The following is a 144,179-nucleotide window of genomic DNA, read 5'->3' as shown; positions in this document are numbered from 1 at the left end:
GTTGTTGGTAAAATATCTTTTTATTCAAAATCGGTATGACTGAAACAAAACCTTTATTCAAATTAGAATATTTTGTTTGAAATTGCCGTTTATCACACCAAACACTTGATTTTCTATCAGCAAGAAAGTATTGCTTTTACTAAGAATATTTCAGCATAGAATTAACCCCTGGTACCATCCTCACAGCTTTTGTGGAGAAAGTTCGTCTGCATTTAAGGCGCATTCAAGGTTATACCATATAGCAAACTTGAATGGGAAAGCACACGAATTTAAGCTACAAAGGCTGCGAGGATAGGAATCAGAATCCTGCAGTCCAATATTCATAGTAGCTTCAATACATTCTTGCTATCAGTATATCAATTTACAATGCCATATTTCAAAGAGGAACCAAGTACCGCTAATCAAGTTAACAAAGTGTCTAAAAAAAATTCGTTCTACCACTGGTGTAATCCGTCGTAACCTACTCTTTCGCTCCCCCAAAACTATCCAGACTCTCTATAACTCCCTGGTACTTCCCCACTTGGATTTCTGCTCCCCAGTCTGGAAACCCCACCTTCAATCAGACATACTTGCCCTCCAGAAAGCCCAAAATTATTTTACTAAACTCTCCCACAAAATTTCTCGTCTCCCTGCCACCACTCGCCTGCGTTTGCTTCGTATCGACCCTGTTCACCTGCGTCATCGTATTAACAATCTCTGCTTGCTCCACGACTTTTTCTACAACAACTTATTGCTAAACTTTTCTGATTTCTTTTCCGTTAACCCCACTCGTACCCGCGGTCACACCCTAAAGCTAGCCAAGCCTAGAGTCTCTTCCTCTCAACGACAAAATCATTTTTCTTGTGGGGTCATAAATGATTGGAACTCTTTACCCAATGATATCGTATCAATACCTAATAGACACACATTTCGCCGCCAAGTCTCTGACCATTTACGTAAAATATTCACCCCCTAAATTTGTTATATGAATTTTAATTTAGTCTATACAATTTGCTCCTATAATCTCTAATATTAAATGTGTTTTCCTATGTTTTTCATTACATTTTGTCCTTAGTCAATGCTTCATAATTGAAATGTTTATAACTTTTTTTTTAACTATTTCCATAAAAGTTATCCCCTAAATTTGTTATATGGTTTAAATTTAGTCTATTTTCTCTTTATACTAGCTTATTCTTAATCGCACAATTTACCATTGCTATTTAATTGTTATATTCATTGCTTCTCATTTGAATTAATTATAACTTTTTTTTTCTCGTTATTGTTTTTTTTTTGTTCCACCTTTACTCTGTAATCTGTTTTTGATGCTCAACAAGAAGCCCTACTGGTGGCTTATTGAGCAGATTTAAATAAATAAATAATATTGCTGCACTTTTCTAAAAATTCTTTTTTTTTCTTTTGGTCTTTCTTCAGAATCTTCATTCTCTTTAATTGCTTTACTTCTTCCTTACTAATTATGCGGTCTTTTGCATTTTCAATCTTTAATTCCTTAATTTTCCTTTCATTTTTTATCTCTTTCATTTTCAGTTTACTATAATGACGTCGTAATATTTTATTTTGCCTCTCTAATCTCTCGCATTTACAACATGCTTTACGTTTTGAAGCAAAATTATCACAATTAAGAACCATATTGACACGGCTATGATCAATACTATGATCCATATTATCAAGGCTATGGTCCGTATTATCAAGGCTATGGTCCGTATTATCACAGTTTGTTTCAACAACAGGTACTTTGTTATGGAGGTTGTTTATTTCCGAAGGACTAGATTTATTTACCAAGTCATTTATGGTGGCCTGCTGACTCCTGCGTTGTGCTCTTGATTTTCTTTCCGTTGATTTGCAGTTTTTATTTTCTAATCCAAAATTTTCGGTAGGAATAGCATCATCCGAAAGTTTCTTCGGTTTTGAAATTCCCAGTAGCTCAGACTTAAGATCTCTTTTGTAGGCACTTTCATTAAAGTGCTGTGAGCAAATATAGCTTGTAGATGGATTGAATTTATCCTTTCTTCTGCATTTAAAAACCCAAATTTTCCTCCTATCTATGTCACTTGGAAATTTGTGGTACATAATATGTTTAGTACTATCACTCTTTTTAGTTGAAACTAGAGTATTGTTGCATGTTGCAACAGCGCACCTTGTTCCAGGCATGCCTCTTTTATTTTCCAAAGAGCCTATCCTAAAAAAAAATGTTTTACATTCTGTTACCAAACCCTAACTGACTTCCCAATAGCAATAATGTATTTTATTTATATTAATATTTATAGTATAATATTTATTTAAATTTATATTTAAATATATATTTTATATTTATTCATATTTTTACATTATTTATTTATTTAATGTTTCTCTGAGTATAATTTTTATAAATACATTATGGCTAAAAGTGAGTTAGCTGTCACTTTCTTAAGCCTAGCTTTACAGGATGAGAAGTAAACCTCAAAATAAACAAACACTAAAAACTTCTATAACCCGCCAAATATTATTAAACGTTTAACATTAAAATTTAATACAAATGAACTATGAAAATAAGATATTTAATTTTTATTTACCTTTGAAAGAGAGCACTTCCATTGACTTTAGCCTCGCGCCGTCGGTTCTCGAAGGGCTGCGAGAAACGTCATTACCAGTAGCCAATGAGAAGTCGCGAATGTTCGGAGAGAAAATACCACCGAGTGAGCAAACCTATATTAGCGAAGCGTAGCTCCATAGACCTTGGTCAAAGGCTACGTGTGACGCGGAGGCAAGCGGACGCCAAACGGATACGAAGCCCGTAATTCAGTCTGTCTAGTGAGTAACTCTCAGTAAAACTTTTGAATGTGAAGAATAGAAAGTGTCACACTTATGGAACAATACTTTTACTTTTAAATAGTCGGCCGTTGAAGCGAGTACTCTCGTCACTTTTGTAATTAGGAAACGCTCAAAAATAAAAATTCTAAAAAACCCCGACCCCGACTCAAATGTCACCCCGTACGATCACCAAATTCTAATTCATAGGGACTTTGGCAGCATGCCGTCACGCCATGCTAGTATGTTTTTTTTTTCCAATTCAAAAAAGCAAGGGTGACGTATTATCTACGTCATACAGCCAAGTCCCTACTGATGGTTCGTTTTAACTTGATAACTTGTATTTTTTTCTCCACCGCTGTTCCCTTTCTGATTTTCCGTTGCTATGTAACGTGAATAAAAATTTATAATTGTATGTGTTAGCTTCGCGTTCCTATAAGACGCACGTCTCTGCACAGTACTGATGAAGCCCAAATAGGGCTCGGCCAATATCCACTTGAAGATTCTGGGTAATTTCTTTAATTTTTAATTGGTTTTTGATTCGAAGGCCTATTAAATGCGAATTTCACGTCATTTTTTATTCTCGAAGACCTATGGCACCGAGTAACTCGTTAGGTTATGTAATATCTTTAAATTCTTCTAATGTTTAGCTTTTTTTCTCCCTTACACAATGGACTTATCTACCTTTTCTAGAGATCGGCGTTTGAATAAGAAATTATCCAATTAACCAAAAAATATCAGAAAAAACAATTATTTTTGCATGTTAAAATGTTGTTTATTCGTATAAAATGTTTATAAATAAACAGTTAACCAAACTTTTTATGATTAATTAATTTTGCCGGTTAATTTATTTGTTCCGCCGAACTCTAACCTTTTCGCATTTCTTGGACTATAATATTATAGAAACAATTTTGTTTCACTGTTTCGTACCGTACAAAAACTATTAAAAAATATGAAAAACTGGTGTACGTGATGTGGATTAATTGGTTCCTACCCTATCAGAATAACGGTTTTTTTTAACACCAAAAAATGTTTTTAATAATTTTTCAAATAACAGTTACAAATTGCTTTCTGAATCACACAGGCTATATTATTTAAGTTATAGAAATCATACTCAGCGGTGGAATGTATCCCTTTAAAGTGCTTTATCGCAGCATGTTTATCGCGTCATGTACCCCACTTTACTGAAATTCCCAATATATATTAAGATTCGGAGAAGCCCGATTTAAAAATTACATGCTAGTCTGGAACGACTCCAGCCCATTTCCCATATTCTGCTGATAACAACAGTACTAACCTTAGTAACTTGACAGAGCATAAACAATTCGCGGGTATAATTTAAATTTGTAAGTAAGAATTATCTTAAAATAAATTCAGTTAGACCACAATTCTTTTATGAGTACTAGGAAAATTTACTTATCCGACTATTTCTGCGACAGTTGTCAATTACCTTTGGTCCGTCTCCAAGTATTTTACTGCCAATTTGAAGCGACAATTTTCCAGAAATGATAATGAAAAGTTGGTAATGTTGTTTCTCCCAACCGCTTAGGATAAGCAATTAAATTTATTATACTATTCGTGACCGAAAACTATCGCCACGCCCCCTTTGCATGGATCGCCATTAAAACCTCATCGTTATTCGTGAATTTGACTTTATAAATATTGATACTTGCATTAAAATATAATTTTTGAGTCGTTTTCTTATATTTTGATAATATTATTTAAAAATAACCTTATTATGACTTTTTAATTTGTCTGTAGCAGACATAGATCGGATTGGGGGGAAATGTACCAGCTAAAAGGCCGCCATTAGAGTGGAATAAATCTAATAAAACAAAACTAAATTGAAACTAAATGTGATCACGTGGCGCAACGTTGTCTGGTTTTTTTAAGTTCTTCGGTCGTTTTTAGAAAATGTGGAGTTTTAAAAATGACTGATTTATTATTTCAACGTTGACTATATTAAGTCACTTAAACAACTATGACAGGTCTCCATACCTCTACTTAAGTAGATGTCACGTCATTTTTTTTCTTTTGATGGAAAGATGGCGCAATAGCGTAGTGCATCCAGAAAGTACGTGCTGTCTGCTAGCTGTCACTTCCGTATCAGTCCCTCGTAGAATTGTGTATCTACATTATTATTATGCCATGCGAGCAGGCTTGGAAATAAGCGGTGGTCACTGGGTCAAAGACCAGTTTATTAATTACTCGGACCAGTTTTTTTATTCAAAAGCTAGGGGTTCACTGGTCCAGTGTCCAGTTTATTAATTCAAAATTATCTACCATATTATTAGCCAACTGGTCTACGTGACCACTTAAACAATTCAAGAGTTGGGAGTCACTGGCCAAATAGACCAGTTTAGAAATAAGCCTTATTTCCAAGCCTGCACGCTAGCCAACATCTCCCTACACTTACTATTACCATTGTCCTCTACAAGATTTTATTGAAAGGGGAAACCGAAGAACTCCAGGGAAAACCGCTTTAAGCAGTGAGGAGATAACTGGCAAACTCAACGCAGAAGACGTTGTTCCGATCTTTCACCAAAAGATTGGCCGCATGCGCAAAACTCTACTCGCTTATATCAATTTAATACCAACCGGCAAGACTATTACGAAAATACGAAAGGCAGAAAAGTTCATCCTGTAAGGCGCAAAAAAAGCTAAACTCTAGAAGAATTTAAAAACAATATAAAACTTTAAGAGTTACTCGAAACCAAGGGCCTTCGGGAATAAAATAAAGACGCAAAACTTGGACCTAATAGTAAAAAAAGAATGATTCCTTAATGGGTATTTATGCCTTTTCGCTTATATAAATGCTGACTACATCAGTAATGTTAATATCGATTTTTGTTGGTATAATGTTTTTTTTAACTTTAAACGTTTATGATTAAAATAGGTGCTTTTTAAAAAGACCCAGAGTTATTTTTTCGCGGGGGGCCCGGAGTTCCTAGTTACGCCACTGTGTCCATGCTTTAATCTAAGGCTTTATTTCGTAAATTTCGGAAAAAATTTTCACGGGTTGGGAAAATTATTTTTTCATCGGTACGTGGAAGGCGAAAAGTTTCAATGAAAAAGTTTGTAAAATTAAATTGTTTCGTTTGAAATTAAACATTTTTCACGAAAAATAACGGATACGACCCAAAATATTCAGAATTCGATGTTATACACCAGTTTGTACACTTTTTGAGGAAAATGGCCTGATCAAGGAATTTGAGACCATGGATTAAATTATTTGAACATTCTCACTAAAGAACATGCAACAGGATAGATGTATGATTTAGTTTACATTGTCAAAATTAAATTGTAAGACACACAGATAAATAATCTATATGTATAAAAATGGATGGTGGTATTATGTATAAGATGGATAAACTCCAACATTATTTTACCGATCACCATGGAGAAGGTTTTTACGCTATCCATTTCACTTTAACTCGCCACTAGATGGCGCTGCAGCACATCAACTTCTATACCGTTCCCATCGCCATGAAAATTGGTATGCGTGATATGCCAATTACATAGCGAATAGAATAGTCAAAAATATAGATCATTTACGTGAATTATTATTAACAAAAATTATATAGTTCATCATCAATATATACCAGTGTGTCAGAATTTATAGCCCGGCGTACCTAGTAACAGAGACCATACCACCGGAGGTCTATCCTCATAGTGCCCTACGCCAGCGTCCACAGCCCGGACAGGTGACAAATCCAGCATGGGTAGTAGTAACCTACTGCTGATGGTCGCACCGTCTACGCAAGCCACTCAACCCAGCAGAAGGTGCAGCAATGGGACGACCAGTCCCCACTTCGCACACAGCAGTGGGATTAAGAGTGGATGCTATAGCAACTCCAGCCGACATCCTACCTACGTAGGTAAAGAGTCAAACCCTTTTGAGAGAGCTCCTAAAGGGGATCGACGGGCACACAGCGGTCCACATAAACCGGCACAGCTGGCACCGGAGATCCCGGTGTGCTCCATAAGGCCGGGAAACAGGACCACCGTGCCCTCATACGGAGGCCCGCCGCCCCCCAGCAGGCTACCGAATCCCCCGAGGCGGCCAGTTTGCACGGACCCTCCCCGTTAGCCTGAGCTGCCTGAGCTGAAGCTCAGTTTCCAGACCAAACCTGACCAAAGTCGTAGATGGAGATAGGACCATTTGATCAGAGCTAACATCACCCAGTGCGCCACCGTTAAAAGAGGATAAATAAATAATCAGCTAGGCTATAATATCGAAGGCACCACCTTAGGCGAGAGATGGGAAGAAGAAGTGTTTGTACGTTTTAGAGGAGCCGAAATTTATTAGTCTTACTAGTCATCAACTTTTAATTGCGCAAGCATTGTTAATTAAAATATACTAAAACTTTAAAACTGTGCAAAATTGATTTGTTAAAAACATTTATAACCAGTCAGTTTTGTGGTACGTCTCGGAGATAACAAGGTCCCCGTCATCAACCGTATACCATCTAACACATTTCAAAAAAATAGGCTGACAGCGACATTAATCCAGAATTTTGCACCTATTTTTTAAAAATATATAAAGTTAGATACCCCATAAAAGACAACCAGTTATTTTTTAATTGACGCCTCAGTGGCGTAGACAAGGGGGATTTCCAGGTTCAGATTTCCCCTTTTAGCATTCACATAGTTTGACCCCCCTTGACGAATTTCTGGCTACGCCACTGTGACGCCTTGATTTAAATTGAGCTTGTGTTGGATTGGCAGCTCCTACCGGTTTGGCTGCTCATAACATAGGAGGGGTTACTCTACATCATTTGCTGATGTTGCCGGTTCAACGCTGCAGAACAGTAAAGTATTGTAAATTGGGTCCCGATTCCTTGCGTGTAATGCGAAACACTTTAGGCCATTTAAAGTTACTATTAATCGATGGAATTTCAATAGTCTCTTCAGCTTTGCTCGCTTACATTCATTTGAGATTTTGAGAGATAACTGGAAAAGAGGAACCATTTAATTGGTGGTATTTCAATTTTAGCCATAGGAGATTTGTTGCAGTTACAGCCTGTTAAAGGGGATTCCTTTTTTTTTTCATTTTATCACATACTTATTGGTTCAGTTGGTGGGTTTAATTTATTTCGTCAGTGTTTCAAATTTGATGAATTAACAATTAATAAGAGATAAAAAATATCCATGCTTATATAGAAATGCTTGCTAGATTACGCGTGGGTGAAATAACAGAACGGAATGTTGAAGTTTTGAAAACACGTTTAATTCCCAGAGTAGACAATGTTGAAGAGATTGCCAACTATTATGACAGGTTGTCCAAAGAAGGAAAAAAAACAGTTTGTTTATTACCAACTAACAAAATGTGCGACACCATAAATAACATTATGCTTCAAAAATGTGGTAACCCTATTTTCGGAATAATGAGTGATGACAAATACCACGGACACCAAGAAATCCAAAAAACAGTGAAAGATCAGTTAAATAAATGGGAAAGTAATATCTCGAATTAAATTAAAAGTAACAAACTTAACTTATTGTACAATAAAAGTTTTTATTTATAACAACGACGACTAGTTTCGTTACCCCTTCGGGAACATCATCAGGTCTCTATTACAGCTATTTCTGATGTGAAGTTCGAAATGATGACAAAGGTTTCGGTTCCAAGATCCCAGTTTCCCTTTGTTTTAGCGTACGGAGTTACCATTCATAAAATTCAAGGTATGAATGTAGAATGCGCCATGATAAACATTAGAGCGAGTGTTTTTCAAAGTGGAATTCCTTACGTAGCTCTTTCAAGAGTTACGTTTTAAGACGGTGTCCATTTACTTGATTTCGACGCTTTTAAAATATTTGCAGATTCGAAGGCTTTATCAGAGTATAATCGCCTCAGAGCTGAATTTAGGCCTGATTTGCCCCAAATCAAGTTATTTATAAAGGAGAAAACTAAATCAAATTTTGCAATACCTGTAGAAGTATTGCAGCAATCACGCATGGACATTTAAACGTGTGCTGAAGTTAGTCCTCCCAAAAACTACTTATGGTATTTTTATATATTATGTATAATTTAGGTTCAAGTTGATTTAGAATAGTTCCATTTTATTCTACAACACATTCAGTTCCTTTAGCACACATTGCCAGCAATAGATGGTTGTTAATTCGCTTTTCGTTTCAAGCCGATTCTTTGAAAAACGTGACGTTACTGGAGAGCGTGGTGCAATCTATTTATGGCAAAGGAGGTTAAAATTCGAAATAGCCAAATGATACCGTCGTCAGAAAGCCATTGTAGAGTATTATAGTTATACAACTTATCTTTATTTTGTGAATAACCCCAGATACTTTGATGTCGCCGTTTGGAATATAACCGCACGGTGTAGGCTATCAAATGAAAGCTTTTACGTCAAAAAGTATTAATTTTTTTAAAATTATAGTTTCAAAGGGTATACTTAAACAAAATAAAAAGTTTCCAGAGCCATAAAGTTAGAAAGGTTATATGAAACGATGCGTAATTAGCGGGCTCGCATAGAACGGGAGAGAGATAAGCGGCAGAATAAGGCAAAGGTCTCCGGTTATAACACCTAACTGTTACACGAATGAAAAACCAAATTTCAGGGCTATTATTTAGGGTCATGTGGATGGGCAGATCGATAGCGTTTGTTGACTTCGAGAACCTCGATTTATTTAGCAAAGACTTTCGGTCAGCTAAGGAAACGTTCGTTTTCTGGGGATTGAAAATTATTTTTAAGATGTCACGGGCGCCTAAACGTGATAGCTGTGTGTTTTGTAAAAAGGATACCAGAGAAAACCTTGTGGAAAATCCAGCAAATTCTACTTACGAGACTATATCTTCTTAATTGACGAAATATGCAGATCAAGAAGACGTTGACAGCCAAGAACTTCTAAATTTCCTGGATTGAAATGTAACAGTTGAAAACTTAAAGAAGCGAAAGGTAAAGTGGCATTTGACCTGTTATAAAAAATTTTCTCTGAAGTCTCGTGGAAGTCAAATTGAAAAACGTTTTCGAGAAAAACTGAAATCTGAAGCTAGCAAAGAGTCTTTAGAGCTAGCCGCTTCTACTAGCAGGGGTCAGACTGAGAGTGTATCATTGCCCTTTACGAGAAGCAAAACCCCCAAGTACTCTTCTTTCTTTGCTTCTTTTGTGATAACAAAGAAACTAAACGGCACCCTTTACATATTATATCTTATGATTCAAGCGGTGCATCTTTAAGAGAAGCAGTTGAGTTAAGTGGGAACGACACATGGAGGGTACGATTAAATGAATGTATAAATGAAACGGACGCATACGCAGTAGATATTATGTATCACTTGCAATGTTGGTTAAAAAACGTAACTAACGCTTTACGATCCAAGACGTTAATGGCTGTGAAATATTGTAAATATTTGTAGACCACATTTCTTTTATTTGTTGTGTTGTTCCTGGAAAGAATGTATTCCTTTGCCCGCGCCTGTGTTCAGTGGTCTCCCTTCACACCCTTTCCTCGAGTCACCCCTCTTTTTAAGGGGAACCTTTTGTCCAGTATGGGACAAGCGTATTCCTGACGCCAATTCCCGCGTCCCTTTAGATGTACGTGTGAAGGGGGAACCTATCTCCTGACCACAGGTTGCAATATTTGATCCAATTTCATGACGTAGATGTGTTTTTTCAATGGTAGATATTTAGTCTTTTAGTAGTTCCTATAACATTCCTTAGATTATGAATTCCTCCGACCGAAACGGTCCCTTTATTTTCATTAAAAAACGCGAAGTTAACTGCTGCCCTTTAACGTGAAATCCATATAGCAGTATTTTCGAATAAATTCCCAATTCTTTAAAAATGCGAGAAACGCGCTAGCGTGGCGCGTGTAAAAATAAAACAGTTAGTTTTTAAAATAAATCCGTTTGAAACAGACTGGTGAAGAATTTAGTCTTAGCGTAAAGATTACTAATTTTAAATTAATTCATTCTTCCAAGTAATTCAGGTTCCCTCAAACCCCTCGGTTATTTTTCAGTCGGTAATCGGACGGGGTCCAGTATTTAAGCTCTCCCACATTTTTGGTGCCGAAACCCGGGAACGGATTTTAAGATAATTTAATTTGCGAACTGTACGTGAAATTCCACCATGTCAGAGACAGTGGACGTTGATAAATTAATCAGAATTCGTCGTACTCTACGGACTGGTACCACACACATCATCAAAACTATCCAGGATGAATTAAAGAAAAGAACTCCGAATTTGGATACCATAGATGAGAGGATAATGCAGCTGAAAGAGAAAGAAAGAAAGTTACTACTAATGAACGATCCCATCCAAGCTGCCATTGACGAAGCCAAATTAGAGGAGGAGGTCATGGGAACTGAGGAGTGCCACGAGAAAATTATCACCTGTAAATTCAATGCTTTGAAAGCTCTTCAGAACAGAGGCAAGCCATCGGCCAACTCGTCGGACAAAGACGAGACCGAAGACGACCGTTCATCGCACCCCTCCCAGGCTCCCATGGTGAAACTGCCTCAACTAGAAATCAAAAAGTTTAACGGAGATTCCACAAAATGGCTAGAATTCTGGGATCATTTCGAAACGGACATTCATAAAACGGAAATTGATTCTTCAGTTAAGTTCACGTATTTGCGTTCCTACCTCGATGGCAAAGCAGCTAGAGCAATCGCTGGTTTACAGACCACCAGTTTGAATTACTGTACCGCTATCAACATTCTTAAAAATCAGTTTGGCAGTAAAGAATCTATAATTAGCGCTCATATGGAAAATTTATTAAAAATGCCAGCGGTTGAACAATCTAGCGATGTCGTCGCGTTGAGAAACCTTTATGATCACTGTGAAATTCAAATGCGAAGTCTGGAAAATTTAGGTCTTGCGACAGAAGCGTATAGCGCGCTGCTCTCACCAGTCCTAATTCAGCTAGTACCGGAAGATATAGCTATAGCGTTTAACAGAGAGCATGAAATAGACTCGGGATGGAAAGTAGACGATCTATGTAAATTCCTTTTACGTGAAGTTACGAGTCGAGAAAGAGTAGCGGCGCTATCTAGATCTAGAAAGACGGACAGCAAGGTCAAAAAACAGCAGTTTGACGCTAAAGGTATATATTCACGTCCAGATGACAAGAAAAAGGACGCTTTTCCGTCGTCCGCCTCCGCCTTAAGCGTCATCGCGAGTCCGAAGTTTTGTCTGTTTTGCAACCTAACTAACCATTTCACCACCGACTGTACCAAGCATACGCCGGAAGAAAGACGAGCCATAATCCAGCGCCAACGTCGATGTTTTAATTGTCTTAGAGAGTACCACAGAGTTAGCGAATGTCGCGCCAGAGTAACGCGGTGTAAATGGTGTAAGCGAAAGCATCATTTCACCCTTTGCGATTCCAAAGAGAGTGACAAAAGCTCAGATGCTAGAGAACAGGCAAGGATTCAACCTCCTAAACAGCAGCCAGCCACCAACGTTCTCTCGTCAATATCGAGTGGAGCGGACGTTGTCCTTCTCCAAACCGCATTAGCGCTCGTCCAAGATCAAGATGGCAAAAATTCCCAGCAGCTTCGCTGCCTACTCGACAGTGGAAGTCAATTATCCTTCATAAAACAAGAAGAATCACGACGTCTAAATCTAGAAGTGATTTCGGAAAACGAACTACTTTTGATTAATCATTTCGGTAGTGATACCCCCGTCTACGCGAAAAGAAGAAGGGTACGCGTCGTATTACGTAATGTCCACGATCCTACTAAGTCAGTCTCCATTAACGCTTTCGAAACGCCGCAAATATGCGGCTCAGTTACCTCCGTTCCGAGTGGTGATATAGTGCGGAAAATGCGAAGTAAAGGTCTAGTCATGGCCGATTACTCCGGTACCGAAGCTCAATTTAAAGATGGAGCCGCTATTGATATTTTAATAGGTTCCGATTTTTATTGGACGGTTGCAATGGATAAAAACGAGCGTCTCGGTAAATCAACGGTTGCGATCGAAACGGTCCTCGGATGGACCATCCAAGGTCCCGCGAAAATAAGCGTCGGACCTCCTGTGGTTGGTGTAAATTCCGTGACTGTCATGCGCGTCTCCGCAGAAACACTTTCGGAAGAAGAACTCGTCTCTCGTCAACTACGCGCCTTTTGGGATCTCGAAACCATGGGTGTTAAACCCGAAGAATTAGAATCCACCAACGACACCGACGTTTTAGAAGCCTTCAAACAAACCGTTCGGTTCACCGGAGAACGGTACGAAGTACCGTTGCCATGGAAACCGAACAAGGACGCCCTTGGAGATAATTTAGCCGCGGCTACGAAAAGAACCCTCCATTTATTAAACAAGCTAGCCACAAATCCAGTTCTACTTTTAGAATACGATGACATTCTAAAGAGCCAACTTCGAGAAGGTATAATTGAAGAAGTTGAACTCTCCGCTACTCCAAAGGTCGTATACTATTTTCCTCATCGAGCCGTCGTGAAAGAGAGTAGCGCTACTACCAAAGTTCGCATCGTATTCGACGGGTCGTCGCCTAGAGGAAAAGCTTTATCCCTGAACGATGTCCTAGAGTCCGGTCCGAGCTTAAACCGAGAAATAATCCACGTATTAATCAACTTCCGAGAACATCGAGTCGCGTTCTCCAGTGATATTGAGAAAGCATTCCTACAGATATCCGTTGAGCCCAGCGACAGGGACGCCCTTCGATTTCTCTGGACAACCGACATCAACAACCCGAGGAAGGCTCCACTAAAAACATTTCGAATCGCGAGAGTCCCGTTTGGAGCGACTTGCAGCCCGTTTCTCTTAAACGCAACCCTGAAGCATCATATCCAGAAGTACGAACACGAGTTTGAAGAGACGTGCAGAACCCTAACGTCAGGACTGTACGTCGACGATCTATTATCCGGAGCGGAGAGCGTAGAGAAAGCGTACAAAATTTCCGAAGAGAGCAAAATGATCATCAGTCAGGCTGGGATGAATCTCCGTAAATGGAATACTAATTCATCGGAGCTCCGGAATCTGTGGAGCCGTGAAATTCAGTCCGATAATTCATCTAGCAATTTATTAAATCCAGAGAAACTCAAAGTTCTGGGGTTAATTTGGAATAACGAAGAAGATACCCTGGGTTTTGAAATTAGCAGCCTGTTAGAATTTCTGGTACAAAAACAGGAGACGAAGAGATGGGTGTTGAAATCCCTAGCGAGAGTTTACGATCCACTGGGCCTCCTTTCTCCCTTCACAGTCCGAGCCAAATTCCTTTATCAGAAACTCTGGGAGTGGGAGGATTCTCGGAAGAAAAATAAACTCAACTGGGATGATCCTCTCCCCGGAGAACTGGCAACCGCGTTCAACAGCTGGTGCTCCGAAATCTCGAGCCTCCGAAAATTGAAAATTCCGCGATTTTATTTCTCCACAATCCAAGAAAACAGTCAAATTACCACAGAATTACATTGTTACGTTGACGCCAGTGAAAAGGGTTTTGCAGCGGTCGCGTATATTCGTTACGTAACTGACCGCGGAGAAATAGGAGCTACTCTCATCGCCGCTAAAACGAGAGTTTCACCTATCAAAAAGATGTCAATCCCTCGCCTAGAACTGATGGGGGCAGTCTTGGGTGCCCGTCTAGCGAAGAACCTACTAAGCGCCCTATCAAACAAACCTGAAACCACTTATATGTGGACGGATTCGACAATCGTCCTAGCCTGGATTAAGGACAATTCATCTACCTGGCGACCTTTCGTGTCAAATCGGATACGAGAAATCCAAACCTTGTCAGATCTGAAAAGTTGGAATTATTGCTCAACCAAGGACAATCCGGCAGATTTGCCAACCAGAGGAAAAAGCGCGGAAGACCTCCTCACTAATTCCAAGTGGTGGCGAGGACCTCCATATTTATCTGGACCAACTAATGAAATTCCGTTGGGAATAAAGCCGAATCACGAGCCGTATTCCCCTGAAGTCCTAGAGGAGATGAAAGCCGAAGTTCGCTTCGCCGTACAAGGAGCCATTACAGTGACTAATGTCAAACTAGAACCGTTGCTCGATCTCAAAAAATTCAGCTCCCTATCCAAGGTCATCCGTATAACGGCTCACATAATCCGATTTTCCAGAATTTGTAAAAAGGGAAAACATATTGGGCCCTTAACTGCCGAAGAAATCCAACGCGCCGAGCAAATCTGGGTGAAAATGGTCCAAAGAGAAGCGTTTCCGTCCGAAGTTACTAGACTACAGGCCAAAAAGGAAATTGACAGAGAGTCATCAATTCTATCTCTAGACCCTCAATTAGACGAAAATGGCCTAATTGTAGTCGGCGGGAGATTAAGAACCAATTCCCTGACGTACAAAGAGACCCATCCCTGGATTCTACCGAATAATCACCGATTTTCCGAACTACTCGTTCAACAATGTCACACGCGTTTGTATAACGCCGGGGTAAATGACGTGCTCGTTGAATTACGTGAAAACTATTGGATTACACGCGCACGCCAACTTGTCAAAAAGGTCGTTTCCAGTTGCATCGTGTGTAGGCGTTTCCGCGCCAAGCCGTGTGCCGCGAAGATGGCTCCTCTTCCCGAAGCCCGAACCACTCCCGCGCCTCCATTCAGCGTTACTGGTTTGGATTACGCCGGACCTCTGTACAACCAAAAGGGACAGAAGTGTTACATCGTTTTATTTACATGCGCAGTCACCCGCGCCATCCATCTCGAATTCGCGAAAGATATGTCCACCGAATGTTTTTTACTCGCGTTTCGTCGTTTCGCCGCCCGTCGTGGAATTCCATCCATAATATATTCCGATAATGCAAGGACTTTTAAACGAGCTTATGTAGATTTGAAAGAAATTTTCGATAACCAACGCAGTCCCGAAATTGTTAATTACTTTTCTGATCTGAAAATTACTTGGCGTTTTATTGTTGACCGCGCACCTTGGGTCGGCGGTTTTTACGAAAGATTAGTGCGCTCCGTCAAAAACGCTTTGAGACAAACTTTGGGACCCGCAAGTTTGACAAATGTAGAATTAGCTACAATTTTAACCGAAGTTGAAGCCACAATAAATTCAAGGCCGATAACCTTCGTTTCGCAAGAAGTAGGGGATCCCACCCCTTTGACTCCAGCTCATTTTCTTGTGGGTGGTAGATTAACCGTATTGCCATCCAGAAAATTCAATGAAAAGGACATTCCACATGATTCTAGACGAGATATAAGAATAAGATATAAGCATCAACAAGCTCTGTTAGAAAGACTGGACGAGATGGAAGAAAGAGTACTTGTTAGAACTGAAAACTGCTCATCATTTAAGTAAATCAAATCCAACCCCTGAACTTAAGGTTGGAGATGTAGTTTTAGTAGAGGAGCCCAGAATGCCCCGTTTATGTTGGAAGATAGCTGTCGTTGACGAACTATTTAGGAATCCAAGTGATAGAATGGGACCAAAATCAAAAGGGCCATTAAATTATTGTACAATTTAGAAATTACCGATTAACCCTGTCTTGAGCATAGCTCAAGGGGGGGAGTGTGAAATATTGTAAATATTTGTAGACCACATTTCTTTTATTTGTTGTGTTGTTCCTGGAAAGAATGTATTCCTTTGCCCGCGCCTGTGTTCAGTGGTCTCCCTTCACACCCTTTCCTCGAGTCACCCCTCTTTTTAAGGGGAACCTTTTGTCCAGTATGGGACAAGCGTATTCCTGACGCCAATTCCCGCGTCCCTTTAGATGTACGTGTGAAGGGGGAACCTATCTCCTGACCACAGGTTGCAATATTTGATCCAATTTCATGACGTAGATGTGTTTTTTCAATGGTAGATATTTAGTCTTTTAGTAGTTCCTATAACATTCCTTAGATTATGAATTCCTCCGACCGAAACGGTCCCTTTATTTTCATTAAAAAACGCGAAGTTAACTGCTGCCCTTTAACGTGAAATCCATATAGCAGTATTTTCGAATAAATTCCCAATTCTTTAAAAATGCGAGAAACGCGCTAGCGTGGCGCGTGTAAAAATAAAACAGTTAGTTTTTAAAATAAATCCGTTTGAAACAGACTGGTGAAGAATTTAGTCTTAGCGTAAAGATTACTAATTTTAAATTAATTCATTCTTCCAAGTAATTCAGGTTCCCTCAAACCCCTCGGTTATTTTTCAGTCGGTAATCGGACGGGGTCCAGTATTTAAGCTCTCCCACAATGGCAGCTCCACAGAAAGTTAAAAAGGCGGCAGTGGTAGCTTCGGGCATCGAGTTCCTTAATCTAGTTGAAGAGGACTTTGCACAGAATACAATGAAAGTCATATCTATGGCTGAACTTCATGCCTTGTACTTAAATATTTGTATTTCAAATGGTCTTGACCAAACTAAAGACGAAATTATGTCAAGAAGGCAACTGAAAGATTCTTTAAAAGATGAAGTACTAGGAATCGAGTTTTCTCAACCAAAACAAAAGCGCTCCTCGGAATTAGTGTCTTTGAGAGGCACTAAAGACGCGGCTTTAACCACTTTGAAAGACGAAGATAACCAAGAGTTTCAGGTCAGGAGTCTGTTCAAAGCGTCATCAGTAATACGGAAGTTGATTTTGTCGTCAGAAAAGTGGTGTTTTAATGGGTCTCTTGACATGGAGAGTGACATAATACCTCAAGAAATATTACTTTTTTTTCAATGGTGTATGATCGGAAAAGCTACTCTTAGTTCAAATGAAAAACGCGAAAGCGAAATCGACCAACGATCATTAAGATTGGCTCAAATGCTAATTTCTGAATGTTTATCTCCTCGTCAAGCATCTGTCACGAAATCGCAAAGTATAAGAAGAACCCGAGAAATGCCTTTGCAGTTGGGGGTCGGACTATCCATTCACAAGGAGTCACGAAGCTCAAAACTAGTTCAAATACTAAGTCATTTAGGAATTAGCGTCAATTATTCAAGAGTAAAAGACGTTGAGAATTTAATAGCTAAAAATGTGCTTTGTAGAATAAACGAAAACGGTGGTATCTATCTTCCACCGAATTTCATATTTGGAAGAGCAATATCGTTCGCTTTTGACAACTTAGACTTCCAAGAGGATACCCCGTATGGTCAATGTACTATGCACGGAACAGTTATGGTTATTTACCAAAAAGTCAAGTCATCTGATGCAAACGAACCATTTCTCTTTAAAGAAGAGGCACAAAATACAGAAATTCCACCGTTAATTTTCAAATTACTTCCATGCTCAGTTTCGAAGTCAATACTTAATAAAAGCGCAGTATTTCCCACTTATACCTAAGGTGTTGGAGTTTCTAGTCAAATGGAAAAAGCTTTCAATCACGATTTCATGTGGATTCTTTCAAGAATAGGTAGTGGAAAACAAGATGGTTTAGACCATGGACTCACTTGGTCAGCACACAATTCCCTTGTGTATAATACCAAAGAAATGACACGCATCGCTATTCTACCACTACTTGAAGCCCTCGAACAGGAGAATAGGAAGATGAAAGTTCTTGGTGGTTTAGTTGGTATTACCTTACGACCGGAAACTCTGACGAAATTCTTCTTAGTTGCTCCACACCTTTCGAGACTCTCAGAAGAAGCTAAAGCCATGGTTGGAACTAATTTGATTACTTGTCAAAAAGAAACGAAACACCACGAAAATAAAGAATCAGTATCGTCCCGGAAATTGAAGAACGTGACAAAGCTTATATCTACCATTGTCTAATCAATCTTGTCACCAAATCTGTTGCACCCGAAGTCGTATGCAAAGATGTCTGCGATATGTCAGATATTGGTTCGAAAGAATATCAGAAATTCGTTAAGGAACGCATTATAGATTGAAGTAAAAACCTCTGGGATCCGTTACGCTACATCAACCTGAAACTCTGGAAAACAACGGCGAAGAGCGTAAAGTTGAAAACAAAAGCTGGAGAGGTAGTACTAAAAGAAGACCGAAGTCTATTTCAGCGGCTGATTCTGTTGTGTCGGTCTCGACAAGATCTAAAACTAGAAGATGTAGTCAGTACTTTTGAATTGACTGTGGTCCCACGGGCATTGTTTGGAGCGGATGGTTCCTTAAACCACAGTGGTGATAAAGCCAAAGTAGTTAACCTCCTCCAATCACTAGTCAAATCGAGGGAAAGTCAGAGTGCTTGTCCTGAAGTCGAGCTAAATATCTCTACAAATATTATGGAAGTATTTGAGGTAGCGATAGTAGATGGAATGGCCGAAAATCAATCATTAACTTCCAAAAATCTGAACACTTGCGCTGACCTAGCCAGAGAGTTCTGCCATCGTATCTTTACTAAATATGGAACATTCTCAGAGATTCAAGTAGTATTCGACACATACTTAGAGAACTCGTTAAAAAACGCTACACGTTTGAGGAGACAAAAAGGAACAACGCCTGCGCAATATAAAATTGAAAACAACACCCAAATTCGAAATATTTCTTTAAAGAAACTTTTGTCTCACGTTAAAACCAAAGACGAACTTACAGTTTTCATTGGAAATGCCTTAATACAAGAAGGTAAAATCTTAAACAAAAACGTAATAGTGTCGTACAAAGAAGAAGCCAAATCTACAAACATTGATGTCTCCGATTTAAAAAGCTCTCACGAAGAGGCAGACACTAAATTAATACTCCACGCTATATATTCTTCGAGGAGAGGTGCTACTAGATTTTCCATATTCTCTCCGGACACCGATGTTCTAATTTTGGCTATACGTCGCTACCCTTTACTTTGTCCTCAAAGCACATTTATTCGAACCGGTGTAAAAAAAATTGTAATAAGTTTGAAATACTATTACAATGCACTAGGGCCACTGAGGTCGTCGGCTCTTCCAGGATTTCACGCCGTATCCGGTTCTGATGTGACTGGCTGGTTCGCGGGAAAAGCTAAAACGTCATTTTGGAAAGCATTTTTAGACGCGGACGAGGACATTCTGCACGCGTTAGCGTCACTTGGAGAAGGCGAAAACATTACAGAAGAATATTCAGTTTATTGGAGAAGTTTGTTTGCTTCGTATATCTAAAACCTACGAAGAATGTATCGAAAACAACACTGGGCGAGCTTCGTTGGTGGCTTTTTTCAAAAAAAGGTTTGCAAGGAGAAATGCTACCACCTACATCCGCAGCATTGAGACTTGCAATACGTAGGGCACATTATCAAAGCATGGAATGGGCAAGAGATATAACACCGCATCCCCGATTACCACCACCAGATAATTACGGGTGGTTCGTTCAAGATGGTACCTATCAACCAGTTCTGTGCGACCTTCCTTGCACTCCAGAGGACGTTTTGGATTTTATTAAGTGCAATTGTGGACGTGGCCGTTGCAAACCTCCCTGTAAATGTGCTTCCCACGCTCCTCGAATTAAATGTACTGAAATGTGCGCGTGTGGGGGCGACTCAGAAAACTGTGACAATTCGTACATAGAAAATGAAAATGTCGAAGACCTTGAAGATTATAGTGAAGATGATGACAGTGAAACGGAACTTTCTTTTTAAAAGGTGCATTCCCTTTTAAAAATGTTCATTTCTTTAAAAATGTGATATCAAATATATTTATCCATTATTGTTGTATTAAAATAGCTTAATAAATATTTATCTTTCTGTAATAGAAAACCCTTTTATAACCTGAAAAATTGCCTTAACTAATGCGCTCCTATATATTATAATTTTTGACGTAATAAGCTTTCATTTGATACCCTACACCGTGCGGTTATATTCCAAACGGCGACATCAAAGTATCTGGGGTTATGGTTTGACGCGCCACCTATCTTTAATACTTTGCATAAATACACCCAGGGTTATTATAGTTTACATAGTATCAGTCTTGAGGTTATAAGCTTTAATTTGATACTCTACATCACGTGGTTTATTTCAAAAACTGAGTTAACTTCAAATGTGCGGAGTATATAGCGCCCCCTATCTAAAATACCTAACATATATTAGGTTTTGCTTAACTAGGGTGGTAATTAGGGTATATATGTAAGTTCTAAAGCATTTCAATAATAATTAATTAATTAGTTAATTAATTACTAATTATTAATCTCTAGAAAGCTATTGAGTGGGCTACCGCCCCCCCAGACGCGCCCCCCAAAGTTGTACCATCGATATTCGGATTCTCCTAATTTTTCTGAAAATTTGGGTACCACCCACCATACTCTTTCATTTACGTGCACACGAGAAACATAACGCCACGCACTAGAAATTTTAAGGACTTCGTCATGTGATGGTTGACTGACAGAAGTATTCCTAGCCCTTTCTCAAAGATATTAATTCACCAAGGCGGGGGGAAGATGGCGACAAAATGCGAGTCGTGGCCTTTCGTGGCGTTAATTAAATCTGAGAGAGGGGGTTACATACAGGGGAAAGAAAAAAAATAAAAAAATGAGGGGAGATTCGAATTCAGAATGGAAACCCTTTGTCGTTAATCAATCACAAAATCTTTATTTGACACTGAATTTTATAAAACACTAAATACAGAAATGATCAAATTGCGGGGGGATTGATGAGATAATTTTAGTTTGCTTCTAGTGGTGGTTAGGCCATCTCTACTATGGTTCTTTTAGCTTTTTCCAACATAAGAGGGGCAATTAAAACAGGAAAATATACACTCTTCGACCATTTATTACTTAATGAAACTACCGCTTACTATTTTCTATGGGATCAGTTCCAGTATCCCTATTCTCAGGCATCGTGGACTCAAAGGTCGAAGGGAGCAGAAACAAATATACACTTACACTAAATAATAAACACTACAATTGAGATACTACACTTTGAGATTCGACATTTAAATAATGGCACCGTTAACTGAAAAACAAACAAAACAAAAATGGCTACAACGATTGTACAATGCGAACGAAAAAACATAGTCCAAACTGCATAAATTCAAGAAGCAGAATGAACTCTCAACCTCAAGGGGGCTGTTTTAAACCTTTTTCTCGAACAATAGCGAGGGATTAAGCCTTCTTTCCAAAAATAATTATCTACGTTTTCACCGGCTATTTCGTATTTCGACCCTGGGTACTTGATTCGTGGCTGCTCTTCGAGTTACGGGTTTCCGGGTTACGGGAGCTTCCGGATTACGGGGTTCCGAATTACGCAAGACACACGCCCACGCGTTTTCTTTGAGGGACCCGCTTACGGCAGGGATGCCCGGATTACGGTAACTAACGAGCCGGATTACGTTAACTAACGAGCCGGATTACGGTAGGGATGTCCGGATGACGACGACGAACTTCATACAAGCGGCGTAGGTACTTCGGGTTTCAGTCTAAAACATCTGGTTAGGCGAAGGAATCGGTCTCGGTCATCTGGTTTTCTTCTCTCGGAACGTCTAGATTTTGGGTGATCAACAGGTGATTTGAGGGTGTTGAGGGCATTACGTTTCCCGGATTCATTACTGCTCGGCTTATACTCTTCCGGTCGGAATGTCCTGGATGTAGGTCATCTAGGCAGTCACTGAGGGTTGTTTCGGTCATGAGGGCTGCATTGAGGGTTAATTAATATCTAAGCGCGACTTCATCGCGCATTATTTTCTATTTATTTCGACATGGTCCTTCTCTTGCCAGAGAGGCCGAGTTCCGCTGTCCAGTTCTCCACAGTTCTCCTCAGTTCTCTCAAGTTCTTTCAAGTTCTGTCGAGTTCTGTCTTTTTGGGGCTCTGTCTCTTGGTTTTGTTCCAGGGATCTTAGGGCGGAGTTGAAAATAAAAAGCGATTGGCGACCTCCCATTTTATTTGGGTCATTGGTGCACCCAAGACTCGCGTCCTGTCATGGGATGTATGACGTTGTCCGACCCGCGAAAGGTCCCTTGGGGTTGGTTCTGCTTGATTGCGGGGGTCTCAGTGTTTGTGGGGGAGAAGATGCCAGGAAATCACGAGGTTATATTTATTTGGTTGTCAAGCGAAAATGTCCAGGCACACTATTGACCTATGACCTGGCCTTGGAAAATGTGCGCTTTTTGTTAGATTCGGGTTACCTGATAGTGGGCTAAAGGCCCGCTAACATGAGAAAGGTTCCATGGGATCGCTGTGAGTTGAGGGAATATTACTGGTTTAGTTCGACAAAGTTTCTGAGAAAAATGCGGGTGGGGTCGGTTCCGAGAGTATTGTAACACGGTAATAAACGAGGAAAAAGACACCAATTATCTCCAGATGCTAAGGGCTCTTAATTTTAACATTGCTGAAGGCAGGGATTTAGTTTATAATATATATTAAGTACCCTGTTTAATTAATTCTCTCAATTTTATATTTTATAGTGGGGTTCATATATTAAACTTGTATGTATGGTTCAAAAGTTATTTAAGTTTTTATTTATCATTAAATTTTATTTATATTTAACACTGTGATTAGTTTCATTAAATAGAGCTCGGAATCCTAAGAAATTTGACAAAAATAAGTATGCGGGGGAAAATGAACCTGAAGGGTTACACCTCCTACCTGGAGGGGCGTGAGTTCCGTGTAGTCCTTCCTGGTGCCTAGTCAGATGGGTATCCCGTCACTTCAGGCGTACCACAGGGCGAAGTACTTGGCCCTCTTCTCTTCATAATTTATGTCAATGACGTAGGCTCTGGTGTATTATCTCGTTTGTCCATTTACGCCAACGACGTCGCCCTGTCTCGAGCAATTTGCTGCCCTGGCGATAACGACACCTTGCAGCTGGACCTCAACCAAATCATGCTCTGGAGCTGCCACAGGAAGCTGAAATTAAACTTCAAAAAAATGCAAAGTGATAAGCCTTCACCGCCTAGGGTTTAAACCCACCTCCTTCGGGTACCAAGTTGAAGGCACGGCCATCGATCACGATCAAGAGTTCAAGTATCTCGGTGTTACTTTAACTTCCACGCTCTCCTGGGATGTCCACGTTTCTATGACTGTCTCTAGGGCCCACCGATCTCTCGGCTTCCTCCGCCGAACCCTCCACGGTTGCTCCTTTCCCACGAAAGCATCGGCCATAAAAACCTAAGTCACTCCGATTTTGTAGTACTGCTCAGCCGTGTGGTCCTCACACACCGCGGCGGAAACCCACAAACTCGAAATGGTTCAACGAAAGGCCGTCCGTTTTGCCACATCGGTCGGGCACTCGTGGGACATCAGTATCTCACAAGTACTTAAGAATGTTAACTGGCCCACTCTCGCATCGCGTCGCCGCATCAAACGTCGGGTGGCGATAAACTCCATCATCCATAAAGCGAATGGGGCGCTTTCACCAATCGCGCATACAATATCATCGTGGATGCGTGCCCCCCGCGGTTTGAAAACCGGCCAATCCTATGTTATCCCCTATCTGAAAACTAAGCTTCGGAAGCACGCATTTGTTCACTCGTCCATCAAGGACTGGAACTCTCTCCCGGACCACATGAAGTCCCTACCAAACCGCGTAAACTTCACACGTTACCTTCTCTTTTACTTTGACGTGATGAGCATCGCCTTTTGTCGGAATTAAAATACTTTAGAACTTTAGAACTTTAATATATGTGAAATAAAAGAATTAAGTTTACGAAGAACCCGTGAGTTAAAGATAATAATAATGTATATCTGTATTTTTAACTCACGGGTTGTTCTTAATAAACTTAATTATTGTATTCCTTACATTAATTGCTTTAACAACTTAATTAAAACACTATTTTGCGGGATTTTTTTAAGGCCTACACTTATGGACCTATTTAAAGCTGTCGCTTGCTTTTCTGCTTCAACGGCTTCTCTTAATTTCCTTTTTTTATAAAAAGAACCAGAATGCTTTTTTTTCTCGGACATCTTAATTCAATTCAACGTGACTCTAATTAATATCTATCTAACTAAAACTATTAAACTAAAACCATATGCTAAAACCATAGATATAGGAAACGTATAAAGGTCTAGATAAAATATTTCAAAGGGAGTAAATACGGAGGTGACTCAGTGACTGCTAGCAGAAACGCGTAATTTCTGCAGGCTATCCTTATAAGGCGCTATCTACCGGTAAGAAAGCTCGTGCTATCGTCACGAGAGCCATTGTCTCCTGCTTAAAAATTATACTAAAAGTCACCAACAGATGGTGTCTAAAGACTACGGCCTGCGGAAAGGTCAAGCACTTAGTACTAAAATGCTAAGAGAGCTCGCGCTCTTGGTCACGTGCCTTCCTCGGTGTCTGCTAGGTGTCAATTCCGTATTTTATGTTAGGCTTAGACGCGCCGAAATTTATCTAGACCTTTATATACATTTCTTATATCTATGGCTAAAACTAATAAATGGCTTTCTGCGCGTGCTCGTAAAAAAGGAGAGACTTAAGGCCCAAACACACATACGGTTCGCAAGCGATTTCGCCTGCGAATTTTCGCGCACGCGCCCATGCGCCATGACTTCCATTCTATTTAAGTCACGCGACGCGACCTTGGAGTAGATAAACATGGAGAGGAAATTAGAGCGCGTCATCTATACGGCTGTACTGTACCCAGAAGCCCTTGCGGTTTTGGTAGGGGCGCGTAGGTGTCGCCTTGGAGTAGCTCAAGCGGCATCAAACCTCAAGCTTGGCCTCAAGCATGGTTTTCTGAGGATGAGTATCAGCTGTTAAGCCTGTGATAATAGAATTTCTTTCGCGATTGTTTTTTAAAATGTCGTTTAAAAGATTTAATTTTGGAGATCATACGTATAGTATTTTATCTAAACAAATAAAAGGAGCATTAAAGTCTTCAAAGGGTACTTTTTTTCGTGAAAATATGGATTACCTGAGACAAATAGCTTCCCAAGAAATGAAATCAATCAGCACAGAACACCTTGGAGAGTCATTTAAGGTAAGTGTTGAGTGTATTATTTAATAATTAATGCAGTGAACTATAATAATATTTATATTTGTATAGGAGTGTATCAGAGAAATTATTGAAATGCCACAGAAAATAGTCATCACTGAAGAGGTATATGAATATCTTGATATATTTGAAGGGAACAAAGTTACGAATCAGTCAACCTACATATCTTGCATACACAGGTTAATGTCAAATGACAAATTTACTGATGCTATGGAAGATATTTTTTTGGATTTCAGCGTATGTTTTTATTTTATTTCCTTAGTTAATTAAATCTTAATAAAAATGCAAATCATTAACAGAAATTTTCCACATTGAATAAAGAAGAAAAATATCAGATTGTTCAATGTTTCAACCGCCGCTTCTTAAATGAAGGGTTAGTGAAGAAAGTACAGGATGATTGCTCCTTAATTAAAAAGACCAATCAAAATTTGGTATCCTCTTATCCGTTGATGTCAATTGATCAGTCCTTGAAAAAAGAAGATAACGTAGTTCATCACATTGGTGGATATATTCTTCACGAATTAATTTTGATGTATGGATACCAATGCAGTAACTTAGTGAAGAACTCTGTTAATCTTGCAAGCCAGACAAGTGAAGATTACGCGAAGTGGACAGAGGAATTGAGTAATGGGTCTTTAATTATTTTGAAGCCACAAGCTTTTGCTTTTATGAAAATGTTGTACTATCTGTCAAAACCTTATTTTAAAAAAGGGAATATAACCATAAAGGGCAGAGTGGAGTTAGTTAAAAACAATTTCGAAAGTAACAAAGATTTACTCAAGATTTGGTCAGATTTGTGGGGAAGTAATAAAGATGATATTCATGTCTGTAATCCTCCCTTCAGAAAAGCCTGCCAGATTTTCTTGAATTGTATGGGAAAAGGTTACTCGGGTAAATTGCGGAGTGAAATTCAAGTTTTAAAACGAGCTTCCCTAAAGTCTAATAGTTTAAGGAAACAAATGAAAAGTCAAAAAGCTTGTTTAAAATGTAAAGAAAATTGTTCTGAGCCCCAAAAAACTATAAAGGTGACAAGAATTTGTAAAACTAAAAAAGGATTTTTAGCTTAAAATATGCTATTAACTAGGTGAAGGGTTCCTATTTTAATGTCGGATAAAATGTTAAACTGTGATACAATATTTAGTTCCTATTTATTGTGTGGAAAAGTGATACATTTATAAAAAGCTAATTTGTGATAGTTACAGTTCATTGGTTATAAAGAAAGGTTTAAAATCCATATTTGTAATTTAATTTCAGTTAAGGCTTAAGGGCTTCTATGGAATTTTCTAATAAGATTCTACGTAACCGTTTAACTTTTTTGGCTTTCGTCGATATAATATTGCTTCTGTCAGCATCTGGAAAGCATTTCTTCATTCTCTTTATATTAGGAATACTTTGTTGGAAATGCAAAATGTTCGGATTGTCATTAGATCCAGATGCTGCTCGTTGCTTTCCAAAATATCTTTCCAGTGGATCCTGATTAAAATGTTCTGTTAGGACAAAACTGGCACCATTGTTAAGAAGATATTGGGTTGCTTCAATGATAGAATTCACGGTTATAATAAGCCCTTCTCGGGTTTCATTGCTAAGGAGCATTTTGGTTTTATCAAAGTCTTTAGGTACTTGCATTTTATCAACTTCTTCTTCCCATTCCTTGAAATAACCAAGGAATGTATCCTTGAGCCACTAAAATAGAATACAAACTTTAGTAGAATTCTTCATCTCACAACTTAAACAACTTACTTCAAATCTCCAATCAGTTACACTTTGGTATGGATTTCTAAAACTGTCATTGTTGTGTTTACCAGCATGAATATTTCGAACATTAACGGCATCAAAAAAGTGGTTAACCAGTTCAATAAATTTAACAGTTTCCGATGCTTCAGGGCCGACCAGCTGTTCGAGGGTTCTTGCCATTGTTTTACTAAGTACTTGAACTGCGTAGTTCACCTTCATTCTCGAAAATGAATTTAAATGGATGTGATCGTACTTCACTTTTGGCGCTAATTTGAGTCCAGTTTCCAATTCACAGTCCTTTTTATATGCTTCTTCAATGTAATGCCATGATAAAGATTTACCATTTTTCTTCAAAAGACGTGTATTTTTATTGGCTCCACTATTTTCCAAGCCATTCCGCAAGGTTTTCATCAGGTGTGGGACATCGGAAATGAAATATATGTAGTCTCCTTTCGAAAAAAGATTTTTGGTCTTATATCCAACAGGCTTACTTGTGGTTTTATTATATTCGAGAGCTTCGTTATCCATAATTGGTTCAACTTCGCAGCACATTTTAATGAGTTTCTGATTAATTCCCGCCTTGTCACAAACCACGGTCAAAATTTTAAATCCTCCCAATTGCAAGTTTTCTACGGCTTCCCATAAAATACTGTATAGTTCTTCAGACCTCATTTTATCGCATGGAAAGTAAGCATACGGAAATTTGAAATTTCCTGTCAAACTCCTAACCATAATTTGCATGACATGCGTTGCCAGTTCTGGAGGCTTGTCTTGGCTTTCTTTGAAGTTTTCCACTAATTTCTTAATTTTATTTTGACTATCAATTGAGTTTGTCAAGCCAACAATTTCACCAGTACTGACACGATAAATTAAATCTTGCTTAATACTCATCTCATCAATCATGATAGATAAATATTTTTGATGGTCTTTAAGCTTATGGAACTCGCAATCGTCTTTCATCTCTTGTATGGTTTCCTTGTGAAATCCACTTTCAGCCCTAAGATTTTTGGAATAATTATACAGTGTTCGTTTCGTAGGTAATGTAAATACTTGTCTAACAGCTTCAAATGTTGTGGCAGATTTACTCTTAAGGTACATACACCAATGTAAAATAGCAGGATGCCATTTCTTAGGGCGTTTACTCTTAGAATTAGCAATCTTAATTTGTTCTTGCAAAAGAAACCTTTGAAACTTTCTAGGCGTTTCAAATGGATTTTCTTCAATAGTGTTTTTTATATCATCACTTTCTTCCAAGGTCAATTGTACACCATCTTGTTGGATAAGATTGTTTATTTTCTTTTTCAAATTTCTGTTCTCACGTTTAAGAGCCTTGTTTTGTTTTTTCCTTTCAGATAGCCTAGCTTTAACTTCTTCAAGATTCAAATTTTTCAGAGTAGTCTTTTTTGGGAAATTAACACATTTTTTTTTGCGATTCACTCGTTGAAGTAAGTACTTCCTGAGGAGAGCGCATTTGCTACACCAACTTTGAACTCTGGTTTTGATAAACGAACACTTATTTGAGCGAAGGCTGTTTGACTGAGGGCAATATTTTGCACTCTTATGTGCAATGTGGTAGTATGGTTCAAATATAGTTCCAGAAATTCCCATGCATGCACCCCATTTAGTTTCAAAATTTGTCAATAACTGCAGCAATTGCTCAAACGATTTAAGATTTGACCCTTGTTCCGAGAGTACTGGACATTTTTTGTCTATTTCATTATCAAAAATTTTAATGCTGAAAGTCAATGATTCTAAAATTTCCAATCTTGTAGTTAACACATTTTTACTTCGTTTAGAAAGGACCAGTTTATCCTTTTCAATTGTTAAGGACCAAGAGAACGTAATTTTATTCGTCTCTTGATGTGTTAATAGTTTCTGTCGAAGTTGCTCAAAAGATATTTCAACAACGCCTTCGTTTGAAATAGGTTTAAAATGGTTTGGCTGAATATCTTTAGTTACAGTACTTTCGTTACACAAAATGCCTATTGATGGTGTGTTTTGGAACACTCTTGTGTCGACTACTTGAAGATCACTTTGATGGACCACTTCACGTTCAATCGTTGGAATATCTGAACTTTCATTATGAATTCCACCAGATATATGAAGTTCCTTTGATTTATCCTGAGGTAGTTAATGGTTATGTAAATAATATCATTTAAAGAAAGGATTTAGGTCTTACCATTGATTTCACGTTATATCTTATTTACTTTGAGTTCAAGTAAGGGTTCTCGATTATTATTTGGCTGAAAAGTGCTATCCTGAATTGGAGAGGGATTTTCAGTTGAAGGTCCTACCTTATCAACAAAATGTAAATTGCACACGTAGTGATGTTTCTTTACATTATAAACATTAATTGTTTCTCGGTTAATAGCACTAATCCATTTACGACAGAGTTCTAAATTACTATGATTCTTTCCAGGTTTTGGAACAGGGTGAAAAGTTACGTTTGTGTGATACCTTGAATCACTTTTACAGTTTTGAAAACAACAGTATTTTTTCATTGCAAAGACAACTAACTTTTGTTAAAACAGCAGCAATTAATTAAAACTATAATAATTCATAAAATTGAATTCAAGCAGTAAACTGTTATTGTAGTCGAGTTTGTATACGAGCAGACGATAAGTATACGTTTTTTCGAATATAGGTGTCGCCGAAACGTAGGACCCTACCAAAACTGCTAGGAATTATGGTAGTCCTTTGGTAGTAATGATGGGGGAAGACACTCAACGTTAGAGATACGGAATTTTCCCCTCCATGTTTATCTACTCCAAGACGCGACGCGATTTGCTAGCGAAATTTCGCGCGCGAAGGCTATGTGTGCATCCGCCTTTACTGTAACCACGGACACACGACAGATGAAATCGTAATGATAGACTGCTTTGGAACTAGCCATCGAAAACGGTTTAAATGCATTTTAGAAGATTGAATGCCGGTTCATAAGGGCCTTAAAAAAGAAATATAATTCTTGAAGTTTGTTTATTTATCATAAAGCTGGATAAACGACAACGAAATAGCAAGCAATTACATTGAAGTACTGTATTCCTTTGGGCTTCCTTCTATTCTTGTAGTATCGCCCAATCACTTTTTCTTCTTAATATTATATACCCTGGTTTATAATGAAAATACCAGGAAAATGCTTTATCCGTCAGAACTATCCACTGTAATTTAATGGATAATTTACTATTGTAAAGTAAATAGTAGAGAAAAAACGTTCATCGACGATGTTGGACATTTTCGTTGAGAAAGCGATTTGTATTTCTAATTAGCTAAAGATTTTTCGAATTATGTTATGCTTTCATTAAAATTTTTATAAACAAATCCAATTCTTGATAAACTAAAAAGGCGCGCAACTCAATTTCGGCGCCCCTCTCAAACCATCTACTGTCCTTGCTCAAACCGGCGCACCGGGCCGTTGCCCGGCCCTTCAGCCGCCTCTGACAATAATAAAAAAATCTTATTATTTAATTGAGATTGTTGCTTTGTAAAGTAAGTCTCGCATAATAATTTTAATATCGGTCCCTTGATAGCAGTACTATTTATAAGGAATAAATACAGTTTTTGAATAATATATCTTATCTTCATAATATGATCTATAATACCAGGGTGAAAAAGTGATAGATGTCTTCAACCTAAGACCATTTACACCTGGACTGGAGTCAAGATAGGCATTTCCGTTTTACTAGAGTCCCCGCTACCGAAACCCCACCACTGGCCCTCTTATGAAACTTACGCCCACAAAAAAAGAGGCCTGCGAAAACCGGTTTACTTCGTTATCTCTCTCCGTAAAATTTTGCGTTCGCGCATCCCGCTGCCATCGAACCGGACTACGGAGCACGAAGCGTTCACCGCTTCGGAAAGGGGGATGAAAAATAAAGGGGGACTAAGAGTTTGTGGCAGGTGTAAATGGCCTTAGCTTCAAATTTCATTGGAACCGAATTTCCCGCCATAAACGCGGATTTACGCATTTATTACTCCACTTGGCAATGTAAAATGAAAAACATTACAATTCATATTGTTATTTAACGATTTATAAACCAAATTTTCCTTATTTATTAGATTTTTTTTGATAAACTTATGGTGTCAGCTTACGCCTTAGAGCAAAACCACGAGAACCACCAATGGTCTAGAGAGTGAGGAGTAAAAACGCGAACAAGTAAAGAGGCCAAGAAGTGGGGGAGAAAACTAAGCTTTATTGGGGAACAATATGCGATACTTCGGCCGATAGGCCTTCAAGGCGAAAAACTTTATTAGGACTAACCGACAATTTGAAAATGTTTAAAAATATTAAAGACGCGAGGCGCGAGACGATAACACGCGACAACAAAAGGAGAAAACAAACACGCGACCAAAAAAAAGGGGGGGGGGGAACTAGAAAAGCTAAAAAGGACTGTCATAAAAGAGGAATGTTCGCAATAAGTTTGATGGACAATTATAGGGGGGAAAAACGACGAAAGAAAAACGAGAGGCGAGAGAACCAAACATCAAATGCAGTCCTCGTTCGAAAAAGACGACAATCGAGCAATGTCGAACGCGGGCGGGTAAAACACGAAGTCGGGATGACCGCAAAAAACACAACAATACCCCCTAAAAAACGAACCACCCTAACTAAAAACTAATTTAATGTTTAACCCCGACGGAAACTCTGTGGCTAAATTAAAAATTATGCGGTTTTCTTCAGTGCAGCGGCCTTTCGTGGGAAGATTAGTAGTTTTCATGACGCGGATGGAAACGTCATTGATGTTGTGAACGTGATTAAAATGTTGGGTGACGTGGTTCTTTGCTGGCGTCTTTCTAATGTCGTTGAGATGCTCCCTGAACCTGTCGGCAAGCCGCCTTTCAGTATCACCGATGTAGAGCATCGAACAGACTTTACAGATAAGAGCGTAAACGAGATTGGACGTCGTGCAGGTGAAAGACCCTTTGATCTGGAAATCTCGCTTCGGACCACGCACCAGTAGATCACCAGACACAAACGCGCAAGTGTTACACCGCGGGCGATTGCACTCTTGGGTACCCTCGTAAGTCGCGCTGGCGTCATGTCACGGCAAGGAGCTAGAAACAAGGATAGATCACACGTTATTATCACGGCGGTAACAAAATCTAGGCGGATCACTGAAAATATGGCTTGTGTCTGGGTCCATCTGTAAAAGGTGATTATCTATTAGATTGAAAAGTAACTATTAATACATATTGCACTTCAAGCTTCTTTTCGCCTGGAACTTGTTTTGAAAAACCAGCGGGAGCATGCGTGGTGCATGTATCAAGCGAATAACAATAGCAGTATTGGGAGGTGAACGTTTCTCCCTTATAGATATTATCAGAAGTTTACAATATTAATTATCAGAAGTTTACAATATTAATTATCAGAAGTTTACAATATTAATTATCAGAAGTTTACAATATTAATTATCAGAAGTTTACAATATTAATTATCAGAAGTTTACATTATTAATTATCAGAAGTTTACAATATTAATTATCAGAAGTTTACAATATTAATTATCAGAAGTTTACAATATTAATTATCAGAAGTTTACAATATTAATTATCAGAAGTTTATAATATTAATTATCAGAAGTTTATAATATTAATTATCAGAAGTTTATAATATTAATTATCAGAAGTTTATATTAATTATCAGAAGTTTATATTAATTATCAGAAGTTTATAATATTAATTATCATAAGTTTATAATATTAATTATCATAAGTTTATAATATTAGTTATCAGAAGTTTATAATATTAGTTATCAGAAGTTTATAATATTAGTTATCAGAAGTTTATAATATTAGTTATCAGAAGTTTATAATATTAGTTATCAGAAGTTTATAATATTAATTATCAGAAGTTTATAATATTGATTATCAGAAGTTTATAATATTAATTATCAGAAGTTTATAATATTAATTATCAGAAGTTTTTAATATTAATACATATCAAAATTTCCCAGATTTTTTATATTTTGGCAGTGCTATTTTAGTGAGAAATCGTCTTACACGCTGTCTGCTTCAAATTGGTTAACATTTGACACCTTGACAATTTTATAGGGTGGAAAACCATGTTTTTATACTTGTAGGAAACGCGAAAGCCAACTTTTATTTGAATATTCAAGTATGTTTATATTTATTTTGTATTAATGAAAATTTACATTGACCTTGAATAAGATTTTGAGTAATTAGGATTGGCTTCATAATATCTATCAAGGAAGCATTGGCTTCGCAGAGTATTTGATGGATGAGTATTCCCCATAGTGAAAGTTATTTTTTATCTAGAGAAGCTTTGGGTATATGCTTTGGGTATATATTTTTTTTAGTTTTCACATAAAATTTGTATAAAATTCCAGAAGACTCTGAAATCAAAGGGTTGGACATAAGTCACCACCTCAAATAGCTCTTTCTATAATATAATATAGTCAAAACATGTAAAAATTTATAATTTTTATTGCACGCACTGTTCAATTCTTAAATATAAGTTGACTAGCACAATTTTGCATGTGGTCTCTAAAATTTTAAAATATAACTTGCTCCTTAACAGTACAATAAAACTAACATAAACACATCACCTCCCATATTTTATAGAATCTCTTATTATCCACCTAAATATAGAAATCACCTTGAAAATAATGAAATAAGGCTAAATGTTGGTCCTTGAATATCAAAAACAGTTAATAACTAATAATCAGAATGATTAACTTGCATCTCAAATTATATTTTTGAAATCAACTTGAGATGCAAATCAGAAAATAACTGATAATATAAATCATACAATGTTACTAAAAGTCCTATTGTCTTTGAATTAATTTCTAATTTAGCTGCCTTTTAATGGTAATGGTTCAGTTGTTTTGTTTAAAAGATAAGCGATTTGTTAACACAAGGATACTCACCTTATGAAGGGACTTAAACACTATTAATCGTAGTCAATGAATGAACTAATGCTATCAAATAAACTTTTAAGAGATATTTCCAGTAAAATTAATTTTTCTACTACCATTTCCCGCAACAAATGGTGACGTTGGTTTATTTTATGCTTATTAGCGGAATGGTCATTGGCTAGAGTTTATGGGGAAGCAGTAACATATTTTGAATTATTTTTCGAGTACGAATTCAGCATGTATGCCGCTTCTCCTCCTTGCACTTCATTTAAATGTCATATAACATCCGTGATCTTATACATCAGCTCAAAAATGGAATACGTTTGTGATAACCAAATATAAATATAACCCATGTTAAGATAGAGCATTCATTTTATAAAAAGCAATTAAAAATAAGTTTTCATGTACGTGATAATGCTGTGTGACATTAAGGAATATAGTCTTTGTCTAAACGAGGTAATTACAACAAGAACACGTACACACTGAACTTTTAAATATAAAAAATCAACCACGCACTAACATCTTTCTTTTGTGCCTCTGTTTTGTCTCTAGCTTTCACATAGAACAATGATGAAATGTTAAGATGTTCCCTGTTAGTGGGGTTGGATAAAAGCCGACTTTTTTTGAAAAAATCCAGACCAGTGGTTTTAATTGGCTATATACCGTTTTTTTTTCGGTTATAACCGGCTAAAATATAAACAGTACCTTTTACTTATGTAAGTAGAAATTGTCTGCAGTTGTTGTCGTAAATAAGAAACTAAACAAATAAAGCGAAATAACTATATAAAATAACTGAATTCTTTTTATTTCCTCGGGAAATTCTCTAGTTTTTGTGTATGACAGAAGCGAGGCAGCAAACTTTAAACCTACCGAAAAACTGGTAAAAGTAAACCGGTTTCTATATATGAAACAAAAAATAAACTAAATTTCTAAATAAAAACTTAATTTACTAAATTATTCATATTGTAATTTTTTTTTAAAAAAAGCCACAAAAATCTGGATTTTTTCAAGTGGCTATAACTGGATTTAACCAGGTGGCTATAACCTGTATGGCTGGTTCTATGCCAACCGTCCCTTTAATGTCTCTCTTATGTGTTAAAAGTTACAATAATGGATTCGTGACTTTGGGAATAATGGGAATAAAATTTTTATTCCCTTTTTTTGGCTGTTAATGTAGTAAAAATAATTTTAAACTTAATTCTGTATTCTTGTACTTTCAGGGTGAAACTTTTTAGTTCGTATAAATAGCTTCATGTTCACAGTGTTGTAGCTTTTTGTTGGATTCAGTATGGTTGAACCAATATTTAGCTATCAGTTTAGACTTATACTAGTTGGAGACAGTACAGTTGGAAAAAGTACATTACTGCGTGCATTTACTGATGGCAAATTTTCTCCAACATCTGATCCAACAGTGGGTGTTGACTTCTATGCCAGATTAATTGAAGTTAAGCCAGGAGTGAGAGTTAAACTGCAACTCTGGGACACAGCTGGCCAAGAACGTTTTAGGTATTGACTTAGTTTTTAATTTTAGCCAGCAAATTTTTCTAGGTAATCAGCAGCTTCAGTTGAAAATTGCCAAAGGGGTAAGGAAAAATTTATGGAAATGGTAATGATAAACCTTGAAAAAAAAAACAATTTCAAATTGTACAGAATTATACAATTTTGGTTTAAAACCCATTTAAACACTGAACTGGACCTGACTAGGTAGGTAATGGTGCTGGGGGTGTGGTTGATTAAACCGCTAGTTGGTATCTTCATAATTATTAGTGAATGAGGTTAATACTTTGAACTGTAACCAAGTTGCCGGTGAAGCCAAATTATACTTTTAAGCCAATGGACCAGTTTATCCCTGACACATAGCCAATCTCTTACGAGATAAGTATTCATCGCTCTATCCTGCTATCGTTATTTGCTTTGGAATACGCAGGCTCCTGCTAATTTTTTTCCAATGCCTTTTCTAAGTAAACACAATTTGGGGCAAAATAGATCGTTTAGTGATTTTTAAAACTATTACATGCATATAAAGATTTACTTATTAGTACATATTCCTAACCAGTGTAATTTTAACATTTTAACTGGTTAGGAAAAGTAATATGCCATGACGCGTTGTACAAATCCGTATTCTGGGGGGTGATTCAAGCCCAATGGAAACTGCGTTGAGCCTATAAAGATACATAATTCATATTTATGGGCTAAATGAATACTTATCTCGTCAGTGATGATAATAATAACTATCAACTCTGTATTTCATAATTTAATTACTGGCAGAACTTACAATGAGAATTAAAATCTGTAAATTATATGAGGCAAATATTATTTCAATTTATGATGCGACATTAATTACTGCGTACTCTTTTTCTTTAAAGGTCCATTACTAGGTCTTATTATCGAAATTCTGTTGGTGCTTTACTTTTATATGATGTTACTAGAAGGTCTACTTTTGTTCATCTAGTCGATTGGTTATTTGAAGCACAAAGGCACATAGAACCCCAAAGAGCAGTTTTCCAAGTAATTACTCTGGGTGTACATTAAATAATAAATATTCTATGAAAAACTATCGCTGTTGCAGGTAGTAGCTTGCAAATGTGATATGGAAGAGGAGCGAGAGGTGTCAACACAAGAAGGACTAGATTTTGCAGATTTTTACCAGGTTAAATTTGTGGAAACATCAGCCAAAACATTATACAATGTAGAAATGGCATTTAAAACCATAGCGCAAGATATACATGCGAAAGTAGAATCTGGAGAATTTAGACTAGAAGATGGTTGGGATGGAATAAAAATGGGCTGCCCATCTCCCAAAAGGACTATTCAGACATCGCAACATGTTCTTGAAGCCGAACCAGAAAAAAGCACTTGTTGTTAGCATTTTTTTTATTTCTTGGTCACGAACTTCAAATGCTGCTTAATCAAAGGAACAGACTACCTTGCTCTACCAGTCAAAATTACAGCAGTTTCGAATCTTTACCTTTTTTCAGAAAAGTGAACAGTTATTAAATTGAAAGTTATTTATCTATAAAAAGTGATTTTAATAGTAATAAAATTGTTTTTTATGCAGTTAAGAAAAAGATTTGAAATATTTTATAAATTATACATGTAGAAAATGTATTTTGAAGTTTTGGAAACTTTTTGGTAAAGTTGCAAATGCTCATTGTTAAGTTATTAGAAAAAAGTGTACATTCCATATAGTTATCACCGTGTGTGTGCCATTGTATAATGTGATGTCTGCCCTGCACTAATATATAGATACACTGGTATCTAAAATATCGGTTTGTGAACCAGTGCTACTAGTCTGGAACATGTCATTTCAGTATTCGCTTAATAAATTTTTTTTATTGTCTGACGTTTTTGATTAATGTTTATACCAAACTATTAAAGGTTGAGGCCAGAGTGAATTTCCACCCATCTTCTCTTTGATGAGTGACTTCTTTCATTGATGTTTGATGTATTCTTTTCAAAACAACCTAAAATATCTAAAAAAATACAAGTTCAGGAGTGTGCGGGTTAAAATTTGTACACAAGTGGACTTTCTGGTCTTGGCCTTAAAATAAAAGCCCAAAACTGTCATTTCATTGCTTTATGATTTCATAAAATGGATAAGAAATTATCTAACTATATTCCTAAAAGAGCTTCCTTAATACCAGTTTTGGTTACAATTACTTCACAAAATTTTTGTTTTTAAGTATATTGGTTATGTTATCTGGCTTTCTGTCCCACCCCAAAATCCAGAAAGCTTATAACCACATAATGACATTTTAAGTCCAGGGTGGGCAAGTTTTATTAAAAATGTTTCAAACATTATTTTTTCAAAGAAGATTTTATATACTTCTCTAGTAAATCAGAGAAAAAATTGCTCAATTGATGCATAGCTATTGCGACAAGTAAGGTAAAGGACTTGATAATAAAGAGTTTGATTTAAAGGTTTGCTATGAAATTGGCTCTCATTTTAAGCCTATTTAAATGAATTTCATTAAGTCTTTGTCAACGTTGTGAAGAAATATAGTTTTCTATACGCCACAAATATGGTTTATACGAAAGCCTGGGGGAATACGGTACCGTTTTCCGAGCAGAAATTTCTGCTATCTGCTTCTGTGCCAATTACTATCTGGAAAAGAAAGGGGGGGGGGGGGGAGGTAAGTGAAATTTGCTAAGTAAAAAACAAAGTTTGTCAATTCGTCTAAGTTTGGATTGTTACGGTAAATTTCAATTTAAATGTTTTAATAAAATTATAATCGGTGGCGCCATCCGCTGTTAGCGGCGGGAACTAAAGAATATCACTTACCTAATTTGCCCTAAGTAAAAAAAACTAACATCTCCTATAGAAATGAATACTATTTTTATTAATTTTATACAATTGCCAAATTTAACGTAGAAAATGAACACTGAAATAATAACGGAACAACCAATATTCTCTATCACGCGTCTATCTGCCTTTCAATTTTATAAGGTGCTGTAGGAAAAATGACTATTTAAAAAGCTTTTACCACAAGGCTGAACTAAAGTTCCGACACACTAGCTACCTAGCATAGAAACCAGGTCTTGTAAGTTATACATAAGGAGAAGCAACTACATAGAAATCTCAAACATAGTTAATGATTTTAGGGAAGTAAATTGCTGGGAAATTCTAAATGATTTGTTGCAATATCGTTTACCATCGATTTAGTAGTTTTTAATTAACTAACATGTTTCATAATTTTTGTTGTACCAAGTCCACCTCGACTTGCAAACTCTACAAAGCTTTGGGGGGGGGGGGGGGGAACCTCCCCCCTGTCCCCCCCAAAGGTACGTCCCTGATGAAGATGCATTTAAAATGTATTTAATTTTATAGTAAATTTATACTAGCAGAGATTTATTAAGACCATTTATTCCTTAATTCATTTATAAAACAATTTGAATTTATAATTCTTTAAATACATACAATCTATATTAAGTCACATGTTAAAATGACTGCTTCAATGGGAGAATCACTATTGCCCCAATCTATAAAGATTTCCAATATTTTTTATTAGTAACCACAAAACTATTAAAATTAAAGTCAATAATTGTACAAAACAATTTCATAGACCGCTTCAAAAAGACTTCCCCAGTAAACCATTAACAATCAAACATCTGTGTAGGAAACTCTTACAGTATGTTTCTGCTGAAATCTATGAGAGGTGCTACTTTATAACATCTATAGTTAGTTTATTTTAACACAACGCAAATTTTGCAATATTTCTTTCTATAAAGTAAAGTGGCTCTTACGTCAGTCTTTTTTTCAACAAGTCTACAAGCACGCGCTACATTTGCGAGAAATATAGTTTTTTCTAGCGCGCGTGTGAAGAATATTCTAATAAAGCTGTGTCTTGTGATGTAAGAGCACCATATTCTATTTTTTACTTTTAAATAATTTCATTTTATAGAAACATCTGTTGCCATCAACATTTTTTCAAATAAAAATAGTTGCTTCAGTTGTGGGGCCAGGGATTATCCAAACAAAATAAGTCAAGATTAAAATTACCCACATGTTCTGTTTATTCTTTTTATGTTAATACTTAAAATATAAAACTTTTTCAGAGAAATATGTTGAATTCTTATTTAATAAATTAAATTTATAACTTTTTCAGAGAAATATGTTGAATTCTTATTCAATAAATTAAATTAATTAATTACAGAAGTGTAAGTCACATCACCAGTTTAAAATGCATTTTACTTATACAGCAAAGAGGGACGGCCCTTTCAAAATGTAATCTTCTCTAGTAACCCACATTAAAGAGCCAGGTGTCGGCTTATTTGGAAGAATAAAACTTTCAGCCACTCCCAAAATATCACTGTACAAAACCGGAACGTACATGGCACCAGTCACAGCATCCCAACTGTGACTTCCACTGCTTGACTTAAGAAATATTGAGTGACAATGTTGCGGAAAAGCTGCTTGGAGGTCACGAGCTAGCCTATGAAAAATAAAGGCCATTTAAATAAAGCTATTTAAAGCAAAATATCATTTTTTGCTGTTGTTAGTAATAGTATAAGTTACATAATGAAATAAGTATGAATGATTTTGGTTAATGATAGTCTGTCGTAGTGATTACTTAATCGGAAGTCTTTCTCTCTTTGCTGATGAAATTTCTGCCAAATTAGTTTGATGGCTATAAATGAGCAAAAATGTGTTAGTCTCAAATTTGAAAATAACCAACTAATATAATCATAAATTCCATAATCAATTGCTTTGTCAGTCCTTAGCCACATAATGATTTATATGGTGATTGGCGAAACAGACTATCATTAAAGAACTTAGGGTTGTGAGAATAGGAAATGTCATACTTATGTTTATAATGTTACTTATGGTAATGGTAAGTGACATTTAATTTAAAATACATCGAGGGAAAAATTTTTTTACCATCATTTTGAAAACTGGAAAGAGTGCTCTTCAAATTGTAATTTCACCTAACTTTCGTTTAATGAAGTTTCTGATAAACAACTTTGTGTAATATATTCATTAAAATGACAGTTAATTCTTCTTAAAGGGATAGTCATCCAAAATGGTGCAATGAGTTAAACCTGTTATATACTATGTGATTTTTTGAATTTACAAAGAATTTATTCAATTGGCTACTGCAAATATTTTATGATTCAAAATATTCCAAAAAACAAAATTGATCTAAAAATTTATTCCATTAAATCTATATTGCACCTTTTTATATCATTTCCATTTTTGGGCTTAAGCAAGCAAGATGGATCTCGTGCAACATCAAACCTTTTATTCATATAAAACTCAAATTTCTTTAATTAGATAAAATAGTAAAGAAAACCATGGGTAACAAATTTCAAAGAACTACCAGTTTGCTCAGTTATATATAGCCAATTGAAACTAATTGAAATGTTTAAAAATATAATTTTGTAATATCTTTTAACTATTAATCTCTGTTCAGTTATGAGTTTAGCCCTAGTTAGGTATAAATGCACTTTTTTTGTAGTGGGAAGTAAAACTGTTTTTTTAATAATATGAATTTATTACTGTGGTATTTATAGGTCTGTAGGTTGATTCAATATAACTCTTAACGTAAAAGAAACATTTATTTACAAGAGCTACATTAACATCGCTCGCTGTTCTCCCGCGTTCCCTTACATAACCCCGTTATCTCGTTTCTTATCGATAGATGGCGGGCCTGTATCAGATAGACTATAGTGGCGGTAAAATTAAAATATTCAATTATAGTTTATTTTATGAATATAGATCTAGAATATCACATCTCCCTTCTCTTTAGAGAAAAGTGTACTGCTTATGATAACACATTAATTAAATCAAATTTCAGTAATGAGTCTTTTAGGAACTATTATGTTAGATCGTAAAGCATAACGCCTTTGAGGCTGGGGTGATTCTGGAGGTTGATTATATGGTTGAGGAAATGAATGAGATCTTGAAGTCTGAGATGTTGGATTCGGAGGTGTTGAAATTTGAGATCTTGGAGTCTGAGACGTTGAAGGTTGAGATCTTGGAGTCTGAGACGTTGAAGGTTGAGATCTTGGAGTCTGAGATGTTCTGAGTAACTCTTGACCGTTCTGTTCCCTGAAAAGGGTTGTAGTAGAAGACGGTGTCAGTGCCTTATAAAATGAAGAGTTTCGCGTAAGCGAATGACCCGTTCTTTTGGCTGTGATCATTGGTCCTTTGGTCGCGGTTACTGTATACGGCTCGGGATCGAAGAAAGGCGCCATTTTGTGTGTTCGATTAGCTTTCACGAGCACAAGATCGCCTTTAGCGTAGTGATTGGTTTGTGCGTTTTTCTTGCGGTCGTGGAACGTTTTCATCTTCATTTTTGACGCATGGTCCGTCTGCTCTACTTTGGTGTTGGTAGTGTCCAAGGTTACTGGTATAGATGGTAATTTTGTTTTCAGGGCTCTGGAAAACATTAGCGTAGATGGTGGTACGCCGGTCGTGCTGTGAGGTGTATTTCAATAACTGGACAGGAAACTTTGAAGTTCGTCTTTCCAGTCCGTTCCTGCAACTTCAGCGGCGCGGATGGTTTTATTAAGAGAAGCCATGAACCTTTCTGCGCAGCCGTTAGCTTGCGGCCAATAAGGTGTTATTTTGCGGTGATGAGCTCCTTGGGTTGTTATATAATCGGTAAACAGACGAATTAAATGGTGGACTGTTGTCCGTCTTTACGACATCGGGCACGCCGAAGATGGAGAAGATTCGACCCAATATTTTGACACTGGGCTCCAATGATGTAGATGAAACGATTTCGGCGAGAGGAAAACGAGTACGTTCATCCACAAGGACTAATAGGTACTTGCCCTGTTTGAATGGCCCAAGATGATCAATCGCGATGTGTGACCAGGGTTGATTAGGTATCGTGGTCATTCTGAGAGGTTCTTTCACGAATGAAGGAGTTGCTGCAAGACATGGCACACATGCTCTTACAGCGTTTTCAACGAGTAGGTCCATTTTCGGGAACCATACTTTGGTTCGCATTAGTCGTTTCGTTTTTTCCAAACCAAGATGCCCTTCATGAGCAATGGCAATGACTTGTTGTTGAAGAGTTTCAGGAATATATATCCGGTGTTGTTTTAATATTATTCCATTCGCAATGGTCAGTTCTGCTCTGATGTTCTCGAATCTCTTGATCACGTCTAGATAAGGGTCGGAAAGAGGTGCTTCCAGTTGTTGGTCTGTAAACGTCGAATAATGTCTTGAACGAATGTATCAGCATCTGATGTCTGTTTGATTTCGTCGTAAGTAACGGCCTTTGGTATGGCATGATGGACAAGGAGATTGATATGTTGTTCGGTTGCTGTAGAGAGACAGCGTGTTGAGTCCAGCAATCTCACCGGGTTGCTGGAGAGGTAATCTGCCGGGTTGAACTTCCCAGGTTTGTATACTAGATGTAAATCATAAGGTGCGAGCCGAAGATTCCATCTTTCAATACTCGCTGACGTTTTCGCCTTTGGATTTCCCAACAAGGTAAGAAGAGGCAGATGATCTGTGACTACTGTGAATAGAGATCCATATATGTACAAGTGAAAATGCTCACAGCTCCAGACCACGGCCAATGCCTCCAACTCGGTTTGCGAATAGCGGGTCTCCACGTCTGTGAGTGCCTTACTAGCAAAGCTGATAATCGATAACTTGGAATTGTGATCGAAATAAGATAAGATTGTAGCATTTGCTAGGTGCTGTCGTAGCGTTTGCAAAGATGTGTCATGAGCCGCGGTCCAGGTCCAAGGTGTATCTTTTTTCGTCAATACTTGTAATGGAAGAGTAACGTCAGAGAAATTGGGAACAAAGCGAGAACAATACGTCGCTAAACCAAAGAGGCTACGCACCTCATCTGGTGTTGAGGGTTGTTCAAGGTGTTGCAACGACTTGATTTTCGATGGATGTACAGATACACCAGCTGATCCAAAAATATGTCTATAGAATACCAGCTCGGTTTTGCGGAAGTCACATTTGTTCAAATTAAGCGTGATCGTGTTATCGTTAAGCCGAAGTAACAGGTGATCGAGGATGCGGTCGTGTTCCTCAAAATCCTTGCCATAAACCAATATATCATCCGATATATTTAGTGATCCATCAATATCCTGTATGATACAGTATATCGCGTGATGAAAGATCGGCTGCCGAACTGATTCCGAAACTTAAACGCTTATAACGGTATAGTCCTCGATGAGTACTGAAGGTGGTGATTGCGCGCGACGAGTCATCGAGTAACAATTGATGATAGCCTTGGTTAAGGTCGGTTTCGAAAACACCGTGGCTCCGTTTAATTTCTGTATGACGTCCTAGATCGTCGGCATGACGTGACGAATACGGATGATGGCGGTATTGGCAAGGCGCATATCGACACATAGACGAAGTTTCTTTTTGGTGTCTGATTTTTGGATATCTTCGGGATTGGCAATTTGACCTTGAGAGGTTGGTGAAGATGGGTTAGGGGTACCTTTAACAACCAGTACAACAGGTGACACCCATGAACTTTGTCCAGTAACCGGTTCAATAATGTCATTTTTAAGTAATTGATCTAATTCCTCATTGAGCGCTTCTCTTAGATGAAAGGGTATCCTTCTATGTGGTTGCGCTACCGGGGCTACAGATTTGTCGATAGCAAGTGTGATCTTAACATTTTTAACCTGTCCTATACCTCTAAATAGGTTTGGATATTTTGCAGCGATGTCCTGTGACACGACGATATTGACGGTATGTTTGAACCGATCTTGCGAGGTGATAAGGTGCAAGTCACGTAAGCTTGGATATCTATTGATGGTGATGCTGAACCTTCTTCACTTGTGACATAGAAAAGTCCAAACGATCGATGTTTGTTGGTTTTGATGGTCACCCCAAATTGTCCAAGTAGTTTAATCGGGTTTGTAGAGCTATATGGGTATATCTTCAGTGAAGATGGACTGAGATCTGGTGGATTATCAAGTGATTGGTACATTCGCTTATTCAGGAGGTTTACACTGTAACCTGTATCCATGAGGAGAGTTAGTGTATTATCTCCTACTGTGACATCAAGTAATGGTAAGGAGTCTTGATCAGTGTGATGAAACAGCGAAAACAGAAACTCGGAATCTTAGTTTCCATCATCTGTGGTATCGGTGGCTGCCAGTGCGTTAACTTTTAGTTGTTGTTTGCGATTAGTCGACGGTTTATTATTTTTCGCCATGGACTGGCTACGCTTAAAGGTTTGAGGTGTCGCCGGTGAACGGCAAACTCTGCGAAAATGACCTAATTTTCCGCAGTTCTGAGAAGTTTTCCCCTTTGCTGGGCACGCATATTTAGTGTGAGGGTATTGTCCTCCGCATAGGCCACAGGAAGTGCCTTGCAAGAATTTGGTATTGGTGTTTGTGATGGGACGAGACTGATTTGAGGGCGGTTTGCCTGACTGGTTGGCTTGATTTGGTTGATGGCGTACAAAATGGGTAACAGCCTGATTTGAAGTTGTATTGTTACTGGTTTTTTCGATGGTGACCGCTTGCGACTCTGACATCTCCATAAAACGCCATTTGTCAAGTAGTTGATTTAGATCTAGACCAGTATTTTCAAAAGCAAAACGTCGAAGTTTTTTAGATTTAAAGGTCTGAACAATATGGCGTTTCAATTCTGTATCCAAATCGGTGAAAGCGCAGAAACTGGCCAGTGATCGCAAGCGAACATGATATTCGTCGACAGATTCATCGTCTCTCTGTCGAGCCTCTCTGAATTTGAATACTTCAAAGTTGATATTCTGCTTCGGTGCAAAGTGGTTGGTTAGTAACGCTTTGGCTGCATCATAATTATTCGCGGTGTCATTTCCAGGCAACGCATAAAAAATGTCCTGGATAGAATCTCCTACACAATGCAATAAAAGAGCTTTTTGTCGAGAATCATCTCGAATACCTGAAGCCAGGAGATAGTTGTCAAATCGGGTTGTCCATTTCTTCCAGGCAGCATTTAGATTAGCGGCGTCCGTTTGAAGCTCAAAAGGTAGAATGGCTGGTATAGACAAAGCCATGTCGCTTACTGGAGTTTCCTAAGCCTTGGTAACAGACAGAGGGATATTTGTGCGGTGTGCACAATTTACTGGTGATGATGATTCCCACGACAGGTCAGAAGCAGCTCCGTCGCCAAATGTGGTATTTATAGGTTGATTCAATATAACTCTTAACGTAAAAGAAACATTTATTTACAAGAGCTACATTAACATCGCTCGCTGTTCTCCCGCGCTCCCTTACATAACCCCGTTATCTCGTTTCTTATCGATAGATGGCGGGCCTGTATCAGATAGACTATAGTGGCGGTAAAATTAAAATATTCGATTATAGTTATTTTATGAATATAGATCTAGAATATCACAATTACCTTGTAGAGAATCCTTTTAGTTCTGTGTTACTCCCAGTTAAAATCACATGTGAGAGTATTTCTTTCACCAGTGCAGCTTCTAAACCATCTAATGCAGTTTTCATTCTATTTACAACATCCATTGCTGTGTACATTATTTCAGGTGCTAAAAACAGTTCAGAACCTAGCCTAATTTCTTCCAAGTGAGGCCCGGGACCTTCCCTAAAAATTAAATATTAGAAGCATTACTTTCTGCTTTAATAAAATTTCAGATTCTAAATATCTTACTTCATACACCTCACGAACACTTTCCTTTTAGTTGAACTTCCCCTTTTTTCTTCTAAATTAGGATTTAAAGCCAGAAAACAGCGACTTTTAACTCTATCAGAATCAAGACTTGGGACATATACCTTGTAAAAAGAAATATATATTTTTTTATATTATACTATATTATATGTATACACTTGGAATATCTAAGAATCCATAGCCACCGTCTGGAAGCGTCTAGAAAAATGGCCAGGGTATTTACTACTTCGAAAGTAAGACTGTGTTTTTGGAAATTTATTGGCTTGCTTGCCATTACTATATACCATATTAAGTATTATTATTGAGTGGGGGTGGCAAGTCAAACACTTCGACCTGAGGTCCATTGTGCATCCCCAAACTGGGTGACTTAAATAAGTCCTATCGCCGACAAAGTTTAAAATCTGCCCGGCCGTGATATTAGAGACGTCATACGTCTCCAACCGATGCATACCCAAATGCTCAAACCTCTGGGCTGCATAGTAATCGCAGCTACAGAGTATATGTGAGGCAGTTTCCTCCTCAGCTAGACAAGCTCTGCAAATTGGGTCATCACTGACCCCAATGAGAGTTAAATGTCTGTTCAGGCCAATAACAATCCTAATACTAGCCCTAGAGAGCGAGAGTAATTCTCTGGCTCTCTCCCTAGAAGGGCCAAGAGTAAACTCTTTGGCCGGCCTTTGACCCTCAATCTCAGACCATTGTCTGAGTTGACGATCTGACATAAGCTTGGAGATCAAGCCGTGCACAAGTCCCCGGGAGATGGGGAGAGCAGGTTCTGGTCCAATGAACCTAGCCCTCGCACCCTCCTTGGCCAAGGCGTTGGCCCTTTCGTTCCCAAGATGCCCCTTATGCCCAGGTACCCAACAAAGTTGAACTTTATTGTGCAACCCAAGAGTGCAGAGGAAATCTAAGCAGCTAAAAACCAGTTTAGAAAGAATACTATACTGGCTGAGAGCTCTAAGAGCAGCCTGGCTATCTGAATAAATCTGGATAACCTTCCCATGATACCACTGATGTAAACAGTAAGCAACACAGGAGAAAATGGCAAAAATTTCAGCCTGGAATACCTAGGCTTTCATAAAAGCCAAAATTATTAGTAAGGCAATACATCCCCGCACCAGTGCCATAGTGGGTCTTAGACCCATCAGTGAACCAGACGATCTCTCCTCTGGTACGGAGGGTCAAGTGACTCCACTCCGCACGGCTAGGGAAGTTGACCTCAAAAGGTTTACTAAAGTGGAGTTTAGTAACCATCAGATCAGAACCCATTGTTAAAATCGGCATCTGATTGGAAATATTAAGTAACAATGTAACATTAAAAAAGAGTTTCTCATGGGACAGATTTATAATTTCACCAACAGATTTTGTTATAGATTTAACATTACACAAGTTTGATGGTTTGGTGTAGTTAAGTCATGTAAAATAGTAGTACTAGGGTTATGGGTCAATAAAATGTAAATTTTTTCATGATTTCGTACATCATGCATTTTTCCCTAAACAAGAACCTAGGAGCAACAAACACAACACCCCACAACAGGAGAACGCAACCTGTCAAAAGCCGTACAGTTTTCATTGGTTAGGCTCTTTAGCGCCTGCTGCCATCGGAAGGGGAAAATTACTAAATTGCCCCCCCCCCCACCCATAAAACGTTCAGTGAAAAGGCTCGTCTAATGAGATTTGTACACAACACTGCGTTAGCGTGATTAAAGGCTAGCTGCGTTCTCCTTGTGTTTGTTGCTCCAAGATAGAACTAAATTTATCTTTTATAGATATGAAATAAAAGTAGAAGATATAAACACTAAATTAGGGCATACATAAAAACTTTCATTTAGTGAAAAATAATATTAGTTACCATATTTTTTTTTAGTGTTGTAAGTCAGAAAATTTTCCGCAGAAAATGACAGAGGCCTTTTTTTTGGAAAATTTTCCGTATTTTTCCAAAAACAATAAAAAAAGGTTTCTAATACATTGTTTGCAAATTTAAATAAAGGGGCATTTTCGCCTCATTTTTTCAAATCTGAAAGTAAAACTAAACATCTAGAATAGTTTAAACTGATTAACAATGTAACACTATTAATGTTTTGTAGTATGTTTACTGATATTAGACATCGATAAAGAGTTAAAAACATTAAAAAGTAATTTATGTTTAAATTTTTTAATTTTCCGATTTTACTATCCCAGAAAATTAACAACACTATTTAAATTTTTCTACTTTTAAAATAAGCCTTTACGATTTAAAATTACGAGAACTGATCCAATAATAAACGAATTTAAACACATCTTACATCATTTTTTAATCCACTTAATTTTATAGCATCAGCAAGGTATTGAGCGATTTCTGTTCCTCCAATGGGGCAGTGTTGTGTTCGACCATTTTGAACTACTCCGTCAATTACTACTGTTACAACTGTGTTTCTAGCTCCGCTATCAATAACTATGCAAGTTCCAATTCCAAATAATAATGCAGTAGCTAAAGATTTATTCATGAAACAAACTCTAAAGGAGAAAAAGATAAGTAGAAAATAATATTAAAACCCAGACATAATAAAAATGTCAAGTTCAAATTTTTATATCAGATTCATGTTGAATAATAGTGATCAAAACAAGTATTCACAGGTAATACAAACAAGGCCATTTTATCCAAAGGGCACTATGCCGAGCACCTACGAAGGTTCAAAAAGGGTCTCTACAAAAGATTATGAGTTTGAAAAAATTCAATTAAAGAAATTCCTCCTTAGAATATGGACTTCAATTGGAAAAAAAGGATATCAGAGTGGGAGCCATAGCCAAATGTATGACGTGGCATCATGCGAATGGACCCATGAACATCTGATATGCGGCCCTGCAGAAATGTTAAACAATGGGACCCTCACTTGCTATAGCAACTGACCTATAGGCACCTATAGGCAGTAGGGGGAAAAATTAATACTGAGCAGGTTTAAACCTATAGGGTTCAGAACTTGATAACAAATAATAGGGGTTTGAGACGGAGCTATAACAAGGTCAAAGGCGCTCTATTAAAGCTCAATAGAATTTCAATACAAAAATTGTGCATGAGAGGTTTAAGATTAGCACCAATCTATGTAACTGAAAATAAGCCTATCTTAAGTTCCCCATAAGCAAAGGTCTAGGCCAAATATTTTACGATCACATTATTATTAAGAGGTAGGTATTCAAAATCTGCACCTTCTAGTGGCTATATCCTCAACTTAGCATTTCTGAAATAAATTTTGCGAGATGCATACGTTGTTTTTGTTTCGCTGGGCGAACTAGTTGCGTGTTGAAGAACGCTGCAGTGTAATGTTAAAGAAAAGAAAGGGAATGAACGTTAATGGAGGGGGGCGTTTCTACTTTCTAGTCAGCGAGGGTAAGTGTTGGCATCCTTCAAATGGAAAATCAAGGTTTTACTTTTAATTTGAAAGTTCTTCAATAGGCGGTATATACGTCATTGTCACTGCTAGTCCCAGTAGTCTGACTTCAGTACTCGGGAGTCGGTACAATCTGTGTCATTTTGTGCTTTTGTTTTAATAGATGTACAAGTCTTAATACTACTAGAAAACAACTCTTTTCAGGTGCGTGACAACGTTTTAACAAGAGTGGGGGTAAAAACAATATTATAAGCACAACCTTGTTAAATAGGCTGAGTTTGGAAAAATGCTGAGAGACAAAAAACAAAACACAAAGGTGTTGCATGTTTAGTCAACTTGTCAGGTTGACTAAAATTGCGACACCATAAGAGTCTGCAGCGGCGAATAAGTATAATGAGTGAGATACCACTCTGCGGAAAGTCTTCCCTGAGAAATAGTAGCCGGGGAAAGTCGGCCTCGTGGTTGGCACGCCCCTGACTCTTTAACTCTAGTTTATTCCCTTACAAAATTTTGGTAAAGGAGAGGGAATGGGACTACTTTTTGTAAATAGAAAAGGTCGGTAGCGAGAAATTACGGAACGGTAACGGACGGAAGAGGGATATTTTGATTGGGAGTGGAAAACCCAACAAAACTACAGGAATCGGAAAACCTACAACGGGAATTAATGGGAATGGTAATTTTTTAAATTATAATGCAGCTCTATTTCATACCAAGGTTAAGCTTACCTACTTTTTAGCTTGTAGGAATTCTATGAAAAACTTGGAGAGTCGTTGCCTGGTTTTCATGGTGCAATTATAAGGTTCACAAAATACAAGTGAATAATTGGCCTTTTTTATGTCTTCTACCACATTAAGTTTGAAGATCAAATGCAAAAGATATTGTTCCAGATAGCAAAAATCTTCTATCCCGAAAAAACATTGGGCTGGGTGAAATATTTCATGATCAATTTTAGCATCGCGCAACATAAATGAAATTTCCGACCACAGTTTAAATTTAGGCTGCATTAAAGGTATACTAGTCTTCGGTAAAGGAATGCAACTTAATCTTGGTCTTGTTAAATTAGGTGCAGCAGAATTTTGCCCTTCACTAGGTTCTTCCTCAAGGCCAAACCCTAATGCTGGTGAAATGCCTAACTTTAGCTGTTCAGTTCGAAATAACTGTGGCCCTAAAAGATATTTCTTTCTTTTGACATCATCCTGATGACACAATAAGCAATTTATCATCTTTGTATTACATTTAGAAGAATTTAAATCGTACGAATCGTTGTGAGATTTACCACTAAAATCAGATATTGGAATCACCAAAACAGAGGGATGCCTTTCTAAAAAGTATCCAGAAGTCATAATCCAGGTTATTTTGCTGCCAACATCAAATGCAAATTTTTTTTCTTCACTTTCTTTGCATTTACTTGAGCAACCAATTACATTGCAATTGTGATCATCAGGTAATGAAGTTATACCAATACCAGGTCTGTAGCATACTCGAAGTAATCGTTGACTGCAATGGTAATAATTTTCATATTCCATTACTTTTGAAGGTTGATCGATATTTATATTTGATGAAGTTACCAGGTACTTCCATTTTGATTTCCTAAACAAATAAAATGATATGATCATTTCATTTCATAAACTAAAACACCCTGACCAATTGGAATTTTGCTCAGAAGTTGAAATTTGTAGGTTGGAGGGAAAAATATGAAACAAACACAATGAGCGTTTTCACCCCCATTTATAAAACATTTGGATAACTTCGTTAATTATACGACATATGCATTAAAGGGAGTGTAAGTTATTCACTCCAGGTTGGGCTCTGGTAAACTATTAATTATGTACCCCAAGAAAGCATTTCAGGCAGTATAACGGGATAAGAGTTTGAACCCAGGGACCCCTAGGCTGCAAGGGTTCTGTGTAATTTGGATTGGCTATCTATGGGACACTTCTATCTTTGCCAGTTTCTTGCATTCCTAGCTAAGAATGCAGCCTAAAATCTTTAAAAGAAATTTGGATACTAACCAAATATGATCACTTCTTATGATTCCATTAAAAAGTTTACATGTTGCTGACAAAGAATAAAAACTAGAGAGCGGGCAAAAATCCACAATTTTTTCAATCAGCTCATTGGGCAGATCAAATAAATTCAATGGTTTATAAGCCATATGAAAATTAGTAGTATGGAATCTCAGATTCAATCAAGGCCGTAGCGATTTAGTTGTTCCTAATATGTTATTCATCTCCTGGATAAAAAGTCATAAAGCCTGTTATTCCTCTCCTGGAAAAGTCATAAAGCCTGAAGCCAACAAAATTGTAACAGAGAACATTGCAGACAGCAAAGGGAAGAGGATAAAAGTTTGTGGAATTAGCGCTGTACATAGTGCTTTAATTTCTTTTATAGCGCTTTACACAACCTAATTGTTGATAGTCTTAAATCTCCGAAATATAATAAATTAAAGGGAGCAAAAGAGGGGAGATGCTAAGCTACCCTTCCCGTTATCTCTCGTCACCTTGATATTTATCGAAAAGCCCGCAATGGTCATTCAAATCATTTGCGCACACTAAGACGGAAGTCTGAGGCTACTTTGTCCAAACTCATCACCAATAACCGCAAGTCATTTTACTCCCACATAAATAAATTCCGCGTGACACGTTATAAACTTTTTGAGGTCCAAAAATCTGACGGTTCCTTTACAGTTACTCCCAAGGAGGCTGCTAATGTTTTTAATAACTACTTCGCCTCAGCAGTCCAAACCCAACCGTTCATCCCTAGCCCCCCTCCCCTTTCCCTGTCCGTCACCTTCTATAAATTTAGTTGCGAGCCGTCGGATATCCTTTATCTATTAAACCAACTCAAAACTGATAAATCCCCCGGCTCTGATGCTGTCCATCCTCTGCTACTTCGCAACTGTGCTGAGTCTCTCACTTTCCCCCTTTATAGCTACTTATCTCTCTTTCCTCCTCGTGTTGTACCCTGCCCCCTTAATTCCTGAAAGGAGGCCAATGTGACGCCTATTCACAAAAAAGGTAAACGTTCTCTTCCCTCTAACTTTCGCCCTATTAGTGTTCTGAACCATGTCCCTAAACTCTCTGAATCTCTAGCCCACGACCAGTTAAGTACTTTTTTGCACTCCCCAAACTTCTTTTCCACTGCCCAGCATGGCTTTCTCCCCAAAACGCTCTTGCCTTACCAACCTCTTGTCCACCACTAATCATTGGTCGAGCTGGCTGGACCAAGGCTTTAGCGTTGATGTTATTTTTCTGGACTTCGCCAAAGCCTTTGATTCCCTCCCCCACCTGCTATTCTCTCCCCCCTTCGCGAAGCTGTTGTTTGTTTGCTTGGCTCAGTTCCTACCTCTAGCACCGCAAACAGCGCGTTGTTGTTCATGACGTCGAGGCATCTGACTGATTTGAAGTTCTATCCGGGATCCCTCAGGGATCTATTCTTGCGCCCCTTCTCTTCTATGTTTTAATTAACTCTCTCCCTGATGCTATTCATGAGGTCTTTACTGCACTCTTTGCTGATGACACCAAACTTTACCTTTGTATTAAAACTACTGCTGATTGCCTTAGGCTACAGTCAGATATAGTCGCCGTAGTTTCCTGGGCTTCTTCTAAGGGTCTCTCTTTCAACTCTGACAAATGTTGGAGGGGAAAATGTTCGGTCCCACACCTTGGAAAAAAAAAACCCCAACTATATCTACACCATTGATGACATCCCAATTAAAACCACGTTGTCCGAACGGGACCTTGGCGTACTGGTCGATCCTGATTTAAAATTATCTAGCCATATCAACTAGGACGTCTCAAAACCCGGAGCCGGCATTCTCGACAAAGACTTGAGCGGAGCGTGGGCGCTACGATAATCGTGAATTATTAGTCCAATTTTTTTTATAATTTATAATAAGTCCACTCTTTATTAATAGTGGAAAAAATGGAAAAATAATACGGGCGAAAAGCAAAAATCGCTAACTTTCAATGCGCGAAAGAATACCGAAAAATAATACGGTACGCGAAAAGCAAAACTCGCTAACTTTCAAAGCGGGAAAGAGTACCGAAAAATAATACGGTAAAGAATACGGGCGAAAAGCAAAACTCGCTCACTTTCAATGCGCGAAAGAATACCGAAAAATAATACGGTACGCGAAAAGCAAAACTCGCTAACTTTCAAAGCGGGAAAGAGTACCGAAAAATAATACGGTAAAGAATACGGGCGAAAAGCAAAACTCGCTCACTTTCAATGCGCGAAAGAATACCGAAAAATAATACGGTACGCGAAAAGCAAAACTCGAAAGAATAGCGAAAAATAATACGGTAAAGAATACGGGCGAAAAGTAAAACTCGCTAACTTTCAATGCGCGAAAGAATACGGAAAAATAATACGGTAAAGAATACGGGCGAAAAGCAAAACTCGCTAACTTTCAATGCGCGAAAGAATACCGAAAAATAATACGGTAAAGAATACGGGCGAAAAGTAAAACTCGCTAACTTTCAATGCGCGAAAGAATACCGAAAAATAATACGGTAAAGAATACGGGCGAAAAGCAAAACTCGCTAACTTTCAATGCGTGAAAGAATACCGAAAAATAATACGGTACGCGAAAAGCAAAACTCGAAAGAATAGCGAAAAATAATACGGTAAAGAATACGGGCGAAAAGCAAAACTCGCTAACTTTCAATGCGTGAAAGAATACCGAAAAATAATACGGTACGCGAAAAGCAAAACTCGAAAGAATAGCGAAAAATAATACGGTAAAGAATACGGGCGAAAAGTAAAACTCGCTAACTTTCAATGCGCGAAAGAATACGGAAAAATAATACGGTAAAGAATACGGGCGAAAAGTAAAACTCGCTAACTTTCAATACGCGAAAGAATACGGAAAAATAATACGGTAAAGAATACGGGCGAAAAGTAAAACTCGCTAACTTTCAATACGCGAAAGAATACCGAAAAATAATACGGTAAAGAATACGGGCGAAAAGTAAAACTCGCTAACTTTCAATACGCGAAAGAATACCGAAAAATAATACGGTAAAGAATACGGGCGAAAAGTAAAACTCGCTAACTTTCAATACGCGAAAGAATACGGAAAAATAATACGGTAAAGAATACGGGCGAAAAGCAAAACTCGCTCACTTTCAATGCGCGAAAGAATACGGAAAAATAATACGGTAAAGAATACGGGCGAAAAGCAAAACTCGCTAACTTTCAATGCGCGAAAGAATACCGAAAAATAATACGGTAAAGAATACGGGCGAAAAGTAAAACTCGCTAACTTTCATTGCGCGAAAGAATACCGAAAAATAATACGGTAAAGAATACGGGTGAAAAGCAAAACTCGCTAACTTTCAATGCGTGAAAGAATACCGAAAAATAATACGGTACGCGAAAAGCAAAACTCGAAAGAATAGCGAAAAATAATACGGTAAAGAATACGGGCGAAAAGCAAAACTCGCTAACTTTCAATGCGTGAAAGAATACCGAAAAATAATACGGTACGCGAAAAGCAAAACTCGAAAGAATAGCGAAAAATAATACGGTAAAGAATACGGGCGAAAAGTAAAACTCGCTAACTTTCAATGCGCGAAAGAATACGGAAAAATAATACGGTAAAGAATACGGGCGAAAAGTAAAACTCGCTAACTTTCAATACGCGAAAGAATACGGAAAAATAATACGGTAAAGAATACGGGCGAAAAGTAAAACTCGCTAACTTTCAATACGCGAAAGAATACCGAAAAATAATACGGTAAAGAATATGGGCGAAAAGCAAAACTCGCTAACTTTCAATGCGCGAAAGAATACCGGAAAATAATACGGTAAAAAATATTTGATAGCCCGAGACTAATTAGCGGCTGCGGGAGGGCGACAACCGGAACGGGTTCAAGAGAGAACGAGAGACCGACAGCGAGGGGGGAGAAAACTGGGGGGCGGTCGTCTACCGTGAATTTCCCTCTCTCTTCTCCATCTCGTTCAAAGTCCCTTTCTTTTCTCCCCCAAGTGCGACACACACACATACCCCCCCCCCCCACACACACACACAGCCAACTTTCCCATTGAAGTCACGACAGTGAGAGCTCCACTCACTCGCTTCGCTCGTTCGCTCCGCTCAATAAAGTATCTAAAAAGATTCGCTCAACCACTGGTATTATCCGACGCAACCTCCTTTTTCGTTCCCCCAAAATAATCCAAACTTTCTACAAATCCCTTATTCTTCCCCACTTAGATTATTGCTCTCCAATCTGGAAACCCTCCCTTTTATCTGACATCACTGCCCTCCAAATGCTCAAAATTATTTCGCTAAACTCTCTCAAAATTTGCTCGTCATCCTGCCCCCACCCGGTTACGCCTTCTTCATATGGACCCTGTCCACCTTCGTCATCGCGCTAGCAACCTCTGCTTACTCTATGATTTTTTCCATAATAATTTAACCCTGAACTTTTCCGATTTTTTCTCCATAAATATCTCCTCTACTCCCTAAAATAAGCTAAACCAAGGGTTTCCTCTGCCCAGAGCCAAAACCATTTTTCTTCCGGGGTCATTAACGACTGCAATTCTCTCCCACAGGACATAGTTTAAATTCCCAATCACCACACATTTCGCCGCCATGTATCAGATTATCTACGTAACGAATGTCTCCATTAATTTAAATTGCTTTTCACTAGTCATAAGTTTTATTTTCTCAAATTATCCTTATAATATTACTCAATTTAAAAAAAAATAATATATTTTTTATTTATTATTTTTTTTTTAAATGTTCGATTTATTACTCATTCCTTCGATGCTCCAAGAGAAGCCCACTATGTGGCTTATGGAGCCCTTTGTATAAATAAATAAATAAAGTAGCAAATTTATCAAAAAGGAACTCTGAAAAGGGCTGCGTTCATCAACTATCAACCATAGAAATCTCATAGGTAACTAGAATGCTGCCGTGTAACTGGCAAATGGGCCAAACGCCGTGGCAGACGATAGCCAGATCTCAGCCAATCAGAGCTCAAAGAGTGGTTCTGCCAAGAATTTAATGTCACCAGAGAGAATGACGTCACCCATCTCCCGCTATTGTAGCGGATCCAAGGAGGATTATTATCCTCCTTGGCGGAACCACTCTACTGCCTCTCATTGGCTGAAGGTTCAAGGCGAACTGGCGTCAAGCTCGGCCGTAGGCGGCAGCATTCTAGTTACCTATGAGATTTCTATGCTATCAACGGACAAAAACGGCTGAGTTATCGTTGAGTTCTTTTAATCAACGTTACGTCACAAAAATCTAAAAGTTGTTTTACGATTTATAGTTCGCTGACTTAACGAACAAAATATCGGCTGCTACCCCTCCTTTAACTTTGTCGAATGACGTCACGACACCGATGAGCAGCGGAAAAACCTGCTTCTCCGACCGCTGACTTCGTTGAGCAACATGACGTAGAAACCGGAAGTTAAAAAAAGCGTACAGTAAGCTCAACGCTCAGCGCTGAGTTCGCTGAGTCCCGCTGAACGTAACCCCGGTAAAAAAACTCTAAATAGGATCAAAATTATTTTTCCATACGTCGCGTGCCCTACTTTATCATAAAAGTTCGTTTCTCAATATTTTCTTGATGGAGATATTTGGGAAAGTAAAATAAATATCTGGTAACACTGTATAAATAATGAGGTAAACGGAATGCTTGCGGACTATCGCGGCATGTTTAAATTTTGGATTTTGATTCAAGAAGTATAAACCTCTTTGTTTGTTTGACCTACGTCCTCCTGATTAATTGTCTTGAATGTCATCTATGAATTTTTATAAATAAGATATCTGTTTTGAAACGGTTGGAAACATTATTGAAACTGGTAAGTACTACACTCATTTTATCCTTTTGCAGAAACTGACATCTAAAGTTCTTAAGTTTTTATACTGTCAAAATTTCATTTAGGGTTTTGGCTTATGAGATAAACTTTTCACTTACTAATGTTTTTAGATTTCTCATGGAACTTCCAATGTCGTTTTTAGCTTAAAAAGATTTTTTAAGGGAATATTCCAAAAAAGATTTTAACCAAAAAGTATTATTTGTAAAACTGTGCTACTAAGTCATCTTAACATTAATGTACTTCCCTGTGCCTGTCCTTTTGCTTGGCTTATATATGTGTCACAAGCCATCTACGGGAAGGGAAGTAGCCACCCATCAACCTATCTCTACAGTATTTTTTACATCTACACTTCTTTCTACTAGAGTTTTTTGCATTTTCATTAATTCCCTCACCTTGTAAAGGCTCACAAATGGGGTACCTGTTTTTCCATTACATGGCTTAACTTGCTAATAGATGCATGGAATTCATGTTAGGATATCTTCGTTATTGAGTTTCAGATTGAATCACATTTCATGAACTATTAACACCAATAACGTTTAGAAGCAACTGTTTTCTAGATATGCAAGTTATATGGTAAAACCGAAATCAACTATTGATTTCAACCCCTACCATCTGATAAATAATAAGGCTGTAAAAGAGTAATTCTAAATACACATTTTTGTAAGTTTGTGAATGACTACTTACAAATACCTTAGATGTTTGTTTCAACTTGATTGGCTGAATTAGGAGAAGCGAACTGTTAGGACATTTTATTAGTGTGACATGGCCACTATTTTGTTACATCAAGAATCCATAATTATAATCTAGACTGTTAGTAAAGAAAAATAGATGGTCTGTACTTTTGGTTTCCAGTTATCAAGTGTTCTAAAATATAGTCTCTGGTTTACGCTTGAAGATTTGATCTCTGGTCTTCAGCCTCCATTGGAAGATTTAGTCTCTAGTCTCCGTTGCTTTAAAGGCATCTCTGGTTTCAGGGTTTAAATTCTCCAGAAAAATAGTACTAGTCTTGGTGGAAGACTGGAGTGACCAATGTTTTCATTCATAGTTGGAAGGTATTTTAAGCATTTACATTCCACACAACAAGGGACCAAGCCTAGGGATGATCACTTAAAGTTTGCATGTACACCAATTATGTGGAGTACGCAGAGGTTATGTACTCATTACGGAAAGTGTGAACACCTTTTACGAAGAGTGAAATCAGCCACTCAGAATCAAAGGTACCACCCAAATTGAAAAAAAAAAGTTAACCTCAACAGGTAAAAAGATAGTTCAAGTATAACATGAGTGGCACAACAGAACAGCACAGTTTCATTTATTGGCAATTATTAAAAAAAAAACTACCATAAAATGTTTAATTTTTTGCATAAGCTTCTGCCAGAAATTGGTATCTAAAATGCTACAAACAATAATTTTCATGTGTTGTTTATTGAGTGAAAAAGTTGCCAGTTCTTCTTCCATTAAATTTTGGATTGTTAGCTGCTCTCTACCACATAATATCCAAGAAGTTTTGTCCATTTCTGTACCCTTTTATTTTACAGAAATAAACTTTAAAAATGAAGTTATCAGATAAATGGAAGCAACAGAAACAATGTACAAAATCAAGTTCCTCAAGTCATGTATGATATGCTCATTTAATGTGTTAAGTAATTTAATTAACCTTTTCAGTTTACATAGATCCACATAGCAGCTAATGCAGCTCATAAACGTCTGTATTTTCAGCCACTTAGCAGTTCTTAAAATATCTAAAATGTTAATTCTGTCTTAGACTATAGAGATATTTCAGTGGGGGAAAAAGTGATGTATAAAATTTGTCTACTGCTAATACAATGTCGATGCAATTGAAATTGGCCGTATGGTCAGAAAAAAAAATGTTGTTGCCATTTTGTGCGGGTGATTATGTTGTGCTGCTTATCATTAAACATGATAATTATAGTTTAATATGGCTCAACAAACCCAGTTTTCAACGTATTTAGAAAATTTAGGTGATAATAATGCCAAAGAAATATATATATATATATATCTAAAATTTTGATAATAGACAACGTTGATCCCTATTTTTTAAAACCAAAAAATTGTGCAAAGGTAAACCCATCCGAATGGGAAACATTTGAACTTTTACCACCAATTTAATTCCCTGATCTTTAATTAGTCTAAGGTATTTCCCCATTTATGATAGAAAAGTTTAAGAATTACAAGAGTATGCACTCTTATGCAGGGCTTGCCACCACCCTCCTACGCATTGTAACCCGGCCACCTGAATTAATGGCTTCAAAAGTCGCTTGATGACTTAGGCCTAAGGTGGTACCTCGGGCATTAGCCTAGCTGATTATTATTATAACTTACCATGATGGTTTTGGATTTGTGAGAGATCTGGTAGTAAAGAAATTTGATTAAAAAGTTCTGATTTGTTACTGTTAGTATGAAGATTAAGGGAAACGACCCTCAAGCCATGGGTTATTGCTGCAGATGATAGTACAGTTATTTCGGCTCATTGTACGTGCATGGCTGGCCTTGATGAGACCTGCTCTCATGTAGGGGCTTTACTGTTTTATATTGAATATGCCATTTGATACCGAGAAATTAAGACTGTCACAGGTGTTTCAGCATACTGGTCGGTACCTGTTATAAAGCAAGCCTCATACTCGGAGATTTGGATAATGAATCTTAGTTCTGCAACGGCTAGAAAGAAAGTTTTAGATGAAATGCTTCACCCCATGGTTCAGTTTTCTGTGATTGCTGTGGTAAAGGAGTTAAAACTTAAATGCTTATTCAAAAATAGAGACAAATCATGTAGGGATTTAGATTCTAAACATTGCTTAGAAAAAACAAATTTGGAAAAGATCTCACGATTACTTTTACCAAGTACAAACCCAGCTTTTTGTTACAGAAAGTTTATATGCAGATTTTTGTGTATGGACCAATGTGGATTTCCATGTAGAACGTATCTATCCTGATCGTGAATTTTGGGATATCATAAACTTTTAGCGAAATTTTTTACTAGAAGCTCTCACATTCCATTTTCAATTGATACTGTGATTGTAAACCCAAATTTGGACGATCTTACAAGTGTCAACCCAGACATGAACAACCACTCTACTAATCAAAACAAAGCTTCAACCTCAAAAATACCTAGACCAACAGGTAAACTTGCCACTACCTCAAAGACTGTCAAAAATGAAGAAAACTACAAAAAAACTATCTAAACAAAACTTAGCAACCACATCAAAAGTCTCCCTTGATTTTCAAAACCAAAAAAATATTATTGCCACAGTCATCCCAAAAGCTAACGGTGCTATAACCGACTTGCCAAAACCTACCAGTGATGCGCTACAAACTTGACAAAAGTAAAAAGTGCTGCGACTGAATTGCCAAAATCTACCCATGCTGTACCTTTCATTCCCATAAGTTCTATTTTATCGCCAAGTAAATCGCAAAACATTATTGTAACATCCATCATATCTGCAGACAAATGTTTAACCCCCAAGAAATCAAAGAAAGTATGTATATCACCTAAAAAACTAGGCTGTTCAAAGAGATAACTGCGGAATTTATTATCCCCTATTAAACATTCAAATGAAAACAATCTAGTTACTAACAAATGGTACTACTGTCAAGGTGGTGAAGATGGTGAGATGATATATCAATATATCATCATCACAATTGTGAAGGTGAAAACTGCCCAAATAATTGGTATCGTACAGAATGTCTAAAAATTAAATAGATCCCCAGGGGAAGGTGGTTTGGTCCTGATTGTGCTAAGAATAACAGAGAAGTCTAAAAGAAAAAAGCCAAGTATTAAAATAAATTTTTATAGGTTTTAAAAGGTTACACTATTCAAAAATTTATGTAAACAATTAACATGAATTTGGTTAATGGTACAGTTTTTACATTAAACAATTTTTGTTCCTCTACATTTTAATTTTTTGTTTAAGGGAATGACTCAAGGGGTAAGGTTATTCGGAGCAGAGCGAACTATGGCAATCTTATCCAGAATAGCTATTTCTTCTTCGGGAGCTACCTGATGCAATTCAATCGGAAGTGTACTAAATAAAATTGCATATTTTGTCTGAGCTGCCCTATCAAACTCTCAACATGAATTTTAACATTAACAAGTTTTCTAGTAGATTCTACATCTAATGGTGATAGCTGGCTCTTTGGTTGGGTACTTAATAGTTGCGTTGTATAAACCTACTGAATCATCAGCTTAAACTAACAAGTTCCCAGGTAACAATTTTCTCAAAAGTCCTGAATTTTCAGTGAGATGTTTGTCACTTACTCTACCTCCCCATCCCTTCAAAATGAAACTTATCGACCCTTGTGGTGTAACGCCAATCAGAATTAAATTTTACAGTATTATGGCTTTTGTAGTTTGAGTACGTTTTAGCCCTACTTTTTTAGCCAGAGCCTTCGCCTTTCTGAAGATAATTCTTTCGTTTTTTCATCTTGTTTTGTTATTATGGATGGTATTTTGAAAAGTGATATTCTCTAGTTTCAGCAACTTTTTTATCCCCCTCGCAATTAATAACATGAACTGAAGGAGTATGGTTCGTCTGCTGATGGCAGACATTGTGTAACACTTCTCTCCCAAACCTTCATAACAGCAAGCTGTTAATATCTTAATATGTAAATAAACTAACTATGAATTTTACTACAGTTTTATTTATTTAACGTAGTCGAGTTAATGAGAATCCTCAACAAGTGGTAGCGGAGGTCCGTGGTTATTAAAATACGACGATGTTTTTGGATGAAGACTTTGTTCCAGCCAAGGCTCATTAGGTTAATGTGAGTGAAGATTTACCTACTCCACTTACACCTTGGTTTAGTAGGCCTAATCAAATATGGCGGAAATGGGTTCAAGCCTTATTGGACAGTTTGACAAATTGGATTCCCATAATTATAATTCATGGAAGTATAATATGCAGTTTTTGCTTAGAGGAAAGGATTTATGGGATGTTGCTACAGGCCTTGAGGGTCATCCAGAGAAGACTGCTTCTATAGATGATGTGAAGTTGTACAAATCCAAACAGTCCAAGGCTTATGCTTTGATAGCTCAGGGTGTAAGTGAGAGATTGAGGAGTCTAATAACAGAGGTTGATACTGGCAGTTCATTATGGAAGGCGCTGTCTGATGTTTTTGAACCAAAGTCTTGAGCCCGGATATCGATGTTGCTTAATGAATTTTATGGATTGAAGTTTATTGAAGGAGAAAGTATGCCAGTGTTTATTGGTAGAGTTTGCCATGTTAAGAAACAGCTAGAAAATGCTGGGAAGGTAATTGATGATCAAGATATTTCATATAAATTAATTGGGACATTGCCCTCATCTTATGAGGCATTAGTATCGCAGATTTATCAACTGAGTGATGCAAAGTTTAAGCCAGAACCAATTAAGCAGATGATCATTGCTGAGTATGGACGACTGTCGCAGAAAAACTTAGAAACTGGAAGTCACCCATCGGAATCAACATCGGATCTATTTATGGCCAAGTCTAGTGGAACTAGCTCATCGAAAGGAAATCATCGGGAGAGTCATTCCAATCAAGCAGGTTTTACCGGTATATGCAACATTTGTAACCGTATCGGACATAAAGCTCTGGATTGTCGACAGAGAGGACAGTCAAATAGACTAAGGTCTAGAGGGAGACATAGAGGGAGACATAGAGGAGCTGTACCACAGAAGTCTGAGACGGGTGTTTTTTATGCAACGGCGCATTATACGTCTACATTGAAGAAAGACTGGGTAATGGACTCAGCTGCAACTCGCCATTGTTGTAATCAACGAGGATGGTTCCATACATTCACCCCTTTGGATGCTCAAGTTATAGTTGGAGAATGAAGTTCTAAAATAGAAGGTCGTGGCAACATATGGTTAAAAATTAATGGCAGAGTTGGTAATAAATTTCTTTTGCAAGATGTTATTTATACACCGAATATGGGGCGGAATCTTATCTCAGAGCGATTGATGGACCAGGCCGGTTATACCGGGGTTACGAAGAGGTCTAAATTTACAGCATATTTCCCAAATGGGAATTTCGCTTTTGAGGCACCACTGTCTGCTGATAATTTCTATACGGTAGATGCAACGGTTCTACATGCTGAGGCTCCAGAAATTAAAGGAAATGAAGAAACAAACTCTATGGCCTATCAAGGCTTAAATGATTGTCACAACGATAGTAGTTTAAATCTTTGGCACATGCGAATGGGTCATATTAATGAAACAGATTTAAAGTACATGGCTACACATGGTATGTTGGAAGATTTGAAACCATTAAAAGGAGAAATTGGAAGTTGTGTTTCTTGCCAGTTGGCCAAGAGCACAAAGCAGCCCCACAAGAGTCTTGATTGTATTGGAAGCTCAGGAATTTTTAACCTTGTTCACTCTGATGTCTGGGGGCCAGCCCCAGTTTCTTCTGCGGGAGGCGCTATGTTTTACATAACATTCATTGATGATAAGAGTCGTTTCATCCATGTCTATCCTATGAAGAGGAAGAGTGAGGCGCTGGAATGTTTTAAACAATTTAAAAGGACGGCTGAACGACAAACAGGGAAACTTATCAAGGCGATCAGAACTGATAACGGCCTTGAGTATTGTTCCAGAGAGTTTTATAATTTCTGCCGTATGGATGGAATGGAACATCAGCGTACCAATACTTATTCACCGGCAATGAATGGTGTTGCCGAGCGGGTCAACAAGGACGTTGATGAATACTGTTCGTACATTTCTGCAAGATGGAAATTTACCAAATAAGTTGTGGGCAGAATTGGTTTTAACAGCGGCATTCTTGAAGAACCGCTCACGGCATTCGAAACTGGGTAATGAAGTTCCTTATGAAATATGGTGGCACAGGAAACCTCGTGCACATTTCTTGAGGAAGATTGGTAGTTTGGCATTCGTACATGTACCACAGCAACGGCGAAGAAGTAAATTGGATAGACGTGCGAATTTGGGAGTGGTTGTCGGATACGCCATTCATACCAAAGGCTATAGGATATGGCATCCTAAAGATGATAGTCATTGAAACCATGCACGTCACTTTTGATGAGACGAAGAAAGGGGTTGAGCATATCCAGCATGTTCAGAGAATTGAAGATGACGAGTTGGTTCCAATGGTTGTACCAACAAAACTGAATGAGGAACCAGATCAAAGGGATGTCCAACCTGAGCAAACGATACAAACTGAGGAGAATAGAGAGGTACCAAGAGAGCCTGAACTTCCTGATGGTTTTAGGAGACGTTAGTATCAGACAGAGTGGAGCCACGATAGGGCGTGTCGATATATATTATTACCACAATAACAAGCGTTTACGTTCGAGAGCAGAAGTTGAAAATTACTTAAAAGACAATAATATTACTACAGATATTAATGCATTTTATTTTTCTTTAATGACAATCATATCTGTAGAAGGTCAACATGAACCGTTCAAAGCATATTGTACTGAGGTAGTACTTCCCAAGATTTATGAAGAAGCCATTAACTCAAAGCAGGAGTATGAATGGCGAGCAGCTATGCAAGAGGAGGTCAATACATTAACAGAGCGTGAAGTTGCTGAGGTAGTTGAAAAACCACACCATCAGAAGATAGTAGGCTGTCGTTGGGTCTACGCTATCAAGAGAGACAGCTGAAATAAGATAATTAGATACAAGGCAAGATTGGTCGCTCAAGGATGTAGCCAGATAGAGGGGATAGATTATGATGAAACTTTCTCCCCAGTAGTAAGCTTTAGTCTCGTACGTTTCTTTATCGCTGTCTTCGTTGTAACCCTTGGTTGGGTGCATCAGCACTGGGATGTAAAGAACGCCTACTTATATGGGACCCTTGATCGAGATGTCTACATGAAGTTAATACCAGGTTTTGGAGAAACTGACCAGTCGAAATGCCTGAAGTTGAAGAAGTCTCTGTATGGTCTCCCAAAGAGTGGCCGAATGTGGTATTTGGAGCTTGATAAAAGTTTTAGCGCAAGAAATAAAACCATTTTGGATGAAATTTACCAAACACTCACTACCAAGTACCAAGTCAAACGTCTGGGGCCTATACAGAAACTTTTGGGCGTGGAGTTCGATATTAGAGTTGACGGGACCATAAAGTTACATCAGGAGACATATATCAAGCAAATGATAACGAAGTTTGGATTACAGAATGACATACCGGTCCATCTGCCGCTTAATCCGTCAATTCCCCTGACAAGGAGCGATTGTCCATCAACATCAGAGGAAAAGCTCGGTATGTCTGATTACCCATACAAGTCTGTGATTGGCTGCCTTTTATTCGTAGCGCAAAGGACACGGCCGGATATTCTTTTTGCTGTTATAGCCTTGTCGCAATTCAGTAACAACCCGGGTCATACTCATTGGGCACGGTTGTGTCACCTTGCACGGTATGTGGACACAACATCCGACTTTGGACTGATTTATAAGCAACAACCCGATCCTAATCTACTTGTCTACAGTGATAGTGACTGGGGCTCCGATAGGGATACAAGGAAATCACAGAGCAGTTATGCGGTCTTCTATGGTTCCTGTTTAATATCTTGGCGCTCCGTAAAACAGAAATCCGTATCTTAATCTTCAATGGAAGCCGAATTTTATGCAGTCACTGAAGCATCCAAAGAACTCTTATGGTTTTTACCAATCATTGAAGAACTCGGAGCTTTGGGTGTTAGCGTTAGTGACCCAATAATTTTGTGTGATAATCAAGCTACAATGTTTTTCGCACACAACAGCGTAGAAAAGCAGCGGTCGAAACATATAGATATGCGTTTCCATTTTGTTAAACTAAATATTTATAGAAATTTGTATAGATTGTTATATGTTCAGTCAAAATGTAATGCCGCTGATATCTTAACAAAAGCATTAGTAAAACATAATTTTATAACTATTAGAAATTTGCTTAACCTAGGTTGTTAATATGTTAATTAGTGATTAATGATTTGTTGTAATTTATTTATATAGTTGTCGGTTATATCAAAGAAGGGGGAGTGTTGTATGAATATATAGGCTTTGCTATAATAGGTGTTTAAAAGTTAATTGTTTAATTGGTGGAACAGTTCAGTTCACACTTGACTGAACTGAACTAGTATGGTTCGTCTGCTGATGGCAGACATTGTGTAACACTTCTCTCCCAGCCTTCATAACAGCAAGCTGTTAATATCTTAATATGTAAATAAACTAACTATGAATTTTACTACAGTTTTATTTATTTAACGTAGTCGAGTTAATGAGAATCCTCAACATAGCATCGCACTGACGATGTGAACTCATTCTTGACCGTAACTAACTCAAGAAAATTACGTACAAAATGGTGACGCAACAAATAATAGAGAAAATATTTGGAAACGCCTATAGATGGCAGGGAAATCACTGAATAAACCAACTCCTACCCATAAAGTGACGTTTCAAAAAACCTCTTTGAAATATCTCTATTGAAAACCTAATTTTGGGAAAGCAACAGACAATAGCACTCCTAAGGTGAAAAACCAATTAGTGTGATGTTTATGGGTAATTATTTCTGAAATCATCAGATTCTGCTGCATGATAGTAACAGATTTTAACCGAACTTTTTTTCTTCTACAATGAAGATTTCCGAAGTTTACCGGGAAAATTTAAAATTTTTTAAAAGTTATGTTTTTCTGAATTTTGAGTTTTTTTGCCCAATTTTGGTGTATGTTATTGACATTTATTTTAATATCGCGTACGCTAAAGGTTGGAAAAACCTAAAAGGGCATCCTAAGGTAAAACCGTACTGTAAAAGAGAATTTGAAATCTATTTCATTTTATCTGCTATGAATTTTGATGTACCAGCCAAAACATGGGGTGACACTTAAAATTTTACTCACTAGGCAGCACACCTCTAATATCAAGAAGCCTTTTTTCAGTGCATCATCTTATACACATATTTGACCAATTATTTATTGCAATTTTTTTGAAGTAACTAGTCATGGCAAAAGTGCTGGCGACAGAACAGGAGGTACGCTGAAAAGACTGGCAGCTTGTGCAAGTCTTCATTGAAATGGATAACCAAATTCTTACACCTTTGGATTTATATAACTGGGCATATGAAAATATAAAAGGAATGGCTTTCCAGTACGCTAAAAAATTGGACATATATTTATATCATTATAATATTAGAAACTGACTTGAAAGGCTAAAACAGTTCAAGGAATGCGCACAGTCACCACGCTTTTACCAAAAATAGACAAACCGAATCGAGAATTGGTTGAAAATGATAAAAATGTAATTTTTTTTATTACATATTTTACAAGAATGTTTTTGTGTATAAGATGATGCACGGAAAAAAGTCTTCTTGATATTGGAGGTGTGCTGCCTACCCTTACCAAAAAATAAGTTGGTTTTTAGTTGGTATTTAGTTGGTATTCACATTTAAGTTGATATTAAGTTGGTTTTAAGTGGTCAGCATATTTCAGTAAACTAGTTAAGTTGGTAATAAGTTGGTTTTAAGTTGGTGGGAAAATGCCTTTTTCTTTAAGTTGGTATTTAGTTGGTTTTTAGTTGTAAAAAAATTACATATTATTTTTTAAGTTGGTTTTAAGTGGTCTTTATTAAGTAACATTTTAAGTAAGTTTTTAGTTGGTTTTAAGTTGGTGTTAAGTTGTTTTTAAGTAGGTTTTTAGTTGGTATTTGTCTCAAATACAAACTTAAAACCAACTTAAATAGTTCTTAGACCACTTATTTTTTGGTAAGGTATAGTGAGTAAAATTGTAAGTGTCAACACACGTTTTGGCTCATATTTCAAATTTTATAGCAGATAAAATGAAATAGATTTCAAATTCCGTTTCAGCGTACAGTTTTACCCTAGGACACCCCTTTTTATGTTTTTCAATCCTTTAGCGATACTAAAATAAATGTCAATAACATACACCAAAATTTGGCAAAAAATTAAATTTTCAGAAAAACACAACTTTTAAAATTTTGGAAATTTTTCTGGTTAACTTTGGAAATCTTCATTGTAGAGGTAGATAAACCCACAAAAAAGTTTGGTTAAAATCTGTTACTATCATGCAGCAAAGTCTAATAATTTAAGAAATATTGGCCCTCCTCATACATGTACAACACCATAAGACTATCAACCCTAAGTTTGAATCGAGAGGCAGTGTTGGTTAAAGCAAACGAGTGGCGAAAGTACAGCGCTAAATCCACCCGGTGGCGGAAAAGAGAAACGTAACGCTTCCCGCAATGCATGATGCCAGCTGCTTTGGTAAGAGAGAGGTGCGTAGAGAGAGAAAGGGGGGAAGGAAGAAGCTTCAATTTATCTCTACCAGGTGCCGATACTATCGCCTGATTTCTTCTTTTTCGCCCGTCCAGTGGTGGTACAAAGGGCGCTATTGCACGTTTCAAACTAAGAGGTTATAGGCTTATGACAACACTTATTCTCTCCAGTTGAAGCTGTTGTGCTAAAAATTTAAGAAAACCAATGCTCTGACTTAAACAAAATAACACTGACAAATCAGGGTTCGCACTTTTTTCATTTTTTTAATAAAAATCCAATCAATTAATATTTTTATTTGAATCAAATTTTTTAACTGTTTTAAATAATATCGCCAAAATTCTGGGAGAAGTCATGCCTGGCACCGTTTCCCGAGAGAGGAGCGAGACACTCGGTATGCTCTTATAAAATATAATTCAGTTTGTGATGTTTAGAAAATATTGTTTCTTTTTGTACTAATACCTATGGAAACATGAAACGATTAAAATTAGCAGGAATATTACCAAAAAGGTCAGGGATATTGCCAAAAATTAATCGGGGATATCCTGGATGAGTCAGGTATTTGGAATCCGAAAATTTTGTACGAACCCTGTCATGTTATTTCCTAAAGCTTCAGTGTTATAAGTTAATTTGTTAGCTCTGCTGATTTGCGAGAATAATGTTTCTTTAACTGTAACAGTATTTTACGAAAATATTCAATATAGCGGGATATTCAGAAAAACAAAATGAACAAATCGATGGATGTTAATGATCTGAAAATTACAGAAATGGGTTCACCTAGGTATGTAATATTAACTTAATTAAATACTTGCGTGACAACCAGCTTTTTTGACAAAAGCATAGATATTCCCAATAAAGCAATTATTATTAGTTTAAATGATGTAATTACTATTTTTTCTAAATTCGCTTTTTTATTGAGAAACTTTTATGTCCCAAATGGGCATATGTACCTCACTGTTGATAGAAAACCAGGATTTAACTATTGTATAGGTATACATTTTTTTTCCAATGCTATACATATCTTTACGTTTCTATTTGCATGTTTTACGTATATGTATAATATAGAAGATAAATTCAAAGCATTATTTTTCAATTATTTACTTTTTTATTTCTGAGACTGAACCTCTCAGTACTTAGGAAGAATGACTATGTTGAGATGAACTGTGGACATTATGATAGTTTTAATCTTACATTAGTGGGTGGGAGAGGTAATAAGTCACTGGAATGAGCTTCGAACGTGTCCTCTTAGAACACGAAGGGGACTGGGAGCAGTGATCAAAATAGTCACTCTCCCAATGTATGAATAAATAAATGCTTGTTGTAATTTTAATGTATAAATTTTTATTTTTAAGATTTGATGAAAAACGACGAAAGTTGCATATTGTAGATGATAATTCTAAATGTAGTTCAACGGTATGTTTTTCTTTAATTTCACATTTTGTGTAAAATTTCCGCATCAGCAGAAAAATTCAATATTTGGTTGCCACAGGGCCTTTTTGTTATTGTGGCTTTGCCTAATTGCTAATATTAAATGGTTAGATGTTTGTTATTATGGGATTTATTATTTTATTTTATCCGACTCCACAATGACTGAGAAAAGATATGCCTTTTTACAAAAGTATCAATTTACTAAAATTACTACATCAATCATTTTTGTTAAAATTTTTTAATCTGAACTGTGAGGACTGACTTGTAATAGAATTTATGAAAGGGAAATTTTTAAATTCGCTCGATTTATAAAATCAACTGATATTATATTGTACTGTAACCTCCCAATATAATAATTAAAGGAATTAGAAACTTTGTAATGAAGATTAAGTAGCCATTATCTCTCATCATCATGGAAATGCTTATTTTTAAACATTAGTGGAAATTTATTTCTATGTATGAGTTACAATAGAGGGTGTCAGATTCATGGCCAGAGTCCATATTTGCTATGCACTCTTCATACAAGTAAAGAAATTGGACCTTTTTCATCTTTATATTTTTTTTATTGTTGAAAGTATCTCTTCATGTTTGTTATAACTTGAATGAAAATTGAGTTTATCCTGTAAGTGCGTTTATTCTTGCAGCACAATGTCTTGGAAGAAATGATAAATACCAAAATTTTGGATTTTTGTGATGAAGAACTATTTCATGGAGATCTTAGGACTCCACCAAAAAGTAAGCCATTTTAATTAATTCTCTTTTAGAGTTATGTGATTTGCGTAGTAAATAAACACTCTTATAAGTATGAAATTTATTAATTATCACTAACTATTATTATTAATAGTTTCACTTTTTTCAAATGCGTATTTTAAGTCTTAGAAAATAGCGCAGTTTCTAAAAGTTTCATAACGAAATAGCTTTGGGCATGGCTCAATTTCATGGTTTTAAAATTAAGAAAGGCGTTTATATATTTATGGTAGAAATGAATATATTTATGGTGACCCAATAGAAATGGAATGGTCTTTTGATAATTTATTTATACTGACAATCAAAAAACTTTGTAAATATATCATCAGTTTCATATACAACCATTTTATTTTGCTTATTTTGGTAATTTGAATTTTGTTTCATAAAATTATTGTACTCTTTGTTTCCTCTATTTTAATTTAAGTAACTAACTATCTTTTAACAAATTTTTATAAAATTTATGGAGAAATTTTGTTTGTACACTTATTATAAAATTGGTTTTACTGTTTTATGTATAATTTAAGGTAACAATGCAGTGAAGGGAGATCTTAGTCAGTGGGGTTTGCCAGACTCAGTAGTCAATGCTTACAGAGAGAAAGGAATAGCCCAAATGTTCCCTTGGCAAGTTGACTGCCTGTCTGTTAGGAATGTTTTACTTGGAGGCAACCTTGTGTATTCAGCTCCAACAAGTGCTGGAAAAACTATGGTGGCTGAAATCCTTATCCTCAAAAGAGTCCTGGAGAAGAAGCAGAAGGCTTTACTCATTTTACCTTTCATTTCCATTGCTAGAGAGAAAATGTTTTATTTACAAGTAATAACCTCCATACGTTACTTACTTTTTGAAAATATTTGAAACATTTTTAATGGAGTGCAAGTACCATGTTTTTGGGGATGGAATTTTATTTGATTTTGTCACCTAAAATACCAAATCAATATTTAAAATGTTGAGTAATTTCATGCTTTGGAAACCAAGTTTGACTCATTTTCCTAAATTAATTAGTTAAACCCGTTAATGTTTCATGCTTGATAAACAATTAGTTTTCCTTCCAATAAAAGGTAAAACAAATTCGAATCGCTTCCTCGCCTTGGGGGTAGGAAAAAAGGGAACATTTCGAAACCGCATGGCTTCCAACCTCAACGCTTCCCAGCTCCAATAGTCACTGAGGTCATTTCTACAGTTTTTCACATCTATCATGCTTCATTCAATTATTAATATGCCTTTTATTTATCAAGCTCAAAGTTTTTATTTCCACCCCCATCTTTTTTACGGTCTAGTGGCGTAAATAATATAAATACAATAATAATAATAAATAAATAATATAGACATTATTAGTAATAGCGTGAATTTATTTAACCCATGAATATTCAACTGGAATTCTGTTGGTCCCCTCTCGTGAGGGAGAAGGCAGAGCCTATTAAAAAGTAAAACACTGATTGACTATTAAGGAATAGCAAAAGTCTACAGAAACTAATTCTGTCAATTGCCTATTCAAAAATCAGGAGGAAAATGAAACTCATGTTTTTTTTTATGCTATATGCAAACTACAGACATGTGTGGAGAAGAAGTGGGACTTGGCCACTTCAAATCACTTCATTGGTCATGGGTGAGGGCACGAAAATAGACTCTGCCTTTTGCAATGAAGAGGGGACCATAGAGTAATGCATGGTAATTGTGACCTTTAATTGAGAGTGAATCCCTATTATTACTATTTATAATGCTATGGTAAACTTATCGATAGTTACCAGAAACGCCACCTCTAATTTTTTTTGTGTAAGAAATTATATAACTGTTTTTGGTTCAGTAAATTTTGAACCATCAGTTTCAACTGCCAGGGGTCTTCTCTAAAATTTCAAATATTAAAATTTTAACTTAGATTTTAATAGCAATTATTTGGTTTCTCTATATTAAGAATGAATTCCTGATTTTTATTTTGTATTAATATCGGTTCATAGTCCCTTTTTCAAAATGCTGGAATTAGAGTTGATGGCTATATGGGCACACACAATCCGGCTGGAGGGTTTTCATCAGTTGATATTGCTGTTTGTACCATTGAAAAAGCAAATGGTTTAATAAACAGACTTTTGGAAGAGGGTACACTAAATAAACTTGGTAAGTATTGAAATGTAATTTTTGAAATTGAAATATCATTCTTTATTTCTCTTTTTAAAGGGATTTTGGTAGTTGATGAACTGCATATGGTGGGAGACAATCATAGAGGATATCTTCTGGAACTTTTATTAACCAAAGTTCTTTTTACAAGTTTGGGGTAATTATTGCAATTCTTCTATGCTTTTAATTTTTACAGGGTGAAAGAGAAAATCAACAAAAAAAATATATATCAGATGTATATAATTTATTTTGTAGAGAGAAGTATCCATCTTACTATATTGTCAGCGCTATATTTGCTTGATTTCCAAAAGACATTTTGAAAAATGAAATAGTGCAGTGCCAAATGTAGTGACTTTTTTTTAAACTAAATTGGAAAGATTGGTTTTGAAATCCTAAGGAAGTGTAATTATATTTACATAAGTAATGTAAGTTAATTTCAGCCATGATGCAGTGTATGGATTTGCAGTTTCATGGGAAATTTGCACCCATTGGAATTTACCTGAAGCCAAAAAAAGATTTCATTTCATTGTTATAGCTTTGATGGATGCTTATTTAGTAAAGGATATATCCTTCATATTTGTTAGCATTGGTGTAGTAGTATGGGAAATGTTTTATTTTTAGATTGAAGTGTGAAATTCTTAAGTCACAATCTGGTGTAATGGATAATTATATCGCTCTTTCTCATAGTGCTTAGATTCGGTCCCTTTCCCTAATGTTATGTAGTAAGTACATTTATCTAAAATATTTCTTTGCCCATTTTTTAAAAGAGAAGAATCAACGTTAACATGGTTTAAACCTGGAAAAATAAAGCAGTTTTAAATCTTTTTTGTGTTCCATTGCTGACTGCATTCATACTTCATTGATGGCTGTGAGAAAGAGACAACTAAAGATATGGTCAGAACATATCTAGCTGGTAAAGGTAAAGAGACACTGGATATCCGAAGGTTGTTAAAAGTTGGAAGAGAATTCCAGGGCCTTAGTTTTAAAAACCAACAGTACTCCAAATGCAATGTTGCAAGAATAACTAAGGCTGAGTGGAATCTCATGTGCTATTCTCAACAAAAAAAAAATAAACAATTTAAGTATGGGGAAAGAAGGAGAAACTGTAATGTTACAAAGTGCCGAGACCAATGCCAAAATTTCAAATTTCAAATCAGGATCCCGATACAACTGTAAAAGACAAAGTAGATCATCTGAAGAATTACGATATTGGCCTAAACCAAATTGGCCAACAGGTGTAAGGATCAGGAGGTTTAGCTTAAACACTATGAATTCAAGTAGATGGTCACGAAGCCAACGCTTACTAAACAGACAATTATAGGTACCTCGATAACTCTCATCAATCATGTATTCACAAACATGCCAGACAGGATAATAGCAACAGAGGTTATAGAATACAACATATCAGACCACTATATGACAAAGGCAATACGAACGAGGAAATGCCCCAAATTAAGGAAAGAGTATAAGGTAATCAGTATAAAAAGATTGACGCAGAATTATTTATTAAAAATCTCCAAATAGAACTGGGATAGTCTTGATGTAAATGAGATGCTTGAATGTATGCAAAATACCATCTCCAAGCAACTTGACCTACATGCACCAAAAAAGGAAAAATATGTGTCTACACTAAATAATGCCCTGTGGTTATACCAAAATATCTAAATTATGATAGAAATCAGGGTTATTTATGATTGAAGATCAAACCTCACCCAAAACTATCAACACTACAAAGAACTATATATAGGCCAGTGAAATCTAGTGAACAACGAAATTCAAAATATTAATAAGAGCTACCCTAATGGTCAATTGATGGAGGCTAAAAAATTGAAAAATAATAAAGCATAAGTATTGTGAAAAATTATCAATCCATGTTTCAAACCATGTATTAAATAAATAAATAATCAGCATAATAACAATGCAGAGAATGATGACATTAGTGCCAAAAAGGAAGAAACTCTGGGGAAAAGGATAGATGGACAGGGAAAGTTCCCCAAATTTGAGGAAGTAACTGAAGATGAAATATTTAAAACATTAAAGAAAACAAGAAACAAAGCAGCCGTAATCATAAGAAACTTAGAATAAATTATTTCAGCGTTCCTAAAAAGATAATCAATAAATCCATTAAGACGAATTTTTCCTGAGAAGTAGAAAATTGTGAGAGTTGTTCCAGCATTTAAAGAGGGTGATAATAAAGACCCAAACAAATGCAGACCTCTCCGTACTGACAACCTACCACTTCTTATACTCCACTAATAAATTATATAAATATCAATCAGGTTTTCAACCTGGATATTCGAAAATAACAGCATTTTTTAATATCTATGAAGATATAATCAAAAGAATACTTTGTGTTCCTAGATCTCTCAAAGGCATTTGACATATTTAGACATGATAAATTGATATGGGAACTAGAAGCTTGTGGAGTATAAGATATGGCGCTAAAATTGTACTGGTGTAATGAACCTTTTTCTTCATTACCGAGTCCGTTTCTGATGAAACCAATGTTTAGAGCCCATGACGAGACCAGCGGTTGAATAAGGCAGGCAGACTTAGAAGTTAACTTAGACTTATTATAAAGACTTATTAAATACTAGCTACATTTTTGATAACCACATAACCTATGGAGGCTAGGTGTGGAGTGATGAACATTAATGAGGGTTTACTATGTATACCCATTCTTTATCTTATCTGCTGACCTTTACCATGAGACCTATTTATCTATGTCTACTAAGGGTGGCGCCATCTAGTGGCTGTAGATCTAATTTATTAAAACCGCTCGCAGTATGTAATTTGCAATCCAAAGAAATCCAGTAGTAAAATTATAAATTACGGGGTACCTCATGGGAGTGTACTAGGTCCCCTCCTCTTTAACGTGTATACAAGAAATATAAATGATGGAATTCCTAACTCAAAAGCTAACGATTATGCGGATGATGGAGCAACAATAATCTCTGTTAGCGTAGAAACATGACAAAGAAGACCACATCTTATGATAATAACTATTTATTAAAACTGGTTAAAACTAATGATTATTTACATAACTTGTATACTAGTACTTGCAATTAACTCCATCAAGGCATGAGAGAGACTGCTCCTTTTACATTAGTTGACTCTCATAAGATAAGGTTATGTGATAACAAAGCCACCGTGCTAAAGGTCACTACTCTTTAGATAGCTGATAAGATAAGATTAGTACAAACATTATTAGACCAAAAACGTTTTTTAGTGACTAACAACAATATTTAAAGATATTAAGCAAACTTATGTTTTTTTTCTTAACACTCCCCTATTTTTGAATATTGGCTAAATTATTTACTTAAATTTAATCTGATAACTTTAACATTCTAACCATATTACTAAAATTGTGCTTATTTAGTATTTTCGTAAACGCATTTGCTACATGGTTCTTAGATGTAACAAATCTTATCCTAAGCACTCCTTTCTTTAGTTCATCGCGTATAAGATGATATCGTATGTCTATATGCCTGTTTCTCTTATTTTGGATGGAGTTTTCGGAAAAAGCAATGGCTGATTCATTATCGCAAAATATTATCGGTATAGGCATAAGTACATAAAAGCTCTCTAGTTCTTTAAGTAATGGCTTAAGCCATAAAAGTTCTCTCACCTCTTCGGACATGGCGATATATTCGGCTTCAAATGTGGATGTTGAGACGGATTTCTGTTTGGCTGCACTCCAGGAAAAAGGTGCGGTCCCGATGTAAGCCACGTAGCCGAAGTTAGATTTCCTGGTATCCCGATCAGATGCCCAATCACTATCACTGTAGACATTCAATTCTGCGGTTTTTTGTTGTTGCTCGTAGATTAGGCCGGTCGATGATGTGCTTAGTAGATATCTCGTAAGCTGACAGAGGCGTTGCCAATGGCTAAGGCCGGGATTGCTGTTGAACTGAGACAGTAATGTGACCGAGAACAAGATATCAGGTCGTGTGCGCTGGGCGACGAACATTAGACAGCCCACCAGTGATCTATATGGTTTCTTCTTCATTTGCTGCATCTCCGCTTCTGTTGATGGGCAATCGTCTCGTGAGATCACGACTCCGGCGCTAATAGGTAGAGAGACAGGTTGTTCCAGAGAAATTGTAAACTTCTTGCCAATTTCCTTGATATACGAGGACTGATGAAGTATCAGAGCTCCTTCTTTAGTTTCTTCAAACTGGACGCCAAGTAGAAACCTGATGGGCCCCAGGATTTTAAGTTCGTACCTCTGCGAGAGTAGTCTATAGACCTCCATAATGACATCTTCCGTCTTCGTTAAAACGATCAAGTCATCCACGTAAACAAGTACTATGGCTTGGTATGGTATGTAATAAATACAATTAGTGCTGAGAAATTTCTTAAAACCCAAACTTTTGAATGTTTCGTCGAGTTCCATGAACCAATGACGCCCACTCTGTTGCAATCCATAAAGAGCTTTAATGAGCTTGAGGCAATGAGTACTACGGTTTCCTGTTTCGTAGCCAGGTATTTGGTCCATATAGATGTCACTGTCTAATTTCCCATAGAGGTAAGCGTTCTTTACATCCATATGACAGTGGGCCCATCTAAACGTCATGACAAACAGTGCTATAAAAACGTACAAGGTTGAAGTTTACTACTGGTGAAAAGGTTTCGTCATAGTCAATGCCCTCCATTTGACTGTATCCTTTTGCGACAATACGAGCCTTGTACCGGATGATTTTTCCTGCATGATCTCTCTTAATGGTGTATATCCATCTACAGCCAATAACTTTACAATTATAAGGTTTCGATGTAACTTCTGTTACCTCTCTTGCTGTTAGTGTTTCCATCTCTTCATCCATAGCCAAGCGCCATTGTTTTGCTTGCAGGGAGTTGACGGCTTGCTCATATGTCTTTGGTGCGGTGATCTCAGTGCAGTATACTTCGCAGGTTTCAGAGATATCCTCATCGTCTACGGAATTTATGTGGGATGCAGTCTCAGTACTTCGTGAAAAATTCCAAGCGGTGATATCATGCGCCAAGCCATGATTGTGTAAGTATCTCTGGACCTCGGGTTTGGACCTCAGCTTGTCTCCATCAGGGCTATAATAATATACATCAGCCATGCCTTTTGTTACGCCGCTCTGGCGTATTTTAACTTCTCTTCTCCACCCAGTTGGTAACTGTGGTGCCTGCGTACTGACTGGTAGAGGACCTGTTGCCCTTGACGGGATCTCCCTTGCTGGTTGGCATTCAGTTGCTTGAGGTACTGGGCTCGCAGACAGAGCAGGTTGTGGTGACTGTGGTTGGACAACAGGGATGAGCAACTCCGATTCTTGCTGGGATTCGTCCTCTTCCTGTGGCCAAAAAATACTAAGCCTTCGTCACGTTTTGATTTGGTTAGATACTCCATTCCCATGATCGACTCATCAAATCGGACATGCTGGGATTCTGTGACACTGCGGTCAGTAGGGAAATAGATTCTATAGCCTTTAGTTCTCAGGGCGTAACCAATTAGAACTCCCGGGTCTGGCTCTGATATTGAATTTGTGGCCACGTTGTTGCTTGGATACATGGATGAAGGCGAGACTCCCGATACGTTTGAGATGGGTGGTGCTAGGCATGTTTTCAACCCAGAAGCTCTGCGGCACTTTATCCTCTATCTTGAGATACGCTGCCGTTGTAATGAGTTCAGGCCATAGACTAAGTGGCAGCTTCTCATCCTCAATGAAGGTTCGGACAGTATTCAGTAGTGTACGGTTAACTCGTTCCGCTACACCGTTCATCTCTGGAGAGTAGGCATTGGTACGTTGATGTTGAATCCCCGATTCGTTACAGAAGGTCGTCATATCGCAATTACAATATTCAAGGCCATTGTCAGCTCGGAGTGCCTGGACAGTTCGTCCCGTCTGATTTTCCATCAGCCTAAGGAAGAATGTGAATTTCTCAAATACGTCGTTTTTATTCGCCATCGGATATACCCAGACACGCCGGCTATAGTCGTCTACAAAGGAAACATAGTATCGTGCACCTCCAATTGATCTTACCGGTGCTGGACCCCAAACATCAGAATGGATGAGACCAAGGATACGTTTACTCTGGATCTGTTCAATACTCCTGTGCACCGCCTCCGTACTCTTTCCAAGTTGACAAGGAACGCAGGTTGCTAATTCACCAGTTAAAGGCGTCAGACCTTTAAGCATGCTATGTTTTGACATGTACTTGAGGTCCCTCTCATTTACGTGGCCCAATCTCCAATGCCATTGCTCCAGCTCTTTGGATCCAGCTCGACCTTCGACTGAGTTTCCATACGCTCCGATGCGATTACCATCTTGATTCACAGCATGAGCATTGCGTAGAGTGTAAAAGTTGTCGTTTGTGAAATAAGAACTTGCCTTGTTGACTGGTGACAGTGTAAGTTGAATTGAAGATGATCGATCTGTAAGCAGCGTCGTCGATTAGGCGTCCAGAAATAAGATTTCTCCGTAATCTTGGGGTGTAGAACACATTCCGCAATAGATGATATCCTCCATTTCTACCCCGATTTGCAGCCGAATGTCACCTTTCCCTTCGATTCTAGACTTGCCTTCTCCGCAAGTGGCCTCAGCGTTGACTGGATTGCAAAACATGAAGAGATCCTTATCATTGCAAAAGTGATGGGTAGCTGCAGAGTAATTTACCCAGTCTCTTGACTGCAGTGATGAACATTGAGCCGATGCGAACATGGCGGATTCATTCGCCTGATCGCGCCTTCCTTTCTGCCTTGAACCGGATGATCCTGAACCATCATAATGCTTGGAACGACTTCGGCATTCGTTGGCCCTGTGTCCGTGCTTGTGACAGTAGGAACAGGTGAAGCGTGGGGCTCGAGCTGCGGACTGTGGCTTTGGTTCTCTCCCTCGGATTTGAACTGCCATGACATCGGACTTCGTATACACCACTTCTTTCTGGGTTTGTCTGCTATACTCTGCTAATAAAGTGCGTTTAATATTCACTGGTGTAAACTCACTATCCGGATAATGGTAGATCTGCTGGACTATCTTCTCGTAACTCTTTAGTAATTTGCTGATTAGCTGGTAAGATATGTCCTTGTCCTCCACAACCTCCCCAGCTTCTACTAAATTCTTCTTTATTTCATACAATCGTCCCATGAACGTCGGGATCGGTTCACCAGACTTACAACTAATAGAATAAAATTCCCCACGTAATGCTGCGATGCGTGCCCTTGATATTTGTTCCAAATACCAACTTAAAACCAACTTAAAACCAACTAAATACCAACTTAAAACCAAATTACAAATAATATGTAATTTTCTGACCACTATAAACCAACTAATTACCAACTTAAAGAAAGAAGTATTTTCCCATCAACTTAATAACATCTTAATAACAACTTATTACCTCTTTAACTAGTTAATTGAAATTTTCTGACCACTTGAGCCTACTTAAAACCAACTTAACGTCAACTAAAATTTGTATACCTACTAAATATCAACGAAAATCCAACTTATTTTTTGGTAAGGGAAAATAAACCAAATTTGTGATCTTCACGCCATCCATTGAAAAGAAACCGGAAGGTCTATAAATACCTAACTGTAAAATTATGAATAAATTTTTTTAGGTATCTGGGCATCTAGCTAGTTATTGATAAACATAATGACTACCTACATAGTAAAAAGAGACAAAGGCTCTGGATATTGTAACCCCTCAAAAATTCCCTGAATTATGAAAATCTAAAGATCCTAGTCAATGCCCCTTAACAAAAAATAAGTTGGTTTTTAGTTGGTATTTAGTTGGTATTCACATTTAAGTTGATATTAAGTTGGTTTTAAGTGGTCAGCATATTTCAGTAAACTAGTTAAGTTGGTTTTAAGTTGGTGGGAAAATGCTTTTTTCTTTAAGTTGGTTTTTAGTGGTCAGAAAATTACATATTATTTTTTAAGTTGGCTTTTAGTGGTCTTTATTAAGTAACATTTTAAGTAAGTTTTAAGTTGGTTTTAAGTTGGTGTTAATTTGTTTTTAAGTAGGTTTTTAGTTGGTATTTGTCTCAAATACAAACTTAAAACCAACTTAAATAGTTCTTAGACCACTTATTTTTTGGTAAGGGTGGTCTAATTAAGCCTTTATTTGACTACGGTAATATTTATTAGAAGCATGCAAATGTGTGACATAAAAACCAATTGCAGATACTGCAGAACTATATAGCGAAACTTGTCACAAAAGCAACTAAGAGATCCTCTGCAACGGAGGCAGGGATGAACACACTACAAGCAAACCCTAAGCCTCTTTATGCAATAAGTAAAAACCAATGAAGCATCACAATATATCATAGACCAGTTCCACCAATATACTCAGGAAACTAACTGAGGCTGGGCGAATAGCACTTTTACCCTAAATTTTTCTAATCGAATACCGAGACAAATAGTTCCCTTACCAAAAAATAAGTTGTCTAGGAACTACTTAAAGTTGGTTTTAAGTTTGTATTTGACTAGGTACTATTTAGTTACATAAGTTAGCAATGGGAACTTTTTTTCAATGTGTTGCCACCAATTATACACGTTGGCATGTCTATATATAATGTTTTCACGAAGATAAACATTTATTTCATCAATTGGCACATATTTAGCTTCGATTGGGGTAGCAATTCTTTTTCCCATTCATCCCACAAACTACTTTGTTTTGGAACTTCCTCTTAAGTACTTGGTTGAGATTCTGCCTCAGATGAGTTCCGTTGATTTTGTTGTCCTTCATGTATTCTTCGCGCATATATAATATCTACTTCCCTTACCAAAAAATAAGTTGTCTAAATACCATTTAAAACAACTATTACTTCAACTTGGTTTTAAGTTTGTATTTAGGGCAAAGGCATACTTAAAAGTAACTTAAATCATATCTTTAATAACCAACTTAATTCCAACTAGACCAGAATCAACCCCTTACATTTAACTACTTAAAACCTACTTAAAATTAATATGTAATTTTCTGACAACTAAAAACCAACTAATTTCAAACTAAATAAAATAATATTTTCCTACACCCCTTTAACTAGTAACTTGAAATATGCTGACAACTTGAGCCTACTTAACACAAAGTTAATATTAACTAATAATATGTATAAAAATTAAATATAAACAAAAATTCAACTAATTTTTGGTAAGGGCCCCTTAATCCAGGTGGAAGGCTAGTTACAATGGGGTTTCACCTGGTTCTCCGAGGGGATCGTTAGTGATACCGTATTTTGGCTTCCCCAGTACCATTCAGCCCTCAGCACATTACCTAACACCATGGCTTAAGGAAGAAGCAGTAGTGTTCGTACGGGGACCCCAACCCCGACCCCGAAAGTCGGGGATCCCCGACTTTTGTCCCCGACCCCGACCCCGACCCCGACGGTCGCAAATCAAGTCGGGGTTTTCCATTTTTCGGGGTTATGTTTTCGTAGTGTAATTTTAAATTTTCGCGCCGACGCACCCCGCTAAATCCTAAAAATATAAAATAGATAGGTTCCTTCTCTCTTGTTTTTCGTGGGCGACAATAGAATGATCCGAATGACGTTCGGCTGATGCCGCTGACGTAGCTCTCGCCTGACGCTTGACTCCGACTTGAGTCACTTTTTTAAGTTTTAGTTTCATAATTGCCGTTGTTTCAGACTCTCTAAGTCTCAGCTAAGGAGTGTGCCCTTACCAAAAAATAAGTTGGTTTTTAGTTGGCTTTTAGTTGGTTTACACATTTTAGTTAATATTAAGTTGGTTTTAAGTAGGCTCAAGTTGCCAGCATATTTCAAGAAACTAGTTAAAGGGGTAATAAGTAGGTTTTAAGTAGGCTGGAAAATTCTTATTTTTAAGTTGGTAATTAGTTGGTTTTAAGTGGTCGGAAAATTTCATATTATTTTTAAGTTGGTTTTAAGTTGGCTTTAAGTTTGTGCTTGTATCGCGAGAAGGTTTAAAATGTTTTGACGAATATTTTTCTACTAAATAACTACGCTCGTCCAAATATGCAAAGAACGTATTTATATTTCTAAGAACCTACGAGGGTACTTTGTAACGATCCGTCCAAGGGTCGCTCTTTAACAGAATATTTCCGGCACATTTCATGCTTGTGACTAGTGTTGTTCCAGCAGAGGCGTAGCGAGAGAAAATGGCGCCCGGGGTATTTAGCCGCTTTTGCGCCCCCCTTAATATATAGTTTTAAAGGGAGTATGTATGTGTATATTTTAGTAGTTGTTAAGTGGTTTAAAGGCCTAGGTTTGCTTCTGTCAGTCCGCCTTTATATTGACTTGCCTGCAGTGCAAATACCCTGGTGGTAGGCCACCCACTAAACATGTTGTTGTCTTTACTAAGTAAGTTTCAAGTTGGCTTTAAGTTGTCTTTATTAAGTAAGTTTTAAGTTGGTTTTAAGTAGTCTTTATTAAGCAAGTTTCAAGTTGGTTTTAAGTTGGTTTTAAGTTGCCTCCATTAAGCAAAATCAGAGTTGGTTTTAAGTCTACTTCTAGTTAGTTTTAAGTAGGTTTTAAGTAGGTTTTAAGTAGGTTTTAAGTTGGTATTTGTCTCAAATACCAACTTAAAACCTACTTAAAACCAAGTTTAAATATTTTTTAGCCAACTTATTTTTTGGTAAGGGTGGAGTTACAACGTTTGAAAATAACTTGTGAATTTATAAAACAACTTATTTAAACAATTACAATGCCTAAGCTAGAGACCTCTATTTTAAAATCTACCTATCTTATCTATTTTTTCTATAGTCCTAGTCGATAATTCAAAATAACAGTAAAAAAAGCCGCCGATCAGTTTTGTAAAATATTTTTGGTGGCGTAATCGTCGGCCATTTTCGGTATGGAGATACAGGCCAGAAGGCAGGCAAGGCTGCCAGATTTCAATAGATCGAAAACAACCAACTCTCTCAAATGTTTTCGTTTTGAAAACGAAAATTTTGCGGCATAGCTATCGACTAAGACTATTACTAATAGTCCCTAGGCTCAAAGGCTGGCTTACACAAGATACACTATCTAATCTTAACCCGTAAAATTGGGGTATTTTTATAATTTTTCTATTTTTAATAAATACAAAGAATTTTCCATCCCCGACCCCGACCCCGACTTGTTTTTCGCGGGGTTAGACCCACCCCGACCCCGACTCCGACTTTATTTTGACCCCGTACGAACACTAAGAAGCAGAGCCTTATTTGGCCAGCATGGTGGGTTACCCCTTCACCTGTTTCTCCCTTCCACTACATAGAGGTTCAAGGTTGGTGTTTATGGAAGGGTGGTCTTTACATAGTGTTATAAGAATTGGGAACAGCCTACATAAATAAAATCTTCAGAATACGTTTTTCAATAATGTATTCCTTTTACAGTACCATTAAAATTACTGCTTATGGAAATTTACTATCTTATCTCTGCTGTTGCTTTCATATCAAAAACCAACACACTTCTTAAATTTAATTTATTTTTAGGGAATTATATTTTAAATAAAATTTTAAATTTACAAATGTGTTTTTCTCAAAAAGGGGCCAAATCTTTTAAAGGTGATTTGCATGAAAACTTATAAAGAAACGCCAAATGAATTAATGATATGAACTCCAGAATACGCATTATAATATTGGGTATTTTATGAACAGGTTCAAATTTGTTTGTTATTTGTGGTGAAACAGGTGGTATATTCTCTTAATACTGGAACTTGGGATACAATTTCTTTATTGAAACCAGGGTCATATTAAAATTGATTTAAATTGAGATTAGTGATTTTTATCATAGATTTAAAGCACCTACTATAATGTACTTCAATGTATTTATGATATAACGTATGGCCAGCTAACTTAAATTTAGATTTCAGTGTGTAATTGAATGTAATTAAGTTAAGTTTACAAATTTTCATATTATTAAAGTATAAAAATATTCGAATCAAATAAATATATTTTTTGATTAAAAAAAGTGAAAACCCTGAATTGAAGCACCTATTAGAAATATGAATTTTCATTTTGATCATGTGGTTAATATTTTGGGGTAATTTAATCGTTGATTGCTTTGACTAACTGATTCATTTTAATTTGACAGAAATGCAAATTATTCAACTAGTATTATGTTCATGTGTTCTGTTAAATAAAATAGCTTTGTTTAATTTTTCACCAAAAGGAATAAAACTGAAGAGCTATCAACTCAAATAGTTGGAATGAGTGCCACCCTGCCAAATTTGGATATCCTGGCATCGTGGCTCAAAGCAGAATTATATCGTACTGATTTTAGGCCAGTACCACTGAATGAATATATTAAAATTGGAAATATACTGTATGATAGTGGAAAAATGACTAAAGTGAAGGATCTACCAAAATACATGTTATCAGCCACAGGAAAAGAGGATACTGAGCATACGATATTTTTGTGTTTGGAGACTGTTGTTGCGGGAAATTCAGTACTGGTGTTTTGCCCTGCTAAGCAATGGTGTGAAACGTTAGCTGAAAATATAGCTAGGGAAATATATGAAATTGGAAGAGCAAAGAATAGCAATGAAAACAGTAAGTGTAAGTGAGGCAGTTAATATAAAGTTTTTCAAGTTTATAAACTTTGGTAGGTCATATCTTACTAGATTTAATTTTCTATACCAAGAACCTTTTTCATTATTACCAAGAATATATTTATACTTAGATAGGGATTGTACAGTGTGAAATCTTAGTGGTGGTTGGATCAGGGAGAGAAAAACCCTTAAAAATCTGGGGTTTAATTAAAATTATTTATAATTTTTTAAACTTAAAAGTGTTTTTGTCTATTAAAGGCCGGGACTTTCAAGTGAGCTCTGAAGTCAATTTGAAATACGTCATTTGGTCGCCGTTCGTTGTTGTTCTCAAAAACGCCGCTTCACTTTCTGCGTAGAGAGGTGGCGCTAGTGTTCAGTGAAAATTTGAATTGAGTTGAGCTCACTTGAAAGACCCTTTAAACCACAGAGATTTCAATGTATTTCTAAGTGTCTGATTTTAACTCATTGGTATCCATGGTTTTTGCTTGATATCCTTCAATCACTTTCTCAATTTTAAAATTATTGCTCTTTGGTTGTAGTATAGAAATATTACCTTTAAATTTCCTCATTTACTGGAATAAGCCTGTTTGATTTATTATTTTCTTTCCTTTAGTAGAAACCATATTCTTGAAAAAAAAAAACATTTTAATCACTGATTTAAAATCTTGACTAAAAATTCTAGTAACCCAACCTGAGTCAGGTCAGAACTAAAGCCTGGGGATTCCAGACTTTCTCTTTCGGGTCCCCTTACGAACTCTATACTTGGGGAGAAAGACTATGTTGTGACTATTTTTAGCTTGGCTCCCTATCCCCCCTTACCAAAAAAATAAGGTGTCTAGGAACTTGGTTTTAAGTGTGTATTTGAGACAAATCCAAACTAAATATTAACTATGACCATACTTAAAAACAACATTACACCAACTAGATTACTGAAACCAACAAATTTCAAACTTAAAAAAAGTATTTTTGTGTCAACATGAATCAAGTGTTGGATTGACTTCAAGTAGCTCTTTTTCAACAGATGTCGTAATCAAAACAAGTTAGTTAAGCTACAATATTACCCAAAAGGCGGGTACCTATAGGTACCCCTCGCCTTTATTGGATCGTTTGTAAAGTAGTCAATGACATAAATTACAGTAATTTTAAACTATTTTTTACATGGGGTATATAGTTTAGGTTAAAGCCCACTAAATAAAGTATAAGTCGTCTAAATATAATACTCTACAAAGGCTCTGATGACAGTATCATTTGGTCAATTTGAATTTCACTTTCTTTGCCACCAATAGATGGCACCACACTCTCCACTAATGTCGCTTTTTTTCTAAGAATCTGATAGATTCATGGCCATCTGAAATAACCGGTGCCTTTTCATAATACAGGTGGCAATTATAGAGCCGACAGTTGCTTTAATAACAACTTATTTAACTATAGTTAAAGGGGTAATAAGTTGTTATATTAATATTTAGTTTGTATTTGTCTCAAATACAAACTTAAACCAAGTTCATAGACAACTTATTTTTTTGGTAAGGCCCCTAATGTTAAGCTCCTTCCTACCCAAAAAAATCAAATCAGCCTGTGGTACCTCATTGGTTCCCTAAAACTGATGTCTTCTATTACAATTGAAGTGGATGTTGGTGATGTATTTCCTTCCTTCTCCACTCGAGTTTAGAGAAAATTCTACCATGATGCCTGTGGATCAACTCAACTTAGTCAGTTTCTTTTGTTATCAATAAATATATCCTAGGTCAAAATATCATCATCCCACCTGTTGAAAATATAGAAAAAAATAAGTTGGATTTTAGTTTGTATACAGATTATTATGCATTTGTCCCAAATACAAACTTAAAAAACCAAGTTGAAATAATAGTTGTTTTTAGTGGTTTTTAGCCAACTTATTTTTTGGTATTGGTAAGGACATTCTCGTTATTACTACATAGGCAAAAGGAGCATAGTATTTTACTAAGGGCAGTGTTTGAAATACTTTAAATTAATTTGTTGTGTATCCTAATTTTCTCTCTGCCTTTTAAGTTTTAATGGTCGTAGTGATACTTATTGCAAATTTATAATAGGTAAGTCTGGTCCTTCATCAACTTGGGGACCCTTACTTCGAGAGACTCTAAATGGAAAACAACTTTCTGATGTTTGTGAGCAGCTAAGACGATGTTCAGCTGGTCTAGATGCTGTGCTTGCGTTAACGGTCCCTTTTGGAGTTGCTTATCATCATGCAGGTAGATAAATTCAATTAGTTAGAATTTACGAACTTTTGTTAAAATTTTGACTTTGGTTCAATGTATTATTTTCAAATATTTTCAAATTCAATTTTTAGGATTAACATTTGATGAACGGGACATAATTGAAGGAGCATACAGACATGGACACCTAAAAGTGTTAGTCGCAACTACAACACTTTCTTCTGGGGTTAATCTTCCTGCCAGAAGAGTAATTATTCGTTCACCCCTAGCACATGGAACAAGTTTGGATGTTCTTTGTTACAAACAGATGGTTGGTAGAGCTGGAAGAAAAGGAGTTGACACTTTAGGTAAAATATAATTATTACAAGAAATTTCAACGTGCATGTTTAAAAGCCTTATCTGGCACTGGTCTAAAAAGATATGGCTCCAGATAATTTTTACTGCAGCAGAATCTAAAGTCACTTAGAAGTTAGCTCCATCAATATTCTAGATTGTTCTATTCAGTGGCGGCCTAAGGGGGGGCGGGGAGGGGGGCGATCCGCCCCGGGTACCAGGGCAGCAGGGGGTGCCATCGAAGAAGCTCGAGGGGGGGGGTGCAAATCAGAACCATTAAACTTGAAGAAGACGGACCCGTGAAAACCTCTGCACGGTCCTGGGGGGTGTCACAAGTGATAATGTTACTGGATCTATGCCATAACGTCATTGGGGAAATATTTAGTATTAGTGGTTGGCAACCCTGTAAAAATCATAGCATCCCCATTCTTGTTTTTTTTTTGTGATCTTACTCCTGACCAAGCCGTTATATCGTTCACTCTACTGTATGTAAAATATATATTATTAACTATGCCTAATTTAACTAATTAAATAAATAAACTACTCGTTATTCATAAAGAAGTTATATTTATTGAACCCAGCTACAACATCACAAAACACTGCCGCCGCCCCGGGGACCCAGCCTTCTTCAGCCGCCACTGATTCTTTTATTAAAATTGAGGCTTCCATAGCCAATGCAATTAATTGAAACAATAGCGAATATTGAAAAATAAGGAGCTAATATTTTGGCCCTAGCTCTGAATTTTTGTATAAGCATTTTACAGCTCCTCAATGTTTTTTTTTTTTCACATATGGTTTTAAAATTGCAGGCGAAAGTATTCTTTTATGCAAAGAAAGTGAGCGATCAGTGGCAACTAAACTTGCAGTTTCAGTACCAAAACCAGTTCAGTCTTGCCTTGTCAGTTTGAAAAATAGTATTAGTCTTAGTTCCAGTCTTAAAAGAGCCATATTGGAAGTAAGTTTTGTAGAAATCTGAGTTTCCAATTTATGTTCATTAGCATTTTTTTTAAAGGAACCATCGAGACATTTTATAAATGCTATGTCCAATACAGATTATGGTAAAATCCATTCTGCACAAAACATAACCACTTTAAACACAAAAAACATTTTGCTATGACCCTGCTGCCCATCATTTGGTCCCATCAGCAAAATTTACCCCCTACCAACATGTAGCAGTTTGATTTAAAATGCTGTTTAATTAAAGCTACTTTGCTCATCCTAATTTCACTTAACAATGCTATCAAAAGTAAATAGGAAATACATTTTCTACTCCCATATATTACCTAACTCAGTGGCCAGTGTGCTCTTTAAAGTGTACAATTCCTTACACCTTTGATTAAGGAAGCAGAGCCCTTATTTTTTCTAGTTCTATTATAATTTATGATGAAACTGAGAGTTGTATTTTTTTGGATGATTCACAATTACTATAATGTTAAAATTGTGCCACTTGGATAGGTTATTGCCAGTGGATCTGCAAATACGCCTAAAGATGTTTCCATGTATGCGTCTTGCACACTTCTGGCAACATCGCTTGGATTGGAAATATTAGACAGTTTGTCACATGACAGAACTAAGGAAGCTGTTGACTTATGTATGAACTATTTAGTTGATAATGAATTTATAATGGTACACAAAAATGGTAAGTAGTGAAATTATGGTTGGTTTCATTTTAGTCACTGTTATTATATTTATTTATTTATTTTATTTTTTGTAAGATGAAGCTGATGAGATACGGTATGTTCCTTCACGACTTGGTAAAGCTGTATTGGCATCATCATTAGCACCAGATGAAGCCCTTTCATTATTAAGAGAACTCAAAAAAGCTCATAAATGCTTTGTTTTGGAAAATGAACTACATTTAATTTATCAGGTGGGTTTTTGGTGTAGCCAAAGAGAGTGAGGGGTTTGAGCAATAGGCAGTGTAAGAAAGTGAGCAATGAAAAAAAATAATTTTAGATAATTATGTGCGCTGGTGATCACTAAGATAAAGTGAGGGCTGCTACACTATACATACCATTTTCTTTTTAGAATGTTTGTTCAAATTATTAGTGATTGACCAACTTGTGTAAAATTATAAATTTAAGAGTTTGATGCATTACGCTCAAGGCTCATATCCAGTGAAAAAATTATTTCAAGCTTTCTTCGACAAAATCATTACATACAATGTTCCACATTTAAAGACTTGTTTATTTTATTTCTCGCATAAGTAACATAATAATAAGTATGACACTTTCTATTGTTTTTAAAATTGATATTGACTTTAAACCTAAGAGACTATTGGAAAGTTGTTGAAGATGTAACCGTTATCTTTCCTAATTGCAATAATTAAACGGAACTATGATAACCTCAGTTACAATATTTAATGTTCGGTCCTTAAGTCTGATTAGGCTTAGTCTTAATGTAAATAATGACGGCAATGGCTTTGACATGAATTAGAAAATCATTTAATTTGGAAAACTTACAATATATTCAAGTCCCTCAATTCGGAGGTTCTCCCAAGTCGAGGGCATGGTATATAAAACAAAAAAAATCTTTAAAGTCTTAGTATAATTATAACGTGGCCCGAGATCACTTGTCGAGGGTAAAAAGCATCAAAGAGAAAAAATTAACTTCTAACTCCTGCGCACCTTGCGCATGAGTTTTTATAGTTTGAACTGATTCCACCAAAAAATAATAATAAAAAATAATAGTCCTTGCAACGGAGCAGGCGACATCTGGTGGTGTCGGCTGGGCCGTTGCAAAGATCAATATTTAAATTATCGATTTAGTAAAAGTTAAACATAAAAATTAAATTTTTTTATCTCATTGATATTAGGTTACACCTCCTTTTCTGAGTGAGCAGATGTCAAGTTCTGTGAACTGGATGGAATATTTGACAATTTGGGATCAGCTTCCACTTGACATGAAAAAAGTTGGAGAATTAGTTGGTGTTGAAGAAGGATTTTTATTATCTTCAATTAGAGGCTTAAATAAAAGTCAACCTAGAGTATTAGCAGTTCATTTAAGGTTTTACGCTGCTTTGGCACTTCATGATTTGGTGCAGGAAGTAAAACTTACACGAGTCGTTGAAAAGTTTAAAATTCCAAGAGGCGTACTTCAATCTTTGCAGCAAAGTGCTGCTACTTTTTCAGGTACGTATAAAAGATTTTATTTAGATTGTGCTGTATTTTCAAAAGCGTATAAGGAGTTATATTACATTTTATGACTTACTTTTATAATCTTGTTTGTTTATGGTTTTCTTTTATCTTTCTTAAGGAGAGTAATGCGTATTCACGCGGGTTGGGTAAAGGAAAGATAACAAGTTGTGTATCTGTTATGATTCATTGTTTTTTATTCGATTTGTTTAAAATGTTTTAATGTCTACTAAATTACCAGAGTTACAAATCTTATCTTTAAGAAGGTTTCCTAAAATTTTGTACGTCCAAAAATTAGTTCCTTACAGTATCATAGCGAGTTGATAAAAGTACACCTGGTTGCTATTGCGTTTCTTGTTTTGTCTCCGTTGTAGGCTGGAATTAACTTTACTGTTAGACTTATCAATTTGCTAGACATATCAGTATACTCTAAAGAGTTTAATGTTTACACATTAGGGTTGTAACGGGGAGCTGTATCGGGAAGCCTCTGTGGGTTTGTTTAGATTTATAGTACCCTCCGGAGTGGAGAGATGGCGCCACCAGTCCGGCGGCGGTCGGCCTTATCTGGGGTTCAACGGTCAGCGACGGCGGGCTCTTTCGGATGCGGTATAAGGAACGGGTCGAGGAGGCTGGGGGTCACTTCTACTTTGGGTCCAGACTGGCATCGTGCTATCGGAAGGTCGCGACTCTATTGTATATAATCGGCTGGTTGAAATAAAGACTTTTAATCTCTTAAGAACGTGTTTTAATTCAATTTGCAAACGAAACTCAGTGATCAAACCTTGATCTCCCGTCCCCCTACAGGGTCTAGGCTGATTTAGTTGCTTCTGTCAAAAACCGTATTTTCATGGTTTGCATGTATGGGGTTATTACATCGTAGTTCGTAAAATAAATCTTTCTTCGAATTAAATTGAAGTTTACAGGTATGTTTTTTTTTAGGTATGGTTACAGCATTCTGTAATCGTCTTGGTTGGAAGAATATGGAGCTTTTAATTAAACAGTTTCAACACAGACTTCACTTTGGAGTTCAACAAGAACTTTGTGATTTAGTTCGCTTAACTACTCTTAATGGACAATTGGCTAGGATTATGTATGATGCAGGTTTTGAAACTTCATCTGCTTTAGCCCGATCAAGTCCTAAAGAAATAGAAATAATCCTTAAAAATGCTAAACCGTTTCAAAGGTAATATAAAAATTTTCAATAAGTTATTTCAACCTTACATAACCCTACAAAATTTACTAACTGTTAATTATTCAATTAGGGCTGTAAACAGATCTTAAAAAATTATTTATTACCATCAATAATATTGCTACTTTGATAAGTCTAGCATCACTTAATGTATTTCCTTAACAATGTAGTTAAGTTTTATAGCTTTATGTTGTAATAAACTCTTTTCAAATACTGACTACTGAATACTACAGAGAGATTACAATGTTAAATCCTAATTAGGTGCATTCTAATGTGTAATATTTTTCGAAAACTTGAAAAGACAATGTATCAAATATTACTGCTTTAGGTGAATATTACTGTATTTTGTTAATGATATATTGACTATTTGTACAGTGAGAAAGATCAACAAAATCAAAATAACAGCCAAGGATGTCATGTATGGATTACTGGAAAAAAGGGAGTGAATGAAATGCAAGCTGCGGAAATGATTGTCAGAGAGGCGCGATATGTAGTTGAGAAAGAATTGGGTATTGAGAGCATAGACTGGCATAATAGCAAACTGAAGAGTAATGTTACTTCTACTTTGTATTATACTCGTCGTAAATTACAAGATGGTGAGAACAAAAGTGATATTTCTAATCTTGAAGACTCTAATAATCGAAGAACAACCACTGCAGAAAATAGTGGTCAGATAGGTTCGCAGTTGAGAAAAGTATCACAGCAAGAAACTTACCAACAAAATGAGCTAAATCTAAGGAACTCCATTACAGTATCCAATAATGTTTCTTCAAGTGAAGTAATGCCAGGTTACAAACAAGATTATCTAACAAACAAATGTTTGTCAAACTTAAGTTGTGATTCATTTCAAAAACCTGTAATTGTAGTTCCTACTACAAATTCTAAAACGCCTATTATTAGTAATAGTATCATCCGTTTTAGCGATTCAATTGACTTAGGTGTAGACAAAACTTCAACTCCGTGTGTTCCTATTAAGAGTAAAATTCAACTGACAGTTGAAACATTTTCCAAAGCTGTCAGTAAAATTGCAACAAAACAAAGTGTTCCCTTTGCTGAGGCATTGAAAGAAATGTCAGAAGAAAAATTATGTACTGACAAAAATTATATTTCTTGTAAAAGTGATGAATGTTTAAATAGAAACGAAATGGATGATTTCAAAAATATGGATCTTGATTCTTCATTTTCAATTTTGGGTTCTCAGAATAGTAACTGTGTAGGAACTACTAAAATTTCACACAGGAATCAAGCTAAAATGGCAAAGGACATCTTCCCTTCTCATTGCGAAGACATATTTCTTTCGCCATTTCAGTTACATGAAAATTTTAAGTCTCATCAAGACCCCAAAAATGAAGGCGGTAACATGGTTGAACTTCCCTTAAACATAAATAATCTAAAAAGCAATGAACAGAGCAAAACAAATATAGTGGACCTTAATAAAAACATTAAAGGCGATTTAAGTGGTATTTCAGAAAATGATGAAGTAAATTTAAGAAAGAACGATGATCTTCGTATTGATTTCAACAGTTTTGACAAAGCTCAATGTAATACAAAATCTAACTGTACAGCAAATCAGTCAATAGACAGTGATGGAAATTTGAGTAATGATAGCTATGTACTGCATACCCAAAATGTCATTGGTATTGCTAAATCATTCATATCTGATATTGAAGGTTTGTCGTCATTTGAGAATTATCTAGAGAAAACACCACAAAAACCCCAAATTGTAATATCTGATAACAATTCATCAAATCAATGCACTGGACAAAATTCTAAGACCGAATCAAAAACTGTGCGTATGAATGATATTTTGACAACAGACACTCTTTGGAAAAATTTAAACACTTGTGATTTTAATGACTCTTTTAATGTGAGTGAGGACTTACTGGTGAAAAAGGAAGACAGTTTTGGCAAAGAGAGTGCAAAATCCAATAGGTCATCCTTTCCAACCATTCTTTCTGATGATAGCTTTAACTCTTTTCTTTTAAAAAATGAAGATATTGGGGATGACATTGACTCCATAGCGCCAACACAGGAAGAAACTGCAAAGTACACTTTAACATCTATTAAAAACTACAGAGGTCAAAGTTTCAGACAAACGAGAAGCAAATCATTTCTAGCAAAAAGTGTATGCAGTCTAACTCAAACGCCAAACGATGCATTTTCTATTATTGATGTATCATCTAGTAAAATTTTATTTAAATCTTTTTTTGATGAATGGAAGTGCAAGAATAAGTTTTCTCTCAGCATTGCTTGTGAAAAGCACTCAACTATAAATAAAACCAAACCAATTGGATTTAACATTATGAAAGGTATTTTCTAATTAAGTTCCAAGTATTGTACTTAAAAGTTTTTAGAGCATTTTGCTTTTACACAGAAACAAAACTCAACCAGGAAGAAAGCCAGGAAGATGTGCTAGTTGGATTTGCAATATCATGGGGAGATAAAGATGCTTATTATGTTTCGTTGTCAGATTCATTCGAAAATAACGGTACTGGTACTTTATAGTCTTTTTATTGATATTTAATAACTCCTACAGACCTTCCAAAAGAGGTTAATTTAAAGGTTGCTTGTGATTTCAGTCGTGACCCTCAAATAAAATATTCTATATGACAAATAGAAAATTATATAAATATACCCCTTACAAAAAAAATCAATAGAAACCATTTGTTTTTTACGCATGGGTATCAATTAGTTGGTTCCACTTGTATTTTTGGACCATTCCCATTTGTTTCCACATTGGTATTGTTGATGCCTTAAATTGGTTTGTTATGGGTTCTAAATGGGATATTTTGTTTTCCCAATTGTAGAATTTATTTTTTCCAATTGGTTTTGTTTATTGTATTTAAATGGGATATTTTGAATTTCCAATTGTAGAGTTAATTGGTTTTGCTTATTGGTTCCAAATGGGATATTTCGTTTTTCCAATTGTAGAATTTTTTTTCAAGTGGGATATTTAGATTTTCCAATTGTAGTGTAGAGGTTTATAGTGGTTTCAATTGGAGGTTTATAGTGGTTTCAATTGGAGGTTTATAGTGGTTTCAATTGGAGGTTTATAGTGGTTTCAATTGGAGGTTTATAGTGGTTTCAATTGGAGGTTTATAGTGGTTTCAATTGGAGGTTTATAGTGGTTTCAATTGGAGGTTTATAGTGGTTTCAATTGGAGGTTTATAGTGGTTTCAATTGGAGGTTTATAGTGGTTTCAATTGGAGGTTTATAGTGGTTCTATTGGAAGTTTATAGTGGTTTCAATTGGAGGTTTATAGTGGTTTCAATTGGAGGTTTATAGTGGTTTCAATTGGAGGTTTATAGTGGTTTCAATTGGAGGTTTATAGTGGTTTCAATTGCATTTCTCCAGTGGTTCAAATTGGTGTTATATCAACAAACCAGTTTGTTAACACAATTACGCGATTTGTACACGTGTCATGACACCCCAGTTTAAGAAACAAAAACATGTTTTTCATGTTACGTGGTTTTGGTACTCACACAGGAATTAAACATAGTATAATGAATGAACCACAACAATAATAACATCATAGTTAAGTAGTTATTGAACTGAGTCACACTTTGCCGATAACATTTAATTTTTACAGTTTACAGTAATGAATATGACTGTTACAATTCAAGAAATGTAATTAGGGAGACCATTCGATTGGTTACTGTTTGCATTTACCTTTAAGACGGATGAATTTGCATGGAAATATTAAAGAGAAATTTTATCTAATTTTATTACAGTCAGTTTAGTTGGTTGATAAAGCAATTCTGAGGAGACTATAATAGAAAAAAAAAGAGTTTGGTATTTGTTGGATAAATTAATTTTACTGGCAGCAATTATGTCTGAAAAAGTATGGCAGTGGGCTATCACTAACCCAGGGCTGTAGCTAGCATTTTCACTAAATTTACATTTAAAATTACATTGAAATATAATAGGTGATTTAAATCAATGATTAGAGCCCATTAGGTTTCCAAATGGTACCCTAAAGAAAACCCAGTTGCAGTCGGAGCCCATTGAGTTCCAATTGAAACCATTAGAACCCATTTGGTTTACAAACAAACTTTAACTGCTACCATTCGAAGTCTGGAAACTTCCTTCAGAAACCATTCTGAGCCTCAAAACTTCCATCAGGAACCATTCGGAGCCTGTTGACTTCCATCAAGAACCATTGGAGCCCATTTGATTTCCAAATGGTACCAACAGTGCCCATTAGAACACCATAGACCCCATTGAATTAATAGTTGTCCCATATGGACCACATTAGATACCACCAGGAAACCAAATGGAACCACTAGGTAATGTAATGGTACCACCTAATTCTTTCGTAAGGGATTGGATCCAAACTCCGGGTTGTTGGTCTCAATTGGGATACTATTTGAGGCAAAAGTATGAAATGGTTTAAAGGAGTCTATTGGTCATTATCACTCCAATTGGGGACCTTTTCATATCGAATTAGTTCCAATTGTGTTGCACATACTCCAATTGGAATTTTATAACTAGTTGGTTTCAATTGAGGTCAGATTGGTACCAATTGTAAATTTCATCTCCAAGTGTTCGCTAATTGGCCTCTAACATATCCAAATTGGTGCAAATACGGTCCCAATTTGAATTTGATTAGTTTCTAATGTTTTTTTCGTAAGGGACATTTTGAATGTCTATGCTCCATTGCTACCATACTACAAGCTCACCTGGAGTAACTATCACGGTTATACTACATAATGAGTATTCTCAAATTTATAGGCTGGACACCATGTAGGGGAAAACCCAGAAATTTTTAAATAAAAAAAAATTATACTCTAAAAGGTTGGGTACCGTGCCTTCTGAGTCCTAGAACGGACTACACAATAATTATCCTATTATAATAAGAGACTAATACTTCTTAGAAATTTCCACCAAGGGAAAAGTATGCAAACTTGCAGCCACTGCGGGAAATACTATAACTGACTAGCAGGCTAGCTGGGAGTTAACCATTCCCCTACTAACTCCTGACTGCTACTAACTACTGCTTCTCTCTGCTTACCCCTTTTATACTAACTTCACACTGGTGCCACCACCGGTGCCTTTGGCAGTTAGGCCTGATAAGATAAGGGCCTGGCCATTTGGCCTATTAACAATATGGCTGCCACTGACCAAAGTGTTTCTGCCCCATTGAGTCCTCCACTAAGGATATTGATTTGTACTTCCACCGAAATAAATTATATAAATAATGTATTCATGCATTTAGACTTTCTATTCGAGCCATTGTTCAATGTTGAAGGGGCCTAAAACTTAGCCTATCTGGTAGGAACTCTTGGCTATAAACCAGACCCTTTTCTATGGAAATCATCAGGAAAATTATTTTCCTTAAACATTCAAAGTGAATATATGTAAATTTTCCTTATTCAAAAAGAGAGTGAGGTTTGCATCTCTCGTAGGTTTTAGTCATTTTGGGTTTAGGTTACTTCAAACTCAACCTGATCCGAAATGACACCGTATTTTTTAATTCTAATTTTAAAGTTTAAGTTTATTACTTTACTCTTTATTTTGAATTTTGTCATTTATATTTCAGAAGCTGTTTCAATGGAACTTCGTAAGCGTTCGTTGCTAGAGGGTTTAAAAAGAAATGAAGAAAGAAATACATCTGTTGCTATATTTGATTTTAAAAATCAGTTAAATATTCTTTGCCAGAGTGGAAACAATTTTTGTCCTTTATTTAACAAATTGGTCTGCATGGATCCAAAAATTGCAGATTGGTTATTAGATCCTTCATGTAAAGAGAAATCTCTTCATTCTCTAATCATTAACTATTTACCGATCTATACTGATTTATTAAAAAGTGAGTTTTTAAGTTATATTAAATACTGATTTCACCATAAAGTTTAGTTTATAGCTCTTGAGGTTTTTCTGGGTAGCTGATGCTCACTGAAAATTTTCAATTGGTGGACCAAAATTTTTTAAATATGCCATTAATTTGGATTAATTTCTTCTCAGACCTTGGTGGAACATTTGGTACGCGATGTATTGGAGGAACTACTTCAAATAAAGAATCTGGACGATTAAGAAGTAGCTTAGAAGCTGTACTTGTATTTCATTTAATGGACGCACTTATCATTAAACTTGAAGAAAATCACCTGATCAAATCATTTTGTAGTAAGCATTATTATTACAATTTTTTTTTATAAACATCTTAGGTTGGAAGTGCTCATATTGGTATTGAATAATAATATCTGTTAAGTCTGTTTTTTCAGTAGTATTTTTTTTATCCAGTCTACAAATTTTATTACCCTCATGGATGTTTCATGTTTTATGTGGTTATATGGTATCCACTGAAAATCTCAAACATTTTGTTAGGAAATTCGTCATTTGTGGTTGATTTATGTGATCTTATAGGAGCAATTTTTGTTAAAGAAGTAAACTTTGTTGAAAATATATTTAATTTTTTTTTAAATTGCAAATTGTACTCTTTAATGGAAATAGTTCGATAATTGTCCAAGTATGTGAATTGAGCAAGTCTTTTTGTCTAGGATCCACAACATCTTAACTTAAATCTGCGAGATGTGATAGGTGATATAAATAAATTTTATCAAAATACTTTTGATTATTTTATTAAAAGGTTAAAAAAATAATTGGTTCTCTAATGCTTAATTTTAGCGTTCTGAGTGAAATTCAATTTTTATACACCCAACTTATTATTCTCTCAAGAATCACAAACTTTCACTCTTAATGAACCCATTGGGGGACTCTTATTCTTTGGATGTTTTAAACCTAATTTGTTATAGATTTTGACTGAATAAGTGAGTTTTTGTTATTTGTACTATTTTGACATATCGGAAGCTACCTTATACGCCTACCTTTTGAGCACTACTGGCTCTAAGGGGTTTTCAACTCCAATTCAAAAAGGAAAAGTTTTTATTTATTTACTATTTCAGATATTGAAATGCCGACATTGCTTGTTCTTTCTACAATGGATCAATGTGGTTTTGGATTTAATCCAAATATAGCACAAAAGCAAAGGGATAGGCTTGTTGATCATCTGGATTTTGTGGAAAAAACAGCCTTCAAATTGGCTAAGCGTTCTTTCAACATGATTTCACCAAAAGATGTTTCTAAGGTTTGTAGACACTTGGAGAAATATCAGTAAAAAAATTGTGAACATTTTTGAAAATACATATGGTATGAACGTTATGCTTATTTTTATTTAATTGGTAGGTTCTATTTAAGGAACTGCGTCTATCAAGCACAAACTGTGATATAAAAAATTATAATGCTAGTAAGCGTGATTTGATGAATTTGAAGTTCAAACACCCTTTGCCCGGGCTTATCCTGGAATGGAGAAAGGTTTCCTGTACAATTAATAAAGTAAGATATTATTGAGTGTATTCCATAGTGCAATAACAATCAACACCAAACAGTAAACACCACCATAGACAAGCTCGCTGGTGGTATTACGAAGGTAAGATCACTCAAAGTGGGGAAGAAACTTTTAGCTATGTTAGACTCTGGGCCCTACTAACTACTATGTCTCATGAGAATGACTCTGCCAAATTAAGTAAAGATCTAAACATAGCTTCAATTGAATGTCCTGTAAACACCTTTTAGGATACAAGTTTGATAACGCTGTGAATTGCTGAACCGAGCACCAATTTGAGGTATAGGAATTGTGTTTGCTCTGTTTTAACCATCTTAAGTGTGTGAATTTAAGAGGAACTAGCTAAACAATTTCGTGGAAAACTTTTAACTTATCCCTGAATTTCAGTAAAAGAATGAATCGGGATTTATTAAATGCCTTTACTGAGAAGTCTCATTGGGAAATTTGTTTTATACTCAATGTAGATTAGATGATTTTTACGCATACATGAGTTATGGAATTAGGTCACTTTTACGCAGACACAATTACGCATGTGCCGTTGTATTAAAATTTAAGTAATATTCTAATATTTATTTGGTTTCCAACAGGTCTTAAACCCTTTGTTAAGAGAAAGTTGCAGGTGTGAAACTTTGTCGATGCATCGTATATACAGTGAAAGTCAAACCTTAACAGCAACAGGTAGAATAAGTATGAAGGAGCCAAACATGCAAAACATTCCTAGAGATTTTGAAATAGAGCTAATAGACAGCAACGGTGCCTCTACTGAAAATGAAATAGTCAGTCTAAGAAACGGATTCATTCCTAGTAAAGGTATAGTACTTAAAATTGTTAGTTATTAATAACTATTCATGTAGGACTAATTTGTTCTATAGGCAAATAGAACACTACTACCCAAAGTAGGTAACGTAAAATGTTGTTTTATGGATTTCCTGAAATAGCTCCATCCTTAAGTTCGTTAACTCAGTTATGTTGGAACTAATTATATATTGAGTTTATTTTATTAACTGAAATGTTTCCCTAGCTCAATGAATTGTGGTTATTACAACTTGTCACGTTTAAACAACATTGGAATATCTGCTGGAGAGTGAATTCAGTCTTAAGTTAATACAAGGATTGAATTAGGGTTACTATGGAAGCCCAGAATCATGGTGGAGGATGAGAAATGATTTAGGGGCAAATGGTCAAGTTAAAGAGATAGTGTCAGAATTTTCTACATATATGAAGTTTTTTCATATATTATTGAAAAATATAGTAAAGAAAATTATAGTTATAAAACATTTGGTATAAATATAATTATTAACGATTAATTTCAAATTTTTAAATAGAAAGATAGCGTAACTTTTTTTATCACATACTGTCTACGTCATAGATAGGTTGATGTTTATTGGTTGCTACTAGAGCGAGCTGGAGATATAATTTTTAGGGGATTACAGGAGGAAATTTTACTCCCATAGCTTTCGCACGCTTTAAGACCCTCATTCGATGGAAAGTAATGGAACGATAAGCCACTTTTGTTGTTATTATTACTGTAGGAAGGAACTGAACAATACACTGTGGCGCCCACAGTCTTCGGTGCTTTCGGTGGCATCTTTCCGTAGATTATAAATATTGTTATAATGACTACGTATAAGAAATAATGATTTTATTTATAAACAATACCATGTTATCGATTTTTTCTTCAATTTCTACTTAGAAAATTTTTTTTACACGTAGCCGGCTCGTGAAGTCGTGATTCGAGAATCTCGAACCACGTGGTCCGCGAAAAGAAAGTAAAAAAACGCGCTTACAAATCCTCTACGCGGTAGTAGAAAAATACTACTGGAAATTCCCCGCCGCTCGAGCGCGCTGAAATCGACCAAACTCATGACGTCAACAATCTGTACAGTTTTGACGCGGCTATTGAAATACCATTATTTTACATTAAATTATAAATAGATTTATAATTTAAAGTGCTAATATGGATATATATTCGGATTCAGCCAAAGAACATGTAACGGATCCGGTCGCCGGATGGCGTCCGTGTCCGTTACAGTGAACCCTCTTATTTTTTAAACAAACATTTTTTAGTTATTTTCGCTATCAGCCGCTAGAGGGATAGCAGTCTAAATGTCCTGCGCCACGCGATTTCATTGTCTCTTTCTCCTTGTCTCGCCCGGAGATGGTTGCCCGTGATGATTCTAGGTCAACGTTTTGTATCCCCTCGTTGATATGTTTTTAATCTTTGCCCCAAGAGTTCCCTTTGTATTATAAAGGTTTCCCCGAGATATATTATGGCTGAACGAGGTAGTTCCGATGTTATTGTAAGTGTAATTATTTGTCTAATTATTAAACCTGTTTTTGACCGAATCAACTCGTGTGGTGATTTTCACTTATAAGACTGGCTTAGCCCGAACCCTAACCTGTAACCGCTTACCCTAATCGTGTTACATCCTTAATGGGATACGATTTGGGAAGGCGAAACGGTTACAAACAAAATTTTAAATATTTCTGAGTTGGCACTATCTCTTTAACTATGATTGCGGAGGCCTTAGAACGTACTACACAATAAATCTTCTAGTATAATAAGAGACTAATAACTGTTAGTCATTCCCACCAAGGGAAGGGAATGCCACCTTGCAGCTACTGGGGGAAATACTTAAACTAACTAACCCGCTAACTGGGAGTTTACCACTCCCCTACTAACCCCTGACTGCTACTACAAACCATTGTTTCTCATTTCTCTATGCTGGTGCACTTTGGAATTGGGTCTACTATGATAAGGGCCTGGCCATTTGGCCTACTAAACAATATGGCTGCCACTGACCATATTGCTAGAGTGGATTTATTTTTCCGAAAAAATAAAACTAAAAATATTGAAAAAAAGTACAAAAATAATATAACTTTAAGTGTCAAATTGACATCTGGTGGTTTTCTTACTCCGTAACTCTAGATAAAGGGATTGGACCCAAAAACCATTATGAAAGTCGGCTAGCTGGCCCTTGTTATGGCAAGCGGCTGCATAACACAAATCGTCGGACCGGTGTGTTAGCTTCTTGAGTAGCACAACTTTGAAAACACCAGGAGATGGCTCGCACCTGAGGAAACCTTGATGTAATGAGAAGCACTCGAAACCAGGGATTTTTCCTGACTGCCCAGTTACAAGCCATTCAATGAGGGATTGACATAGCTCGTCTTGATGTTGTAGATCTATAAATACAGGAAATGGAAAGATCCTGTAACAAAGGAAAGTGTCATTGAATTGTCGATACAGAAAGGCAGCAAGTTCATTAAGGTGCAACAGGATGTTGAAAGGATATGATCAGTCACGATATCTGTAGAGTTAATATGTAGTGGTAAGTCTGTCAGCACAACATCACTGGTGTCATCTTAAAGAGGTACTGTCCCAGCAGCTTCAAATTTTGGAAATTCCCTTGGCACCATGGTAGCCTGCCCTCTTCTGATGACCCTTCTTGCTTGGAAACAACTTCAGAACAACCACATTTCAGACGCATGTTCATCATGATGCCCTAGTCATGTAGCGAAGTGACTGACTTGAGTCTGCTTGTCCCGTTTGTACTGTGATATCGGTCAGCTCTGCATAACTCCAAACTAAACCGACGGAATCAGTCTGAGTTGATGAAATTATGAAATCTAACTTTGTTTGACTTGATGACCCTTGTCTGGTAATGACAACCTCTGTCTGACATGATGACTCTTGTCTGGTAGCGATAACTTTGGTCTGACATCCAACAGAAGCAACCATACACCGAGTTTTCGACTGGGGGAAATACTAACTAGCTGGCTAGCTGGCAGTTAACCACTGACTGCTACTAACCACTGTTTCTCATTTCACTATGCTGTCCTGTCCAATCTCTCTATGACTTCTTTTTTTTTAATACTAACCCCACACTGGCGACCTTGGGAGTTAAGACTACTAAGATAAGGACTTAGCAATATGGCTGCCACTGACCATCTTGGTTACAAACTTGAAGAACTGGAAGTATGAAATGCAAATGGCATAAAGGAGTAAAGGACTAAGGTAAACTGTTGAAGGAACGTGTTAGAAATAGTTATTACTTTGCATAGGAAAAGTACTTATGTCTAGCCCTGTTCTAAACTGAAACTATATTTATCTGTCGTCTGCTTATACTTTTTTTGTTTTTACTTTCACTTTCTCTTTTTTGTGTTTTTAAGGTCAGTAGAGATCATACCTATTTTTGTATATTAGATTTAACTATAATTAAATAGAGATTTATAAATAACAAACTGTCTTGCCAATTCAATATAGATAGATCTTACAATTGGTAGCAGAAAGCGTGGTTAATATGGAATAAATAAAATAGAAAAGATTTATTTGTGAATTGGCAGTGTTTGAGTTAGGCTTAGCTTAGTGAAAGTGCAGAATGGAAATGAACAAAACAGATTAAAGTTAAAAATGGAAAAACAGAATAATTCCTTGACATCCCTTGGAACATCATTTTCATTTAATAAATTAAATGATGAGAATTATGTAAACTGGAAGTTTAATATGAAAATGGCTCTGCTAGATTTTGGGCTATGGGGGATCATAGATGAAACAGATGAAGAACCAAATGAAGAAGCAGATTCTAAAGTAAAAGAGAGATATGAAACCAGAAAACAAAAAGCTCTATCAAAATTAGCTCTGGCAGTAGATGACCAGCATAAGAATTTAGTATCACAATATGAAACAGCCGTAGAAGTATGGAACGCACTTAAAGACCTTTATGAACCAAAGTCACGAGCACGAATAGCTTCATTACGATTGAATTTTCTGAGTCTGAAATATAATGTACCTGAAAGCATGTCAGGATATCTTGGGAGAATCAGTGCTGCAGCGGAACAATTGGAATTAGCAGGACGTATTTTAGCTCCAGACGAAATAGCATACCAGATGATTTGTAAATTACCCGCCCAATATGAGAACACGATTCAAAGAGCTTATCAACTAAATGATGAAGAGTTTACTCCAGATAAAGTCAAAAACCTCCTTATAGCCGAATATGAAAGACAGAAACTAGTACACCAAGAGGAAGAAAGAACAGATATGAAGACTGGACTTATGTCCATTCAACCCAATCAGAATAATCAACAGAAAAATAGAGGTGCACAACAAAAGCGTGGAAATTTCAAAGGCTATCAAGGGAATCAGAATACTAGTCAAAGTTTTGAATGCTATAGATGTGGAAAAACTGGTCATATAGCAAGAAATTGTCATGCAAATATTCAAACTGGAGGCCGCACTGCAAATCAGAAAGGAAATAGATCAAATTATCCGAGCAATCAAAGGTCAGCTAATCAAACTAGAAACAGTTATGCAAGCAGTAGCAGCGATTGGGATAATGGAAATTCATATGGAAATGCATATTTAGCTACTACAATGATTTCAACATCGGATAAAGATTCTTGGATTTTTGATTGTGGTGCTACACACCATTTTTGTCATAGAAGAGACTGGTTCGTTGAATATCAGGAAATAGAAGTACCCATTGATATTGCTCAAGGTGAAGCAAAAGCTTTTGGAACTGGGGTCGTAAATATGGTGGTAAAAACACCTTATGGAGATAATCTCATTCATTTGACAGATGTATTCTATGTTCCGCAGTATAATAGAAATTTATTATCAGCCAGAAGATTTGATAATAAAGGATGTAAGATTATAATAGTTAATGGCTCGATTAAAGTATACGGTGTGAACAAGACGTTGGTTTTATCTTCCACCTTAACCGGAAACAATCTTTATGTTGTTGATGCATACATTCCAAGTAGAGAAGAACCCAGGAAGGAACTCTCAGTGAAGGGTGGATGTAACACGAGTCTAACAATTGATACAGCAAGATGGCACCAAAGATTAGGACATCCTTCAATCAAACGGATGAAGGAATTGCAGAGAAAAGATATGGCTCACGGATTACCAGAATTTAAAGGAGAAATTGACCACTGCATACCATGTAAAGTAGCAAAAGCAACAAAGGCCGCCTCAAAATCTATACCTGATATATCTACAAAACAACCATTAGAACTTGTCCACAGTGACGTTTGGGGACCTTCACCTGTTATATCTCAAGGTGGGTCACGATATTTTATCAGTTTCATAGACGATTATACTAGAAAGGCAATAGTTTATATTATGAAGAATAAAAGCGAAGCATATGATAAATATAAAGAATATAAGGCTATGTCAGAAAGACAAACTGGTTTGAAACTCAAGAAAATACGCACAGATAATGGCTTAGAATACTGTGCAAATTATTTCAAGGAAGGTTGTAAAAAGGACGGAGTTGTGTGTCAAAGGACGAACACATATAGTCCTCAAATGAACGGCATTGCAGAGCGATATAATCGAACAGTATTAGAAGGAATTAGAGCAATGCTTGAAGATGCAAGACTACCGCATTATATGTGGGGAGAAGTATTATATACAGTAGTGTATTTATCAAACAGATTACCTCATTCGAAACTACCAAATATCACACCAGAAGGGAGATGGAGAAACACGTCACCTTCATTACGACATCTTAAGCGATATGGATGCGTAGCTTACGCATTTGTACCACAACCTCACCGTAATAAATTTGAGAAGAGAGCGAAGATTGGTATCATGGTAGGCTATGCTATGAATACTAAAGGATATCGCATATGGTTTCCAGCAGAAGGAAAAGTTCTAGAAACCAAACATGTTTCTTTCGACGAGAGCAAGTTAGGTATTAAAATACTTAAAGAAACCAGAGAAGAAACATATGAGCCAGTGAAGCAAATATGGTCAGAAGATAATGAAGACGAATCGTCAGATGATGATAAATCGCAAGAGTCGGACAACTCATCGGACGATGAGAATACTGATGAAGGAGATGAAGTAGGAGCACAACCAGAGCCACCACCTCCACAACCCATAATACCCCGTTGGAGACGAGAAGAAATACTCAGAAAAAAGGGTGATCGAATTGACGTTTATCACTATGATAACATTACAAATCAGAAAATCAGATCAGAACCTGAAATGAAGCGATACTTAGCAGATAGAGGAGAACAATACAACCCCAAAGAATTTACTTTCAAATCTACTGGAAATGTTGAAGCCCGATGTGTAGTAATACCTTCAACATACGACGAAGCAATTGGAAGTCCAAATAGTGAAAAATGGCAAGAAGCCATGACAACAGAGATTAATATCATTCAAGATAGAGAAGTGTTTGAGATTGTTCCAAAACCAATTAATAAGAAGATAATTGGAGCAAAATGGGTGTACGATCTTAAGAAGAATTCTAACGGAGAAATCAATAGATACAAAGCCAGACTAGTTGCCCAAGGTTTTTCTCAAGTTCCTGAAAGAGACTTTAATCAGACTTATTCTCCAGTCGTAAATTTTACCCTGATCAGAGCATGTATAATGATATTTATTGCATGTCTCGGATGGCTACACTCCCACATGGACGTGAAGTGTGCATATTTATATGGATCATTAGAAGAAGAACTTTATTTAAGACAGCCAGCTGGATATATTCAAAAGGGAAAAGAAGATTATGTGTGGAAGCTAAAGAAGGCTCTTTACGGATTAAAGCAGAGTGGAAAGCAGTGGTATTCTGAATTAGATAATCAGTTACTTCAGCTTGGATATAAAAGACTTTTTGGATGCAACTGTATCTACAGATTTGGATTGACTGGACTATTGATAGTGTATGTTGATGACATAATTGTACTTGCATCAAATACACACGTTATGAAGAAATTAAAGACACAACTACAAGCAACATTCGAAATGACTGATTTAGGAGAATTAAGTTACTTTTTGGGGATTGAATTTGAATTTCCCTCAAAAGGACAAGTATATATTCATCAAAATAGCTACGTGAAGAAATTACAGGAAACATTCAAGATCAAAACTGAGAAGAAAAGGGAGACACCATTACCCGTTGGGATATCATTGTCAAATAGAGACTGTACACCAGAACCGAATAATAATTACCCATACAGACAACTCATTGGTAGTTTATTGTATTTATCGCAGCGTACTAGACCAGATATAGCATTTGTAGTAGCAAGTTTAGCACGTTATTCGTCAAATCCTGGTCAGAAACATTGGAATTACTTATTACAAGTGTTGGAGTACGTGTGTCAGACCAGCCATTACGGTCTTCATTATCATGGATTCAGCAAAGTTGATCTCAGTGTGTTTACCGATGCATCATGGGGATCGGATTTAGACGATAGAAAATCTACTAGCGGTTTTGTGATTAATATCTGTGACAGTCCAATAAGCTGGAGAAGTGTGAAACAGCAGAACATTGCCCTATCATCAATGGAATCTGAGTACATTGCCTTAGCAGAATCATCAAAAGAGATTGCATGGTTAACTAGTATTGTTAAAGAACTGTTAGAATTAGCCAAATTAGAAGAAACTTTTGGACAGCCGATTGTTTATTGTGATAACCAAGCGGCAATACAATTTTCTGAAAATAAGATAGAAAATAATAGATCGCGGCATATTCAGATGAAATATCACTATGTACGAGAGTGTATTGACAACAACTTATTCAAACTTAGTTATGTAAATACCAATGAAAATATGGCAGATATTTTTACTAAAATTCTTCCTAAGAGAAAACATAGTGAATTTTGTATGATGTTAAAGTTAACAAAATAAAAAAAAAGGGGGAATAAGTTGATATATATGTATATTTGTATATTAATTTTACCTATGTCAAAGTAAGGGGGAGTTTGTTAGAAATAGTTATTACTTTGCATAGGAAAAGTACTTATGTCTAGCCCTGTTCTAAACTGAAACTATATTTATCTGTCGTCTGCTTATACTTTTTTTGTTTTTACTTTCACTTTCTCTTTTTTGTGTTTTTAAGGTCAGTAGAGATCATACCTATTTTTGTATATTAGATTTAACTATAATTAAATAGAGATTTATAAATAACAAACTGTCTTGCCAATTCAATATAGATAGATCTTACAGAACGGAACTGCCAGCAGCTGATAGTGTTTGCTAATGAAGACACTTTACAGAAATTTAAGATAAGTAGATCCAAAGCCTACGCGATGTTGGATCTGGCCCTTAGTGAAGACTTACGCTGCATCGCTGTGGAAGATATCGCAGCAGATCATGCAGATGAGATATGGCAATTAAATAAAACGTTTGAGCTGGTGTCACGTGCCAGAATTGCTATGTTGTAGAAATAATTCTATGCGCTTACCTACCAAGCGGGTGAAAGCATTTTAGATTTTACCGGCTTCATACAGTGTCAAGAGACAAATTGTGAATGCACGACGGTCTGCCAGCAACGACGACGTATCATTATAGGGTTATATGAAGCGTTACCATATCAGATTTACCAGTCCAGTGGAGCGGATTTCACCCCAGAAAAAATTAAGCTATAAATAGCTGAAGAGGAACGACAATTGTAGAAAGAGAAAACCCAAGAGCAGTTGGTGCTTGGATTAATTAAACACTGGGATACACCGCTCCAGCTTAAAACTCCATTGTGTAGCAGAAAAGATTGTTACAAACCCTCTATCAGACGATATTGGCGAATAAACGGAAGTCCCCATTGCGCATGCACGAAAAGTGTGACAAACGTTGTCATCTTCATATTTTGAGCCAAGGCTTAGTGAAACCCCTTTCTATTCACCTAAATAATTTGGTGAAATCCTTATTAATGTACTTTCAGACTACAAACTTCAGTAATTACATTCTAAACATTGACTCGGTTGCTTATATTGATGGTTTTGATGGTGTAATACCTAGCAACTCAAATGTATGATCGCTAAACATTTTTAGTTTCAATTTCTATGATGGTGAATCGCCATGCCTACATATTACCGCTTGATCCACTTATCACGCATGCGCTTTAGTCATTTCCGTTTGGTTGCCGTTTTCACCAATAGAGGTTTCATAGCAATCGTTTCCGCGTTTTTGCTTCTGTGGGATATCCCTGTGTTTCATTAATCCAAGGTTGGTGGATGTATTCTCAGTTACGGCAAATAAAACCAACGGGAAATCAATTAAAAAGATCTGTCGCGGTCATTCTCTGAGATTTTTTTTAAATGTGGTCTTAAAGGCCATCGTGCGACGGTTTGTAAGAGGAAGATCAGATACAAACCACCCGAGTAAGTAAAGGACAAGAAAAGAGGCGTTTTTTTTGCTTCAGCAATGATAACCAGTGGCGTAGCCAGAAATTCATCAAGGGGGGTTCGAATTATGTGAATGTTAAGAGGGGTCGAGAAGGGTTGAAAATTTAGTATACTCAATGGTAGCCCTAGGGGGGGGGGGGTTCATGAGAGACGTGCTCTAAGTGACGTCTACCTAAAACATGCCGTCCATGACGTCACTAACGTCGACTGCTAAAGTTTAGCTAACTAAGCTCAGTTCAATATAAGCCTATGCCAATAAGTATTAAGTAAGAACATTAAAAGAATAATAGGTAAATAAGAATGTGTATAAAGAGATTGTTCTGGTCTCATAGGAAATAGGAATGTCAAGCTGTCAATGGTAAGAAACCTTACCATTTGCTTAGGCCTAGGCTGATGGAAACTAGGGTGAAAATCACGACGGTTGCAGTAATTACGAACGAAAACTGATCCGGCGATGTAGTTCAATAAAGACTAAGAGTTAACTGATTCGCCGTTTTCGATACGTGAAGGATTCTGAATTTCCTTTATTTTGGCGGGTGGTGTGTTCAATAAGATTTCGTCATTGGACGCGCACTTTCTTATATCAAATCCCGCTTGAGATGTCGCTTCCAATGATATCTTCTTCTAGTTTCAAAGCCGCCTATGGCTTTTTGCGCCTGACATTAGATCGTCCACATAGAAGTCGCTCTGCAAAATGCTAACATCTTCACCAAGCTGTTTCGAGACAATATATGTCTGATTCCATTCCACAAGTAACCATTAGCAGTTAGTTGTATTCGTATTGTTTCTGTAGGTCCGTGTCTTCTGGGTATACCCAAATTTAACGGAACATCTTAGTTAGGTTCGCCGTAATTACGATGCGGTGTTGATGAAAGCTAATCAGGAGATTGACCCAATCATCTTGTAGTCTTAGTAACATATCATTCAGTGAAACGCTGGTTGAGGATTTCGCTAAGGCATCGAAAATCACTCAAACCTTCGTATTAGTATTATCCTAGTTAAATACAGCGTGATGCAGCAAGTAGTAGGGCTGGTCCGAGTCATTGATTCGATTAATTGCATGTGTCCGAGTATTCTTGGATGTATTACCTGTTTTTTCATAGCTAAGAGTTTGCGCAGAAACGTCTTTCCATTTGTGTCGAATCTTCAAGAGTTGATGGGGTGACTTTCATTGGAAGTCGTACTGTGAATTTTCCAGTTAAATGCCGCGTTTAAGTTTATTAGAAAAATTTGTTCACTTTGAGTTTCAGTTTTAGTCAGCATCCACGAGGGCGAATGTCTTCAAGCTCCCAAAGTCGCTTCAGATTGTCATACAGTACAAAATGTACAGTGGTTAACATTTATGTCAGATTTTGTCAACGGAAATTTCCTATCAGAATCGATTTGTAAAGTAACCTGGAAGACCTTCTATGCCCTTGCTAAGGACCTCTTGAGCTAGAAGTCAAGGTACACATTTGAAGGCAGTAAGATATCCAAACCTTTATAATGCACGCCGGTTTTGGGATTGTCCGTGACCGTCAGAATAGTTTCGGTTATCAACTCCGACTTGTTATTGATACTTGATCAGATAGTCAGCGTAACACTGCAACGGGAGGCTTTCACTCAGGATACACGAATTCTGCCAATTGAGCCGTTGATTGTCTGCTACTTTGACTTGAACCGCGGCGGTAGCCAAAATAACTTGAGAGGTTCTATTGGTCTCATGGTAGGGGCACGAAATAATTCTAGATATAGCCGTGATCTCCGGTTTTTCCTTCTCTCAAGAATCTGGATGTAGAAGCGTGTTATGCTTCTACATTCAGAATCACATTTTGTGCAGTTCCTAAGCAGTTGAAACACGAAGAACTGTTCTTCACCATGTTTAACCGCTCATGTGAAGATGCGTTTAGTTGTTTCAGACATCCTTCATTACCCAAAGTACAAGCCTCTCGCAGAGAGCCTTTAGACTCTGTTTCTGATGTAACGGAGCATTGACCTTGATTGTTGCGGAAGCCAGTCAACATATCTGATCTACGTGGGACGTTTGGTGCTTTATATGTTTCGGCAGAAATTTGACGCGTTTGACGATTTGACTGAATTAATTTTCTGATGTCTCCTGCTTGAGCGAGGTTTGCAATGATAACTTGATAAATTTAATCCTAAGCATTCGATAGTTTTTCGACCTTTTCCACATAGTTCTTCAAGACGACATCAGATGGTCTGTTTAATCTTTGATCATCCACTGCTGTTTCAATCCTGCTCACTTGTCCCTTGAGAGCTCTCTGTTTAGATGAATATCGATGATGTAGATTCTTCAAGAGATTCGTCTATGCTGTGGATTTTGTTGGTGTTATCGATGAGTGTGGTTGCTCGGTACTGCAATTTTCGACGATAGGCCACAGTTGCTCACGGAAATGTTGTGCCGGGTCGAACGATTAGTAGAAAAACCTTATATAGTTGATATTGATCCGGCTCGATGTTGTTACAGCAAAACTAAGAGTCGCAATCGGTAGTAGGAAGAGCCAAAATCAAAGTAGACCGCTGCATTTGAAAAATTAAAATCGTGATATTTGGTTGGATCACATCTGAAGGTGTTGATTGTTTGTGTTTGAGAAAATCCACGAAGATTCCTCGAGAAAGAAGGGATGTAAAAGTACTCCTTCGCCTGGATTATAGGCTAAATACAACGGGCTGTCACCTTGTACCGCAGCACGATGCCTCACACCTTGCCTTTAGGAAGAAGCAGAGCCCTGATTGGCCAGAATTTAGAGTTTCCTCCCTACCTGCTATTCTCTTCCACTACGAAGAGGTTCATTGTTGCAGTTTATGGAAATTAATCGTTGCAGAAGATATTAGCACTTTCGCCTCGCAGCAAGAGGAGCTGGGTTCGATCTCAAGTTGTGGCACTGAGTGAAAACTCGGAACAACTCCTCCTGCGTTGAGTTTGCAAGTTCTCTCCCCACTGGCTTAAGCGATTTTCCCCCGAGCTCTTCGGTTTCCCTTCCTTAAAAATTTGTTGAGGTTAATGGTAATAGTAAGTGTAGGGAGCTGTTGGCTCGCGTGGCATGAAGGGCTTGCCACCACCCTCCTACGCATTGTAACCCGGCCACCTGAATTAATGACTTAGGCCTAAGCTGATTATTTAAAATCTAAACTCGTTTTCACTCTTTCTTATTTTTCGTCATTCAACCAACCTAATAGTATTAATTTGTAATTAGATAATATAATTATTTCCTAATTAAAAACCGAAACTCTTTTTTACTAGATACGGTATATTTGAGATTTTATAGGCAACAACATAATCCAACTTTTCATTTAACTTTTTAGGTTCAGTTTTTGTGTCAGCTGACTATTCTCAACTTGAGCTTCGGATTTTGGCTCATTTGTCCAATGAAACTAAATTGAAAATGATTTTAAATTATGGAGAGGATGTTTTTGTATCCCTTTCTGCCACGTGGCTTGCTATACCGAAAGGAAAAGTTACTGATAAACAGAGACAACGAACAAAACAGGTAAATATTGTGTGAATTGCTAGTTTTAAAGCTTTTTTAAATGAGTTGAAAATAACATTAATGAAAGTAAAACAAACAATTATCACTAATATTTTATTAATTAGTCATACAAAGTCAGTTTAGAAAATCCCTGTCCTGGAGCAGGGTACCAAAAAATTAAGGGCATTTTGGTGCCAAAATGAATTGGCATAATTAATCTATAACTTAAAGTCTGTCCTTATATTTATTTATTTATTTGTATGTCATGTTTCTAAAAACTCTAGAACGGTTAGCTCTAGAGCTTTGAAATTTTAACTCAATGTTCAGGGCCTGATTTCCAAATACCATACATGGTTATTAATCTAATTCAATTTTATTTTTATTTTACTCGACTTTGGACTTTCTCCTCTTTGCTTTTGTTATCTTTTTTCAGGATGGTTTTGGCTTTGTATTTTTTCTCGACTTCCTCCCCTTTGCTTCCCTTATCTCCTCTTTTGAATTCGCCTGTCCCGACCCTTTAACTTTTTTAACGGGTTAGTGTGAAATTCTCAGAAGGGGAATTTGTGTTAAATTCGTAGAAGGGGAGTGAAAGACTGGGACTTCGTAGAAGGGGAGGTTTAGTTGGGATTTTTAAGTAGTTCAGGACTTTTTGCTACGCGTGTTACGTGTGTTACGTTGTTGCTAAGCGTTTTGCTTTTTTGCTACCGTTTTTTACCTTCGCGTGTTGCGTTTTTGCTACAGCGTTTACCTTTCTTACATACAAATCAGATCTAATTAATTAAAACTAAGACCCCGGGCGAAGCCAGGTATTAAAGCTTGTGATCTATATTGAGAAGAGTTGGAATAAACAATTTAAGCAATTTCTCGAACATTAGAAATGTTTAACAATACACAAAAGATTCGTCAAAAACTTAACACTCGACTACTAGAGCTATACTTTGAAAATGTGACGAAGGCAGATTTATGTAACTGGGAATTTTTAGGCAGATTAATACCGACGGGAAAAGCATGCCGGAAATCCTGGATTTTGAAACAAATCCACAAAGTTCTAAAGAAATATCCGTAAATTAACCAAAACCAAAACCGTAGATTTTTTTAAATACTGTTGGATTTCTGGATTTTTTCTTGGGTTTGAGGAATCTATTAAATTATGTACTGTAGTTTAATTTTTAATTTTCACCAATCCACTAAACTGCGGATTTTTAAAAAATACATTTAATTTTTTTCCGAATGTTCATTGTTTATATAATAATTTTTTATGTAGATTTGCTACGGAATAATATATGGAATGGGACTGAAGTCCATGGCAGAGCAGCTTGATCTGGAAGAAGATGAAGCTCGAGATTTCATGGAATCATTTCATAAATGTTATCCAGGTGAGTCTTAAGTAATTGGAACTTGAGTAAGTGACAGGCAAGCAATTAAATTATAACTAAAATCCATTTTTCGAAAAAAAACTGAAAATTAATTCGCCATTAATGAATTGTATCTGTATCGGCTGCGTTACAGGGTAAGAATAAAACAATTATTTATTCTGCACTCACATTGTAGTGATACACCACAAGCAAAACCTATCTCAACTCTACTTAAGCCATTGTAAAAAGTACGTTTAAGAGCCAATTTGGTCGTGAAAGGGGGTTGCTGAGGTAGGGACGATAGAGAGTGCCAGTTGTGGTATCTAAGGTAAAAAAAGGGGACGGATTACAAAATAATATAAAATAATGAATCCTACATGTAAAGTAGTGGTGTGTTGCAGCTGGCTCGACGAGCTCAAACTTAAGTTTTTATCAATACACCACTGATGTAAAGTCTAATTTTGAGGCCCATCAGCGCTTAAGTCTGATAATTTCGTAAATATAAAACATTTGGTATACTGAACTTCTTATAATTATTATAATTAATTATTTAGGTATACAAGAATACACAGCTTCAATAATAGATAAATGCAAAAGCAAAGGCTTTGTTGAAACATTGTTTGGCAGGAGACGATATTTGCCAAACATTAAAAGCCCAAATGGTAGTGCCCGATCAGCAGCCGAAAGACAAGCTGTTAATACGACGATACAAGGATCTGCCGCTGACATCGTTAAAAATGCAATGATAAAAATCAACAATGACATACAGGCATTGCAAACTAATGAGATAACTTGTAATTCAAGTCTCGAAGGCAAAGGTCTCACTGTTAACCTTGTTCTTCAACTTCATGACGAATTAATTTACGAAGTTCCAAAGAGTTGGGCAGAAAAGGTTTCGCAAGTTATAAAGAGGAATATGGAGAGTGTGGCACCTAGAGGAATAAAGTTACCTGTTAATTTAAAAAGGGGTCCCAGTTGGGGATCTTTAGAAGTTTAAAATTCCTAATACAATCACCCTCTTTATAATCATTCTAACCACTTTAAATGTTATGTCTAGTACTTCTCGATTCTTTAAAATTTATTCTGTAGTAGCAATTTAGGTGTAACAATGCCTTGGCGTAACCAGATTTATAAGCTATACCGATTTTCATGGCAGCAAAACTTTACAGTTGCAAATGACTTCGTTGATCTTAGTCAATCCCGATTAACATTTAAAAAATTTATACATTTAACTCCCAGGCATGTTAAATAACTACATTACTTAAACATATGAAAACAACATTCAAAATCTTAACCGTCCTTAATACTGTCTAATGAAATTAAATATCCCTAAATTATTTTTTACCAAAATGCAATATTTTGCTAATCTACAAATTCCGATATTATACGGGTGTTTGAGTTCTCCTTTACAAACTGTCCTTTACAAAATTAGAGATTTCCAGTGATAAGGTATGACCTTAATCTTGATATTAAAAAATTTCATTTTAAGAAAATTGTCTAATGTAATGAAATATTCCCAAATAATTTAAAATGAAATGCAGTATTTTGGAAATTTACAAATTCCAAAATTAATCAGGCATTTGAGTGCTCCTTTTCGTTCAATATTTATTATCGCTATAATTATCCATAACTTATACACAATTTTACCATTTAAACATTTTCTTTTAAATTCGTCAAGTATGCTGGTATAATCGGGACTAAATTGGATTTAAAACTTATTCTAATCTAGCTTACTAATCGGAATTTTTCATTATGTTATATGGATTCAATATTATAGTCTATTATTATTACAATTATAATTCACTTTTTCCAATTAGAATTCTAAAATAGGTCAATTTTTAAATACTGCGTTTTATCTATTACCCTTTTTTATCAGAGTTATGTTATTTTAGCAATTCTACTAATTTTAAACTGCGTTTCTAATGTAAAAAATTAATGGTATTTGTTTGAAGAAATATTTTCCAAAATCAAAAAGTGTACTATTTAATAAAACCAGAATTTAAGTAATATTGTTGACCCACTTGGAATAAACTATTGGAATGCAATTCAATGATGTAGGCAGATATAAAACTAGCCGGGAACATAATCAACTGCTTGGAAGGCAGGTATGCTCACCACTATACCACCATCAGCCTTCGCTTTCGTGTCGGGAGGGAAAGGGTGATCGTTGTAATCGTCGTCTCCTAATAATCTCTGTAGATTTAAAAGTTTTATTTATACTTTCAAACGCCAACGGACTGTGTGATAACTGAGTATCGAACCCGGGTAAACTGCTTGGAAGGCAGCTATGCTCACCACCTTACCACCATCGCCGTTCTCTTCTCTTTCGGGAGGGAAAGGGTGATCGTTTTAATCATCGTCTCCACAATACAATAATATCGGTAGATTTAAAATTTTTATTTATCCTTTCAAACGCAAACGGACTGCGATGGCCGGGAATCGAACCTGGGTCAACTGCTTGGAAGGCAGCTATTTTTTTCCAACGCTCTTTTTTTTGTTAAAACCTTTTACTGTACACTGTTTAAAAAGACTTCGACAGGTGAAATTTTTGCCCTCTTTTTAATTATGCTAGAAAACTATAATAGAGAGATCGATGAAACCAATTGCAACTATTATTTATTTTCCAATATCGTTCGTTATTTATCGGTTTCGTCTGCCAAAAATTAATATTTTGGCGGGAACCGACAAAACTTATTTTTTACAACTTTTTAAATATTGGTTCTATGGTACTGACTCGCGCGTTTTTGAATTCACAGTGGTCGGTTCATATTTAGAAAGTGGAAAAATTATCCCTCTACAACCAACGGTTGAGAAGTTATCGCGTTTCCAAACTTTCGTCGAAACTAGGAAACACCTAAAATGCATCAAGCGATTAATAATTACGCCACTACGACAGCGATCCAACAACATATATTTAATTAAAGGCTGGTTTAAAATAGTGGTAACAATTATTAGAAACAAATTATAACGCAAATAGCTTTTTAAAAGCTTTAGCGTATAAAAAAAGGATATTCTTCAAACCACTTGCCAAGCTGTCCTGGGAATTTGTTATTTTTTAAACCTGCCTTTAATTAAATATATTTTCAATGTTGTTGGATCGCTGTCGAAGTTGCGTTATTTATAATCACTTGATGCATTTTAGGTGTTTCCTAGTTTCTACGAAAGTTTGTAAACGCGATAACTTCTCAACCGTTGGTTGTAGAGGGACAATTTTTCCACTTTCAAAATATGAACCGACCACTGTGAATTCAAAAACGCGCTAGTCAGTGCCATAGAACCAATATTTAAAAAGTTGTCAAAAATGAGTTTTGACGGCTCCCGCCAAACTATTATTTTTTGGCGGACGAAACCGATAAATAAAGAAAGATATTGGAAAATAAATAATAGTTGCAATTGGTTTCATCGAGCTATCTATTATAGTTTTCTAGCATAATTAAAAAGAGGACAAACATTTCACCTGTCGAAAACTTTTTAAACAGTGTACAAATAATAATAATAATAATAATAATCAGCAAGGCACCACCTTAGGCCTAAGTCATCAAGCGACTTTTGAAGCCTTAAATTCAGGTGGCCGGGTTACAATGCGTAGGAGGATGGTGGCAAGCCCTGCATGCCACGCGTACGAGCCAACAGCTCCCTACACTAACTATTACCGTTAACCTCAACAAGTTTTTATGGAAGGGGAAACCGAAGATCTCGGGGGAAAACCCCTTAAACCAGTGGGGAGAGAACTTGCAAACTCTACGCAGAAGGAGTTGTTCCGAATTTTCACCCAGTGCCACAAGCTGGGATCGAACTCGGCTCCTCTTGCTGCGAGGCGAAAGTTAATTAAGTATTAAAATCTTTGTTAAAAATAATATGGTATCGCGGTCACACATGTATGTTACGGATACATTAAGTTTGGACTATACATTAAAAGTTACCATTATTTTGCGACATTATCCAACTTTATCAACAACGATTAAGTCATTATGATATATATATTTTACGTTTTTATGAAAAAGTAATTTAAGGTGGCTAGTAAAGAATTTTTTGTTATTTGGCTTTGTAATTCGGTGCGCAGCAGTTTTGATAAATGGTCATTTTTTACAAGGTTAAACGCGGCCAACTTAATACGAGCTTTAATTTTCATTTCTAACACAAGTAAATTATTAATTTTTCCGAAGCTTATTAAACAACGACTTAACCAAATTTCTTGTTTGAGCACTGATACTAAATATCTGACAATTTTACAAAAGATTGCACCTTTTTCTTTATAAACTTGTTTTGGTAAAATAGAAAAAAATGCATAAATCACGTAACAAAAAAACAGAATTAAAAATAATACTGGGTAAACCAAATGTCTCAAGGAACAGCCAAGACCACCAACGATTTGACACTGGGTAACGGAGAAAGAAGTGTTCCACCGATTCGGGAGCGGAGGTGCAGAGAACGCACGTATAATCCGGAACAACGCCGAAATGAACCAGTCTAGTCTTCACAGGAAAGCCTTTGTGAATAAGCTTCAAATTCACGTCATTGAGCCGAGGTCCAAATAGAGAACAAGCAACCGTGCCCCATTTGACTTAGGGTAACGGAGCCGGAAAATAGCCACGCCATTGTTCTTCACCACGATACTCGATTGTACCGAAGGAGCGCACAATCAAGTGATAGAATGCGTCATCAACTGGCCCAGATCGACAATTACCCGATCGTGATCGCGGAGGAACACAACTTCGCCCGAGCAAACCACGTTAGGCCATGAAGGTTCCGTCTCGATGGCAGACCGCCACGACATCGGAAGAGCGGTACGTAACGATTCGTGCAGATGAGAAATCTTAACAAGCCGACTCCGCACAAGCGTCCAAAGAAAAAGAGATAATGACATGGGTAACGAGATTATCAGTCTGACATCTCGTTACCCAGATAACAATTGCCAGACTCCTCCCCCTCCCCCTTCCGCTTCAATCGGCAGATTATCTCCCCCCTCGTTACCCAGAATTCCATATCTAGAATTTTTGCTATAATTTGTTTCTCCGAACCGCTGCTTCCCCATCGTTACCCAGATCACAATCGCCAGACTCCCCCCTCTCCCCCTTCCCCTTCAATCGCCAGATTATCTCCCGCCTCGTTACCCAGAATTCGATCTCTAGAATTTTTGCTATAATTTGTTTCGCTTTCCGCTCGTTACCCAGACTGTAATTGCCAGATTCTCCCCCCTCTTTACCCAGAATTCGATCTCTGGCATTAGTTTCTCCCAACCACTGCTTCCCCCTCGTTACCCAGACGGTAATCGCCAGATTATCTCCCCCTCGTTACCCAGACGGTAATCGCCAGATTCTCTACCCCCTCGTTACCCAGACGCCAATCGCCAGATTATCTCCCCCTCGTTACCCAGATGGTAATCGCCAGATTATCTCTCCCTCTTCCTCCCCCTCCCCAAAACTCTATATTTATCTCTATATTTTTCCAATCGCTATAATTTCTTTATCGCTTCCGAACCCCATAATAACGAATCTCTAGAATACGAGTAATAAGAACAAGTTATTTAAATTTATTTATTTTTGAAATTTACATGATTACGTAAAATTGGTTCTACGACTAGTCCGACATTATATATAACCCGCTTAAATTGTAATTTATAAAAATAATAGTAATTAATTGGATCTTCATAAGGGATATAAACAATTTCATTTAAAGGGTTGAAACGAACTACCTTCTGCAAGCGTAACTTGTATAAAAAATTTAATTAAAAGTTCTACCTCACGACGTATGACCGCAATAGAGATGAAGTCTTCGTCCTCAGGCACAGTTGACTTTTGCGGTGCTGGGATGTCCCATTCTTGTGACAGGTACTTTTCGACGGACAGTTTGGGAAGAATCTGGCGTATTGAATTTCCCCAGTCTCCTAAGATTCCGTGGCAGCGATAGGCATCGTACATTGTCTCCATGTTGAATATAGTAACGTCCGGCAGCAGTTTTTTTGGTGACGTGTGGGTATTTTCCAGTGACGAAACGTTTCAAGTCGATACGCTTCGATATCCATAGCTGTAGTAGGCAAACATTTTCTATAGTTTCAAATGATACATTCTCTACCCCAACATGCTTGGCCTAATTTTCTCAATTTTGTTTTAACTGGTTAGGCCTAAATTTCTACACTAAAATTTCGAGTAAAGGGATATTTGGCGTTATTACGTAATAAACCTGGCTGGTGAGCTAATAAAATTTTGTGCATAATTTTAACATTCGACCCAGCACCCAAGTAGTCGGCGTTGACCTGGACGATTTTGACTTTGCAATAGATCATTGTCATGGCTAAATCGGTGTAAGAGTCTCCCGTACCCAGTACCGCAAATTCGATGATAAAACTGCTGTCGATAGACGAGATTGGTTGGTACCACATTCATTGTCCTATTTCAACTTTGAGTTGAGTCGGTAGTTCGTTGAAAATATTTAATTCGCTTTGAAGTACTTTCATTTTTTTCTTTAGAGAGCGAAAATATCGCGAACCGTACGCGTAAACTTGCGATGGATTGTTTTAGGAATGGTAATACAAACCTAGCTAGCGCGGAAAAGAAGCTACTAATTCCATGTCCTTATTGCCCCGCAAACCCCGAGAAATAAGGTAAATCTACTCCTCGACGTGACTGTACCAAACTGTAATGGCACGAATTCACCTAAACTAGTTCTTATATTAATGTCGATACTGCCAAAATAATTTCTACTCAGTTTAAGGTAATGCGGAGAATCGAAAGTTTCCGAAACGGTAGTTCCGTGGGAAACATTTTGATCTACAACTATTGTCCGTAAAAGGGGCGCTAACGTATCTACCACCATTAATTCCTATCAAATCGTAGTACACGAAAAAAAAAGATCAGGGACGAATAAGTTTAATTGCATGGGGTATCCGATCTGAATGCTTACATAGGGGGAATATTAGTGCCATTATCTCTAAATCCTAAAACTTTCCTTAATCCTTCGGATAATACGAGTTTACAATAATGTTTACTATTGGAAGTGTATTGTACGTGCCCGCTTTCTAAACTATTATAGTCCTATTATAGTCAATTCATTATCGAACTCTGTATTATCACTTTCTTCGTTTATCATAGTACTAACTGAATCCTTTAATCGACTGCTCAAAATTTTTATACTTTCATTAAGTACAGTCAAAGGTTCACGGGGATTTTTGTAGTATCCCTGATGTGTATATATCTGAAGTCGTATTTATATTTGTAAGTGTTCTGGCTGCTTCAGTAATAATTCCTTAATTTCCAGCCCGCACCCCAGATTTTCGCTTACGTTATAAAAAGATATGGGATAAATAATTTCTACCAGGGCAATTTCCAAATCTCCGAGTAAACTGATGGGTTTGGCCAACTTTGTAGAATACGAGCCTAGAGTATTTTCAGGTTTGTTTTTATTCTTATCTCTAGTATTATTAGGAAGAGTTTTGTAAATCCCAGACGTAATCTTGATTAACCCAACTATTAAACGAGGGAGGATATCCTAGCCAACTAACGTACAGTTGCTTAACTCCGTTTTTCGTTCTTTTCCGTAAAACTTTGTTTAAAGGGGCTCCAAAGCTCGGTGGAAAAAAAAAGGAAATTGAGTATGCTTTTCCTTCACCCAACCCCTCACTCGGCCTTGGCAGACGCGGGCAGAGTCAACCGTAAATTTCGCACTTTACTGACTTTACACACATTTTGTCACCGAACTTTGGAGCCCCTTTAGGTTGTACGAACGAGGTTCCGCGACCTTTTGAAGTTCTCTCGAACAGCGTGTCCCTTTTATATCGGTTCCCGCGAAATCTTTTATTTCATAAAAGGGAGGGTGTCTTAACTACAGCTACAATTTCAAATATTTCTTCGATGTAATTAGACTCAAACCCCTTTTGAAATATCATTTTAGTAGTATTTATTCTAACAAAATCCCCTACTTGGAATCGAGGTTTCATTTTCAGTTAATCAGTATAATATTTAGCGTAAATATTATTTTACGGTTTGGGTCCGTATTCGCAGTTCCCATTCCCACGGCTACCATTTGCGCAGTTCCCATTTTCACAGTTTTCTGTTTCCGCAGATCTCTCATTTGTGCAGTTTTCCGTTTCCACAGTTTTTCAGTTGCGCAGATTACCAGTAGCGCGAGTTTTCATATGCACGGCTTCTAATGACGTAAATATTGCGTATTAAGCCATTTTTCCTCGAAGGGTTGTTGGTGGTTATTTTTAATAAATAACCATGTTTAGCATCCACCTGACCTGCTCGCGTTCGAATAAGGTTCTGTCGCGCTGTAAATACCAATGATTTTCCATGCTTTCCTCAGGTGAAATATCGTTCGTCGAATTACTGTCTTGGGAATATATTTCTAGTCGAACAGCGAATCGTAGCTTCTCGGCCGTTTGACTTAGATGGAAAAATGGTATCTGCTTAGCTTAGGCCAGCAGCAGTCATCTTACCTTACCTAGCCTAAGCTTAACCTTAACTCAACCGGAACTATAGCCTGTACTACGGTGGAGATGTGAGATAATCTTAAGAATCACATGCCATGTATTAGCGCCTGACGGCGCCGCGCACTCACTTCGCTCGAGCGCTGGGGGCGCCCGGCGGCACCCCAACCCCATTCTTAGTATCACGATGGCCCGTCTACAACGCGACTTACAGGACAGTACCTAGCCATAACGAACCAAGTACCAAGTATTGTTCAACTTATTATTAACCTAACGTATCGTAAAAATTGAGTATATTATAAATCGAAAGGTTGTTTGCTTTCTAACGTGACTAGCGACAATTATACCTAATTTTTGCTAAACCTGTTTGCAGAAATGTGAAATTAGCTGGTCCCCATAAATAACAAGTCAGCTTATTTGAGAGTTGGTTAAATTTACTCAATAATCCCTAAATATTCTTATCCCTGTGAAGTACGATGTTCCCATTTAAGTAAGTGCTCATTTTTATCCCTGGTCCCCCCCGGAATGTAAGCTTAACCTCTACAAAATATAGCTGGATTAGGTCTAATGCAACTGTTACAAGTTCGATCCGAGAAACCTTTTCACAGCGTAACAGATACTACTTTTTCATCTTAGCCGGAAGACCGAGAAACTATGATTTGATGTTCGACTAAACATATATAGCCTAGAGGATAGTTCAACGAACAAAATAAAACCATAGAAAAACATTAAAATTATTGGTATTTACAGCACGACCGAACATAAAACACGGGGCCGTGCTTAGAGGTCTCGCGGCCCCGGGCGAAATGCATGAGCGAAACTGACAATTGTGATTTTAGCGGCCCTCCGGTATATACATCCCTATAGGAAAATTTTAGCGGCCCTGGGCGACCGCCCGGCTCGCCACCCCCTAAGCACGGCCCTGAAAAAACATACACTAGTAGTTCAGCTGGATGCTCAACAAAGTTATGACAAAAAACCGACACGAAATACCTTTTCCCAAGGAAAAAGGCTTAATATATATTATTTAAATCATGAGGAACCGCAAATGGAAAATATCTGCGCAAGTGGAAAACGCGCAAATGGAAAACCGGACAATTGCATATGTGCTAATGGGAACTGCGCAATTGGACCATTACCTCGTAAGATGCTAGTTTCTGAAACGTCATTAGGGGTCATTTTTATAGTGCTATGGTAAGAGGAATTGTACGCTTCGACCAAATCTAGTAAGACTTCCAATAATCTATTAGTGGAGTGATGGGTAAAATATCTATACATTTTTGTTTTTAAGTTCTATTAAATCTTTCTACGAGAGAGGCTTTTATATCGTCACTTTCGGTACTAAAAATGTATCTTAATTCTTTTTGAAATATCCTTGTACTTCTTTATTCCTAAATTCCGTGCCCTTATCCAATTGAAGTTTATCCGGAATTTCGTCTTTAAAAACAATTTTTATATTTTCCAAAGCCGGTAATCCTTCTTCAAAGACAACCTCGTATAGTGCTTGTTATTCTCCGTAATACCAATATATTTGAAATCCGGAACAAACATTTCCTCTTCGTGATTATTTATAGATTCAAATAAATAGTATTTGCCACTCTGACTCGGTTCTGCCGTTACGCAATTAAATAGAGGAATAAATTGCATGGTTGTCTCCCTTCAGGTACTAGTGTACGATTGAAGGTTAAAAATAAAATTCGGTTAAATTTATGGGACTCTTAATTTCTTCAGCGGGAGATAAAATAATCGAATAACCTATTTCGTCCCTTACCCCGTATAGGTTTTGGAATCACTTTAAAGTCGCAAGACTAAAATCCATTTAATGTCGCTAGACTGAAACCTATAAAAATTACTTTTAAGTCGCGAGACAAGAGGGTCACTTTTACTTCGGAAGAAGATACAAATTAGCGATTGGCAGCCACAACGCCCCCTTCCTCAGTACCAATTAGATTCGCTTTGTAGCCGTAGGGTACAGTAGTGAAGTCTTCCAGTAATCGTACCTTGTCTACGACGGGTCTATAGATTTTAGTACGGTCGACGGAAACGACCGTATGGGCAGGTAAACGCAAAATTTGTCGCGGTTGAGGCACGGTTACCGGTTCGTTCGGTTCTCCGTCGACGCCTATCAAACGTTTAAGCGTGTCCATATTTACTAAATCTTTAATCCCTTGATTTATACGAAACCCTTTGACCAGCTCGTAGGAGACTTTACCGGACTTTAAAGGTGTACTTTTTCGCTCCCTTGGTGGCCAATTCTTGGATGAACGTGCCTTTGCCGTACTTCTCCAACTCTTCAGTCATTTCTCTGAGATAGTTTCTCATCTCAATCTCTATCCCATCTCGTGGTTTTAGTTAAATGCAGGAATCCGTGTCATAATAATATGAAAGTGGACCTAATATCCTTAAGTAAGAGTATAACTTGATCCAAGCCATTGCTGTTGTATAGGCATCAATTATTGCGTTCGTGTTTGGGTAAACAAGATCGATATGTTTCAAAAACGCCCACTGGACCACGCAATGCGTTTGACTTAAGGGGATAACCGATTTAACTTCCATTTCAGGATCTCAAGCCTGGTTTTCATGGACGCTTGTAGCTTGGAAAAGAAGAGATTGAGAATTTTCCATTTTGTGGGAAGCGTATACTTAATTTTATATTTCGCGCTCAAGCTGCAAGGAAAGAGCTTCGCGTTTTCATGATGCAAGATACTTCTAGCATGCCGCGTGAGCTGGTGGCTGCCGCGTTTTTTTTTTGCCGAAATAAATATGGCGGCTCCGAATCGCATACGTCTTTTGATTAAGAAAAAATGTTATTACTTAAACTTTTAGTAATTATTAAAGCCAAAAACCATAAAAGAAGGTATAAAACAAAACGATGGTGGGTGCACCCTATTTACATAATTTTGCTCAATTCTATAAATGCAACATTCACTGCATCTCTGTCTCGGTGTTCTTTTAATTTTCGGTTCCAAATTATTGGGTTACTTTTTACATGGCTTATAATTGTTTTTCACTTCTATTTCCCTTTGTTGTTTTCTCTTCTCCTACTTATTTTTTTTGCTTTTTGGTTGTGGTTGAACTCATTGTTATTTGTTTCCAACAGCGTACAATAGTGTGATAAGCCTAGGTACCAACGCTAGCACATACTACATAACCATTGGCTGGCTGAAGTCACAGGACCAACGTCACGCGCGAAATTTTCGCTTGGGCGTAAAAATATCTAGTTGGATTTTATCGGCGCTAGAAGCGTGTTCCAATCTATTTCCACAAGCGCACGCTCCAAGTGCAAAATACAATCGTTCTTGAAAACAAGCGATTGCAGCGTGAGCGCTAACTTTAAACTATTTCTAGCTCAAGGCAAATTTTTTCAAGCTAAAAGCGTCCATGAAAACCCGGATTTAGAATAAATCGAAAATAAATTTGGGATCGCTAATAATAGCTGATTGATCTTTACGTGGGTTAAGACCAAAGCGTCCCCAAAAACTTAAAAGACAAAGCTACAATGTATCCCAATTGCTTCAAGCGATTTGTGGTAGCAACGGTTGACGCATATCGTGAATTATTTGTCTGCGTGTGGTCCCCGTAGGTTTCTGTTGATAGGAAAACACTTTTTACCGCCGTGATAATAACAGCCGTGATATTGAAACACTTCGTTACCGAGAAGTCCGTCTACGTTAATGTTAAGAAATCTCGGGTCAAAACAATTAAAAGCAGATTGAATATCCCGTTCGCGTTGGTGAGATTCCCATTCAAGCCATTCGATGGCGCCAAAACTCTGGTTGAAGTTCATACTGTAGCCGAAAGGGGGCGCTACACCAATTGTACCAGGCTGTAAAATGTTTTTCCTAAAGATAAAACTGCATACTCCCGCAATCGTTATCGCGGTTAAGAAAGGATCTATTTCGAATGTATCCATAAAAATAGAAAGATAAGATATACAGCATTGCAAAAGAATATTTACGTCCTGGCGACAGTACCGGATTAAATCTCTTTTATAATCAAAGTTGGGGGCCGAATAACTGCAAGCTTCGGACAGGGATTCGTTATACTACTGGATAAATTCATCGTAGTCTTTCCCGCTTAAACTATTAGGATCGTTTGCTTCGATCGGAGGCATGTCATTATGAAGTACGTAATTGGTTTCGTTCGAACGGGCTGGATCAAATTCATGTCCTACGGTATTAAATAATAAATGTAGAAAATGTCCCCTATTCAAATTATTATCTAAACCGAATGTGGAAACGAATTGAGAAAGCGCAAAGGCATAAAATTTAGAGAGTCTAAGAATTTTAATATTTTATACTGTACATTCATGAATTTGGTCCCGTCAGTTAAGACTTTAGAAGTCCAGTTTAAATCGACCATTTTACGTACTATAAATTGTGCATCGTAACCTTAAGCGTTATGGGCGATACATATTATCTTATCTGCCACTCTGTTAAGTGTACGAAGGTAGTCCAGAAAATATTATTTATCTCGGACCACCACAAAATTTACATGCTTTTTGCGAGAATTTTAAAATTGGTTCGTGAATTTGAGAATTGGCGTAAGTACGTTTTGTTTGTACGTATTCATTGTCGGAACGGGCGAATCCGACGCGATTGGGATCCGGGGAATACGTGATGAGGTAGTTAAAGCAGCACTAAGAGGCTCTGTAGATAATACATACCAAAGGGGTCTGAGTGGGCAGCCATGTCGAACGGACTTTCCAAGGCTGAAAACGTTAGTTAGGTACCCATTAACCTTGATACACGACTTCGAGGATCCGAAACCAAGGTCCAAATACCATTGATTGCAAAACCGCGAAGATATACAAACAGTTCACACTATCAAATGCTTTATGCAAATCTAATTGCATGACAATTCCTTGTTCTTCACGTGAGCGCAAAAGGTCTGACGTCCCCGACTAGGAGACGTGATACGGGGAAGAAGAGCCGAAAGTCTACTGGCAAGCACCTTGGCGATAATCTTGTAATCAATATTCAATATCGAAAAAGCCTGCAGTTCGTTAAGAGATTTAAATCCCCTTCCTAAGGCAACAAGATTATCATGCCTTCACGCATACTAGGTGGTAAAATGCCCTCCTTTTTAATTTGCGAGACCATTCGCATAAAACCGTCCTTGACCCTGGGTAAGACAAAAGACCATTCTTTCCCAGGCTCTTCCTACGGGGAATACCTTAAAGAACCAGCAACACCTCAGCTCACTTGACATGACGCTCTAAAGCCTCCATATCAGTCCCTTCTACCCGACCGGAGATCAGATGATAGAAAGTGGCCACTTGAGCTGAATCCACAGGTTCCTTCTCGTACAAGCTGTCGTAAAACCGAAAATTGCATTACGAATAGCTTGACTGTCATAAGTGATAGTGCCATATTGGGAAGTTGCAAACTTGAAGCCAATTATTATGTTGACGATACGTTTCTAAGCTCCAAATATATTTAATAGGCAGTAGCACCGCCAGCGGTAGGCACAAGTAGGCTCGTGCTTACGTTGAAAAATTTTGAGCCTTCTTAGGGGGCCTCCATTTTAAGAACTATAGGCCTACTTGGGGCCTCCAATTTAAGAAAAGGTGCCTTCTTGGGGCCTAAAATTCAACAGCTGCTTCCATGAGCCGCACAAGTTATCGTAGAACGTAAAAATAACCTCGGACCTTAGCTCCCCTCCACCTCGTGGCAAGTTCAAAGATCGAAATGTCTCCCCCCCCCCCCACAATATGCAAATCGAGAAAGGGGGCAGCCGCACCTGACACCTGTCCGTCCGAGAGCTACCGTGTTGTCAAGAATGTCGTTTGTTGATAAGCACAATATCGTCGTAGAAGGGGTGGGCCTCCACCATGGGGGTAAAACTGTAATGCTCCAGCTTATTTGGGGGTTTGTGATTCGCCCACTGGGTCACGCGTTCGAAAGGCCGGTGGTCACTCTTATCTTAACGAAGTTAAGACATTATTTTTACCAGAGTTTCATTTCATTTTGTGCCCTTCTTCAAAGCAGTTCTCTACATTTCGAGTCTTTCTCAGTCAGTTAATTTAGTGATCATTTTGTTTAATTATTTTTGGCAAGTGCCGACTTCTAGCTCCTAGAGGTTTAAAGAAACCATACTTCGCTTGTTTTAAATAAAAACATTTCGGGCTAGTTAATATAGTAAGTTGGCTTTTTTCAAGCTTTTTACCCCTTCTTTTATACAATCACCGTGTCTGTCGGTGATTGTATAAAAGTTTGTCCTGCGAACGCGTTCCGTGCAAAGGTTAATCATTGCGTACGCAGTTTCTAGAAATCTCTGCGTTCGCAGTTGCTAGGAAATAGGAAACGAAGTCGAAGGGTTGGCAAAACCACCGTGCGACGGTGAGCGTTAACGGATTAATTTGCGGTTGGGTTTGGTTTGGATATTTTATTCGTTGACGCTCACCGTCGCAACAGTTTTAACTCAGTTTGATTGGATATTTCGTTATTGTAATGTTTATGTGTAGGGTGTGAATGTTGTGTTTGTGTTATGACGGTTGTGGGTGTAGCTAAGGGCGGGGTGGGGTCTTGGTTATCCGTGAAATCTATTACTTCTATTACGGGCGAATCGGGTAATGTAACTATGGCTAAGGGTACTTCCGGGGTCTCTTGGTTGTCAGTTATATCAATTATTTCAGGGGAGCATAGTGAAATAACTTCAGGGGTGTCGGTTAAAATAACGTCAGGGGTGTCAATTAAAATAATTTCAGGGTACTGTAAACCTTTTAATGCCTATTTACTTTGAAAATAAAACCCAACTCCAAAATTATTATTAAGTGAAGATTGCCGGTTCAATGGTCCCCTTATATAGGGGAGAGGGGAAGGGGTAGAGGTAGAGGAGTGGATAGTAAGCTTATCTCTTATTCCCAAAGAACTTGTTCAGTTATCGATAATGTATAAGATTAGATCTTCCGAGGGTTAGGCTAGAATTTATACTTATTTACCAAAATATTCCATTTAACTTCATTTCTGATATGAACTCTGATGTAAAAACATCGGCAATAAACGCCGTCCTGAAACAACCATTAAAATTATTACCGTAGTGATAATTTTAATTTTCTTTTTAGAGTTCATTTTTGGTATTTTGAACTTGCTTCTACTACAAAATTGTAACTTTTTCACTGTAGCTCACAAAACGGTATAACAAATATTATAATTTAATGGAAATTTCTATTAATGGCTTTGTTTTCTAGGATATGATTGCATTACAAGCTCTTGAGACCTCTTCTTTGGGTTTTCAAGTGGGGAAAATTATATGACGTCAAATAATAGTGTTTTTTCCACTTTAAATATTCGAAGTGTAGAAATTATATGATATCAAAAAATGGGGTTCCACTTTAGATATTAATATTATCATCAACCAATGGGAATGAATTCTTAGTTGCGGTTTCGATATTAATCTTGAGAGATTTTAATCTCGAGTGTCTAGAAACTAGCTGATTATTTACCATCGCGTCATCAACATCATCGACTATCACGGCAACAACGTATCCATCGTCGCCACGTCAAAACACCATCAAATTAACCTCAGCTTACGGTCATGTTCTGGATCTGGGAGCTCGCGAAATCGGTGAGTTCCAAAAAATGGATTTTTTTCGGTTTCAAATAGATCTTTTAAACGAGCATAAAAATGTAATCGAATGCATCTACTTAGCTATTGATAAAAATTTTAAAAAATTCACGAAACCTTTCAATTTAACTCGTATAATAAAGTAAAATCTTATTTTGGCTGTTTTAAATCGCCTTCGGAAGTACTACAAGATTTTACCAATTTACTTGTAGATAATCAATAAACCTGTAAACTTAGCTAATTTAATTTGTTTACATGTACACTCTGTTTAAAAAGTCTTCGACAGGTGAAATTTTTCCCCCCTTTTTAATTCTGCTAGAAAACTATAATAGATAGATTGATGAAACCAATTGCAACTATTATTTATTTTCCAATATCTTTCGTTATTTATCGGTTTTGTCTGCCAAAAATTAATAGTTTAGGCGGGTACCGTCAAAACTCATTTTTGACAACTTTTAAATATTGGTTCTACGGCACTGACTTGTGCGTTTTTGAAGTTATCGCGTTTACAAACTTTCGTCGAAACTAGGAAACACCTAAAATGCATCAAGCGATTATTAATAACGCAGCTTCGATAGCGATTCAACAACATTGAAAATATAATTAATTAAAGGCTGGTTTAAAAAATCGAAATAACTAGGACAACTTGGCAAGTGGTTTTAAGAATATCCTTTTTTATACGCTTAAGCTTTTAAAAAGCTATATGCGTTATAAATTGTTTATAATAATTGTTAACATAATTTTAAACCAGCCTTTATTTAAATATATGTTGTTGGATCGCTGTCGAAGTTGCGTTATTAATAATCGCTTGATGCATTTTAGGTGTTTCCTAGTTTCGACGAAAGTTTGTAAACGCGATAACTTCTCAACCGTTGGTTGTAGAGGGTTAATTTTTCCACTTTCTAAATATGAATCGACCACTGTGAATTCAAAAACGCGCGAGTCAGTACCATAGAACCAATATTTAAAAAGTTGTCAAAAATGAGTTTTGACGGTACCCGCCTAAACTATTAATTTTTGGCAGACGAAACCGATAAGTAACGAAAGATATTAGAAAATAAATAATAGTTGCAATTGGTTTCATCGATCTATCTATTATAGTTTTCTAGCAGAATTAAAAAGGGGGCAAAAATTTCACCTGTCGAAGACTTTTTAAACAGAGTGTACATGTAAACAAATTAAATTAGCTAAGTTTACAGGTTTATTGATTATCTACGAGTAAATTGGTAAAATCATGTAGTACTTCCGAAGGCGATTTAAAACAGCGAAAATAAGATTTTAAACAGAGTGTACCCTCTTATGTAATATCTGATAGTACCTATTAACATCTAAACAAAAGATTTAAAATAATCAAACTAAATATAAATAACTTGTTATCATTCATCATATTCTAGAGATTAGAAATTAAGGGGTTTGTGGGGAAAGCAATTTATAGCAAAAATTCAAGAGATTGAATTATGGGTAACGAGGGAGAGATAATCTGGTGATTACCGTCTGGGTAACGACGGGGAAGCAGCGGTTGGGAGAAACAAATTGTAGTATAAATTCTAGAGATCGAATTCTGGGTAACGAGGGGGGATAATCTGGCGATTAAAGTGGAAGGGGGAGGAGTCTGGCGATTGTGATCTGGGTAACGATATATCAGACTAATAATCTCGTTACCCAGGTCATAATCCTTTTCTCTGTCCAATAATGCAGTAACCAGAAGAAAGAATTAACTTGTACGCGATGTCCTTTACGAGCAGAAAACCTGCTTGGATAAAATGTCACCTATCGGTAACCGAAATGCGTGGGTTTAAAATGAGAGGTTCGAGTGCGGTACTGGAATGTGGCGAAATTTACCACCCAGTGGCTGATAACAGTGCTGGCCAAGATGTTAAAAGGCTCGCGATACGAGGGGTCATGGCGCCGAAATGCTTTTTCGTGATAGTCAAACGAAAGACTTGATGGCCAAGACCGCGTTCGCGCCGTGCATCGAGAGATGCGCTGCGACGAAATCGACTTCATAAGACGTGGCTGTGGCAGTAAGAAGAGCCACAATTTTGTTTACGCAAACCCTAATGGGTGGTAAAAACCATGGCTTCAATTCTTCTTAGTACACCAAATACCAAATGCTCGAATATTCTGTAGCAAACGATAAAGTTTATTGTTTTTGTTGTCGGCATTTTTTAGGTGGCAGAAATACGGGATTTATTGAGGGGTTTTCGGACTGGAAAAATATAGCCAAAAAATTAGAAGAACACTTTACTTCGACTAAATCTTTACACCAACAGTCTTACAAAAAATATTCAGACTATTTGGAATCGAAATCTCGAGGCTCAATAGTATGTCAGGTTGATCAGCATCATAAAACAGACGTTGCTAGAAATAGAGATGTCTTAGCTGCTCACGTGCAGATAATAGTACTGTGCGCCCAACAAGTTCTCGCTCTTCGGGGGCATAGGTCGGACGATGAAAATGGGAACAGGGGCAATTTCGTAGAAATTTTAGATTTATTAAAGAGAAATTGTCCCGACTTAAAAGCCAAGTGCGAAAGTATGGCAAATAATGCTAAATACATACATAGCACTGTCCAAAATGAGCTGATTAACCTTAGTGGAAATTTTGAAAAGTGAATGATGGTAAAGGAGGTTCCGAACGGTGGAAAAAATGTTCGAATTTCATTCGTCCGAACCGCCGAAATAACAAATGTTTCAATTGTTCGAATTGGACAACTTGTTTGTTTCATTCGTCCAAATCGGTAGCATCACTTGTCCGAATTCTGTCGCTAAATTAGTTTTTCTTATTGCTGTTTTTTTTGTCCGGATTTTTTTAGTGCAAGAATAAAAAATAAAAAACTACATTGTAAATATCGTTGTTTGTTCAAGTTGTTTTTTCATAATTGTTGCTATATCTATATATTGTATATTTTACTTCATATTCGTATTAATAGCGATCAATATTATGGATATTTTAGGTTAGGTTAGGTTAGGTTCACGTTAATGTTACTATTTTCTTATATTAACAATATTTAAAAAACAACCAATTCCTAATGTTCAAAAAAACGGACAAATGATTATTCGAACAAATGAAATTCGCCAGTAAAGTTAACATAAACTGAACGACTAAATCATCTACAAAAGTTGTGATAAATGTTTCGGGCAAATGAAATACGTTTTCGGACATACGATCCTGTTTTCCGGCATTTGGACAAATGATCATTCGGACAATTATACCACCGTTCGGACGAATGAAATTCGAACAAATGTACCCAAATCAATGAATCAGGTGGTTTCTTTTCCGTAATTGCCGATGAGACTAGAGATAATGCGGGAGTAGAACAGCTGAGTGTTTGCATTAGGTATACTAGAAAGGAAATTGGCGTAGTAGAGCGATTTTTAGCATACACAGATTTCCATAAGTTCGACTCTGAAAGCATCAGCTTGGCTATAATTACCCTTTTGACGGAGAATGGATTGAAAATTGCGTTGCTCAGACTCATGATGGGGCCAGTGTAATGAGTGGGCACATAAAAGGGGTGAGGATTCAAATAGAGAAGGCAGTAGGTGGAAATTGTCCGCACGTCCATTGCTATGTCCATCGTTTAAATTTAGTTTTGGTTGAATGCTGCTCCAATATAGTCGCGGTTACGGAACTACTCGGACTAGTTCAAGCGATCTATAATTTCCAAAGCAATTCAGTTATTAGGAGTGAATGTTTTGATAATTCTCAAAAAGAGCTGGGCTACGAAATAGTTCTTAAAATTCCGCAAAGCAGCGACACTAGGTGGTGGAGCAAAAAAAAAAAGGTTATCATTACTTCAGAAGTAGATTTGATTCTGTTCTATTAGCATTGGAGAACTTAATAGAAAATGGTAAGCCCGAAGAAGCTGCCGAGTGTCGAGGGTACGTATTGCAATTACAAAACTTCACTAACTTGATTTTGATTGCGGCTTTAGATGAAATATTAGGTATTACCAACTCCTTGTCGGAATATTTACAAAGTTCGAGAGTCGTTCTGACTGAAGCTATCGCTATTTGCAAAGCTTCCATAACTACCTTAGAGGAAGTAAGGAACCCCGAAAAATTCGACCTAATGTGGGGCGAAGCTTCTAAGTTAGCAGAATCCGTTTTTATCACAGTTCCCGATCGCAACACTGCACCTTAAGCTTTAAGAAAACGAAATTTAATAAAATCGAAAAATTTGAAAGCGTAACAGACTGTTATCACCATCTAATGACGATGGAAGGTGGCTTTCCCGACTTAGTGAAGTTCTATAAAGTTCTGTGTTTTCCCGAGGCCAATACTATTTCTGAAAGGAGTTTCAGTTCCTTGAATAGAATTTAAACGCTTCTACGGACAACAATGCGAGAGGTTAGACTTTCAAACCTGGCCACATTATCCATTAATCGAGATTTATCGAATCATTTAAAAGAACATCCGATGTTAGTGCTTGATGAATTTGGGAAGAGCTCTAATCGCAGAGTGTCATTCATTGAGTGAAACGACTTTAATATTTAAAATAAAGGATTATTGGAATTGGGGATATTGGATATCTAAATGTTGGTTAAACTGGGGGACAAGTGAAAAAATTAATTTAATTTTAGCTTCACATAATTTTGCAATAAGAAACACGGTGAACTCTTTCAAAACGGAAAGTTTAGTTAAAAGAAAAAAACGTGAAATTATCGATTGAAATTATTGCGTAGAGGGGGGCTTCTAATTTCATCGGTGCCTACTTGGGAAAAAATCCTGGTGGCGCTACTAATAGTAGGCCACTCATCATCAAGTTTATGCTTCGTTCAAAATGGCACAAATTCCCCCTGAAACTCGTTCGTCACCAGGAACTTAAGGCAACGATTGGAGTATGCGAGCTCGTCCCCGTCAGCAACTGGAAGAGGATTTTAATTGAACAGTTCATTGATCCGCAGCTGAATGGCAGCTCTGTCTGTACGTCATCATATAGTGCAGAAAATGGTGAGACTTTGTAGGAACTACGATAACATTTCGGAAGATCAGCTGGTAAAGCGAACAAATAGTCAATGCAAGAGAAGCGGTAATGGCCCAAAGCAAAACCAGCCCAGGAGTAATAGTATAGGTCTTTCTCATAGTGTTTCCAAATATCAGAGAGCGACGTGGCACTCCGGGATAGTTATGCTCGATTATCAAAGACAGTAGTGGGGCGTCAGAGACTATGAATTATCCTTTTGTATTTAATTAAATTTAAAAACAATACTTTTGGAAATGTTTTAAAGCAGATAATTTACCTTTTCTTTGAACTGATAGTTTTTTTCAATTTTTTTACTTAATTTAAATGGACTTGGAATAATAATAATATTTTTTATCTGTTAGGCCTAAGGTGGTGCCTTGGGTATTAGCCTAAGTCATAATGCGACTTTTAAAGCCATAGATTTCGGTGGCGTGGTTACAATGCGTAGGAGGGTGGTGGCCAGCCAACAGCTCCTACACTATTATCGTTAACCTCAACAAGTTTTTACGGAAGTGGAAACCGAAGAGCTTTTGGAAAACCCCTTAAGTCAGTGGGGAGAGAACTTATAAACTTAACGCAGAAGGAGTTGTTTCGAGTTTACAACCACTGCCACAAGCTGGGATTGAACAGGCTCCTCTTGCTGGGAGGCGAAAGTGAAATTTTGCAACGGAAATTTAAAACAGATTAGCTGGAATTCGTTCTGGTAAATGTTTGAAACATTCTGTACATCAACTGGCGTCCTTTTTAAATCATGCTTAGATTCTCAGAAATTGATTTTTAACCTTTAAATTAATTGAAGTTGGTGTTGGGTTACGATGTTTTGCATGAACTTATTTTGCGAAGGACACTATGTCCCCAAAATAAACGAATTTGCTTCCTCCGGAAAACGAATTTTGCTGCTAAAGGGGTGCATCTTCACAATTTCTGCACTAAGTCAGTCCTAATAATTAACTTGATCTAATTTTGTGAAAATTATATGAAATGTTTCATTTTTGCTAAGAAATCGGCTCTTCAAAACACTGTGCGAGGGTGACTTTGCTACTCCACGACTAGTGTAAAAGTTAGTTCTAGTAATTATTTAGAAAAACAACGGTTTATTGTACACTATAATAAGTGTACTACTACTATAGTGTACAATAAACCGTTGTTTTTCTAAATAATTACTAGAGCTGTGCGAGGGACTTGTCAAAAGTATGAATGGTGGCCCAGAAAAATCAAAATTGCTCAAATCGGAAAATGTTTGATAAAGGTAGTTAGATATACTTTTACCTCTCCAGGGAAACCTTCATAAAAAGGCTAATAATGTAATTTTTCCTTATTTTCTTGCTTGAAATTTGTTATAACACTACTCGGTAAATTATTGTATCTGCTCCAATATGCTGTCTTCGTGCGGCTTAATAGTCATCTATTGACTTCACCGTTATTTATTAGAAATTCAGCTTAAGTGGATGGCATTGGATGCGTATATTAATAGTTAAAAGAGTTTTACATTTTGGTTTTTATATAAATATAACGAGATTTCGTATTAGATTTAAATTATTTCGTAGAGGATTTCAAATGTTGCCAGTTGTCTATTGAATAAAAATCAATACGGCGACCGAGATTTGAAATAGGGCCCTCCACTTCGTCAAGCGAGTGCTCTACCATCGAACCACCGACACATATTACTACAACGATATTTAGAGAAGTAACTTATTAAAGACCATTTATTCTATAATAAATTTACGTTTATAAGTTTATAAAAGTAAATTTATTCGGTAAGATTTTTATTATTTATAGATTAAATTAAAATTAATTGATTTCATTTAAAATACGGTTGGTGCCAGGAATCGTCCTCAAGCCATATTTTAAGCAAGCGGATATTTTACCGCCAAGCTATTGACCTTTACGTCAACAGCTTGAAATTACGCTATCACGAAATTTAGACGAACAGCCTTGGAGAGACGCCGTGTTCCATTACGCCTTTTTTAAGCTTATTAACGTCACTGTTTTCTATAAGTTATTTAAGATGTATAAATTAAACTAAAATTAATTATTTTAATTTAAAATACCATCGTGGCCAAGAATCGAACTCGGGTCATATTCCATATTCATAGCAGGTGGATCTTTTACAGCTGAGCCATTGAATTCTACGTCTTCAAATTGAAAATAAATAATATCATAGACAAAACATGGAGGAATAACAGGATAAGTTTAAATTAGCCGCGCTATTTAGGACAGTACGACAGCCAATTAACTTACATAGCCGAAAGGCTGAGTCGGCCCTCCTGTTATTTGTTCACGGACAGTCGGACGAACTCCTCCAAGGAGAGGTAATATTACGACCTTGGCCGACTTGTTATTGAAGTGGTTAGCACTCTCGCCTCTCAAAAAGAGGAGGTGGTTTTGATCCCAGCTTGTGGCACGGGGTGAAAACCACTCCTTCGGCGCGAAGTTTGTAAGCTATTTCCCTGCTGGTTAGAGCGGTTTTCCTCCTAGCTCTTCAATTCAACTTTCCATAGAAAACTTGCAGAGGTTTACCGTAATAGTTAGTGTAGGGAGCTGCTGGCTTGCCACCACCTTCCTACACATTCGAACCCAGACACCGTTAATTGGATTCACTTTTCACTAGTTCACTAGGCCTATGTGGTTCATTGGGCATTAGCTTTGATGATTATTATTAAAATGTTTAAAAATTAAAGTTTTGGATCAAATAAATACTTTCGCAAGGATTAAAATTTAATCACAGATATTATATTCGATCTTTTATTGCAAAGGGTAGTTGGTGAGACAGACTTAGCTGTTCTTCTTTTGATAGATATTCTTTTTGACCTCGGTAGATATGGTTGCAAGCTTTCCACTGGTGCCGTAATTGGAGAAAAACTAAATAAATTAGAAGATACACATCTCCGTTTTTGCCAGAAAATATCCCCGAAGATAATTTCATTAAAAATTTCCCGAACGAATATAATTTAAATGTTTTCGAAGTATCTCTGCAATCCGGATGCTATATTTCCTTTGAAAAGAAGATAAATATTATTTATTTTCTGAAAGGTTCTAGTGTTAACGTTATTTGTACAAATCACTTACCAACGTCCTAAATATGTGTCGCCAATATCGGATGAGCTTAATATATCCTCGACCGTGTCAATGTACCGTATTTGGCGGGTCGCTTGTTCCCCCTTCATGTTACAAAGGTAACACTTGTTCAGAACGAAAGCGGCCCCCAAAAGCCAGCCAGCCAGGAACAGCCTGCGCGACGGGCGTCGATTCCATTCTTCTTGGGCTGCAACGCAATTAAAAAGGCTTTACGAGTAGTTTAGTTGTGTGGATGCTGTTGGGACTCGTACGGTTGAGAAGAAGATGCGACATGAAGAAGAAGGAGCTGTCCAAGATCGCTGACATTTTATCGGTTCGTCTCTTGAAAAGAAATGTTGCGAGCAAAGAATGCTTATCGCGGCAGATTTTCGTATCGATGTGGCTGATGGGTTTTTTTTTGACGTCACTATGTAAACTTAACAAACAACTACGTGAGAGGGGAACGCGCGCAGAGGGAATTATTTTTATCGTAGGTGGGGCCAAAGCCGTCAGCGTGATCTTACCATACGCTATACGGCTGGATAAGAATTCCAAGTAGAGGTATGGATTCCTATTAGCGATAAAATAAAATTATTAAATTAGTCTCTCAACTAGCAAGAAATTTAGGTTTATGTCTGAAATGATTCAGAAAATTTCGGTTTTAAATGGAAATATTTATTAAGTGCAATATGTTGCGATTGTTTTTTTTACAAATTTTAAATGTTATTGTTTAAGACAGTTGGAAAAACAGATATAAAGTAAAATTAAAAATTAAACTAATTATATATAGAAAATAAATATATATTTTTAAACTTGTAAAGTCTTACTGGTTACTATTTCACATAAATTATTTTAGACCCTACAATCAAGAACAAACAATCTTTGTACAAAGAAAGATCAAAGATAAATTACTAATTTTGACAAATACCATTTTATCAAGTCTTGATCAATATATGATTCAAGATTGATCCTAATTTTAACAAATCTTGCAGTTTAGATATTGAAGTCTTTTAACTTAGATTTATTCAAATTTCGTTTAAAAAATATTTTATAAGATTTTTATTATCATTTGATCGGACCAATTTTTAGACTAAGAACAACAAAAGTTGAAGGAAATCATAATCCATCCATTATGAAATCTAAATAGAATGTGTATATATCTATAGTGGAAGGACCCAAACGGATAAAAAAATAATAGTCCGTTCATTTTAAAATTAAAATAAATATATTTAAAAAAATTATTATTATTTTTTTAATAAATAATTACTTGAGCTGATAATTATTAGTTTAACAACATTTAATTAATTGCAAAAATTAAATCAAAATTGTGAGGACTAACTATAAATTTGATTTCTTACATAATTATGATTTTAAAGTTTGAGAGTGTCTTTACAAATATTGAATTGATCTACCTGTCAGGTTTTCTATTAATTAAATTTTTTTAGTTGTTCGTTTCGTGTTTTTTGACCGTTCGCGGGGTTTAAGCTTACGGTTTTGGAGTGCCTGGTTGCAATACCAAACACAGATCTAACACTCTTGAATCGTGTAGATACTTATAAGGGCACTATTTGCCAGGGTAGAGTTGGTGTTTTCGTTGAAAAATTGCCATATATTAAATGTGCAGTGGCGGCGTAAGGGGGGAGGGGCGCGTTTCGCCCCGGGTACCAGGGTAGCCAGGGGTGCCATCGGAGAAGCTCGAGGGGGGGGGGGTTGCAAAACTAAGGATCCGTGAAAACTTCTGCACGGTCCTGTTGGTTGCCACAAAGCATTGGCGCCCCGGGGACCCAGCCTTCTTAAGCCGCCACTGCAAATGTGATATCTGTTTCCGTAATCTGGGGTGCGAGCTATTATTAGTGCTGCATAAAACGGTAAATTCTTGGCATCGGTGGCTGTTCGATCATCAGGCAAGTCTCTCTTTACGGAAAGTCGGCCTTTACTCTTAGCAAGTTTTTTTTCTTAAAGTTACAAATCTTAATCAATAATAAATTCTTAATGTAAGTTATTGTCCGGAGTAAGTTTATAGACCTTATTTCTACTTAGACACCGAGCGGATTGAAAAGTGATTCTACTTTAACAAGGATTTCGTGCGATTTAATTGACGATTAGTACTCCGCTCAGACACGAGCCTCTTCCAACCAACGCATAATTCCGCTGATTACAATCTAAGAAATAACAACGTCTTATCGATCTCTCTTGTAAAAACGGCAAAAAAACAAAATTCAATTTTCTACACGGGCATAAAAATATATAACGCATTACCACAGGAAATTAAATTTTTGTCTAATATGATAACTTTTAAAAAAAATGTTAAAAACTACATTACGTGTCTAGGACACCTCTTTATTAAACTACCGGTCTTAAATAATTAAATTTAACCATTCTGTATCCTGCCAGGACGGAGGCCTAAAAGTCTTCTAAGACTTGGCCTTATTTCGTTTGTATTGTATATTTTTGAATATTTACAATAAAGATAATTTGAATTTGTTTATTTCAAGCGACTGAAAAACGGGCTTGCCACATTTTCAAAATCTAAAATAATTTATAAGAGAGAGAAAGGCTTGATAAAATTTTTTCTCCTTCAACATGTTTCCTTAGTGTTATACCAAAGCCCGCCACTTGGTAGATATTGTAGATAAAAAGTGTTTTTTTACTTGAGTACATGACGCCATTTGATTAGTTTTATTTTTATAATTTTAACGTTCTAGAAGTTAGTATTCGAAGTTACACTTACTATCTACAGTTTTATATTAAGTGGTACAACAACACGCCGAGATCGCCCATAATATTTTACAACAATAATTCAACAGCTAGAGCAAAAAATGACACTGTGGATAAAGTTAACAAAATAAAAAATTCTGTTTGAAAATGTTTCAGAGTGAGAGTTTTTAAATCGTTAGAGGATTTTCTATATTTAGAAAGACACATTTTGGTTCGCCAGAGCACGAACCGATAAGTAACAAAAATCGTCCTGGATTCGAACATATTTTGAACGCTGTAGAGAGAAACGATACATGGATTATTAAAAATTAACAATAATAAATTACTTAAATATGAGCAAATGAACATACGTTTGCCTGAAACATCTTTCGAACGGCGCAGGAATATATTTCGCCATTGGAAATGCCATTTGGTTAGTGAAAATGGGGTTTAAGGCAATGTGGAGTTTGGTTTCGAATACTTCGCAAAGATTTAGTAAAGTGATGCCTTCCATCACGACTCTTCTTGGAAGGATGACAATTTCTTTGCCGTTTGCAATGTCGTAGAAGACATCAATAAAGTCCTCTTCACTCGGGTCCTTCGCCGTCACTTGTCTATTTATTTGCTGGACAACACCTTCTCTGGCGTTCTATGAAAAAATCAAATATATTTTATGTTGTTAATCTTTTTTTTCTTTCGCTTCTGTTAATTGTACGTGTTTTCGATCAAACTTTGGTACGTATCGCTGCTTTATAACAAAAATTGGTTATAGTCAATAATTTCGCCGCAACAGCAATGTACAATCACCGGCTGATTAGATATTATTTTGGGTATTCTGCCAACCTAAAAGTGAATGACTGAAGATATTTTACTGTCAGAGAGGTATGCCGTCAATACAATATTTTGATAAATAAACTTTAATTGTTTTTCGTATAAAATTAGTTTTAACCATAGAAATTATTTTAATTTTATTACCTTGGATATTTGCATATTTCTGCAATGATTATGAAGATTTTGTTGTTATATGACTTAATGAAGAGTGTCAGAATGAATTTGCCAAAATAAGTACGTACTGCTATTTCTCTACAAGCCCGATTTTTGTTACCATTAGAAAAATAATCGGAATTAGTCTTTTTCTCCTCTCACAGAATTGAATTTTAATATATATTAATTATTAAGTGCATGGATTCTGGTTTGTGAAGCGGTTTTTTCACGCTACCCGAAAATTGTTCCCAATGCGTAGGTTAAGTGAACAGTTTAAATCAAGTATTTCTCATACATATCACTCATATTTTAAAAACTCTAACTTTTTAAATTTTTAAACTAACCTCGAAAAACGGCTGTATCGCTGTATTTTTGGGAATGTAAACAGGGATATCAGGGTACTTCAGAAGATCTTCTAAATATTCGACATATTTTAGTTTAGGCGGTAAAGTAAGTCTTGAAAGAATCATTTCAGACAAAGCAAGTGACAAAATAAAACATGAAGTGCTCCAAGAAAACAATAGAAATGTAAGGATCCCGATAGCTGAACTTTTAAAATCTGAAATGAAATGTAGTTAAGCGACAAAAACATGAATATGAGATAAGACTTGGAATGATAAGGAAGATTTAAAACAATCAATTGAAGACACAAACCTTGCTTTAATGCAATTGAGACACACGATAATATCTTTTCTAGATAAAGTTGTATTGTGAAATCCGACATTTTTCTATTCAAACCGGGTTTAAAATTTTGGCTTTCCATGACAAACCACAGTAATGATGTTAAAAATAACATAATCAACCACACAAACCACACCTGAAATAGTTAAAAAATACGTGATATTCATTCCAGCATTTAATTTTCTGAGGCTAAAATAATATCTTCAATTAATCAAATAATTAAAAAAATCCTGTATGCAAAATGATCCCACGAATAAAATAGTTTTTAATTTGAAAATTGTTCCATGCTCATTGTAACGTTTCAATAATATTTAAAAACAAATCTATCGTATTAAAAATGTAATATTACTTTGGTTTCGAATGCGTTGACCCAAAAGTAGCGTGCAGCCAAGTATTCAATAGTGTTCTTGGAACTAATAATAACCCATTCGTCCATAATAATGTTGTTCGTGAAGTCAATGTAGTCGATGTTTTCACTGTGTGCCTCAATCATTGTGAATCCAATGTCGGCTTCCTATCGTATCAATTTCATTAAACACATTTTAGATTCTCAATATTTAACACATTGTAAGTAGACTTGTAAATTTTAATTGTTCTTTATGCTACCAATTTAAAGTTCTTTTTAAACTTTAATTTATATTCTATGTGACAAGCTTCGCAGAATTGCAGATTGTATTTGAATAGCATCAAAGTTAGTAGTTAGTAAATAATTGAAACTATTTTGGTTTAAGGAAGAATATTAAGCTTTATTTGGATGAATATTTCGATATTTTGAGTGTTAACTTTCCATGGTCTCCTTGTCTGAATAAATATTTTAAGAGCGTAATTATTTGAAAGTCTTAGCCCATTTTAACCAAAAGAAAACACAACATAAAATATAAATTAATTATCTGAAACATTCTTAAGGAAATGGTTTTAATGTATAACTTGATAAATTTTATCTGTGATTCAATTAAGATTGGTTGCACCAGTGTTTCCGTTATAATATACTTAAGGCAATTTAAATAAATTGATAAACGGTGATTTAGATTTATTGTACTTCCTTATTTATAATTTTGAATTGCTGGTTTTTTGTTAAAAGTTAGAGTACAATCCATGTTTTCTTCGAGATAAGACAATAAATCGCTAAAACAACATTAATTAATAAACCCATACGAGACCCTCATCAGTGCGAAGTAAAATTTACAATAAACGCTTGAGCAGATTTGATCCTAATGGCCCATGTATTCATACAAAACGTCTTGATAACCCGGAAGTCAAAGTTTTTGTGAAACAAAGTAGCGAACGAGTTGAAT

General features: G+C 36.7%; 5 protein-coding genes across 6 annotated transcripts; 3 read left to right on the top strand and 2 right to left on the bottom strand.

Annotated features, from left to right (window-relative positions):
- Positions 1-10,868: 10,868 nt before the first annotated feature.
- On the top strand, positions 10,869-16,022 carry LOC149933599 (uncharacterized). The gene has a single exon (XM_090157351.1). The coding sequence runs from the start codon at positions 10,869-10,871 to the stop codon at positions 16,020-16,022; it is 5,154 nt and encodes a 1,717-aa protein (XP_090013477.1).
- A 19,273-nt stretch (positions 16,023-35,295) lies between these two features.
- Rab39 (RAS oncogene family member Rab39) lies at positions 35,296-37,418 on the top strand. Its single transcript, XM_090155486.1, has 3 exons — positions 35,296-35,581; positions 36,442-36,583; positions 36,645-37,418. The coding sequence occupies exons 1-3, from the start codon at positions 35,364-35,366 to the stop codon at positions 36,939-36,941; spliced, it is 657 nt and encodes a 218-aa protein (XP_090011612.1). The 5' UTR covers positions 35,296-35,363; the 3' UTR covers positions 36,942-37,418.
- A 1,083-nt stretch (positions 37,419-38,501) lies between these two features.
- On the bottom strand, positions 38,502-51,817 carry LOC149933596 (uncharacterized). The gene is made up of 6 exons (XM_090156472.1): positions 51,562-51,817; positions 50,279-51,139; positions 48,467-48,677; positions 46,164-46,285; positions 45,897-46,097; positions 38,502-40,008 (listed from the first exon to the last, which is right to left on the bottom strand). The coding sequence occupies exons 1-6, from the start codon at positions 51,702-51,704 to the stop codon at positions 39,768-39,770; spliced, it is 1,779 nt and encodes a 592-aa protein (XP_090012598.1). The 5' UTR covers positions 51,705-51,817; the 3' UTR covers positions 38,502-39,767.
- LOC149933597 (uncharacterized) lies at positions 43,207-45,726 on the bottom strand. The gene has a single exon (XM_090156473.1). It carries the CDS (start codon positions 45,547-45,549, stop codon positions 44,629-44,631), a length of 921 nt encoding a protein of 306 aa, XP_090012599.1. The 5' UTR covers positions 45,550-45,726; the 3' UTR covers positions 43,207-44,628.
- Positions 51,818-57,332: 5,515 nt separating the features above from the next.
- PolQ (DNA polymerase theta) lies at positions 57,333-116,444 on the top strand. 2 transcript variants are annotated; one of them, XM_090157065.1, is made up of 27 exons: positions 57,333-57,364; positions 58,467-58,553; positions 58,921-58,998; positions 69,307-69,383; positions 69,955-70,015; positions 70,675-70,765; positions 71,302-71,588; positions 72,731-72,887; positions 72,948-73,044; positions 84,976-85,355; positions 87,424-87,582; positions 87,681-87,893; positions 88,689-88,834; positions 89,335-89,518; positions 89,595-89,749; positions 90,695-91,010; positions 91,953-92,196; positions 92,578-94,511; positions 94,577-94,690; positions 97,742-98,008; positions 98,164-98,322; positions 99,102-99,283; positions 99,382-99,531; positions 100,129-100,351; positions 112,982-113,166; positions 114,410-114,521; positions 115,055-116,444. In XM_090157065.1, the coding sequence occupies exons 3-27, from the start codon at positions 58,936-58,938 to the stop codon at positions 115,495-115,497; spliced, it is 6,399 nt and encodes a 2,132-aa protein (XP_090013191.1). In that variant the 5' UTR covers positions 57,333-57,364; positions 58,467-58,553; positions 58,921-58,935; the 3' UTR covers positions 115,498-116,444. The 2 variants fall into 2 exon arrangements, with proteins under 2 accessions (XP_090013191.1, XP_090013192.1); XM_090157066.1 differs by lacking the exons at positions 57,333-57,364; positions 58,467-58,553; positions 58,921-58,998 and adding an exon at positions 69,096-69,160 and having other exon boundaries at positions 84,976-85,361.
- The last annotated feature ends 27,735 nt before the right edge of the window (positions 116,445-144,179 follow it).

Source organism: Leiobunum rupestre, chromosome 8 (assembly GCF_980474605.1).
Source record: "Leiobunum rupestre chromosome 8, qqLeiRupe1.1.hap1, whole genome shotgun sequence".
In the NCBI taxonomy this organism is placed as follows: Eukaryota; Metazoa; Arthropoda; class Arachnida; order Opiliones; family Sclerosomatidae; genus Leiobunum; species Leiobunum rupestre.
The sequence above is the reverse complement of the archived record's forward strand: the minus strand, read 5'-3'. Positions and strand labels throughout refer to the sequence as shown.

Bases quoted from the DNA above. Each gene is read 5' to 3' on its own strand.
- PolQ (XM_090157065.1), top strand. From the start codon at position 58,936: ATGAAGTTATCAGATAAATGGAAGCAACAGAAACAATGTACAAAATCA. The intron at 99,284-99,381 runs GTTTGTAGACAC...TTTAATTGGTAG, and splicing joins CACCAAAAGATGTTTCTAAG to GTTCTATTTAAGGAACTGCG. The intron at 114,522-115,054 runs GTGAGTCTTAAG...TTAATTATTTAG, and splicing joins ATTTCATAAATGTTATCCAG to GTATACAAGAATACACAGCT.
- LOC149933599 (XM_090157351.1), top strand. From the start codon at position 10,869: ATGTCAGAGACAGTGGACGTTGATAAATTAATCAGAATTCGTCGTACT.
- LOC149933596 (XM_090156472.1), bottom strand. From the start codon at position 51,704: ATGGCTTATAAACCATTGAATTTATTTGATCTGCCCAATGAGCTGATT. The intron at 51,140-51,561 runs GTTAGTATCCAA...TTATTTGTTTAG, and splicing joins ATAAGAAGTGATCATATTTG to GAAATCAAAATGGAAGTACC. The intron at 40,009-45,896 runs GTAATTGTGATA...TATTTTTCATAG, and splicing joins CTAAAAGGATTCTCTACAAG to GCTAGCTCGTGACCTCCAAG.
- LOC149933597 (XM_090156473.1), bottom strand. From the start codon at position 45,549: ATGGCTTTGTCTATACCAGCCATTCTACCTTTTGAGCTTCAAACGGAC.
- Rab39 (XM_090155486.1), top strand. From the start codon at position 35,364: ATGGTTGAACCAATATTTAGCTATCAGTTTAGACTTATACTAGTTGGA. The intron at 35,582-36,441 runs GTATTGACTTAG...TTTTCTTTAAAG, and splicing joins GCTGGCCAAGAACGTTTTAG to GTCCATTACTAGGTCTTATT. The intron at 36,584-36,644 runs GTAATTACTCTG...TCGCTGTTGCAG, and splicing joins CCCAAAGAGCAGTTTTCCAA to GTAGTAGCTTGCAAATGTGA.